Below are 144,179 nucleotides of genomic sequence, written 5' to 3'. Positions count from 1 at the left end.
AATTTTTCCACTCCTATCTTTAATTCATTATTGCTGAATAGCTATCAGATGCTAATTCACTTTTTAGAGCAACAGAAGTACAATGGGTATTAACATAACGTAGCAATATGGCCATATCCCTGCACCGGATTTGCTGTGTGTGTGTGTGTGTGTGTGTGTTTGTGGCGATGCACATAAAATGTAACTACATAGTATATGGATATGCACGCACATCTATAACAGCATTTTTCGTAAATATCAGAGTAGAACCGTAAAACGGCCGCAAGTAGACTAAATGAGGTACTGAATGAGACGGAGCATCTGCCCAATCCTTTCATTCCTTCCCGCATTCATGCCTCATTCCTACATCTGAGTACGTCATCTGCTTTCAACACTTGGGTTACTATCCATCTCTCTCTTCCGACTCACTCTACTCTTATGTCCTCATGATACAACTTTGGAATAAGCATAATTCCCTTATTTCTCTCAGCTCCATGATCTTTTTTTAAGCTACGGTCATATTATCAATTTTCACTTTCCCTAATTAGGCTGGCTCTGGAGAAAAAAACAACACAATCCACCTCCAAATTTATACTTTCATCTCTGAGTCGGGGATGTGCCCCTACGCAGAAAACTTCAACATGAGCCGGTTCATATACCTACACAGAAGGCTCAATAGCAACGTCGAAACCCCTGCCATACACAATGCCACTCATCTTTACCTCGCACGAACTGTGATGTTTCTGTTCAAATTCTTCTTTCAAGCCATCTATCAATCTATTCTTATCATCGCTATTAATCGCTGTAGCCACGCAGTAATAATGACGGCTTATGTATGAGAGGTGAGAGTCAGCGTGCAGTGACTTTCACTGTTAGAATTACCAGACCAAGTCATCTACAGCCTGCAAACTTTATAATCAGACAAGGGCGAGACGTACTTCAGAAACATGAGCCATACTGGTACAGGGAAGTTTAACTCAAAACCACCCTCCTTGAACAACAGGGAAGGGTTGGCTCATTGTGGGATTAACCATAAACTACTGTTCCGCTCCTGAAGCAAGATGCGTTCCTGCCTGAAGCTCGGACCAGGTACTGTATCTTTATTTTGGGCATTTTAAATGCCAATGGCGAGAGAAGCTGGCCTTGGGAGGAAATAGCTATAGACTATTACAGTATGATGATAGTAGCTGTACACAGAAGTAGACATACAATAACATAATGCATTTTATACAAAAGATTATTACCAACATTATTAATAAGGTTGTTGTTTGTGCCTAATTATTCCCAATGTTTCTACTATAAAACTGGAGCAGATGGACTTTTTTTTTTTTATCTCGCCAAACAACCATACCATTTGAAAGAAGCGAAATGACAACCCACTGTGATTTCGCATTAGTCCATAACGTCTTAATCGCCCCCTACGGAAGTATGGGGAAGAAACTGAGTGATCACTTCTTAAATGGCAAATGGAACCACATGAATTTCAACGACATCGTTTTCTGCTTTCTAATGCTGATGAAAACGCCACCTTATGGGGTCGTTTCCCGGTTTATACCGTTGCTCAAGCACGACATCAAAAGTACATAGAGAAATGTAGAAGAAATAAAACGATGTTAAGGGGGGAGGCGCGCCAGACACAGAGGCAGAGACAACCTGTGTGTGTCTCAATTTAGGAATGAATAACTCTGCCGAATATCCAATGCTTTATTCAAATAGTAAATGGGTAAAAAGTCGACAACAATTGGAAGAGGAAAATTAAGTTCCCTAGTAGGGCCTATTTTATAGTCTTGTGGTTAGAAAACAGAGATACTCCTCTCTCTCTCTCTCTCTCTCTCTCTCTCTCTCTCTCTCTCTCTCTCTCTCTCTCTCTCTCTCTCTCTCTCTCAGATTATGAAAACGCATCATAAAAGGTGTATTACTTAAACAAGAAAAGTAGCCCTACCCCACTAAGACCTACTGATTTCATAATGTGAACTGGTATTGTAGCAATCAGACAACGAAGAAAAAAAATAAAAACACGGAGAAACTGCTGATAAACGAAACCATTTAAGACTGGGTAGACATATTACGGAACATTTCGGCAGAAAATTTCACAAACCGTTTTGCCGTTTAGCTTAACCAGCATACACACGAGAGAGAGAGAGAGAGAGAGAGAGAGAGAGAGAGAGAGAGAGAGAGAGAGAGAGAGAGAGAGAGACTCAATAAACTAAACTAAGGAGCACCATAACTTAGTCGTAAAGTCAACTGAAAATATCACTTGCCACAGAGGGCGTATACGGTTAATAAAGACGCCATTAATGACAGAAATCGGTCGTTCCGACCAAATAGTCTCTATAAACGCATATTACAAGACATTTCCTCAGGACAATCAAAAGGTGGTGCGTTCCATCCGACTGCATCACATGCGGGACTTTCTTCCCTTCCAGAATGTTTGAATGTTTAACTTTAAGCCGAGGGAAAAGATGAGCTAAAGCTTACTGCAGCTGAAAGTCAAAAGACTTTCAAAAGAAATCAACTCAATTTTTTTTAGTCCTCGAATATAAATTCAGTACATTTTAACAGTTAACTGAAATTCGATGGTACAACGTAACTCTGAAGAATGGGAACTATATATATATATATATATATATATATATATATATATATATATATATATATATATATATATATATATATATATATATATATATATATATAAATATATATATATATATATATATATATATATATATATATATAAATTTTTAAATAATATATATATATATATATATATTTGTAAACAGATATATATAAATATACATATATATATTATATATATATAATATATATATATATATATATATATATATATATATATATATATATATATATATATATATATATATATATATATATATATATATATATATATATATATATTATATATATACACATCTATATTATTAAGGAGAAAAGACACATGGTATCAACCTAGCATCTAACAACAGGCCAATGCTCATCGAGAAACACAGAACAAATAAAAAACAAATGGTAGCTCCAGTTTCTCATCATTAGAAACCTACAATTTACGATACCCGATTTATATTATCAAAAGGCAGACTTGTACAGGATATTTCAATATAACAACAAAAGTTTGGTTGAGAGGGTCATGTGGCTAAAACTCATTTTTACCACTTTCATTCAGCAGTTGATTCTCTCATGATCCTAATGCTATGAATAACGCCCCGAAACTTAGTTCTCTCAAAATTCTAATGCTATGAAAAACTCCTAAACCTTGATTCTCTCAATATTCTAATACTATGAAAAACTCTCCAAAACTTGATTCTCTCAAGATTCTAACGCTATGAATAACTTGATTCTCTCAAGACTGTAATGCTATAACTCCATGAAACTTGATTCTCTCGAGATTCTAATGCTATGAATAACTACCCGAAACTTGATTCTCTCAAGATCCTAACGCTATGAATAACTTGATTCTCTCAAGATTCTAATGTTATGAATAACTCCCGGAAACTTGATTCTCTCAAGATTCCAATGCTATGAATAACTCCCCGAAACTTGATTCTCTCAAGATTCTAATACTATGAATAACTTGATTCTCTCAAGATTCTAATGCTATGAATAACTTGATTCTCTCAAGATTCTAATGCTATGAATAACTTGATTCTCTCAAGATTCTAATGCTATGAATAACTTGATTCTCTCAAGATTCTAATGCTATGAATAACTTGATTCTCTCAAGATTCTAATGCTCTGAATAACTCCCCGAAACTTGATTCTCTCAAGATCTAACGCTATGAATAACTTGATTCTCTCAAGATCATAATGCTATGAATAACTCCCCGAAACTTGATTCTCTCAAGATTCGAACGCTATGAATTATTATGTACAGTGTTGTTTCTTCAAAGGAAAACGCCTCGTGGAAGAATCGTCTAGAACTGGTTGACTAATAAACCCTAGTTTTGCTAACGTTCAGTTTTATTCCCAACCAACTACGCCACCTAATGGCTCGCTACAGATCTTCATTCTGGTTACGAACAAATTCATTCCGCATTTGGCGGGACTGAAACACAAAACATGACGCTAGTGATGCCCAAAACCACCTCTGAGGCCCTAAGTTAAGTATACTACAACACTATTCTCCACAACATCAAAACAAGACGAATATAGGTTTACCAAAAATTCAACATTTACATAAAGCAAACAATTGGAAAATGTGTAGATCAAGTACACGTCATCCAGTACCAGGTTACAAAGGTTATATACACCTTTTGAAGTTAACCAACACAAGGCAACACTACAATCAACGAGGATGTGATGCTCAACTTTAAGAGAAAAGAATATCATCAAATTTCAAACCTTACAGAAATCCACCTGGAAGAACTGTGGATCAAAGCTGAACATTATTTTCCTTCCATTGCAACCCTATTGTATAAATGCAGGAGGGATCCACGCTCTGAAGCTTCTACTACATCCTGAGAGCTTGACTTAACAGAAAAGGAAAGGCTTCTGTAGTCTGATCGTACTCAAATTGAGATCAACTGACCTATCTCTCGTCAAGTTCACTGGAGGTCAGAATATATTTGGCTGCAGTTTTCACCTTCTTGCAACTGTGAACAAGCCTTTTCCTGTTTAATAGACTACAAAAGCAGAGACGGAAATAGCCTTCTTTTAGTTAACGGTAAAACCAGTGTGGGTTTGTGTAGAGTGCGACCCCCCAACTGTGTACCGAAAGACAAGCAAAGGCTTCACATTTGAGTAGAACTTCACTAATTAGATTGGGTTTAAACATAATATTGCCTAGATCTAAATATATGTTCATATGACAATATATTAACCTGGTTAATGATCTTTATTATATATGGGCTCCTTGAGACACGAAAGTTACTTCCAAGTTTCCACAAGGGCTAAAAAAACTGAGAAATTTGTAACCGAGCACGGACGAAATATAGGCCTGGCTAAAAAGGTTCATAAATTCCGAAAAAAAGATTGAATCACAAAAATCTGCATGATTCAGGTTAATGATATAAAGATTCCGTATTATGATCTTTGTGATATCATCATCGTTGCAGCCATTTTTTTACCACAAGTGTGATAATTATAGCTTTTTTAACATGTGCTTTGATATAGTGAAAAAAAAAATTCAAAACTACACTGAGGTTAGATTCTGTGGTGTTTTTCGGAAACATATTAATAAAATGTAAAGCATATGCTGAAAGATGGAATAAATGTGTAGGAAAGGGAAAAACAAATTATGAACAAAAGAAACTAATATGAATTTTTCATTCCGTATCATAAACAGCTGTGTGATATCGACCTCTGACAAAGTTTTGGAACCCCTTCTTTTTTTGCCCCAAAATACTTCCGAATGGAAGACCTAGTTATTTCGTTAACCTTTTTTTTTATCTTAAATTATTTCGTTGTCTGTAATCTGTTAATTATCTGTAAAAGCTAATTGTTTATGAAGAAATAATTGAGCTTCTGCAGAGGCTATTGTTAAAAATAATTAAGATAAAGGGATTAAAACGTTTGTCAAAATACCTAAAATCTGTTTTCTGGTCCTTTTCGCAGGTTGCTAGGTCTGAACAGCGCCCAATTCCAAAGCTCCGCGGAGTTGACCCCTCACATTTACAGAGATAAGTGCAATAACCTCACGTACTTGGTGGCAAAACAAAGGCAACTGTGCTCACTTTCGCAAAATGTCCTGAAGGTAAGTTGCTACGGTGTGATCTCATTGTTCTATTAAGTTTCCAACACATGGTTTCCTTTAGTGCCAACTGATTCTAGACATTTTCTACACTGACTTTCTTGAAAAATTATTCATGAAAATGTTGCTTTAATAAAAAGCAGAAACACCTTCCAGTAAACAAAAATGGGTGAATTTTAACTATAGCCAGGAGATATGTCCAAAAGTAAAACATACAAAATAGGAAATATCATATACATATAGAATGGAACAGAATATAGAATTTAGACCAAATGCCAAGCACTGGTACCTATTAGGTCATTCAGCGATGAAACGAAATTTGACAGTATGAAGGTCCGAAAGATGTAACAGGAGGAAAACCTCGCAGTTGCACTTTGAAACAATTGTTAGGGAGGGTGGAAAGTCTGATGGAAGGAAGAGATTACGAACGGAGGTACAGCAAAAGGAATGAATGACGTTGCAGCTAGTGGCCGAAGGGGCGCTGCAAAGACCCTTAAGTAATGCCTACAGTGTACCACGCGAGGTGAACTGACAGCACTATCCCCCTATGGGGACCATATAAATATGTACATTACCACACTAGCATTAAGTATATGTATATATATGTATATATATACATATATATATATATGTACACACACACACACACACACACACACACACACACATATATATATATATATATATATATATATATATATATATATATATATATATATATATATATACAAACAGCTGATTCAATTAAATAGTCATCCTACAAAGATAAAACACTTGAAAAAGTAAGGGTTATGGAAACAACCATGAGGACCTTATTAGCTCTTTAAAATGCATTACAGTAGTTTAAATTTTAGGAAGTCATTCAGCACAATGGAAAGGGACCTAAAATGGAACAGCCAAAATCACCCAAGATGTCCAAAATAAAGATCAAAATAGAGGCTTAATAATGTTTGATGAAAGGAAAAAACTGAAGCCAATGAAATGTATATTAAGAAAACTAAAAAGCCTGACACTATGGAAGCCCACATTTATTTTGGAGTGGTAGATAGTAACGGTAATGAAAAACCGAGAGGCCTAGGCTAGTTGATGAATACCTTCAGATACTGACAGTGGTGAGGATAGGTATTACCGTTATAAAAAGTGTTACCTTAATAAAAAAAAAAAAAAATACAAAGGACCTACGTATGACAGTGCCAGTACATAGCGATATAATCACCAGGTTATCCTACTGTCACCGTCTTTATAAAGTAATTCAAAATACCTACTGAAAATATTACAAGACCACACTGATGAAGAGTAAATTCCTGCGCGGTAGGGTAAAGCCTGCTGGGCTTCAACAGTCACAAAATTAAAATGCGAGTTTTTACCGGCATTGTAATGAAGATCATGGAAAGAAAGTATTTGAGAGGCCTCGAGCCGAAGGCCATACCACATATTCAGAATCAAAGAATATAGATAAATGGATCCAAGACATAACAACGGTTTTAAAAGGAAAACTTTAGAGCTCAAGGCACGTAACCTAAGCTGACATATCTGCTACACAAAAATTATGAAAGAAACCGTACACTTAACTATCACTGGCACCATAAGAAAAAGTTCCTCGCTGGGTGAGCGGGTTCCGTTCTTAGCTACTTTGTTGGTCGCGAGTTCGAATCTCCGACCGGCCAGTGAAGAACAAAAGGAATTTGTTTCTGGTGATAGAAATTCACTTCTCGCTACAATGTGGTTACAATAAGCTGTAGGTCCCGTTGCTAGGTAACCAACTGGATAAAAATTCTAAAAAGCCCTAGGAGAGCTGTTAATCACCTCAGTGGTCTGGTTAAACTAAGATATATTTCATTCACCTGTACATTTGGATATTCCAAAAAACTAGACATTTATTCAGAACACCTGACATTTAATAAGCTATTAAAGTAAATGTATAATCTTGGAGCTATTCTAGAAAAAATAAATTTATCTAGAGTATTAAATAAATGATGACATGGAAGGGCAAGCTATTCAATAAAAGCAATGCGGAAGATAAGAATGATGAATTGTTTTGTGCGGAAGATATGAATGATGAATATTTTTGTGCAGAAGATATGAATGATGAATTATTTTGTATGGCATCAAGTGAAACATATATTTTTGTGGGAGCCAATGCCCCATTTTGTGCTCACTGTGGTGATTAGGTATCCGCTGAACACATGCTGGTGCGCTGTCCTAAATGTAATCGCCTTAGGGCAAAGTACTTACTACAACTGGGAAGACTATTTTAGAAATTTTAAATGATGACGTTGAGGAAGATAGCCTTATGGGTTATCTGAAAGAATCTGGTCATTTTAATGAGGCATGATCTTAGTATATTTAATCAAGATTTTAGTCATATTTTATATACTAAGTATATATTTTAAGTATAAAAGTTTAATGTACATTTATTTTTTGTTTGTTTTATCTAATATCATTCATCATTTTTTACTTTCGTATTTTAACACTGAATTTGACTTGTATGTCATCATTCACCTATTCACTATCAATCATATCATTAATTTATATATTTCACCTTCATTACGGCGCTGAATAATCCTGATGGGTTCCGGCGCTTGGTCTTCAAGACCTAAATTTCATAACCAATCAATCAATCAACATCCTAAAGGCTATGAATTTCAGATGATCCCTAAGAAGTATATACCTCACATGAATGACCTGGAACTAAGGCTTAGCTTACTCAATGCACTGCACTTCTACCTAAACTGCCTCCCAGATTGCTTAGATATTTTTGGTTTATCTTCACATGATTTCCTCAAGTACCAATTTAACTATCCTACAACGTGATGTAGTTCTAGTCTGTATAATAAAAAAAAAAAAAAATATCTTTGGAAAAATATTCACTCTAAAAGGACATCACCTGTTTCACAATGGGATCTCATTTGACTTGCCAAAGAATCAAAGATCATCGCCGAGCTTTCACGCAGATAAATCTAATGTCAATAAAACGAATAGTGAAACGGATGGGAAGTAGAGATAAAAACTTGACATTTTTTCTTCTATTCTGCAGATTGTAAGTGAAGGGGCGCGGATGGGCATTAGCGAATGCCAGTTTCAGTTCCATATGCACCGATGGAACTGCACGACTTTCACCAACTCACCCTATGTCTTTGGACACCTGCTGGGCATCAGTAAGTATGGTGATTGAATTAACCAAACCTTTCCATTAAAAATACACCAATGATCAGTAGGGCAAATTCTAGCTGTCATTCACAAAGTAGCTGACATGACAAAAATGACCTCTTGTGCCTCTGTGTGTGCTTGTAAATACTACGGCTATTCTCCTCATCTATTTCACTGTTCGGTGGTTATCAATTCTTACAGAATATATATCAGACCCTCTCACTAGTAACCACAGATCTATATGAAAGTAATCGTGGACAATTCCATTTTTTTTTTTACAAAGCCATTGATGACAGTAATCACAACTGAAATTATTCTTTTTTTATTTCCGCCCTTATCATCCACATTCTTAACTAGTTATATACTAACTGGAATTGTAATATAAAAGTTGGGCCAAGGGCCAAGCACTGGGACCTATGCGGTCATTCAGCACTGAAACGGAAATTGACAGTAAAAAGTTTGAAAGGTGCAATAGGAGAAACACCTCGCGAGTGCAGCTCTGTAGCCTTTTACGCCTGAAACGGAGAGAAGCTTCTCTCTGCAAAGAAAGACGAAGTCCATGACCTGCTGAATAGTAGCTCCGACTGGAGAGAGACACCCCCCTCTACAACACCAACCACAGAAGATGGCTCACTTTCCCTGGTATACCACTGCAGAGTACTGCCTGAGGTGTCCAGCCATCTGTTGCTGCGCGTGGCATGAAAAGCGTCTTGCTCGCATGAGATGCTGGATAACCACCAGGCGTGAAGACACGGACTGCACTTCCTGGAGCTAGCAGGTCGGGATACCAAACAGCCTAAGGCCATTTGGGAACCACCAGAATCATCCTCAGATTCGGGGTGATCAACACTTGGCTGATCACCTTGCGAATCAAACAAAACAGAGGAAAGGCGTAGACATCAGGGTTGTCCCACAGGTGTTGGAACGCATCCTCTGTAGCAGCTCATGGGTCTGGCATGACTGAGCAGAAGACCTGAAGTTTCCTGTTGTGCCAGGTGGCTAACAGATCTGACTGGATGCCCCCACAGATCAAACAATCTTTCCGCAATGTCTGGGTGAAGGGACAAGTCTGTCCCTATCACTTGATTCTGACACCTGAGCTTGTCTGCCACTACATTCCTCTTGCCTGGAATGTACCTGGTTGACAGCTCTACCAAGTGAGCCAGAGCCCACTTGTGCATCTGCATTGACAACTGATGAAGCGAAAGGGACACCATGCCCCCTTGCTTGTTGATGTATGCCATTACCGTGGTGTTGTCACTCATCAAAACCATGGCGTGTCCCATCACTCAATCCCGAAACTCTTGGAGAGCCAAGAAGGCTGCCTTGAGTTCCAGGATGTTGATGTGAAGGTGCTTGTTATCTCGGTGCCACACTCCTGAAGTCAGCAACTCCTCTATATGTGCGCCCCATCCCTCAGTCGACACGTCTGAGAACAAAAGCATGTTCTGAGGAACAAAAGCATGTCCTTTCTCATCTGAGGGGGAAAGGACTAGGGTCTGAGACTGGGACAGTACTCCTATTAAGCAGTTCCTGTCATTCATCCACCAGCCCTTGCTCAGCATGGTTTGCACCTCTTGCTTGAGTGCAAGACCTCAAACCAAGAACGAGAGATGGGATAAGGGGCGGGCAAGAAGGACATCCTACCCAGAGGTATCGCTGTCACTCAAGACTGGCAGCAGGACTAGTGCCTGCCCTCATTTCTGGACTGGAAAGAGGGCTGAAAGGGGCACGATTGGATGCCCTTTCCACAGGAAGAAGGAGGATGGGTGTCCTATGAGCACCCTTCGAAGTCTGTGACTTCTTGGGGGGAGCCTGGCTCAGAGGCCGGGCTGCAGAAGACCCGGAGGTCTTTGCCAATGCCTTATGGAAAAGACCAGTCTTGAAGCATCTACCAGCACTCTCAGAACAGCAATGGTCCGTTTGCTCAAGCAGGACAGTGGCTTGCACCTTTTGTTTTGCGTCTGAGGTTGCAAGATCCTTACCTCCAGACTGGCAAACCAGGAACACTGACTTTGGATACTGTGAACCACAGATCCAGCCAGGAGACTGCCTGAAGAAGCAGTGGCCCCAGGAGGTTGAGGGGATAAGATGTGAGGAGAATCAGGCACCCCAATGCCAGGCTTGCTTCTGTGGAAGGCCAGGAGGAGCAGCTTGGGCGGGCCAAGATTCTCCTGCCCAGAAACAATTATTCACCTGATCAAGAACCCCCCTTGGCAAGCGTGTATCACAGCAGCCCACAAAATTTTGGGTTCCTTTCAGACCCCAGAAGGATTCAAGGCAGAAGGACGATCCACAGATGAGACCGTGGTCCCTTCCCAAGGTTGTTAAGCTGACAAATCAGCGCAATGACCTCTGCAAAAGTCCTCTGTATCTCAGGGGGTCTGCAGGAGAGGACCCTCAAGTCCTTTTGTCCTCCCGATCTACTCTCCCGGCAGGAGGGAGAACCGCTGATCCTTCCTCACTACATGGGAGAATGATCCAAGAACCGAGCCAGGAATGTAAGCCTTTGTAGTTGAACTCAAGAGGACTCTCCAGAGACTTCGAGGGGAAACCCCAGGAGGTTGAGGGGACAGGTGAGCCAGGGCTGTGGAACCAGCAGGAGGGGCGGGCCAAGAGAGGTCATCAACCTGCAGTGCAATCGGTGACTTGGTGGAGTTGAACACTTGGCTGGCTGGCAAGAACTTGCGCTGTCCTCTTGACAGGCCCCAGTCTTCTTCAAGGCCGGAACCTCACGAGAAGACTGTACAGGGGATCTCCTATCTGTCTCTCCAGATACTCGGACCTGAGAGACCAAAGCACCAGCCTGGGAACCTGGCATGGCATCAGAAGAAGTGCCAGCAGGCAGAGCCGAGACATCTGCATGTCTTGGCTCTTTCTCTCGTCCTGAGCCCGAATCAGTATGGTGAGCAGACTCTCTGACACTGGTTCAGGATATCCAAGTCTCCTTAGAGACCTGGATACTCAGAGCAGCTTGCGAACAGGCATGCAGCATAGTGCCAGCCTTCAAAGAGGACTTCTTAGAACCAGCAATGGGTGTGCAAATCGAGGTCTACACACCAGCAGCTCCCAAAACGCTAGACCCAGGGGTGAGCGATTCGGTTCCCTGACCCGCAGGTTGGAAAGAGCCAATGAGAGATCCCACGGCTTTCCCTGTGAAGGGAGGCAGCCCTTAGAAGTCCCAAGATGGAATTTCTTAGGAGGTGGGGAGAGGCAGCCTTCTTTTTCTTTGACTGACAAGCCTCGGATGAAGAAGGGGAGGAGGTAGCAGACGAAGACAACAACAAAGATGAAGACAGAGATGACGACACCTTCCAAGACCTCTTCTTCGACTTCTCCTTTGTTGTCTTCATGATGGCAATCAAATCCCCCATCCAGGAGGGAGCAGCAGACATCACAGAAGCAGCTGGGGTGGCCAGGGTAGCGGGAGCAACCCGAGCTGCAGGAACATCGTCTACCAGAGTGGCAACAGGGGCAGCCGGGGCAGCCAGGGATGCCAGAAGCAGCGACTGGGGTGACTGGGACAGCCTGGGCAGATGGTGCAGCCAGGACAGCCCGAGAGCCAGGGAAGCCAGGAGCAGCCACTGGGGCGACCAGGATAGCCAGGGCAGGTGGAGAAGCCAGGACAGCCAGGGAGCCAGCAAAGCCAGGAGCAGCAGGAGCAGGAACCATCAGATGGGGAATGGTGGAGGTCACCATCATCGAGGGTCTGGCCTGGGATAGTGGGGCCACGGTGAAGCCTGGAGGCAGAGGCACTACGTGCTGGGATGCCGGTATAGCGGTCACCTGGGTCCCCTGGTGAAACAAGATGGTTACTGGCATCTTGGTGAAGGCTGTTATCATCACAGTGCCGATGGTAGGGGTAGTGGTAGCGTGGGTTACAACAGGAGCACCCACCAGGCATGACAAGAGACCCTGCAATGATGGCGCACCAGACAAACCCAGGAACACCAGGCTGCACACACGCCCCCTGCAAGAGGAGCAAAGGGCGAGCGGTTCAACATCAACATTTGAACGGAAGCTACTACACTTCTTCCCACCCACCCCAGGACACACGCTGGGGGAAGGATGGCTTACGAGACTTACTACTGGGTGCTCTAATACTCCTGGGCACTCGGTGACAAATGGGCGCTCGCTCCCTAAAGAGCATCCTGCAGAAGAGCGCAGGAGCTCCCAAGAAGAGGCATTGATCGGGACCATCCCAAGCACTGCACTACTGCTGTGGGCTACAAGGGGCTCTCTATGCCTTTTGATGGGCAGTGGAGGGGACTGATCCCTGAACGTCGAATGCCTCTTCAGATGGCACGATTCATCCAAGAAACGCCACTGTCCCCTTACTCAGACTCAAGTCTCCGGAGCTCGAAGAAAGATGAACACCTGAGACACCTTTCCAGTGGCTGTCTTTTGTTGCAACCTGGGACACAACAGGTGCGAATGAGAGAGCGACTACCCATGGGCAGACCCCAACAACCTCCCTTGGACCTCCAGTATGCCTCCTCCTGGGGTTGGGGGAGTATGGCAGTGACCTTCACCTAGGAGAGTCAGTGGGATGGGCAGCCACCTCCTCCACTATCACTTCCCTTGCACTTGCACTTTTCTCACTAAACTTGTCCATGAGGAAATGCGTAGATTCCCTAATTTGGGCCACTGAACTAGCGAGTAGCTTATACCAAACTTTTGGTGAAACCTTTGATCAAGGCTGGCAAAGCAGTCCAGATCGGAAGTATGGAAGCCAGAAGACAGAGTAGGTGGAATTGGAGGAGGGCTGGAAATGGGAAAAATTAATTTAGCAGAAGAGACAACAGGCACACCAACATTACTAGACATAGGATCTTTACCCTGGCTAGCTACAGATTTTACTTCTGCTCTAGAAAGCTGCTTTCCTCTTAAGGTCTCTCTCTAATTTAGGAATGTGAAAAGCTAATGTCTTCCATTTTTTCTCATCCTACTCTTTACACTCCTTGCACATCAGTTCAACAGAACATACCTGTCCCCTACATGCAGTGCAAAAGGTATGCGAGTCATAGCTAGCTTTTGTCTACCAAGCATTACAGCCTTTGCTGCAATACTGAAAACTAGAAGAGCTAGAGTCTGACATTGACAACTAGAAGTACAAGTAAAATCAGTAAGTCTCCTAAGAGAACTAAGTCACAATAAAGGTTTTCCCAGAAAATCTATCTAAATAATCAATGCTGAAGGCTACTAGGTCAAAAATACTTCATCAACAGGGAAGATCTCATTCAAAGAATTCAAATTCAGCTGCGAATCTTAACACTGTGTGTGGTCTAAGCCGGCAGAAACAAACTGAGCTCTTGGTTGAGTTGTTCCTCTCTTACCTATTCGCAGCTGAATTTGAATTCTTTGAAAGGTGGGCCGTCAGCATTGATTATTTAGATAGATTTTCTGGGCTTTATTAGTCGGCTAGTCGCCTACACAAACAAAAGAGAGTCGCTAACGCAAATTTTGAAAATTTTAGCTGTTGTTGAGTAGAAACTCTTTGCTAAGTAATTACTGGGTAAGTTACTTATATAAAAATACAAAGTAAAGGCTATGGGAGATGGTGCCAATGGAGGGGGAAACAAAAGAGAAATTACACAGCCCTTCTTCTGCACCTCTACCAACCAAGATTCTGCTCCTATGTCTCTCCAAACATGCCAGAAGGCCTAAAGTCGACCTCTCACCAGAACCTGTGGGCTGAAAACTTCATTTCTTTTCATTCAATCAAGTATTTGTACTCATATCGAATCATGATGCAGATCCATGAAAGATCTTAGCAGCTGAAGATGACCTGTGATGAGGGGAGACAAATTGTACTGGTGGGCCTAAAGGAGAAGGAGCAGGAATATTTACTCCTGACTTGAAAGATTGTCAAAGAAAGTCTCTGTTTTCCTGTACTGAAACTGCCTTATTGCCTTAAAAAAAGAGCCAGATTAAGATGATGATCAAAAGGAGAAACCAAAAATGTCTAAGAAACTTAAGCATAAAGTCCTTCGACCAATCCCTAAATTTTTCATGTATATTCTCAAGATCACACTCTAGACCCCAGTAGCCCTGTAGTGTGTTCATGTAATTTAAAATTAAACATCCTGCTAACATAGTACTAATCATTCCTACAGAACCTGACATTCTTGGCTTTGGTTACTGTGAGAGTTACAATACTGTACTGTAAAAACAGCCAACAGCCAAAACATAGAAATACCAACAACCTCCCACCACTACTGTGAAGAGAATTCTGAAAAGAGCTAAAACATTAACAACACACCTACTGGAGAACAGGTGAACTAGACTATCACCCAGGTCAGCCAAGTGTTCTACTTTTGTTTGAATGCTGACTCTGCTGCCAGCACAGAGATACAGCTTTCTTTAGTAGTAGGTAAGATTCATCCCAAATAATTAGTATTTATCAATAATTTCCAACAATTCTAGGAATTTTTTGGTAATTCTACTGGGGAAACTTGTGTAAAGTTTCTGCTCTCAAGTTTCAAATAAATGTGTTTGTGTGTGTAAAATATGAGGGAACCACTCACCGCTATCCAACAAGGTTGGATAACCATACCCTTAAATCTAACTATGATAGGAATTACACTTTGACAGCTAGAAATTGGAATTTTTTGGTGTGGGAATACAAAATCTAGTGCAACACAGATATGCAACCTAACCTAAGCTATCCTGGAGCACCAGGTTCTACCTGACTAAAAGCTCTGTCCCTTTGACCCTACTAACCTGACCAACAGCACTATAAGAGGTGACACAAAAGAATGCACTTAACCTACCTTTGGGTTGCAGGTCTTACCTGTCTTACCTGGAGTCTGCTAAAATACCACAGAATGCCATAAATTAAGGAGAAACAATATTTGTTTGATTACATACCTTACTTATTCGTTATTTTGTTAGCTCCTCCCTTAACCAAACCTGACCTTCAAGCTGATGGCAGTTGTATGTACCTGAAATGGTAAGAGATGAGTTGTTACTGCTGAAGCCCATTTTCATCAAGATATCCTGAATGTAAGCCAGTAATAAGAGATGATCTTTCGTCAATATGTTAACTGGTAAGATGACAATGTAGCATGAGACAACACACACCCTGCCAAAAGTTAAGTCAATACTAAACATGAAGCCTCTGAGCTTAGCATACAATACGGAATCATACTACTTCAGGTAAAACTAACAGAATCATAGCTGTGCAATAGTTCTAAAAGTATTTGATACTTATCATAAGAAGGGGATCTACAATGTGGTACTGTAATACAGTACTGTACTTGGAAATTATCATCTCCACAAGACAAGACTTCCCGAGCTGAGGAGTTTACATAAGATTTCTTGCATTGAGGAGCTACATATGAGACATGCATAACACTGACCCTGGGGCTCAGGTTTCCCACTGTGGTCCCCCATTATCATTGGATGTGGGGGCTAAGTTAACCAACCATGCAAGTGAGATTTGTCAGTCATATAACATAAATATTAAAAGCCTTATTTAATATATATAAAATCACTGACTTCTTAAGTGGTGGTCATTTTGAGAAACCACAGACTTCCAAACATGACATTCTTCCCTTGTCAAACTGATCAAAATCTTATCCAAAACCAGCAGAAAACATTAGTCTATTTCACATTCAAATTCAATCACCTCTTCCATAGGCTGATCATTTTCAGAGCTTGCACATATCCAAATATCATTACAATTTGGTCGTTTTCTTTCCCCAAAACTAATGAAGTTTTGACAATACAGTACATTTAACAATAGTCTAGTTTCACAAATTTTTCAGTATGTATGAAATACACAAAACTCACAATTCACACAATAGTCCCCAATTGATTGTGAAGTCAGAATAGGGTGTTCTAGGTTATCACGTTAGTGAAGGTTCATCTCTAGCTGTTGCTAATGTACGTCTGACCACCAAAGAAATATGAGTCTCCACAAACCTGTTCTACAGGTTTACCACATTTTCACCTAGGCCTATACCAAAACCATTACAAATATCAATAACCAAGACACACGGAGTCTCACCAGAATATTTTATCCAAGGTCATTCGGATTCCATGGGAGACAAAGCCTTCCCAGGGTTTGATGTAGCGGCAAGAATTATGTTATGGTGTAGGCCTGTCCTTTTATGTGCAGCCGGTAAACTTTTTGCCAGGGTTAAAATGGATCTCTCAAAAGATCTCTACATCAAATTACGACTTATAAGGTAAGACAATACCAGCCCCCCCGCCCCCTCCATAACTAATACGGCAGAATTGTAACCAGTAAACACCCCTGGGTTACGTGGCATTATTTTATATTGGCAACTTATAACATTTTACCGGATAAACATCCAAAGTTTGATTGGATCATGATGTTTCCCTAAAATTACAGAATACACTCTTTTTTCATCTGCTCCATTTGTTTTACACATAATTTAGTTTACCATTGCGTTAATAGACAATTTTTCCCCTTCCCAAAACCCCATGAGGTTCCCCCAATCACCGACCTGAATACTTACCGTCCTTTGCTTATTTTTTTTTTTTTTACATTTATGCCTTTTGTTTATGTTTATGATATTTACCGTCTTTTATTTAAGTTTTTACGTTCATCCCCAAGAGGGTGGTACTTCACCTCGTCCAAGTCGGACGTAAACTGATGGTTAAGGAACCAGGAGGGAGCGATATTAGTTTTATTATACATTTCCGCGTTTATTTCTATTTCTGTGGTAAATATGCTACTTGTCACTTAAGCCTAGGCTACGCCACCCCAAACACCACATTGAGGCATGTCCCCTCATTATTGCTTTGGGGGGGGGGGAATAACAGCACTGCGACAGAAATTAACGAAAAAATCTTTAAGAATCTAATCAGAAACTATCAGAAAACCTTGGTTTATATATATACTAAAATTTAAGAGGTCGTTTAGCCTATGTATACTGTTCTAAAAGCATACGAATAATTAATTTCCCGCTTATATACGCTTATGTAAGTCTTATATATGCACAATACGAAAGGCGGTAAAGTTAATAACCCTTATAAACCATTCTTACCCGGGTAAAACACCGCTGACGAGGCTATTTTCAATTTAACACATGCATAACCTACCTTTGAAGTTGATAATCCCGGTAACTGCACCTAATTAGACTCCTGAACCCTATCGTTCCAGCACTATGATTACATTCACATCCCCGAGTCGTTTTTCTGTAGTAACAGAAGTATCCCACAGAAATTGGCAATCGTTTTGTAACTTCAGCATCATCGAAAACAAATGCTAATTCATTTCACTCTGGCCCAGCTACACCTTTCTAAACATTTCTGAATAGTACATATGACCTTTTCGTAACACTTCTATAGTTTTCTTAAACAATTAAGGCTACCTTGCCTATATAAGTTGTCACTTCCAAAAACTAAACGCAATGTACGTTTTCCAAGTTCAGAATTATTAAGCAACGTTAGGAACACTCAAATCGTGTACTTGACTTCACGAACTACAGATAAACACTGAAGACGAAACACAGCTGTCACCGTTCCAATATTTTGTAGAAATTCCTAAGTATGTGTTGTTGGAAGTCTTCTATGTATCTGGGTTACAATTTTACAGTTTTAATTCTAGGCCGTTAACTGTTAAAAAGTCAAAAAAAACTTTCATTTATACACAACTATTGGAGCATTTAATTAAAAATCAGTGACTGATTAAAAAATATAAACAACTGATTTCTGAACCTAGCTTTTACTGTGTTGCACTTGATGTGAATTTTAAAACGAATAAAAATGGAACCTACATAATTCAATAAGAGAAAAATGTTAAAATAAATTATACCGTCTCTTTCGTTAATCCAAAGATATGCGTAATATAAAACCTGGAGGATTTTAAATACCTGTAGACCACAATTTCTGTCATCATTTTTTAATGCCCACTCAACTTTGCCTGCATTTATTTATACACATACACAATCCTACGGCTTTTTGGTAAACCAGCGTTATGATAATAAAGCTGTCATTGAAGAGTGCGTTATTTTGTACCCCACACCCTTAAGTAAAAGTAACTTCAACAAAGCATTTTCTTAGTTTGTTCAAAATGTATACACCTCAGACTACAATAAAACTATTGCTCAATGTATGGAAGAATTTACTGTCAACTTTCGCTGTAATTGCAGCATCAAAGGAGAAGTGATTCTGATATGAATAACAAGAGCTGCAGCTCACTGTAGGTGTTTATTGCAAACACAATCTGAACGTTGCTTGTATTTGAGGTGCAGTGAGTTGACCACCCGGAACACCGTGACGAAAGAGGAAGCATGTTAACCAAGAGTTCACTTTATTATTATATAATCCGTTTGATAAAATGAAAATAATAAAACTTATGGGAATCTGATGAAAAAATCATAAGACAATTTTAAAATTGTGTTTAAACAACACGAAGCTCAATGTACTCCTTTCATGGATTTTCCAAACATCACACGGCCGAAATTGGGAGGCGGACTGTCGACACATGATGACGATAAAAGAAAAAGAAAAAAGCTCTTGCTTTGCCGAGGTTGTTCCGCTGCAATATAAGCTCCCCTTAAATAACACTTGAACTTTACAAGGTTTTAGTCCACTTCATCTCCAGCAGAAGACTTTTTAACATTTCGCCATTAGCATCACAAAAGTCAGGTAAAATTACCATTTGTTAAATGACCGACTCCACCCATCAGACTCCAGAGAAGAACATGTCTCTCTCTCTCTCTCTCTCTCTCTCTCTCTCTCTCTCTCTCTCTCTCTCTCTCTCTCTCTCTCTCTCAAGAGTTGATTTTCGTCCAACACTCACTTTTTATTCCCAGGAGTCCATATCTACCACTCAGTCAAATGACAGGAATTACTAGGTAAACAACGCTCTTTTATTTGCCTAAATATATGGTGAATTACTAATATGCATTAAAGGCAACCCTTGCTTTTTATTCTGCTTTATGATGGTAGGCAAGAAAATACAGGCTTGGGAAGAATTATAATTCAAATTATTTTTACAAAACTTATTTCTCACTAAGTTTTAGAATGGCTAATTGCTATCATTCTTGATTCTAACACTAATAAAACAGTTTGGTTTGCAAATGCGCCAGTCGAGGGGTCGTCGTCACTGCCTACCATTCTTCAGTATATGACGTCAGCGCGGAGGACCTATACCAGGTCCCGAATATTCCTTAACATACCCTCTGATTAGCATGATTGAAGTGAGCCGTTTACCACACACATTGGTTGTAAAGTTTTTTCTTGTGAGTGATAAATATGCTAATCCCAGCTAGGACTAATTTTGTACTACCTAAAATGCTCTAAACGATTCGGGCTATATCTTTTTAATACGCCGCTCATCACAATTCTGAAAACATTTCCAGATTAGTCTAAAGAAAGTGGTTGGGTACCTGTTTCGAAGAAAAAATAGACAAACTGAGTGAAAAAGGAAGGCGGTTAGGCGGTAATTGCTTCGTTTCTTGTTTTTTTTTTATATATATATACGTCTGCTTTTCGGTGTTAGATAAAGAATATTTTAAACTTATGCAACCAATATATACGTCCACTGCCAACGAAATATTACAAAATGTGTTCGAAAAAGGGCAAAATAGTTAACAATTAATGTACATAACTATATAACATAGGGAGATGATGAATAATGGGTTATTTTCACTGGGAATGATGTAGATAAAGGTTAATTTATCCTACTGAACGAGAATATTTTTTCTTCGGCTATGTATGCATAATGATGAAATCAGTAGACAGTAATATACATTTATAATTAGACGATAATGAAGTTTCCAAAGTTTGGTCAAAATTCATTGTTAGGCGTTTTAGATTATTTTATCTTCTTTATTTGTCAAAAAATAGAACGTACAAATAAAGGGAATGGTCACAAATACCGCTTAGAGTCTTCATCAGGGAGCGACTATAGAGCAGATCCGTCTTCCTTATACCGCGTTTTGAAATCAACATCAGATGCAAAATGCATTTAAATTTTCCTCTCTTCACACGTTCACCAGATAATATTTATTCGTTCTGATATTCAAAAAATAAAAAAAGACAATTTTGATTACTGCTGGTGAAGACAGCACTTATCACAGTGTTATAATTTCTTCCACTGAATCTTGGACATCCGGGAGAAGACTGGCCTTCTCAAAACAACTGATAAAATCTTATGTTTATATCTACAGTAGATCATGACTAAAATATGGTTCTGGTTCCCTTTTTGAATCATTGCCTACATATGGCGAGACATCCCAGAAATATTCTTGGAAATCCATTCCAATGTTTCCACTGCCAAATCCGGACTTCAACATAAGGCACATGGACGAGGCAACTTCACTGTAGGTTCGTGGGATTTTGTGTCCAGATAATTAACCCGGTCCTCATCTTCATCCGGATGGAAAGCGTCACCAAAAATAAATAGGTTCAGTCCTACATTCATCTTATATTTCAAAGGTGCAACGTTAAGTATACCTTAGTTTAACCAGACCACTGAGCTGATTAACAGCTCTCCTAGGGCTGGCCGGAAGGATTAGATTTATTTTACGTGGCTAAGAACCAATCGGTTACCTAGCAACGGGACCTACAGCTTATTGTGGAATCCAAACCACATTATAGCGAGAAATGAATTTCTATCACCAGAAATAAATTCCTCCTATCAAAGGTGCAGCTGATTGAAATTTAGACATGACTCGTGAAAGTACACTTTCTAAAGACTGAGGTGTGAAAGTTATCATTAAGATTTTTTACCTGAACCTGAATATCTAGAAAAGCAAGCGTATGATTATCTTCGATTTCACAAGTAAATTCTATACTAATATGCTTACTATTAAGGCAAAAAATTAACAAAACAATGGCTACCCGTTGAATTACGTGAGTACATATATTGGTAAACAACTTTCGAATATGCACATATATATATATATATATATATATATATATATATATATATATATATATATATATATATATATATATATATATATATATATATATATATATATATACAGCCAGGAGAAATTGAAACAGTTAAATGCACGAACTTTCACTTTTACTCTAAGGTATTTTCAAGCACACCTCGTGGCCGTATACTCTGTTTATATTTTATGTCGCGATTACATTCCGTGACAGAAGTTTAAAAAGCAGCTTGGATGGAATTCTTACACTTCCCTTTTCATTATTAACCGTAAAACTCACACAGAAAATGTAGACTGGTGTCAAAGCAATTCAGTAGTAATAATCCTCAGAATAATAACGCATTAAGAATAAATGATTTTTCCCTTTGACAGAGAGCAGAGAGAAAGCTTACGTGTATGCCATCTCGGCTGCGGGTGTTGCTTACAGCGTGACCAGAGCGTGCAGTCGAGGAGAGCTCACAGAATGCGGCTGCGACGAGAGGATCCGGCAGAGACCAACTCGGGGAAGGTAGGCTGCGAAAAGTTTTTGTCGACTTCTTAGATACAAATAAAACAAGAACGGAGCGATATAAGTAAAGCTTTTATTCATTTATACCTATATATTTACTTATCTCTTGTTCATGGAGGGTATTATTAAGGTCATGCCCCGGAATTTGCGTCGGGAAACTTTTACTGGTTCTTTACTCTTTCGACCTCATGACTGAGCGCATTTTGTAATTCAACTATTCAAGTCCTGGTGTTCCTTTCAACCAGCCACACAAATTAACATGATTTCAAAAATGAGGAATATTTGTGTGTTTTTAGGAAAATCCGTCAGACGTAAACAAAGAATTAGTAAAGAAAAATAAGCAAGAACATGGATGTGTCACTCCAGCTAACATTTTCACCTTAGGGAAGGAATTCTTACATACTTAAGATTAACTTGTCTTAAAAAGTAAGAACAAAGATGATTATAAGAAACCACTGTAGAATTATCGAAATATGCTTAAGTTTTGCACAGAATACCTTTCCAGCTCACCTGAAATGGATACAAACTACATAGAAACCAGGTTCTAAATGTATTTTACTTCTCAGAATTTTGACAGACGTGTACTAACACCAGTTTTACAATATCGTTTCGTTTATTTGCATAATGATTTTATTCTTGACACTAAGTCTGGTGTTGGCTCTGATTACTCATAATATCTTTCAGTCTTGCAGATAGCCAGGCAAATATCATCAGCTAATAAAATTGACAACTACATGTTATTTTTTCGGATTTCTAATGGTTTTTGAAGGGGAGACCATGGATATATGTTGGCACTTATTTTGCCTGTCAACCCGAGAATCCCTCTCTCGTATATACATACATACATACATACATACATATATATATACATAATATATATATATATATATATATATATATATATAATGTATGATGTATGTATAAACCAATATAATTTCACTTTGAATCATTTTCGCATTTTGGAATTTAAAACATCATTTTTATATGTTTTGATTAGTGTTTTGAACGTTTTTGACATTCATTTCATCAGCAAGTGACCTTTACCAACTCCACCAAAACTAATCTGACCTAATTTGGTACGAGGCCCTCGCCTCAGTGCTTAAAAAACTAGTAGCTTGAAAACATTCCTAAAGTTACCTTAATCGGAAAGGGAATTATCAGTGAGGTTAATGTCCTTGTATTTCATTCGCTTTGTGTTTTCCCCATCCAAACCCGCCGCTTTCCCACTGCGGTCCCCGAACTGTAGGGTATAAGGGCCAGGTTCACTCTCCAGAAGTACTCGTTTGATAACAAAAATAATGTCAGAATCGTTCAAAGGAAAAATCAAAAGATAGGAAAAGTATATTTTCAAGTCCAAAATATAATAATGGTATAAAGTGAAGTAATACCTATAAACCTTATGATGTTATCAATATTTGCCACAAGAACTTTGAAGTAAAAACTTTTTGGATGGCTTAGGTACCCCTTTCAATGTTCTTTCATCATTTTGGGCATAAATAAGAAAATGTACTTGACTGAAATTAAGGTGAACCCTCTCATGACTCGGCCAAACTTTTTGCGATTGTCTAACATTTATTTTGTTTTGAATCTTTATCATGCTTTGTTTCATTAAGTGTAATAAACTGTAATCAGTATGCTCGTTTTTTGGTATTATTTCATAAGTTGCCAATACACAGTATGAAACTGTAAACTACATTTTTTAAAAGAGCTCTTCATTCTCGTTACTTTGAACCCCATAAACACCGTGCGCAAATGATAAAAAAAAATGAATCAAATTACGACTTATAAGGTAAGACAATACCTCCCGCCCCACCCCTTCCATGGCTAATACGGCAAAATTGCAACAAGAAAACACCCCTAGGTTACGTTAGATTGCAAAAATGGTTGGCTGGAGTCTTATTGGCAACTTATAAGATTTTACCATTTTAATAATGTTTCACACATGGTCGCTTTTTGTGAGAGGAAATTGCACCTGCAAGGAAATCCGTTTAATACTATCTCCTATCGTCACCCCAGGCTTTCCGTCTGTCCTATTTGACATATTTTACGTTGTGGAGTATTTTGGTGGAAACACTGACGGTGAGTCACATTTATAGACTCTTATGGGTCACCTGATGGATTTTTGTAGGATCACAGGTTAATGGTGGTACACTGCAAATTTAAAAGAAAGTGAGTAGGTAACTATATATATATATATATATATATATATATATATATATATATATATATATATATATATATATATATATATATATATATATATATATATTTAAGTTATGATATATATGAATTTTTCTTGCAAATTATCACTTTATAGATATGCTTTATATGGATGATTTCAAAAGTATTGATTTAGCATTTCTGACCTCTTATTCTGTATATGGAATATGTTAAGTCGTATTTTAACCTGTTTAAATCCAAAGACAATGTTTGGAATGGAAGTGGTATAAGAATGACATCATGGAGTTTTGGTCCAAGAATCTGAGAAGAGTTCAACTGACTCTGTAACAGATTGTGAATGATTGTGAAATCGGTGACATTTCTCTCGTCTCTCAGATAGTTTAATAATCAGAAACTTTACTGAACACAAGTTCTAAGTTTAACAGGGAAAGGCATTTTTAATATCACTTATTAACTTTTTCAACATCGTGGTACTCTTAGCTTATAATATTTCCTGTTCTGAAATCATTTGATACATAATCTACTATTCTTGTTGATAATCTGTCTTCGCCGAGGACCTTAACTGTAAGACTGAAAAGGTAGGCAAATAAACTATAGTTTTCTCCAGTTTCACCAAAGACTGGTCAAAATGTTTATAAAGCTGTAGAATGAAAACCCCGTATGTGTACAGCATCATAAATTTTTCCGAAATCCTTCGTTTTTAGCCATCTAAACACCACTGGTCAGGCAGTCACAAATGGTCATCCGAAAAATATACCCACCAAGACGTAGGTTGGGGTTTCATCCCCTACAAAGTTTCAATTGAAAATCCCTTCTGTTTGTCTACAATCATATCCTATTGAACTTTATCTTGGGCCATGGTAGCTAAATATGGTAAATAACATCTTCATAGCACTGTTATCGGAAAAGAACAAAGTTCTCTTGAAATTACCCTCCTTTCAGTGTTTGGTAAATTCTGTTCCATATACCATATCATAAATATACCACATTAGAATTTCCCTGAAAAAGGGGCAAACAGATTGCTTATAATACAGACCACCTTTCGTGTTCCTTTTTTAATATCATTGTCTTCATACAAACGCATTAGTACATGTATCCGTGCGTGAGAGCTCACGAACCTTACATTTTGCAGATGAAAATACTCTTGAGGACATGGGACCTACAAAACTTGGTACTGATGGGATATTAGATAAAGTGAATTATAAATCCTGGACTTGTTTCTGTGGGACATTAGATGCAATCCAGTCACAGAGTCTTCTCTCTGCAGGTGGGAATGGGGAGGATGCTCAGAGGACCTGAGGTTCGGGGAATACTTCAGCAAAGAGTTCGTTGACGCCAGGGAATCTCGAAGCACAGCCGACGGTCTCATGAATCTCCACAACAATGAAGCTGGACGACGGGTGAGTCAGGGGTATGTAGAGAGAGAGAGAGAGAGAGAGAGAGAGAGAGAGAGAGAGAGAGAGAAAGAGAGAGAGAGACAGATCATTTTCATGCATAAGGACAGGCATTCAGTATGAAATATTGTTACTTTTTTATTCAACATTATTTTATTGCAGTCCCGTAATTTTTAGTGTTGATAGATATCTTTGCTTTAGTTAATCTTGCAGGTTTACTTTATAATTCAATGGTATTTTACTCGTATTTTATTCCAGCCAAAAGGCATAATAATTTGCATGGATTTCTTGACAAGCAAAAAATAATGCTGAAAGGCCACTGGAATGACATTTTCCTCTTCCTTCCTTCCAGCTACAAGTATGAAGGTAAATTTGTTCAAGATTTCAAACATTTTTCCCCCGTGTCAATAACGTGAAGAATGTTAATAAAAACATTCACGAGTTTGCAACCGTATAAATTACCGTCCGCACAATGATTCATATTTTGTCGGTTTTTTTATAACCAACTTACTTTCCCTTGTAATATTACAATTGTTTTGTATTTGACCTTACAATAGAAGTCTCTGTCAGTCATGCAAATTAGACAGTCACTTGAAGACCACCGGGATTTTCGAAACTTAAATGCCAAAATACATAGCCCCTCCGTTAAACAAAATGAGTACGAATGCATAACCAAATTTTTTTCTTTATATCCGATTAAAAGCTGTGCAAGAAACACAGTTACTTTATTTTCTCTTGATGGAATAGAATCAGAGTCTCTGTCTCAGTGATCTTGTTTTTACTTCCAGCTACAACTCATTTCATTGACTAAGATGACATTCCATCATTTTTAGTTTACAAGATAATTCCAAGCTTTACTTGCCTGCGTGCCGCTGCCACTTTTCCAGTCACTTGGCATTTTTATGCCACCACTTTCCTTCAAACGCGAGTGATTCCATTAAGCTGTGAAATCTGGGAATCTGTCTGGTTGAGTGTTAGGAATTTTGTCATATAAGAGAAATTCTTTTACAAATAAAGTCCATACTAGAGATAGCCCATGTCCCTCCATAAAAAACAGTTCAGAGAGAGAGAGAGAGAGAGAGAGAGAGAGAGAGAGAGAGAGAGAGAGAGAGAGAGAGAGAGAGAGAGAGTCTGTAAACAGTAAAAAGGGGAATGAGCAGAGGGGAAAGAAGCGGGGTTGGTGGGGTGATGGACAGGTCGAGAAAGAGTTAATACCCAGGCAAAAAAGATAATGCATTACTAAATACAAAATGCATTTCAGAAGACTGGGGTTGGGTGAAAATAAAGGCTTTTTGGGGTCATCTTTGGAGAAGAGTGGGAACAAATTTAAGAGCCTTAACTGTAAATTCATTCATTATATAGCTAAGCATAGCTAGACCATTGCTGATCCTTAATGGAGAGACTAGGCTGTGCTCTGAGGCCAGAAAGGGCGAGCCACTTGAAATTTGCTTAGATACAACCTTCACCTTTGGTCTGTTAAGACGATTTACGGCAGGTGAAGCAAAATTACTGGGGAACCTTCAAGCTAAGAGAAGTATCTGTTTTGACACAGGCTATTCGGAAGGAAATGGAACTGGTGTGCAAGTGTCACGGCGTCTCTGGTTCTTGTTCCATGAGAGTCTGCTGGCGCAGAATTCGTAGCTTCAGGAACATCGGCGATTCTCTGCTGCGCCGATTTGAAAGTGCAATCAATGTCAGGTAAGAACCACTGGTAATTTTAACCTATACCATAACTGGGAGAGGCTTTTTTTTTTTTAGATAAATTTGTCTTTCTCAGATACAAAGCTAAAGAGATTATGGTTATTGTTAACATTTTAAATAAAAGATGTATTTATGATTAAGAAACTTTGTTTACTGCTCTCTAAGACATTCCTGAACCACCAAACATGGATCTTTGTGTTATTAATGTAGGGATATAACCTCTCCTCATCTTTTAGACCAATGAAAATTAAATGGCTAATCTAATATCTACTACGATTTGGTAACGTCTTTATCATCTCGTGAATGGGTGAATATTCTTGATCGAAGCTAAGTAAATCTTGTAATCCTTAATCCACGCTTTTTTTTTTTACTGTACCATTTTTTCTTCTTCTGCATTAGGTTTGTGAATCGCAAGAAGAGGAAGAAACTGCGACCAATGAAAAGAGGTTACAAGAGACCTACTAAGAGAGATCTGGTCTTTCTCGAGGAATCTCCAGATTACTGTAATCGCAATATGAAGTGAGTATTTCGCACAGGCGCGCGCGCGAGCGCAGAGTAATAGGAAGAGCACCAAATGGGCATAAAAAAGAACTTGCCAGTAAAAGAATCAGAAAGCTTCAAGTAATAGGCTATCTTAGAATTGTAGAATTTTGAAAATGAACTAAATACATTTCTAATAAATTTTGGAAAGTTTTTAATACAGGATTTATCAGTAATACTGAATTTTTAAAAGAACAACCTTTGTCAGGACATTCTTCCAATTGCTAACATCACGGGAAATCTACAATTATGGGGATTTGGGGGAAAACATCGCATCCTGTGCAGCCAAGACAGATTGTTGTGGACTGCAACCGTCAAGCTAGAACTGAACAGCTTTCAAGTCTCGAATATTCTGTTTGAAAACATGTTCACAAAAGAACACGTTTACAGAGAAAGAAAATGAGGCTGTAAAAGCTTGCCATAGATCAAAAAACTTCTTCTTCTTCTTCGTTTAACGTGCTTTTAAAAAGCTTACGTCCTGTAACTCTACAAGAGGAGATCGAGTAACAGATCAGTACCACTGAGCCAAGGCTCAAATGAAAAAAAAGCTGATTAACCTGTTGAGCAAAGTGTAAAGGTGGCTACAGACCAGAGTCTTCTTCTGTTGAGAGTAAAAAAATTTCACAGAAAAGATCTTTGAGGTAAAGCACAAGAAACATAAATGAATAAGAAGTTTGGGGACTGCTCTGAATTAAAAGGATGATGAAATCACCTTCTAGTTCAGTAAATTGTTGTTGTGGTGTTTATGCCCATAAACAATTGTCTGAGTCTCGCCCAATTTATTCTTGGGTTTTTATTTATAATTATTATCATTTTACCTGTTACCTTCTTATTGTCCAGATCCTCAGTTCCACATTACAGGACTGAGACATCATCGCCAACAGGATTTAACTGTCTTCATAGCGTCACTGGGTGCCAGTGTGCATATATATATATATATATATATATATATATATATATATATATATATATATATATATATATATATATATATATATATATATTTCAATTTATAATACACTGACACGTTATTTTATATGTAGCAAGGTATATATATATATATATATATATTATTTATATATATAGATAGATAGATATATATACATATAGATAGATAGATAAATAGATAGATAGATAGATAGATAGATGCGTGAGTGAGTGTTAGCAACGTAATATCAAACTGTAGTGGGAATTATGCTGAAGCAGATTGAAAAGCAAACTCTTAAAAAAAAGTGGTTTGTGTCAAATTTGGATCTTTTTATTTTTCCTTTCACCTAACTGAGCAGCACTTAAAAGATAAACAGATCTAATTTAAGTGCTTAAATTTGTTTTGGATATGTTTCATACTCTATGTACTTTTCGAACCAAATTATTTTAATAGTTTAATCTTCAGACACGAAGTACTGGGTTTTACATAAACTGTCATTTCACTGATACTTTCCAATTACCTGTTTGTCCGCAGACTGGGAGTGTTGGGAACATCGAGTCGGTTATGCAACAAGACCAGCTGGGGGATGGACGGATGCAAGATCCTCTGCTGTGGCAGAGGGTATCAGACGATGGTCAAGGAAGTCTCGGAAAAGTGCAACTGTCGCTTCATCTGGTGCTGTAAAGTCATTTGCGAGCAGTGTCAGGTTACGCGTGAAGAACATTATTGCAACTGAACGGACCCAACGGGCCCACAGGAGATTGTTTATCGTAAATAAAGGATAATAGGCAACGTATACCAGAGCCCTCATCAGGCAAAGTTTTTCAAAAAGAAACGCGAATGGGATCTCTGATATCTAGGTTACGCGTGAGGAACATTATTGCAACTGAACGGACCCAAAGGGTCCACAGGAGATTGTTTATCGTAAATAAAGGATAATAGGCAACGTACACCAGAGCCCTCATCTGGCAATGTTTTTCAAAAGAAACGCGAATGGGATCTCTGATATCTACGGTGTCTAACCGCCTGGTCTTTGCTGAGTTACCGTGTACTTTGAAGCAACTCTTGGTCATAACAGTAGGCCTACATGTTAGCTAGAATTCAACGACTGACGTTTCTTGCGCGGTCTTTAGTCCCTAAGTTAGTGGTATATCCCATAGAATGATTATATATAAAAACCTGTTGCATCGTTGTAAATTTCTTTTGTGTTCAAAAGTATTTCCAAGTCTTCAACATACAAAGCATAACCAAATCCCCATGGCCAGGGACTTACTGTCATCATCATTTACCACAATTTATGTTTTCTGTACCTGATTGCTTTTGTAGATAAATTAGAATCTATGGTAGTGTGTGTCACAAAAAAATGTGTAAATGTGAAACCGAGGCTGAAAGTGTGTATAGTAAAACTTCATGTGCAATTGCAATATATGAATTCTATTAACATTTCAGTATCCAATTCAGAACAGTCGAACAGTATTAGATGGGATTTATACAAAGCAGAAACTTTTTCCAAAAGCACTATAAGAGTAACACTGGAGTGAGCGATGAAATAAAAATTAGACAAATTCCTAATTCCTTCCCAGGGATCATTCTGAAGCATGTAGAAGTTTCTGCTTCGTAAAAGTTAGGATATCCTTGAATACTGTTGTTTTATCTTCCATAGTTATTAAGATGAAAAGTACATATCCTCTCGAGGATAGACTCCGTGTTTAAAGTAGCTATCGTCGATAACCTTGGCATTCTCTCTCTGACTAAAAAAAAAATAAAAAAATTTGTTCGACACAGTTTGGACGAAGATCAGAATAAAAGATCTGGTTTTATGAGTCACCGTAAATGAATATGTACTTCGATAATAGGTAATGCCCATGACTGAATAGCGAAGCACGTTGTTGGTACAGAAAATCGTTGGGTTCTTCTTCCATGTCATAGCAAGCATTTAAAAAATCAGTTATCGTGAGCATACTACCCGATCATACATATCACAGAATATTTGAATAGCTAATTTCATCCTGTTACATGTAAAGGATTTATTTTTCTTTGAGTCAATCTGCAGAATGAAAAAGACGTTGTATGATTTCCGAAAATTTTCTTATTATCGAAGGTTCAAGCAGGACCGTCTTAACAGCAATATAGTCCTTGGGCAAAACACTACCCACGAGACGACGGACTTGAAAGATTTCCCTTATTTATTGGCACTTTTAACGAAGATTTTGTTTCAGAATCAGTGCTTAAACTACCCACTGGGCCCTTGCCTTAAGACGGTCCTTGGACAAAAACGTACAGTAGCATCTAACTTGGAAACTGCGCATGCTTATGGTCGAAAGCTGCTTGTCAAAAACCACCACATCTTTGCCATTAAGGAGAAAGATGGCTGAATGGGGAAGCCTTTGGAAGTTTTGTAAATAATATTTTCCTTTGAGATTTATATAATTTTGTGCTTTAACAATGAAAATGCAAACATCATACTTATATATAATTAATGTTAACCAGACAAATTAGGTCATATTGATCTTAGATAATGACTGTAGATTAGCCCTCAAAATATTATGTATCTTTTAGTGTAAGATTTGTGTGGACTTTATGGTAAGAAAAGTAAGCAGATTTATCATTTAAAGTATAGACATAGATTGGTTGTCTTTTGAACCTTTTGAATACACACTAAAGAGAAAATTCCATCCAGTACTAGTCTTGTCTCATCCCATAGGACTAAACCAGTGATATATATATATATATATATATATATATATATATATATATATATATATATATATATATATATATATATATATATATATATATATATATATATTCTTCTGGATTACTTTCAAGGTAGGATGGAAATCAGACTATCTCATAAATAATATAGTATCACTGTATAGGATAATTGGTGAAAAAGAAAATTATTTGACAATATCTAAATAACCTCAAAAATTACATTAAGCATCAATGATTTTTCTGATTCGTCCATATTATACATGTAGTATTTTAGTGTAAATTATGCCATTGTATGTAAAAAAAATATGATACTCGGAATGACTATACCGTATTTCCTTTTAGAAGTCTCCATATTATGTAAATTAAGGTTTGTGAATAACAAAAGCGAGAGCTGTCTTAAAACACAGAACTGTATTTATCTGAAGGTAGAGTATCTACCCAAAATTGCTTGCTAACTGTAGCAAAAAAAATATAATAATCATGAGCAAATCCCATCTAAAATGTAACATATTGTCACCTTTGAAGGGATGACATGCATTAGGCAAATGACAAAATTCTCAGAGAATATAGAGATGCTTGATAATAAAATTATGAATTGATGAAGTTTTGTTTCTTTGCCTTCCTTACGGACGATTTGACGCAGTGTTGCAGGTTCTAGCGAACGGAAAATCCCACAGCAATCCAAAAAAAAAAGAAAGAAAGAAAGGAAAACCTATCTTGTGAAAATTCAGCTTTGTGAGTCATCGAATGTGAATATTTGCAATGCCCCGCATCTAGGTTCTCGTTTTAGTAACCAACAACAGTCGGAAGTATGAACAGAACTTAAGGAACTATGCATATCCCGTTTGTTATCCGAGCATGTTGAAGGGAAACGCAAAATTAAAAATAATACAATAATCTAATCTGTGTTGTTCTGTTCTCCCCAAAAATAATAATACTACAAATCCATTTGATAATTTTAATAACTGACACATCCATGGGTCTTTCCTGCTTTTGAGAATGGCAGTCATCTTAACATCCCCAAGAGCATAGGGAAGATATGTTCTCGAAAAATTCTGTTTATAAGGATTAATTTGAAAGGTCTGGTATTTCCGAGGGTATGCTTAATCACTGAATATGTTGTATCATTAAGACCAGAAGATGATTCGCTACGCTTACTTAAGGCTGATTCAAATTCTCTCACAGTAAAAGGAACATTGTATTGTTTATTCCTTGATGTATTAAAATCAATTTCGACTTGTTCCACTAGCCTTCTTAGACCTGAAAAGGGTCTATCATCATTTGTCTTTGAAACATTAGAAAAATGATCAGCAAACTCTTTTGCCACTAACTGGGGATCTGCCACTTCGCAACCATTGATCTTGATAACTAGAGGTTGACAAGGAGTAAATTTGCCCTCTATTTTTCTAACTTTCCAAACTAAAGTCAATGGTGCTTTTGAATTTAGTGAAGAGATGAAATTAATCCAAGAATCCCTTTGTGCCCTTTTTAATTTCTATGCAGAAATGAGCCCTTGCTCTTCGAAATTCAATACGGTAGTACTCACATTTTCGTCTGCGATATCTGGTGAAAGCTGATCTCACTCTTCTATGAGTTTCCTAGCATTTACGAGTCCACCAGGGAACTGGTCAGTGGATTAATATACCCGAAGTCCTAGGTACTGATTGAAGACCAGCCGGAAATGTAATTATATTGAAAAAATTAAGAGCATCATCTACAGAGGGAAAGACATCAGTTGAGTCATCTATTGAGCTGTGTTCCTGATATGTTGCCCAATCAGCTTTACCAATGTTCCATTTAGGTAGCTTTAAAGATGGAGGATTTGAAGCTACATTCACCACTATTGGAAAATGGTCAATGGTAAATCTATCATTTATCATTTTCCAGTTAAAATCAATAAGGCAGTCATCACTACGTGTAGATAAGTCAATTGCTGACAATGTGCCTATTTGAACATGAAAATGTGTAGACTCCAGTGTTGAGGATTCCCACATTTTCACTTTCTATGATGAAGCATAGGCAATTTCCTCTTTGATTGGTAATGATATCATCCCAAAGAGAATTTCAACAATTCACATTTCCCAGAATAACAAAGGAACGTGGTAGCTGTTGGATACGGGATTTCAATTCATCGTTTGGGAAGATTTTATAAGGCGGTAGATAGGGAGAGCGTACTGCATATTTTCTTTGCAAATGGATCTGCACACCTATCACTTGCAGTGTAGACTGGATACTAATAGGATTTTGTGGGGTGTCATTACAAATATATAAAACTACAACCTTGGTTCTTCTCATTTAGCTCTTAATCCCTGACAGTTCCGCTGGAGAAACGAAATAATTTTATTTTGGGTTTGAGGCCGTTAAAATGGAGTCTCTTTTAAGTACTTTAAATACAGTGCCTTGCTCCAGCTTTTTTTTCTGAAGGAGACTGATTATTTATGGCAGCCTTCTTTTTCAAAGTCGACGATGGAGCTGCTTCTCTGGAATAGGAACCTGCCACAGATGGCACGGCCTCTCCAGTGTCATGGGCACTGGCACCCTTGATGGCGTCTTTGTTATGGAAATTTCAGGTTCAGGAGCACCAGACGATGCTTGCGCTACCTGGGAAGAGGTGGAATTCTCCGACACAACTGACGCATCTTCTGAAGCATCAGGGATACCAGTCACAGCTAGTGCAGGCTCCAGTGACACATAAACACCAGATATACAGTAGATAATGTAACCTCCAAAGAGCCAGGAGTGCCAGCTACAGCTGGCGCAAGCGCCAAAGAGGTCGACACACCATGAATAACTGGTGCAGCCTCCAGTGAGGTGGGAGTGCCAGGTACATCTGGCACTGCCTCCGAAGAGGCAGGAGTGCCATAAATTACTGGCATAGCCTCCAAAGAGGCAATAGTACAGGTCGTCGCCGATCTTCCCTTTACAATACCGAAGGAAACACCTCTGGTAGCGTTTACGTATCTTCTTTGGTTAGCAATAGTACTGAAAAAGATATTCCTGGTCTAACATACTGGTTTAACCCTTTCTCTTTTGCCTCTCTAAATGTGATATGTTCAGTTACCCTCGATGTCTGGATTTCTTTTTCCATAGTGTACACATCACAGTTCTGTGAGGAAGATAGACGATTGTCTCCACAATGTATACATTTTGCTTCTTTATAACATGCACAATGCTCTGGTTCGCTGCATTTAACACAAGTGGCAAGCTTGCCTAGCAGCTTCTGCCAACAAGACCCAAACATATGACCATATTCTTAACAAAACATCTCCTCAGTCTTGGGATATATTGCCTAACCATGCTGCTTTTATTACATTAGGTAAGCGGGTAGAACTGAACATAATAATTAAATCTGGAAGGGCAACTAAGACTCCACTGATCTTCTTCTTCATTCTTTCAATTCTAATCACGCCTTGATCTTTTAATTCTTATAAAAGTTTCTCCTCCGGGCATGTCATCAGTTGGGGTACAAATATCATTCCCTCAATTGGGGTGCAAATATCATTCCCTTGGAGTTATTCCAAAAAACATGTACTGAGCAGTTTACTTTTACTCCTCTGAGATGCGATAATGCTTTTAATTTTTCACTCTCTTTTGCTGAGGCTGATTCTGTCTCTGAACACATCAAAAATATCACAATTAGAATCTTCCATATTAAGGTCAAATACTTATTGTTATTTTTAAGCAGATTTTAATGGTATTTTTACAATGAAATACTATATATATATATATATATATATATATATATATATATATATATATATATATATATATATATATATATATATATGTATATATTATATATTATATATATATATATATATATATATATATATATATATATATATATATATATATATATCACCTTTTGATATATTGGTACTTACAATATCAACTGTATTATTAGCGACGTCTTGGTATAGTTGGTCAGGATACTGAACAAAATTCTGTATACCACATACATTTTGGATGAAGCCTTTTTCCTTTTTTTAGTAGAGATACGGTTAGAATGATATTTCACATAATTTCTTGTGCCATTATCATTAAATTTGGTGTTAAGAAGCGTTTAATGAAACCCTCACTTATCAACGCATTGTTAAGAAGGGTTAATTTTGCAAATCATTCAGTGGAGAGTTCATAGAATCTACAGGAAATCCACACATGACTTATCAGGACTCTTTCCTGCTTAATAGAGAGTCCAAACATCCTTAGTCCCGTAGAAAAACAAAGAAGTCCCTTTTATTCTATTTTTAAACAATGTTAATATTAAAACTACTAGCTCAGCAAGGAGTGTCGAAGGATGTGGTATGGAATAAAAATAAGTGATGGGATAACGTGATTAAAAGGTTTAGTGAAGTTAACGGGGTTTACTTGACATACATCTGCAAGACGAATAGAGATGAATGGAATAGTGAGAAACAAAATGAATAAAGAAAAGGTGAAGATGGTTTGACGTGAAAAAATTGGATCCGTTTTTTCCCGACAATCCTTCACAACGTCCGCGATATGCGAGCACAAGTGAGAAGCGGGCGGCCAAGTTCGTGGTTCTCATTTGCCTCTAAATATGTTCGAGAAGTATTAGTAACAGGCAGACTGCCTATGTAAGCAATATCTTGAGTTTAGCAGGGTTCTCTTTTAAGTGATTCAAATGTAATTTTTGATAAATTAACCAATGCAGAAGTGTTGAATGGGAACCGAAGTGACGATAAGGCATGCAGAGAGGCGTTAGGGGTTTTCTCGGGGCCGCAAATTAGAGGTAGGCCGTGCTGTTTCCGTGTCGTCACTTCCCCAACCAAGTCGTATCTTTGCAGTAAAGAGCCTGTTCATATAGTATGCTTATGTAATCTCGATGCATTTTTGTCATCCGCATCTTAACGTCGCTAAAGTTTATCCAAGGTAATCCAGAAGTAATGTAAATATATAAGTGCAGACTTTTTTTGGGTCGATGTCACAAAATTTTTCTTGTATCTGAATTATGTAATTTGTCATGGACCTCGTGGTCCATTGGTTCTATGTTTGTTAAATTTAAGTAGTTTAATTTTGTAATAACACTGTAAAAACCCAGCCGAATCTTGCTGGACTTTCTGTATGTTTGCATTTTTTGTCCTTCAGGCCGATTATCACGAGTCAACTAACATCTCGAGGACTAGTGCATCGGAGGTGAAATTCCCGACATGGTTAAAACTGAAACTTTGGGGGTAAATCAAAACCAAGTCATGAAGAATAGAAAGAAGATGCGATCGAGGAGAATGGAGCCCTGTGTTGGTGGAGTAACTATTTCCTAATCTTGAATGTGAAGCAACTAGAGATCTGGTCAATTAATTTCCAAATTCCATCTTAATATCGAAGATAAATAACATTAAATGATTTTTAAAATATGGAAAGGCAAACACCCTCCACGAAAAGCTTTATTCATAACATTGTGCATACAACCTTTAACATAAATCACGGTTACAAGTTGTACTACAAAGGCTAATCGTGTACTTCAATGGATCCGTGTTTACAAACGTCACTTTGATGAAAATATTAAAAATTCATATAACTTGTGTCGTGAATTTTCCCCACGACTGGGAGGTTCTAAGTCCCCAGATGGAACAGGAATAGGATGGTCAGGTCTGAAGGGCGATATCAGCAAACATCTAGGCAAAGGTCCAACAAGAGCAGGTAGGGTTTTACAATTTTATTACAAAAAATTAGACTAGTTAAATTTAACACACAGACCCGACGGACCACGAGGTCCACGACAAAGTACACAACTCAAATACAAGAAATTTTCGCGACAGTTGATCGAAAAAAAGACTACAGTTATATATTTGTCATTTCTAGATCATTGAGCAATACCTTGGATAAACTTAAACCACGTCAAGCCGAGGATGACAAAAATACAGTGATTACAATAGCAAACTATATGAACCGGCTATTTACTGTGAAAAACAACTTGGCTGGGGAAGTGTTGACACGGAATGATCGCAGCTACCTCGAGAAAGACATAGATGACAGATCTCTCCGCATATCTTGTTGTCACTTCGGTTCCCATTCAAAACATCTACGTTGGTTAATTTATCAAAAGTTGTATTTGAATCACTTAAAAGAGAGCCCTGTGGCGGAATTCAAAAACACAAAAACAACACAGATACATAGAACATATAACCACACACAACACTCACCCTGATCCTCGGTTGCTGGGAGATGGATTAAGGTGTCCACGGTCGCCAACACAGCACACAAAACCACACAAACAAAACTGAAAACAGACTCTCAACCAACAAACGAGCAAAAAGAAAGAGACACATGCACCATCAATGTCGGTAACCGGTATCCAAAACTCAGACGAACTGACCGTCCACTTTCAAGGTTGAACCTCAACTCCAGACTCCCCCAAAACCGAAATCTTCACATTTTCACAGACAGACAGCGCCGTAAACACACTCCAATTAACGACCCTTATCCCTCTTCCAACAACCGAAACACTCACTAACGACAATTACACTCGCTCTCTCTCTCACTCAAAACTTACGTTACTTTACAAAACCATCTCAAACGGCAAACTAAAACTCTCTCTCTCTCTCTCTCTTTCTCTCTCACACACACACACACACACACACAGAGAACGTTGGGAAATGCTAAGTAAACATTCATTCATCCCTCTATAGACCTTCTGATATTCAAGATACTGCTTACACAGGCAATCTGCCTGACATGAATAATACTCGAACATATTTACAGAAAAGTGAGAACCACGAACTCGGCTGCCTACTTCCCATCCCACCTCGCTTATCCTGAACGTTATGAAGGATTGTCGAGGAAAAACGGATCCAATTTTTTCACGACAACTCGGGTCGTATAATACTAACATCTTTTAATCTGGCAATATATTGCTACAATACCATATTTAAAAAAAAAAAACAGTGGAAACAGAACATCCGGTATCGAAATTCAAATACAAGAAACATAGTAATTATAGTGTGAGATGGGTGTATGCGTTTATAAGATTTAAAATAACACTTTTATAGCATGTTCTCCGAAAGATGATGAAGGTGTTTCAGACTTGCTCTGATTGGTTACCTATATGTCAAACTGACTCAAGCACTAGGCTATCAAAGGCTAACTGGAACGAGCGAAGGAGACGTTTGAAAGGACGAACTCTATCATTACTACTACTACTACAACTTCCACTCTTTGCGGTGTTCTTGGGTAAGATTGTCGTCCAGTTTACGTACAGTGTTTCACTTTGTTTTACTTTGTTTTTATGTACAGCCCTCCACAGGGATAATTCCCTTGTACGTTTTCAAAATAAGGTGCTGCTTATATATTTTATAATTGTCTTTCAGTGTTTTCTCGTCAGTATCGTAGCTCATTTAGTTTTTTTTTAAATTGCTTTCTTATTAGATTGCATAGATGATTATTAGTCAAAGCCATGATCCGTATTATTTTCCACCTTTTACACATATTCTTTATATATATTCTTTATATACTGTTTAGTACTATGACCTTTCTTTACACAATTTTTACACAAGCACATTGAAAATGTTGGTTTGTGATTTTCTCCGCATCTAGGACAAGCTTGGTCATTTCTACAATTTGCTGCGCTGTGACCAAATTCCTGACATTTATAGCATTGATAGGGCTTGTAACAGTCGAATACTTTTTAACGGCTATACAGTGTATATACACAATTTGTTACCTCTGTCATAGATAGCCTGGTAAAATTTTATAAGTTGCCAATAAGACTCCAGCCAGCCATTTTTGCACAAAAACCGGTTTTGGGTTTTTCATGCAAAAATGACTGGGAAATAATAGGGCACTAAAAGAACCTTAAAATACCAGTATAACTTAACCTATGGGTGTTTACTGGTTACAATTTTGCTGTATTAGCTATGGAGTCGGGGCTTATTCTTACCTTCTAAGTCGTAAATTTACCAATTTTTTTTATTTATCGTTTGCCCATAGTGTATATGGGGTTCAAAATAATGAGAATGAAGAGCTCTTTTCAAAAATGTTGGTTACAATTTCATAACGTGTATTGGCAACTTATAAAATAATACCCTTTCATATTTATGGTGTGCATTTGATGATAGTGTTTATATTTGTCATCTTTAGCTATCATTTCTTTAACAATTTTAAAGGTCGTCATTTTCAGAAATAAGGCTACCTGTCCATGGATTTTCCATTACAGTTGTCATCGACAATGTCATCTTCATCCTTCGGAACATAGACTACTTTTATTTTTGGTTTAAGTTTACCCTTCTCATTTGCTGATATATTGTCAATATTCTGAATCGCCATTTTTGCCTTTTCAAAGTTTTTCCTGCCTGGAAATCTTACAAATACTACTTTAGGTTCTTTGCAGCGGCCCCTAGCTGCATCCATTCCTTTTACTGTACCTCTGTTCATATTCTTTCTCTTCCAACTTACTTTCCACCCTCTCCTAGCCTAGGCTAGGCTATTCTGGTTGCCGCCTGGTGGGAACCAGGCCACTGTAGTAGTCATCAGTTTTCTTAGCCGGTTTTGACTTTAAGCTGTATCATATTCTGTAGCTAGAAATAAGATTTTCCCATATTTTAGGCTAGTGTGTGTTTTGAACATTTCCAAGATACTTTTCAGTAGCAAATTAGGCTAGTAGTGTTACAAGATAAGCCTAGGCAACAGTGGGAAATGGAGGTTTTTGGTTGAGGGAGATGCTAAACAAGCGAAATGCAGGTGTGCATTTTAATTTAACTTATTCAAGGGTGCCAGGCTCTTACCTGACTGAGAGGCCACATCCTCCCTGGACCACCCCACCTAACCTGACCTAACCTATGGTATTGTAAAGTAGATTAAAGGAGCCAGTGTAGATGAAAGGCCATGTGGTCTGGCCTAGGTTAGGCCTACCCTTTAACTGTAGTAGGCATTTCAAAGGTATTATGACCTAATCAGACTTACCTATATCAAATGGTTAAATTCTAATATCATTTCAGACTTGAAAATATAATTTTCATATGTTTTAATGGGTACTATGAAAGTCTCTGACATTCGTTTCTCTAGCAAATAAGAACTTATAGAAATATTGGACCCCACCTTTATATCCTACAATTTGGAGACCATAGTGGGAAAGCAGGGTTTTTGGGGATGGGTAAAAACATGGACTGAGGAGTCAAGGAGGAGTGCTCGAAATCATAATGCCTAGCAACTGAGCCAGAAAGGTCCTTGCCCCTTGGAATCCTGAAAAATTGGCCAACATGAACCAGTTGTCTAAGTAGAAAAGTCTTGTTCCTAAAAGAAGACACCATCCCCCTGTGAGTGAAAAAATGCTCATGAATTCTTGAGGTGCTGTACACAGACCAAAACCAGGGCATTTGCACGACCAAAGATTTATTGGTTTGTGGAAATCTGCATCCTGCATGTCCATTGAATCATCCAGTCATTCTTTCGGAAAGCCTTTAGAATTATACTGGAGAATTCAGTTGAGAATGGGGACAGATGAATAAAGTTTTTCAGTCTTGATACATCTAACACTGGGTGCCAGTATCTGGACGCTTATGGCACTGAAAAATAGTGGGTTGTAAAATTGTGAAATTTATCAGCACCTGCTCTATTGCATTCTTCCCTAGGCCAAGATACAATCTGTTTTTGAAAAACGAGAGACTTCTCATGGTGGTGAAGATATGAAGGAAAGGCTATAGGAGACAACACCAGTGGAAGAGAAACCAGAGAAGGAATTGCATATCCCTCCTTCAGTACCTGTACCGCCCAAGATTCTGCTCCTTAATCTCTCCAAACATGCCAAAAGCCTGCAATCAGTCTCCTACAAGAACCTGAAGGTTGAACAGATCCTTGAAAGGTTTTAACAGTTAAAAAAAAAGAGTCCTGTGAGAAAGATAGGCAAGATTTAGCTGAAGGGCCTGAAAGAAAATAGACTGGCCTTTCCACTCCTGACTTGAGAAAGTCCAAGAAATTCTCTATTCTCCAGTACCAATATATCCTCCCTTAATCCTCTTAAAAGAGTCGGGTTGAGTAGGCAGCCCAAAGGAGAAACCAAATCAGTTCCTATCTCCTGTGCAGGAGAAACCTTGATGAATGATAGCATAATTGTCCTCGCTTCCAAAACCGGATTAGTATAAGTGTGCTAACATTCACAGGCAGCATCTGATGTGGCCTTGACCATGCAAGTCAAAAACTAATGACTCTTCCGACATTAAATTCCAGGTTGCACCACTAACTCCTTAAGCTGGCACAGAGAAGGGGAGATTGTACTAAGCAAAAGTTCAGGAAAAGATAAATATTCATTAACTCTAAGTAGAGACCTGGACCAGACCTCCACCTCAGCATTGCCCAAAGCACTTTGCCAGTAATCAAGCATGTCTCTTCAAAGGAATGAGACAGATATAGAAAACCAAATCTTTGACCAAAGAAGGTTTAAGAGCTGGTAACGCGCCTGAATCTTTTGAGGTGGTGACTACAAATATTAACTAAGACCAATGCTGACGTTGTGAAAAGAACAACCTTTGTGCATCTTAGCCCAAGAATTCTCGTAGAATCAAGTTGTAATTGAAGGTATAATCTGTTTTTTCGAGAAATTAATGGGATAAAAAATGCTCGAAAATAATGGAGACTATTCTCTGTTGAGCCTTTTCCCTCCACTGAATGAGGATAAAGGGAAGCTCAACTCTCCAGCAAGTGCTGGAAAGCAGAAGGAGACTCCTCCAATTCAATCTAAAGCAGAAGGAGACTCCTCCAATTCAATCTCTTCTTCTGCCAGAGGAGGATTTGGTGTGACATGAATTCTCATAACTAATATCCAGGTCTACTCAAGGGAAAACTGAGAAAAGCACTGACTGCTGTGGCTCACCTATGACAACACAACGCGGGTGAACAAGAGAAGACGCAGTTCCATTAGGCGCCATAGAAAAGGGGGAGGATGGGAGAAAAGGGGAAGAGGATTACCAGCAACACCTGACACCCCAGCTGCACATGAAGTAGTCTCGACAGAACTAATACCGCTCCCAGAAGGAAAAGTCTTGGACAGTAAAAAAGCTAGAATTGCATCCAACTTAAAAGCTTAAAAGCACGGGTAGATCAGAAATTTAATTTGCTTGTGAATACTGTTTCCCAGATTGGGAATTCTGTGAAGGTCCTGATGGACAAATTTAAGTGTAGTGTTGAGTGCAGTGTCAGTGGAGGGGGCAGCTGTTCGTCCCACCAGTGCTCCTAGACCAAGGTCCCTGCTAAACTCCCCTTGCAAACATGGGAGGAAGCAAACTGGCAGTCCAAGGGAGGTCGGTGGGGTTTGCCCACAAGCAGTTGTCGCCTCATCCAAGCCTGTTGTCCAGCAGTCCCAGGCTGTGGAGGAACACCATTGGAAAGGCGTCTGAATGGATGTACATGCCCTATTGTCTAGTGATTCAGACTCCCGTAACCAAGGAGCGCAGTTGTCATTTTACAAAAGTTTCTAGGCCATTGAAAAGGCTGGGCACTTCCTTAGAAACAGATTCGCCCCCGTCTCGTAAGTGAGCTGTAGAGAGGGAATGTAGCCCTTTCCCATCATTTAGTTTTTTGGGAGTCGCCAGTGAAAGATTCTCGCGCCCATTCAGCTGCGAAAGTGCGTTCCGACCCCAAAAGAATGTTTTCCAGCCCAGTTCATTGGGTCAAAGTGCCCAGAGTCTGATAGTGTTGTGTGTAACTGCCAACTGGAAGATTGTTCGGTGTCCGAGCTCTTATCTCTTGAGCACCCAGTGTCCGAGTGCCCAGCATATGAGTGCACTTCGTCCGAGTGCCCATCTCATGAGCGTTCAGTGTCCGCTTTTCCAGTTCGTGGGGGCCCAGTATCCAATCGTTTCGACGTGGAAGATCCCGTGTATGATTGCTCTGTGTTTGAATGTCAAATCGCTGAGTGCCCACCATTTGGCCCTGAAAGATTCAGTGTCTGCTTCGACAGAGAGTGGGCGCCCAGTGTCTGTGGGCGTTTTCCCTCGAAGTTCACCTAATTTCCAGCATCTATGTGGCCCCGCAAGGAGAGCTTCCAGTACCTTATTCTTCAGGTGAATTTCCTTCAGCTGCCCAAGATCCTTTGTTGGCGTCGCTTCAACTTGGACTTGACAAAATTTTGAGCCTTCTTCAAAAGCCAACTCTGGTAGTGCAAGAACCTCGGACCCTCCAGGATCACCCGCTTCCTCTGTTGAGGAACCAGTAGAAGAGGAGCAACCTACATCGAACTACTCTGCTCTGCTCAGATATTTCCTGATCTGCTACCCCTCATTCTTCTCTCCAGCCGTACCTTCATCTCCAGGGTCGGCTTTCTTTATGCGACAACCTCCAGGTACTGCCAGACTTCCACGTATGGTTCTGTCTTCGCCTTCGAAGAAAGCATTCGCCCATATGGATGCATTGTTAGCAGAAAAGAGAAATGTTGGAAAAGCGGTTTTCTGTACGCCACCCCCTCGCTTGATCCTCCTCCCAAAGGGACTTTTCCAGTATCATAGATGCTTCACGTGGTTCTGCTTTCTCTTTGGCCAGAATTCTCTTCACTGGTAAAGAACTGTGAATGGTCTGTACTAAAATTCAACTTAGTTTAAAAAAATTTTTAAACCTTTTGCAGTTTGTGTGTACTATACTGTGAGTAACATGCAGCCCACTGCTACATGTAATTGTCCACTACAGGAAAATATTTTCACATGCATCTATCTTATTTCACCTATACTGAAATGCCACTTGGTGTTGGGTAATTAATCACTCCTATGATACCACTATGAACTTTTTTGGAGAAAATGTACTAGCACATGCTTTGCAGGTCTTTTTACACTTAACTTGACTTGGGTAAACAATGCAGTGTATAGAGAATACTACCTCTCCTTTACAGGTTTGATTGAGTACAACTACACAGGTCAGGACGAAACCAAGAAATGGTGTTAGTTTTAAGGCAACCAGTCTTTCGACGTTTGTATACATCCTGTTATCGGTCGTATTCAGTTGCCTCCGAGTAATGCTTCTGAAGGAAAAGTAAGTAAAATGTGTGCATACAGTAGGCAAATGTACAGTTCTAAAAACAATATAAATTTTGTTCATTTACAAATCCATTACTTTATAGTAGCCTTTATGGTCATCACTGCAAGCTTTCAGATGCCAGAGAAGGATAGGAGAGCCTTCAGTTCCAGCTGGCAGTGCATGCAAATTCCTGTACAGGCAGTCCCAGTTTTCAACGGGGGTTTTGTTCTAGCGCCGCTGTGTAAGCCAAAAACCGACATAACCTGGGACATCGTAGAAAATCATAAGAAAACCTTACCTTTAATCCTGTGGGTGTGTTTAAAACTATCTAACCTGCTTTTTGATGAACTGTGCATCCAAAAAACTCCAAATTTTGACTTGATATTGTAGCTGTATGTACAGTTACCTCCAGGAATTTCAATACAGCTACCTCTCCCATTAGTTCCTCTTGTATGAGAATATTATGGAAACACTGCAGGTCTTTTTTACCTTTTCCCAAATGAGAGCATCTTCATATTGTAACAACATTCATGATTGGCTGGAGCAATTTATATGCCTTGTTTCTTCATTTATATTTTCTTTATTTATGCAAATCACTGTATATAATGGGCTTATGAAAATGTGGATACATTTACAAGGAAATGAGCTACAATAATATAAAAGAGTAAGTTATTTTACACTAGCTCTAAATTAACAGGCAAAGTAAAAATGGTATTCCGTCTTCAGCCATACATCACCAACTTCCACCCACACGCAGGTTTGGATGAAGTCTGCCAAAGTCATTAACTCTTAATGAATAACTTTGTCTTAATTCTTGGCAGCTTGAGCTCACAGAACACCAGAAATATTGTCTGATACTATGATTCAGTTTCAGTGTGTTCATAGCAAGCTTGCAGGAGGTTTATTAAACAGCATATTCAAATGATGTGGATAATTACCGGTACATACAATAATGATAAATCATATAAGCTGTCACAGTTTGTAATGAGTTATGGCATATGCATATATTCTACATAAATATGCATACTCATTCTTACCTAATTCATGAATAAAACAAAAAGACATTGATTAACTTGTAAAATTGCTTGGTGAATTTCTTGCAACATTTACCATTTACAGCCTTAAGGGATCTACACTCAGGTATAAGCATTTTCAGAGGGGTTTTTTTGTGTTTAAACTATCAATATAGGCAGTTCTAAGTGTTTTTAGAGGGGTTTTAAGTATTTGGGGATTTTAGCTATTTGTGGCGGGGTGTGGTACGCATCCCCCACGAATACGCGGGTTTTTACTGTATTGTATTGGAACTTTTTTTGTCTATTTTTTGTAAAAAAGAAAACTTGTCAGCACATACCATGTATGTACATGCATTGTTGGTGGTTATTTATGTAACTTCTGGAAATTTTTCACTCATCTGCCCTTTTTCTCTTTTATTTACTTATATATATATATTATATGTTTGTATTATATTTAAGTACTGTATATATACAGTTTTATATTTTTTCAGATTACAATTGCGGGGAAGGATTACAGTGTGGACCATATGACAAATGTTACACCAAAAATTTTATCTCATATTGGTCAAAATCTTCACCTTAAAAAATATCACCCACTGAATCATATACAAACTGTGATAGTTAAGTATTTGTATAGTCGTTATGTTACTGCCAGAGGAAACCCACTGTTCTCTCTTCATAATCAGTTTCATCCTGTTGTGACCACCCAAGCTAATTTTGATTCTTTATTGATTGCAAAGGACCACATAAGCCGGCGAAAAAGCGACAATTATTATGTTAATGAAAATTACTTGTTGCGTGCTCACACCAGTGCACATCAGGTCAGTTTTTATTGTAAATATTTTTACCTTCAGTACAATACACATGTCAACTTTTTTATTATCTTAATAAATTATCTTAATATGGTTTTAGTTATATATCAGCCAGGTTTCCTGAATGACTGCATGCTAATGTTGCTCCTCATTGTTCTTTTAGTGTTTTGTATGGTGCTCTGTTTCAAGAACTGTGGAAGCAAGATATTCAGTGATGCCAGATTGAGCTAATTGATCGGAAGTGCACTAAGCTTCTTTTTTAAATCTGTCATTTTATGGTGAATAACTTTCATAATGCAACAGTGAATGTCATTTTTGCACTTCTACTTGATTCTTTTCATTTTGTATTACTACTTTGCTTTGTGTGTAAATATTGTAGGTACATTGTATTCATTTTGTATTACTACTTTGCTTTGTGTGTAAATATTGTAGGTACATTGTACCACAAATCCATTACTTTTATATGGCCTAATCATGCATTGCACATAATTCTCAGATACATTATTTACCAGGAGCAGCAGCAATTCATGTAGCTCAGGGTGGGTCAGGTGCATGTGCACAGGTCCCCAGTAGTTTATGATAGTTCATTCTATGTGTGTTTGCTATGCGATGAATACTAAGAGAGATTCAAAGGAGCAGTCTAGGCCTATGAAGTGGTCGAGACCCCTATGCAGACCCCCTCCCCCCCAGCCAAGTCCAAGAAAAGAGAGAGAGAGTGAGATTCTCTGACACTTGAGAGTCAGAGAGGGGGCAAAAAATTTTCAGTTGATGTATGAAGTGCTGTTCATATGTGCAGTTTCTGTAGATCCTTGTATGGAAGTTAGCTACAGTATTTTCATTTTCTAGTGCTGAGTTTAGTTTCTTTTTGTTCATGTGGAAAAACAAATCTTCCTATTTATATTGGAATATCCTTTGGCAACAGTTAGTTCAGTCATTGAAGCTCATTAACAAGGTGGTTAATGTCTGTGAACTGTAAGGGAATGGGAAGTAAGACCAACCAATCACCAGGTTGAGCACTTTTTTTTTTTATCTGCATTTTAAGTCAAGATATCTCTGTTGATGCCCTTTGTCAATTTTAGTTGTGAAGCTTTAGTATCATAATGTCTCTGTTTTGGCATGTGGTTGTTCTGTGTGTCAGGGACACTGGAACAACAGTAAATTTCTTCTTCCCATATGTGTCTGTTAGCACCTATGAACAATCCTCTTATATACACTAAAGCTTAATTAAACTAATGTACTATTTTTTTTGTAGCAGTTAAAATTGATATATGATTTTTCCCAAAACAATTAGTCAGGATGGATTGCATCCAGTCTTATAAGCTATAAAAAGAAAGGGAATATACTATACAACTGCGTAAAGTGTAGAGAAGATTGCTGGACGATTCTACAAGGTTGCAAAAAATGCTAAAAGTTGATAGTTGTCAGCTTGTCCTTCTGAAAAAGTGATTTTTATAATGAAGCAGCTATGGAAGAGGTATAGTACATGAAAAAGATGAAGGATATATTATATGGTAGTGTATCTTAAGAAGGTGTTTGACAAAGTATAGTGGCAATATTTAATGAAAGAATTTAATACAAACAAAAGCACATGAAAGCCTCATTGAACACTTGGTAGTACAGTACTAAATCATAGAAAGATTTAGTACTGCTCTGGTCTTTACCCTAAATCAGAGGGTATAATGGGAGAATTTTAGCCAAATATTCATCTCCAACAAATTCATCACTGAGTACTGTAATTTATTATTATATCAGTGGAGGAATCTTCAAGGAGTGAACAAAGGGAGTCCCATGGGAACTGCTACAGTATGTATGGACACCTCGTGTTAACAATAAAATTAAAGAAAATGTCATAAAAATGTTTGAAAAACGGAAGACTAGATGGAGAAGAGAAAACTGAAAATCCGTGTAAGCAAACCTTAAATTTACTGTGACCAGAGAGGATGAAAAGGAAAATGGCTATAATTTCTTCGTTTGTTTGGCGGCCTCTGATTGGCTGGTACTGGGAGGTATGCAGCTCGCTCACTGTATTCTGTAGCTCAGAAAACTTGAAATATCTTTATATTTCTCCATTTATCTCACGTTTTACACAAGATAGGACAGTTTTGGTCATACCATAGAATTCGGTATCAATTGTGCAACTAAATCATGATTTCCTGAAATCAGTATGATAAAACACAAAGGAATTACAACGAGTAAAAGTGAAGAGAGAAGCATTTCATTCTTTATACCTGTTTTTACATATTGTCGGATTTTGCATCATTCATGCGATCAAGATAAAATAAAACTAGTGTTTTCAAACAACAAATTCACGCTGAATACGCTGGTGCTTTCAGATTTTAGATGCGTGTGATATGTGAAGAGAAAATGAAGAATATGTCTTATTATGTTGCATCCGTTCTTGACTCAGTTTGGCAGTAGATGTGATCTGCAAAGCTGAGGCGGTGACAGTTGCCAGTTAGCAATATGAGAAGTTAACAGTTTCGACAATATTTACCGTATTGTTATGTCATTACATTTTCTGTAAATAAAAGCATAGAATTCCCATTGTGAATGTCGAACTTTTTCACTCCAATATCATATAATTATATGCGTACGTCTGGACATATCTGATAAGAAAAGTTAATAATCATATGGATGCATCTGGATGTGTTGGCTTCAACTTAGGCTAGGTGAGAAATTTGCTTACTGTAGGTACATGATAAATAACAGGCCTGCACAATTATCAAATATAACATGTATATAGAGGAATAAACGTTCTGGTGTAAGAGCAGCTCAAACAAATTCTGAAAAAGGCAGAATTTTATATGTTACAACACCAGTAGATTTTATGGTAAGAAATAAAAAGATGCACTTTCGTTCATTGAATGAGTATATAAAAACCATCAGCTTTTTCGTGTTATTGACCAGAGAAGCAACATAATAATGAACTCATAATTATTTAGCCTGTTATTTATCATGTAGCGTACAGGATGCAAATTTCTCATCTAGACTAAATTGAAGCCAACACAACCAGATGTATCCATATGATTATTCATTTTTTCTTATCAGATATGTCCAGACATACGGACATATATGATATTGGAGTGAAAAAGTTCGACAGTCATAATGTGAATTCTATGCATTTATGTACAGAAAATGTAATGACATAATAATACGGTAAATATTGTCGAAACTCCAAACTTCTCATATCGCTAATTGGCAACTGTCAACGGCGCCTCAATGCTGTTTGCTGATCACAGTCTCTCGGCACTACTGCCAAACTGAGTCAAGTACGGATGCTACATAATATGGCATATTCTTCATTTTCTCTCCACATATCACACGCATCTAAAATCTGAAAGCACCAGCGTATTCAGGGTGAATTTATTGTATGAAAACACTAGTTTTATTTTATCTTGATCGCATGAATGATGCAAAATCCGACGATATGTAAAAACAGGTATAAAGAATGAAATGCTTCTCTCTTCACTTCTACTCGTTGTAATTCCTTTGTGTTTTATCTTACTGGTTTCAGAAAATCACGATTTAGTTGTACAATTAATACCGAATCCTATGGTATGATCAGAACTTTCCTATCTTGCGTAAACCGTGAGATAAATGAAGAAATATAAACATATTGCAAGTTTTCTGAGCTACAAACGTTAAAATACAGTGAGCGAGCTGCATACCTCCCGGTACCAGCCAATCAGAGGCCGCCAAACAAACGTCTCGTAGGCCCAAGAATCTACCTTAAGTGAATCGGCTATAGTAAAAGTAGTCCATGCTGGATGCTTTGGAGGGATGAATGAAACGTAATAGATGATGTCACAAGACAAGCTCAGTTAGTAGAATAAAATAAGACAAGGCTTCACAAAGCACAGAATCAAACATATATATATATATATATATATATATATATATATATATATATATATATATATATATATATATATATATATATATATATATATATATATATATATTTATATATATATATATATATATATATATATATATATATATATATATATATATATATATATATATATATATATATATACATATATATACAGGCAGTCCCTGGTTATCGGCAAGGGTTCCGTTCACGGCTTGATGATAACTGAAAATCGCCAATAACCAGAAACAGACGAATATTGCCGCCGATAAGCGGAGATCAGCACCTCTGTTAAGTGGGTATCGGCACCGATAAGCATATATCGGTGCATATCAGCACCAAAAATCTAGTTATCGTCGTTGAAAATCCAGTTATTGTTGTCGCTAGACAAGCACCATAAAACCAGGTTGCCAATAACTGAGGCCGCCGATAACCGGGAACTGTCTGCGTATATATATGTGTGTGTGTGTGTGTATAAATATACATACATACATACATACATACATACATATATATATACATACATTTATACACATGTATAATTATGTATGTATATTTATATATACAAAACATGGTTTTATTTTGTTTTCCAGAGTCAGAATTAAAACTTTGAACAATTGTTTATATCTTTTTGAAGTTAAAATGTAGGGACTGCATAGTTACAGGTGAGATGTAACTCCCCTTTCTGATTACTAAAACCGTAGGTTTATGAGGTTACACTTATTTTTAGTGTTAAATTAGTAGTGACTTTAAATTTACTGTAAATTTGATCTCTGATAAATTAGTGTGTGTGTGTGTGTGTACATATGTTGGTGATGCCAGGGATGAGTCTTGGGATCTCAAAAAGTTTGTGAACCACTCTCATAGATTAAGACCTGGACCAGATACTAATTTTGGCATGAATTTCTCAAAATAGGGAGTACAGAAATCTTTCTATTGTCTAGTACCACAAAGTTGAAACTTTAGAAATTATAATGAAAATTAAATTTTCTTTTTATTTATATTATTTTTATTTGCAGTGTGAAATGATAAAAATGGGATTTGACAACTTCCTGGTGGTTGGTGATGTGTTCAGGCGTGATGAGATTGATTCTTCACACTATCCTGTTTTTCATCAGATGGAAGGAGTTAGATTATGTGATGTCAAAGAGGTAAGTTATTCAGCGGCATAAGTAATATTACAGATACTGTATATGTATTAGTCTTTGGATGCCTGAGAATTCTATACATGTATAGAGTTATATGAAGAATTTTAATTATGAGCACATACTTGGAACTGTTATACTGTTGTTGTTGTTATTATTATTATTATTATTATTATTATTATTATTATTATTATTATTATTATTATTATTATTTTCATTATTATTATTATTATTATTATTATAAAAAATAAATGCTGTTTCAAGACCATTCAGCTTGCAGAAACTCATCACATTCTTTGTACTATGTTCTCTTATGCTTTTCATTTTACTCTTAAGTTTCTACACACATGTAAGCTGTCATTGACAGAGAGAATGAATAAAGCTATGTTTTTCAGGTTTTTGGGGTACAGCAGGATATGGAGAAATTCACTTTATTTAAAAATGGTGAGAGAACAAATAAGAGACAAGGTGTTCATAAGCAAGAAGTTGTAGATATCCTTGAAAGTGATCTTAAAGGTTGTTTAGAAGGATTAGCAACAACACTTTTTGGTAAAGGTATGTTGTATTGTATATCAAGAAGTCATTAGTAAAGGTATGTTGTATTGTATATCCTGAAATTATTAAAATATAGCTTTCCAATCATGATTATGAAGTTAATAACATAAATTTCTAATTCTATTGAAAATATAATGCCACAAAAAATTAAATGGTTTAACCTTAAACTGGTATGAGGAGACAAAGTATGTGTTGTGACACTGTATTAACCATGAGATCTTGCCTTAAGAATTGTAAACTGAGAACCTATAATTATAGTGATTGATGTATCTCTTTGGTAAGGTGGCTTTCTGTAATTTAACATCACACACAACTCACCAGCTGAACCTACTGAGCATATTTCTGTTATACAGTAATAGCAAAGGTGATAAGGGATGCCTGTTTATTTTGTACAGGACCATTATTCAGAGTCTTGTTGATACTACCCAATAAAGAAAAATCTTGCTTGTCCCCTATCCCAGTAATTACTTCACTTTTACCTTATATTATGCTAATATATTTATGGTGCTGTAATGCTTTTTTGTTATAATGCACTCATGCAGTCTAAACTTATTTCATTTACATCAATACAAAAGTAGAGGCCTTGAGGACATCACCACCATGGGTTGGTAATTGCCTGCAGTCTTGCTCCCCTGAGAAGGCCCCAGTCTTCTTCAGTTGGACAAGGGTGCCGGGGACCATTCACATGTTTGGGCTTCTGCAAGAGAAAGGGATCAAACAGGTCCATAGACTGTGATAGGGACTGTTCATGCTTCCAGTCCAGTCCATCCATGTATGCATATGAACCTGGCATGGTCCTAGGACTGGACAGCTCGTGTGCCTGAGTGGTTGAACAATCCCCAGGGGGTTCTTAGCAGTTATCTGAGATATCTGAGAAGTGGGAGGCCCAAAGTGTCCTCTGCCCCAGGACCCTGATAATCCTGAGTTACAGAGACAGTTTCGACAGGTCCTTCAGCTGGTCAGGCAACATAATGACCAAGAGGAAGGGACGGTGGTAGCTTATGCAGATTGCAAAAAGACCCTTGGCCCTTGATTGGTTTGTCATTAAACAAGCTTGTTGGCTGGGTCCTGGACCAGGTGAATTCTCTTGTCTCAGGACAAGACAATTCACTTCAGTCTAGCTGGTCCAGTTAGCTACTTCCTCCACCTCTTACTCTTCAGAGGAAATGTTACTTCCTGGATATGAGTGCAATACTGGCCATACAGGTAGACCTGAACCTGAAGCACTTGCTGCCCAGTGTCTTGCTAGATTGCTTCTTCACTGATAGTATCTCTCTCTCTCGCTTGGAAGTGATGGCTTTGGAGTCGACAGCCTTGGCCTCTCTTCAAGCAGTCTTTTGGCTGAACCTATGGTCCTTTGCTGTAGCCAATATGTTTTCCTCAACAAGGGGGTTGTGCCCCTGGTGAGGATGGTTCTTTCAACAGGTTCAAAGGGTTCTGGTCTCCCACAACAGACTCTCCATCCTTTCCAGTTATCCTCTCTCAGGTAGGGAGAAAGGACCTTGATTGGTGGGTGGACAGTGGGAATCTCACAATAAGGGTGCCGCTTGGCACTCCCCCTCCAGAGACACTCCTGTTCTCAGGCGCATCTCATGAAGGGTGAGGTGCACACATACTGTAGAGGAGTTGTTGGTGTCTGGTGTGTGGAACAAGGATGACTGGTTCCAGTGTTCCTTATATTGTGGAATTGGTGAACATTTTTTTCTGCTATTCATGTCATATCACTTGCAATTGAAGAACAACCTTTGATTGTATTAGCATGGGCCAGTCCATATTCAGCCCTTGCTACCCAAGGTATATACCTGCAGTGTCCATTAACCATCTTTTCATCAGAGTAAGTGAAGGGGGATTAGATTTTGGTCTAAAGTGCTCTGATTTCAGTTTGAGATTCTTTATGCAAATGAAAGATAAGCAATAAATTAATACTGTTACACTGACATTATTTAGTATGGTATAGCAATAATGTAATTGCAGAATTTGTTTTGTACTCAACTAAAACAAACATACTGATGAGAGCAGTTAAGAGATGAGAATGGAGCCATATTTACTTGCAGTCAGCACATCAAATCAAAGCCATTTTTTTTAATACAAATTCCGGTTAAATCTGGTGCTGCTTTATCGATAATGTCAGACACATGTACAAAAGTTAAGTATACCTTAGTTTTACCAGACCACTGAGCTGATTAGCAGCTCTCCTAGGGCTGGCCTGAAGGATTAGACTTATTTAACGTGGCTAAGAAGCAGTTGGTTACGTAGCAACGGGACCTACAGCTTATTGTGGAATCCGAACGACATTATAGCGAAAAATGAATTTCTATCACCAGAAATAAATTCCTCTAACTCTTCATTAGCCGGGCGGAGAGGCGAACTCTGGCCTAGCGAGTTGCCTGGCCACAACTCTACCGACTTGCCCAACAAAGAGCTTAGACAGCAGAATACTGGACATGTACTGTATTGTACACTCAGATTCAAATAATACTGTTTTCACTGCCACTAAATACCATATAAAAATGTAACAAGAAATAACTTAAATTGAATCAGAATATTTTTATCTTTGAAAATTTTTATGTAGGAAGGGTCTGTATCTGACAGTGTACTGAATAACTTTGCATTATAATGTAGTTATGACCATTGAAGGGTGTCAATTAATGTTGTAATATACTGGGACTTTTTCAGATGTAGAGATGAAATGGGTAGATGCTTACTTCCCATTTACTCATCCTTCATGGGAGCTTGAGATTAAAATTGGAGGTGAATGGATAGAACTTCTAGGCTGTGGCATTATAGAACAGGAGATTCTTGTTAACTGTAAGTATTGAATTAGTTGTGAAATTAGCCTTAAGGATGGTTATTATGCATTAAATTTTGTATTATGGTGATCAGTAAATTAAGTGTAAAGGATGAGGCTATGATTCAAAGCTATTAATCTGATCGGAACATTAAGGAAATGTGGAAATACAGTAAGTTTATGTTCTTCCATGTGTCTGTAATTATATTTATAGTGCCAGATTGGCAAAAATTACCCGAGTGCTGAGCTGTTATTCATTGAGGATAGAAGATGTGATTTGCATTTTCAGGTAAGTACTCCTTGACATTCAAAGGAACCTTCCATCTTACTTATACATGCTCATTCTTAGCTTGGTCCACGTAGACAGTGGAAGCTAAGCAAAGTCTTCCTTTCCTTACTCATCAGCTTCAGCTTTAAAACTAATGAACATGAAAAAATGTTCTTATTAGCAAAACCATGACAATAGTTGATAAGAACAATGTTTTTGATTAATAAAATGTGTTGGGGGAAGGGCAATATGTAACAAGTGAGGTCATTTTCAGATTGGCTTTTAAACTTTCTGGGATGTTTTATGGTAATAGTTTGGGCTTCTTCTTTTTGTTTATTTTCCAGTATCTGTATTCCTCTCATATTTGGATTTCTTCAGTGGAATTCACCTTTAACGTTTGGACACTGCAGTGTAATATTTCACTTTTTCCACAGACTAAATATGCAGTGCATTTCAAATTTTAGATGAGCCCCCAAGAGTGTTAGTACTTAGGTTATATAAATGAGCAAGACAAGGAATTGATTTAATTAGTATAGTGGAGTACATCTGCAAGAAAGTGATTTAGTCAGAAAGGGCATTTTCTTCAGCAGATCACATTATTTCAGAGATTTTGTTCTTTGTTTCAGAGACTTTTAATTTTGTTTCGCCTAATAAAAATGTTTAATACTTTGTGTCACAGAATTCAGTGGAAGAGGAGTAGAACTATAATAATTTCCTTGTGATACCAGGTCTGGAATCCATTGCTATCCAGTATGACAGCACTAAAGAAGGCATAAGGGTCAGAGTTGATACTTAAGCCTTCTTTAGTTTGTCCGCAAGTCTTTCTGTCTTTCAGTGAAATAAATTGAAGGACCTAATATGTATAAATAATTCAAACATGGTTGGATTCTTCTTTCTAGCTGCAGAGCTGTATCAGCTTCATCAAGAAAGGAAATTATTATTAAAGCACCATTGATTGTTTCACCATCTTGCAGCAATTATTTTATCAATAATCTTGTTTGGAAGTGAATAGGAATACTAAATACCACCTCAGTTACCAGACGTTATGCCCGAAAAAAAAAATCCTTAAATACAACTAGAGAATGTATCAGTCGTCTGTCTCTCACCACATTCCCCATTTGTTTTAATGTATATACTGTCTCTCACCACATTCCCCATTTGTTTTAATGTATATACTTATAAAACATACCAGTAGTTAATTTTTATTTGAAGAGATGTATGGTTTTTCCTATTTTTAGTTTTCTGTAAAAGTAAACTATTGTGCTGGCTTTGTCTGTCCATCCGCATTTTTTCTGTCCGCCCTCAGATCTTAAAAACTACTGAGGCAAGAGGGCTGCAAATTGGTGTGTTGATCATCCACCCTCCAATCATCAAACATACCAAATTGCAGTTCTCTAGCCTTAGTAGTTTTTATTTTATTTAAGGTTAAAGTTAGCCATAATCATGTGTCTGGCAATGCTATAGGACAGGCCACCACCGGGCCGTGGCTGAAAGCTTTGTGGGCTGCAGCTCATACAGAAAACTCGATTGCGCCAAAGAAACTTCAGCACATTTTTTACTTGTTTAACTTGGCATTAAGATTTTAACTCTAATTTATCAATATTTTCTCAAAGATAAATCTCTTGGAAATTCAGAATAATTAATCATATGAGAGAACAAAAGTTTTTGCATCAATTCTTTAAGAGTTTACAGAATGAATAAGTCCAGGTAAAAGTGTGAGTCAGAAAACACTGGCTGTTTCACATTTGTTCCTTTGAAACTATAAAATCCAGATTTTTTGGAACAAGGAAAAATACAGTAAAGTCTGTGTCCTTGTATATATTCAGAGTTTCTGAACTTTATATATTTTCACAGCAACTTGATAAAAACTATGTTACCAGTTAAACACATTTGACAAGACCTGAATATGCTGAAATTACGGTGCATCTGGTGTGCATATTTATGTTGTAAAATAATGCTCAGAAAACTATCATTCAGTTTTTGGGCTCAGCAATTCAGTTTACAACAAGTATGCTGAACTTCCAATGAATCTGGTGTTTTTAGTGCCATGTCCTGATTAGGTTGTATTTTATTATGCTTGACTAGATGAGTATTCATTTATCCTCACTAGTTATACGTTAATTAAACTAAAGAGCAAGATTTTTTCAATGGATGTGTGCATATTTTTGTTGTAAAATAATGCCCAGAAAACTGTCATTTGGTTTTTGGGGTCAGTGATTGAGTTTACAGCATACTGAACCTCTTATTTATCATATCTCTCATTAATTACTCATGGCAAGTGAATTCTTTTATAGCACATCCATAAAAGTCATTTCAATATTTTGTAGTAAATTCAGCTGGCTTATTTATCATTTTATCTGTGTGGTTCATCCCAATTCAATGCACAGTATCTTTATTGAGTCATATCTAAATTGTTCCCATAAAAATTGAAGTGAATACAGTACTGCTGGGAAATGCCAGTAATCTCAGTGATCAAATGTCACATTACATCACACTGACTTACTGCATTGGAGATGGCATATTCATCATATGTTTGCTCATTCAGTGTCAGTGTTTACAAAGAAAGTGTTAAGTTATTATTCGTTTTCCTCTTTAACTGTCTCATTACTCTGTAGGCTCAACAGAAGTATATGGAACTATTAATTATTTTCTTTATGAAACAACAATAACCTTTTTCTTTCACAGGCAGTTCTGGACACAAAGTTGGTTGGGCTTTTGGACTTGGATTGGAAAGATGGGCCATGAAATTCTATGAAATCCCAGACATAAGGGTATTCTGGTCTCAAGATTCAGGAATATTATCACAGTTTCATTTTGATGATCCCTCCACAAAAATCAAATTTAAGGTCAGTGCACAGCGGCATTGTTGTGGTGTAACTTCTGTGATGATATAGTATTGGCAATGTAGTTGTTCAGTCTAGGATCAGTAGTCATAGTGCATTGTGATACAGTAAAAGCATTGTCCTATTCAGAATGAGGGACCAAGTATTTAGATTTTTACTAAGGTTCTTGGGTCTCTTCATGTATTAATAGATTTTCTAATTATTTAATGAATTTTTAATTAGTAATAATCAGTTGTAATTAAAATACCACTGCAATTTACTAATATCACATCTAGAATATACATACAATATAAAGAAAAACATCCAAATATGATAGATTTACATGCAGTCCTTGCTTATCATTGGCATTGGTTAATGGCACTTGGCTAACGACGTCGTTAACCAAATTTTCGGCAATGGTAAGTGATTTTTGGGGTCAGTAAGTGGTTTATCAGCATCAGTAAGCGGTTTATTGGCATCAGTAAAATGGTTTATCTGCATCGGTAAGCGGTTTATCGGTGTCGGTAAAGTGGTTTATCGGTGTCAGTAAGCAGTTTATTGGTGTCGGTAAGCAGTTAATGGCACCAATAAGCAGTTTATTGGTGCTTACGATGTCATAAATGCCATTTATTACCATAATTATCAATGAATTTCGGTTATTGGTGCTCGGCCTTTAACCGGGGACTGCCTGTATTGCAGATCTGAAATTGGTAAAAATGCTGGTAGATTTAAATTAGGATTAATTGTTAAGGTTATGATATACTGTTTACAAGTTTTTTAGGAGTGATGGCATGATTGAAAGGGAGTATGCATTTTTAGGTTTTTAAAGGAAGCATTACAAGTTTTACTCGTATTGGCTATTACTTATTCTTCTCAGTTTAATCCCTAATTGGGGTTGTTTTTAATGAGCCTTTTCCAAGTTTTTCCTAGAATGCAGTCCTTCATCTCTGCTCCTCACAGGTGCCCAAATCCTCTCTTCGTCTTGATTCTAGGGCTTTCTTTGACACTTCAGTGACTTTTGCTGATTCTCTGATGTATTCGTTTCTTAATTTATCTCTTCATGTCATTCCACTCATTCGTCTGAGCATCCTTGTTTCTGCTACATGTAAGTTTCTCCATTTTCATCAGTGGTGGTTATAGCTCAAACAGCATAGTAATTGGTTTTACCACCAACTTACGTACATTGCCTTTCAGCCTAATGGGAACACTTATTGCAAAGTACACCTGATATTCTCCTCTTATTAATTTATCTGGCTTGAATTCAATGCGTAATGTCTTTATCCATATCACACATCTATTATTGAGCTCAGGTACTTAAAAACTCTTGGTTTTCTCTCCTCCCAGCTCCGTTGAAGCTCACGGGTCATCATCCATCTCATTTGTTAATTACATTCAGCCTTTGTCTGACTTACTTTATCCCTTTATAGTACTCTGCAACACACATCTCAGCCTCTCAAGCTCTCTCTCTAGCTACTCTGTAGTTTTTACAATCAGCACAATGTCATCAGTGTAGAGCTTACACCAAAAAGCTCCTCCATTACATCCTCAGCCATTGCATCCAGCACAGTATTGAATAAGGGGTTCAGTATTGAACACTTGTTCAGTCCTATTTTGACCTGGAAGCTACAAGTCATCCCTACAGCTCTTCTCATGGTTGTATTAATTTCTCATATTTTTCTGGTGCCTGCTACTCCCCCCGATTTCTCCACACCTCATGTCTAGGTACTGTACTCTTATCATTTGCCTTTTCTAGGCCGATGAAGACCATATAAAAAGCCCTCTGCTTTTGTCCATGCTTCTTACCAGGTGTAAGGGGAATTATTTTGTTAATTGTAGCAATTAATTTTTAAAACAGTTGCTGTTCTCCAATCTTGGTTGTCTGTCTGAAAGCCTTCCATCCATAATTCTTTAAAATATTCTCAGAATGGGCCATTAATTCAATAACTATAACTCTTGCAGCCTTGCACAGTATCTCTCCCTTTTAAAATCAGTGTCAGTGTGTTCTCTCTCCATTTTTCTAATATAATATCCTTTTCCATAATTTTCTTCATGAGCTATCACAGTATATACTGCATATTCCCACCTTTTCCAGTGTCTCCTATGCCAATATTAAGTGTATAAATAGCTCTCAGCATGGAATTAAAGCGAAATGCAAAGTGGAGGAACTAAAACAAATAGTTCTCACTCAAGCATTCAAATTCAGAATTAGAATATTTATATAAAATTTATTATAACAGGCAGTAACATCCATTAGGTGAGATAGGATAAGTAAACCAGAAGTGACATTAGTCTATGTAGGTAAAGCAATAATGTCTAAGGGTAATGATAAAATGAATGAGTGTTAACAAACATTAAGCTGACTAGCGAGTTTGTTTTATGATGCTTGAACCTTAAAGAAAATTTATGCCATAAAAAAATACTTATGATTGTAAGAAAATAAATAACAACAATATCCCAAGAAGGAAATTCTGTTCTTACGTTCCTTCTGTGCTATCACCTAAAGTAAGACTTCTATTTGGTAAACACTACCGTGCACAAATTAGGTAAAAATGTAAGATCAAGAATTGATTGTAAGAAAGAGGGAGTTAACATACAATGGAGTGCATTGAGGTCATAATTCCAAAAACAAATCTCTACAGTTATTCATTAAGGATTCTGAGGGATACCAGAAGTCTTTGCACACACAAACAAATGAAGAATAAGCTGTGTTGTCAGCTGGGGCCTGCCAGGCCTTAGTGCACATGGGCACCGTTCACCTGCCAAAAGACTCATGCTTTTCATCTTCCTTTGTAGGGGGTTTGTATGGGAAAATTTTGTGACAAATGAAATAGCACTATAAACTACAGGTAAATTAAATATTTAAATGTTGCTAAAAAAATATTTTGAATGGGAATGGTTACTGCCTTAATATGTACAGCTGATAAGGTTTCTTGGTGATGAGGAAATTATTTTGAAATTTAATATTTTTTCAGAGAGTCAGTCAGTTTCCACAGTGTACAAATGATATAAGCTTTTGGCTCCCTCCTGAAGGATACAATTCTGCTGATTTCTATGACCTTGTAAGGAACATAGGAGGAAATTTAGTTGAGCAGGTTAGTGATGACTTCTTATTTTTTTCACATTTATTATCAAAGGTATGAATTTTTTTTTGTATGGGTAGATACTGAATAAAAGAGGCACTTTTGTCTGCCAGCCTCCAAAGGGTAAGCACTGTGATCAAGAATAACAATTTGAAGACCAAAATTTCCGAGAGAAAATATGCAAAAGATCCAGAATAATAACAAAACCAACATTCTCTGAGTTATGTTTCTATGTAGGTGTAATTCTTTAAATTTGCCATGCTTCAGTTTCAGTTTTTAAACTCATTTAAGAACAAAACTTTTGAGCAAACTAAGTGAGTCTATAATATGATTGTGGTCTTATCAAGCTACTACAGATGTCATTTGAATTTCACAGGAGTTTAGGACACCAGCTGTCATGAAACTTGAAAATCTGTAAATAACTCTGGACCCAAACCATAATTCCCAAAACTACAACAGATTGTTGGTCATAAACCTTGCCGATAAGTATTGTAAGCAGTTGATTATCTACCAAATTATATGCAATACAGTACAGTACAATTACATACAATAGTCACATTGAGGAAGAGAGAGAGAGATAGATACACAAGAGCACCTGAACTATGGTTTTTGAGTGTAGTACTGTAGTTAATTTTTTTATACTGTATTTAAGTTATTAAATTATAAAATAATACCATTAAAATACATTACAGGTGTATAAACACAACTCATCTCAAGCATAAGATGTGGAGATGGGTGAGCATCAAGGATATGCTCATTCATATCCATTTTCACTTACAGGTGTTCATGTAATGAGTTGGTGATATTGCACAATGATTATGATGAATACAAACACACACACACAACAGAGTAATGTGTATAAACTTTATGGCATTGTTGTCATTTATTCCATAACTGGAGGTAGATCATCAAGATCTTCATCCTAGGAACAGGATGGAGAGGGGAAGTCATAGTGGCTCATCTGAAAGCCTCTGTACAGTAATTGCGGATGTGGAAGATGTAGGAAGAGAGGATGTATTTTAGGTTTGACCCTCAGGAAATACATTTTGACTGCTTGAATTTGTTGCCATTCTTGCATTTCCATTTCTTTAAAAACTAATTTACATGCAGTTGCTTCTGTCATTTCCTTCACTTTGAAGGCATGTGTTATCAATGGGTCAGTATCATAATATTAGTACATGAGAATGGTGAATGGGTGGAATCCCTTTGCAATATTATCTAATGTAAACTTATTTTCTGGTGCTGTTTCTTCTTCACTTTGCATAGCATCTATTTGAGTCAGCTTCATCAGGTCACTTTCTGTTACCACTGTTGGAATAGTATTGATTAAATCTTGAATTTCCACAAGATCCATATCTTACAACTTTTCCCCCCTCCTACCATCTTTGCCATTGTCACACTTTTTTTTATTTCTTTTACAGGCTCTGGTAAATCATGTAAAATTATTAACACAATCTGGCCAATGTTTTTTTCCATTTAAGTTTATTGTGTAAAGCTTGATAACTTTCATGGCTCTTGATTTTTTTTTTTTTCATAAACTGATACAGTATAAAAATTCCCACATCTTCATTATGTTTTGATGGCATAGTCACTTGCTTCGTCCTCAAGGAGTTACCCTTCCATGGTCTACCAGAGCTCCATGGTGACCAAACTAATATCAAAGAATTCTCTTTTAGCTGGTCTTGTGGCCAGGTATTGTGTCATAGTGATAAACACTGTAACACATGATGGAGTATGTAATGGGCTCAAAGATAAGGGGGTATTTTCCCAAATCTTTACAACGAGGCTGTATACCCAGGTTCTTCCACCAAAACCTGCTTAGAAGAAGAAGTGATTAATGCACATGCGCAGTCCACCATATTGTCAACAACAGACCGGCGCGGAGACCAAGAACCATTACTGTTCGTTGGTCAACACAGTAAGAGTTCTTATTACCAGCACTGAAAAAATTCTACTTTTTTCTCTTATTTCTTTAGCGAGGATCATGGAAACATCTAGAATAGCAAGATAAGTGCTTAATTTTAAGTTCCAATTAAAGTTTTAGTTTTAAACTTTTGTTATTGATAATTAATTTGTGTGGAAGCTGGAACCCGGCGTTTCTTGCCAACACTTGGGCGGCACTTACTCATCATTGATTGCTAGTTTCATTAAGTGCAAGTTGTTTTAAAGAATTTATCATTCCAACTAAATGTTTTAACGAAACAAAATGTTCCACAACTTATCATTAATATAGAAAATCCTTTCAGATTATACAATGTCTACAATAATCTAGGCAGTAAGTGAGAATAATTTAGACTAGATTAATATTGGATGTTGTCTGTAACCTATAACCTAGGATTACATATCCATAAGTGACCTAGCTTAGACCAAGGACCGTAGGATCAGATAATAACAATATCTGGGCAAAATAAATCGGTAGCCTCACTACAAGGCTACACATTTGTAAAAAATTTTTCCTTTTATATCAGCCTGTACACTTAAGCATGATCTAAATAATCCAGGACTAGGCAGTACCTTACATTATTTAGTCCCACCTGAACTATCCTACTCAGTTCCTGAAGGCGACAGTTGGTGAGTGGGGGATACTCCCCTGCTGCCCCCCATCTCCACATGTTAACTACCTGGTTAACTACCTTGTTACCAAGTTTCAACCAGTTTCCAGTTCATGCCAAAAGACACTCATATAAAAGGCTCTGGTTTGTATACCTAGAAAAATGCAAATTGTAATTCAAAATTTTTTATACTTATATGAATGGTTGATAATGCAAGAAAAAACTGAATATCTAACTTCATTTTTTCTAGGTCAAGCTGGTAGATTCATTCCTTCATCCTAAAAAGAACTTGACTTCGCACTGTTATCGCATTATTTACCGTCACATGGAGCGAACTCTAACTCAAGAAGAAGTTAATTTCATCCATAAAACAATTGAGAAGGAGGCTTCTAGCCTGTTGAATGTGGTTATTAGATGAAATACTAGTTGTAGAAAATCTTTTGTACAGTGAATCATAAATTAGTGATATTGTAAATGTTATTACATTTTTTTTTATATTAATAACTGTTTTAATACAAACCTTTATATATAAACTCACTCCTTAAGTGAGCTATTGCTCAAAGAACAGACTGGTGTTTTTCTGTCCAAAATGTCAGCTTCAGTCATGTAATGGGCTTTATTATTACCCAAAATTCTCACCTGAATAAATAAATTACATTTTTGGTAACAATATTAATTTTGATACAATTAATTAATATTAAAACAGTTTAATCAGACCACTTAGCTGACTATCAGCTCTCATAGGGCTGGCCTGAAGGATTTGGATGAAATGGCAGGTCTAGGCCAGAGATGGAGGACTGGATTAACATTAAGAAAAGAGCAAGAGCATCTTAGCACAGCAGTATCCAGAAATAAGTCAATGCAGAGCCCAAGGAAAGAGAAATGGGGAAACAAACAAATTCACGTCCAGTACCAGAGGTAGTGCCTTTGAATCCTTCCTGGTTTTAGTATTTACTAGACAAAGATCTTCTAGCCTTGACAATTAAATACGCTACAAATGATTCAACTCACATTGTAGCTACTCATTCCCCTAGAGCAAAATGAAGAACTAGTCCTCAGTAATGTCTGATCCTGTCCTCAGTAATGTCTGGATCAGACTAATATGTGGCGCAGTCATTAGAATGGGACTATTGTTTTCCACTCCCCTCCAGGTTTTTGCTGAGGCTTGCAACTGCTCTATTTTGCATTAAGAGAAATAAATTACTGCAACAAAAGTTACATAATTGGATATTATATTTACTTTCAAGGCCAATAATTATAGTTGATAGAAACTGACAATAACAAACGTCCCTTAGGAATGCCAGATATGGCATATTTAGGCTTACTACGACAACTTCCTAAAAAGCTCTTTACTGAGTGGATTAAGACCATAACATTTAACAATTATGTATAAAGCTTATGATAACCATGTCAAAGGCAGCATTGATATCAATTTGAACAGGTCCTGACTCCTATCAATGCTTATGGTCATCCTGGATGTAACTAAAGTAGTTAGGTCTAAACACCTATTCACTCTTAAGACCAAAATGGATTACCTACAGTAGTTAGATCTAAAAGGAATCAACAATATGTTTCTCTTATATAAACTGGCTGTCAGGAGGGAAGTGTACTAGATACGTATATAAAAATGAAGTTTGTGCAACACTTGAATGCTAACCAACTAAACCTAGATAGCCCTCATTGCTCTGAAATAAACCATGATACAGTAATTCATTCTCACAGCAAACAATTGCTGCAACACACTGGAAAAAGTAGTATACACAGGTAGTTTACGTTATATTTCCTTCAATATCAAACTACATTCCTAATATTTACCTCAACAGCAAGAAAAGGTCAATACATATTCAAAATGTTTTATCACTTGTTCCTATAAAACTGCCTACCACACAGTGAAGGACACCAGAGGTGTTAGGTTAAAAAGGCCTTACACTTAGTTACATGGCATAATTAGTATAATTACAATCGAATGTTTGTACATTGTAAGAATTCATCTGAGTCGGGTGGTTACAAAGTAATTACTAGTTAATGATACAAAGTAATTACTAGTTAATGATAACATATTGTAATATTTTTCTTTAAATACACATAATTTTAAATAATGTACATTTTGTAAGATTTTTCTTTAATGTACAAAGTAGTTTTAAGTGAGCCTCTGTTTCAATACTAAAGGTCCAAGGTTGCTGGCAATATTCACTGAATGTTTTTGACTCAATATCCATAAATCATTTACATATTTATCAGAAATGTAACTTCTTACAAGATTCCTGACATAACCAACCCTCATCCTTGTCCTACCAAGTTTGATACACTAAAACAAGTCAAAAGGTTAAAAAATACTGTACTATACTCTACATTACTCGCTACATAAAGACAAAATATCATAAGACACAACCACACTAAACATGGATGACTACTCCACAAACACAGCAAATTATAGAATATATGACTGTTTTATTTCAGTATAATATTTAAGACTATAGTCAAAGATCAAGTTAAGAATTGTCTCCCTTAATAATGTACAACATTAACATTTTACAACAACCAACTAAATTAACTTATAAATTATCTGATTTTATATATATTCATTTTTACAGCAGTACCTGCAAGCATGAAAAATCTTGAAATTTATAAGAATACTATACAATGGTTATTTTATAGTTTCTACAAGAGGATTTCATTTCCTCTGAAATGGATCTGTCCAAACTTTCATATCTGGAAAAGAAAGAAATTTCATTAGTTCCAATGCATATCTATTTCAATAAGCAAACTGTCTACTTATATAATAAATGAATGTTATCTAAGATATACATCTTCAATCAAAAAGTTGCATGCACTTGTTAATTTACTTTACAGAGTCAGTATGATTTCACAACTTGGAATAACCTATAACAATCAGATTGCAGTTTTATACAAATACTTAGTCTAAGTATAGACTACATTTGTGGATATAAAAGATAAAAACATGAGTCAAGGTATAAAATTAAAGCAGTGTGTTGTATTTTAAAAAATTGTGGCTGTGAACACAATTTGTTTCAACATAAAAACCCATTATTTTACAATAACCTTTCTGCAGTAGCAGTCATCCCCAAATGCACACTACAAGAAGTCTACCTTTTCACTTATCTGAGTAAACATTCAGGTCTCAGAAGAAAATCTCTATACTGGTATAAAAAACTAGTAACATAACCTAACTGCCTATTTTAATAGTTCAAACACCAAATACACCTCAAGGGGTGTGCCGATCGCCGAATTTCGAGGAATTGCCAAGGGACGTGCCGACCGCCGAATTTCGAAGAATTGTCGAATTTTAGTTATCATAAAAGAAATGTTTACATAGGTTCAAGGACAATTTTGTTAATTGCTTGTATGGCACTGTGAATAACAACTGTAAAATGAGTGAAGAAATTTTTTCAAAAATAACTGTCACCCACTCAAATATCCCCTTCTCTCTACGGGACTTGTCTGAGAAAATGGGTTGTAATGATATAGGGATAACTTGCTCTAGATGTCCAGATTCTCTCTGGATTTTTGAAAGTCCAAAAATATTTTTCTTTTGCTGTTTTCTCAAAACTTACTTTTTTTCAAAACTAAATTCTTATTTCTCCAAGAAGACTGAACCAAATTCAATGAAATTTTTACAGTGTAGTATAAGTACGCCCATATAAAGTATCTTATTTTGTCATCGGGAAAATCGCTTTTCTGTGCAACTTTTAATTTTGCATATTAATTTTGAAAAACAATATGATGTTTTTCAACTGCAAAACAAATGAACTTAGAGGCCAAATTTCTAAATTTCCTAATGAGAGAATTTTCATTATTAATTGTAGAATAAATGGTGAAAATTTGAAGTAAATCCCTTCAATAGTAAGATAGAGACAATCACTTACTTTATAATGGGGCCTTATGGCATGGGTGCTCCCCTTTAACTACCATCCTACACCAAATATACCTTAAACTATCCTAAAACACTATAATTTCAAAGTCATCTTACAACATTACCCTTAAAAATATATGGTTTACAGCTACGTGTGAAAACTAATCACCCTTAAAAATATATGGCTTACAGATACGTTTGAAAACTAATCAAGTTCCCTTATATTTAGGCACAGCCATTTTCTCAGTATTCATGCTATCCCATCTTTTTACAGCAGGTAGGGAAACACTAGGAATTCACAAGTAGAGTTAAGTACTGTACCTAAATATTTAAATATACATTAAAAAAATTATAAATGCAATCAACAGTGATAAAATATTCTCTTGTGTACTGTTGTGTGTGTTAATCATACTTAGAATCAACTAAACTTGTAATAAAAATGGTACAGTAAATCAAGCAGAGCAAAAATAAAATTGTACCTTGTACATACATATGCATGAACTCAATTAATAGCATTGTGAGCTTCTTCTTGGAGTCTTAGTTTTGTATTTTAATGTTTATGATAGTGTAATTCTTATTTCAATAAAGGATGTGTAGAGTACTGAGAGTGAGAGGGGGGAGAGAGAGAGAGGGGGGGGGTTGAACTGAGGTATGTTTACATCGGTTAAACAAATCAGGAAACGGCTGTTTTGTGATTTTGAGGGATTCTACCTTTACATAAAGTATGTTAGTTTACTTCTGTATACCCATTTTACTTCTATGTACAAAACTGAAAATAATTCCATTAATACAATAATTTCTTTTAGCAACAACAAAAATTATTTTCTTAATTCTTTCAGTAGTAGGCTCAATCAGCTTCTCTAATTATTTTTATGGCTGATGCTATTGCACATAATTCAGTTGTAAATAATGAGGCATTATCTGGTGGAGGGAACTGATACGTTTTGTCTTGGAATACTGCAGCATATCCCACTCCTTATTGTGACTTAGATCTGTCGGTGTATATTGTGTAATGTGGACTTTTCGGATTACATATTCTACTGTATGTTGCCTATGGTGTTCTGGGGTATGTGAATAGCTTTTTGATAAATATTTTAATTGTGTACAAATTCTCATTTTATTCATTGTCCAAGGAGGAGGTAATTTTAATATTAAAGGTAATTGTATATTTATATTTAGCAACTCAAACAATCTTCTAGCTCGAATTGGGAAAGGAGGTGAATGATTGTTTCTAAACAAATCTCTTAATCCAAATAATTTTTTTGTGGAGAATCATTTGTCTGAATTCTCAGAGTACTCTTCATTATTACTAGCTCCCTATGGAGTGAGAGAGGTAGTTCACCACATTCAACATGTAAAGATGTTGATGATGATAGAAAAGCTCCTGAACATATTCTCATAATAAGGCCTTCATTATGAACTGGGGCTAACGTTTTCAGCATTGCGTCTGATGCCAAACCATATATTTCACTTCCATAATCAATGATAGACAGCACTATTGCTTTATATAGTACAGTCAGGGTATGTCTATCGGCTCTCCAAGGAGTATTCGATAGTTTTTTAATTAGGTTTAATGCTCTTTTACATTTTGATTTCATGGATGTTATGTGGGCTTTCCAGTTCAAGTGAGTATCAAATACTAATCCTAAAAATTTTGCTGTTTGGCCAATTGGTATGGAATGATTTCTGATTTTTAAATCTATTTCTTCACCTATTATCCACTTTTTATTTTTATAAAACATTACTGCTTGAGTCTTCTGTATAGAAAATTTGAAGCCTACAGATGAGGACCATTCATTTATTTTATTATAGTTTATTAATGATTCGCTCTGCATGTTTTATGTGAGATGCTGAATAATATATGGCAAAATCATCCACATATAAGTTGCTTTTAATTCCAATAGATAGATTATTACTGATATCATTTATTACTAAACAGTGTGCCACTAAGGAGACTTCCTTGTGGAACAACATTTTCAAGTGGAAATGTACTTGACAATACTGTATATCATCAATTCTCACTTGAAAAGTGTGATTTGTGAGAAAGTTTTGGATAAACCTAGGTAAATGTCCATGGATGCTGTTATGTAACATTTTTAATATTGCATATCTCCATGCAGTATCATATGCCTTTTCAGTGTCAAAAAAGACTGATATATTAATTTGTTTTCGTTCAAATTCTCTTCGTATGTGGTCTTCCAAGTTAGACAGAGAATCCAGAGTAGATCTGTTACAGCCTTACTGCTCCTCTACTTCCATGGTGCCTAGCCATCTGATTCCCCATCTTTGTTAAGTTCTCCAGGTCACCCACACACCCTCACCCTTTCTCAGTCTCTTCATGTGTGTAAACAGTGTTACCAACATTTCCTTACGCCACACAACATCACCAACCATCGGAGAGCAGTTTTTAAAATTTTATAAAAATTTATATTATATGTATATTTTGTGTCTAGCCCAGTGCTCTCAGATAATGAAGATCTGGATAATTGAGGGATTGCTGTAAAAGGGAAAAAAAAAAAGTTATTTCAGAATTAAATTACTGCAAAACAGTACATCTGCTGGAAGCAAAAACTGGGAGATTTGTTTTGAACAACATACACAAATGGAATGATTTTTACTGTTACTAGAGGGACTCTAAAGGACCAGATGTGTAGACAGCTAAGTAAGTGCTCCTCTTTTTCTTCTTTTGGACCCTGCCTAGAAACTGAGCTGATGCCTGATCGAGCTACGTAAAGTAATGAGTTTGTGATAAAACAAAGCTGGTTAAAAAGTTAAGAAAAGCAATCTATTTCAGATGGAAACAATATTTAATCAAATAAATATATTCATAAAAAATGAGAACTTTTCTTACTGCCTGGCTGAATTTCTTCTTGGTTAATGCCTTGCCGATTGATTGCTTGTGCTTTTTCTGTGAAGAATAATTTGCAGGTATGAACTGAGTGTACACAACAAGAGTTATCATTTATTTATCTGAACTGGAGAGTAAAAATTACTTATTTATATGTTCACCCAAAAACTAATACCGTACTCTGATAATCAACAGTCCACCACATCAAGAAAAAAATATATACTGTATTCTGAAAAAACAAACTTGAAGGAGTTTTAACCACAAGTACAGAAAGCCACTGTCACTAATTATATCTCAGATAACACTAAGATCTAAAAATGAAAATTTTTATGATAAAATTATTTGAATACTTACCTACTGTTAAATTAACTTACATCATTGCACCATTGAGATCAGCATTCATAATAAAAAAAAATGACATTTTTGTAATAAAGTTTCATGTATACTTACCAAGCAATTACATAGCTAACAGCTTCCTACCACGGCAGACAAAAATTCAAATTTTGCGGTGGTACCACCATCACTAGTGTAAGTGACAGGGTCCCGCTTACTATCGGGACTGACAGGTACAACTCAGCGGGAAACATCAATTCGTTTGAGCCAAAATATGTCCATCTGTGGGGAAGGAGGGAGGGCTCCAATTATGTAATTGCTTGGTAAGTATATATAAAATTTTATTTTACTATAAAAATGTCATTTTATATAAGTGACTTACCAAGCAATTACATAGCTGACTCCACATTGAGAGGAGGCAGGTTAGATGGACATAAAACTAATCCAAATCATTAAGAGAAAATGACTTTGAACTAGAAGTTTGCTAGCATTGAGACAGTGCTTGTTGTACCTTACCTGGTAAGAGAGCTGCTACAGGTAAACACTGCCTCTGGTCGGTGCTCATCTTAACATGTAGAGGGCATGATGTATTGGCCAGAGTCGCCCCTACTTCAGTGGGTACTTTGCAGCTGTGGAGGTACAACGATGGCTGAATAAAAAACAACAGTGTCACCTACACCACAATAACAACTAGGCAACCAACACCCCAACCATAAAAAAATCTTGTGGGTACTCCCAGGCTTCCCAACAACTCAACACCTAAAAAACCAAGGCGAGGAGACAATAGAGGGGCAGTTCGCCCCCTGTGCTTCCTCTCCCAACACCATGCCAGGTCCTAAACGGACAATTATCAAAACTCCTTCCATGTCTTTCAGGTAATGCGAAGCAAACACAGATTTCGATCTCCAAAAAGTCGATTGGACAGTGGAAGACAATGACATAAGACGGAACACAAGAGAAGTGGCGACAGCTCGAACCTCATGAGCCTTTACCCTCAAGATCAGGAAGGCGTCCTCTTGAATCTGAGAATGTGCTTCTGAAATAAGGCTCCTTAAGAAAAAGGAGAGGGCGTTCTTAGAGAGCGTGCGAGATGGGTTTCTCACTGAACACCAGCGGTTGCTTGAGAAACACCTGATCTCCTCAGTCCTGTGGATGTAAAGCAGCAAGACCCTTACAGAGCAAAGAAGTCTCTCCTCTTCTTCTGGCCAAAGAATGACTTTCAACTCCCTGACGTTTATATGTTGCGATTTCTGAGCTGTGGTCCATGTCCCTGACACCTTCTGACTCCCTAACAAGGCTCCCAACCCTGGATCTGTGGCATTGGAGTAGAATTCTAGGCTGGGGTTCAGAAAAGATAGAGTCCTTCCTGAAGTATCTCCTCGGATAATCACCATTAAAGATCCTCCTTGATCTCCGATGTTACTGGGAAGACTATAGGGTCTGACTGTGTCTTTCTGCACCAATTTGCCTTCAGGAAGAACTGCAGGGGCCTCTTGTGAATTCTGTCCAACCTAACAAAAGATTCCACTGAGGCCAGAGTTCTGAGAAGGCTCATCCACCAGAGAGCAGAACAAGCTGCGAGACTGAGAAACGCCTGCACAGTCTGAAGACACAACTCAACCCTCTTGGGGGAGAGAAAAGCCCGAAAAACTTGAGAGTTCTGAGTCATCCCCAAATAAGGAATGCTCTGAGACAGTCATTTGGGACTTCTGTAAATTTATCAAGATGCCTAACTCCTTCGTTAGGCAAGGGGTCCTTTGTAAGTCCTTCGTGCATTGCTCCTCTGATGGAGAGCAGAGAAGCCAATCATCCAGGTACAGGCAGTCCCTGGTTATCGGCGATCCGGTTTCATGGCGCTTGTCTAGCGACGACGATAACCGCATTTTCGACACCGATTCCCGGTTATCATCGCTGATAACCGGTTATTGCTGCTGATCGCCGGTTATCAGCAGCACTGACCAGCGGTTATCGGCACCAATAACCAGGAATCAGTGCTATTATCGCCGATTTTCGGTTACCCAGAATGTACAAGCATTAAATGTGCAATCTATTCCCCTATTTTTCACGAATATTTAAATATATGAAAAATCATAATTTCAGTTTCTCATCAGAAAAGGTCATACTTTGACCTATTATGACCTTGGATATTGACCAGTCTAATTGTGCATGTATCCACTGAATAGATCATTCTTTAAGCTTTGTTTTGAGATGTGAACGAGCTCTGTAAACCATTTCATTGCTGAGTTATTGCAATTTATGTAACCAATACACATAAAAAAGGAGTTATTTTGATTTCATCAAATTCAACAAAAAACCTGAATAACAAGATAACTTCCGGGTTTCTGGATGTCTACCTTCGCTAAAAAGGTGTCCCAATGGACCCTGTAACTAAATCAAGCGGGTAATTTTCTGGCCCTTTCTTGCATGCAAACACCCCTTGGGACCTGGAGTACTGTACAAGGTGCTACTGTGATTTTTAAATAAAAGGCTGCCGCTTAAGATTAAAACTACAGTAAAGCCCCTGTATTTGTGGGGGATGCATTCCGCACTGCCCCCGCAAATAGCTAAAATCCGCGAATACTTAAAACCCCTCTAAAAACACTTAGAACTGCCTATTTTGATAGTTTAAAAACAATAAAAACCCTCTAAAATGCTTATACCTGAGTATTTTAATAGTTTTATCACAAAAAGTGCATTTAGTCATGAAATTACTTGAAAATGCAGTAATTAGTGAATATTTCTCAGTGAAAAATACTGCGAATGGGCAAATTTTCCGTGAATAACGGGTAGATACGTTCCACAGAAATCCGCGAATACGGGGGTTTACTGTATAGCTACATAATTACTTGGTAAGTTACTTATATGACATATACAAGCAAGAAAACAGGAAAATAAAATGCATGAAAGCTGAAGGCAGTTGGACAGAATGCAGCAGACGTCTTCACTTGACAGTGGTCAAAAGCAAAGTGGAGTGCAGACGAATGAGTGGACGGGGCTTCCCCCTACCGTCAGTAGTTAACAACCTTGTCTGAAAGTTAAACAGCCATTCTAGCTCACGTTCGCAAGCCAAATCCTATGTAAAGAAATGGTTTGTATAGTGTAGGAGCAAATAAATCTTAGAACTCAACTGACTACTGTATCAATATTTTTATATTTTTAAAAGACTTGCAGCTTCCTACAGATACAGTGTTTTAAATTCTCTTAGTAGTTTCAGCACATGTAAAAGAAATCTATTAAGAGAAACAATGTCGAAAACATGAAGTGAGCATAAACAATGAACAGAACATATACTTACTATATTCATCAACATGCATCATGGGGTATACAACAACTGGGTAGAGAGCAGCACTTATGAATCCAACAATGCCTCCAATGAAAACACCATACTTCCATCCTCTCAAGATTGTCATATTTATACCTTGAAGACAGAACAAAATTCAAGTCAAAATTTTACAGCATTTCCAGGTTCATAGAATACAAGCCAGTGATCTGAGAGAAATAAACTTTGAAGTTTTCAAAGATAAAACAAATTATTCTATACAACCCAAGAATAAAACCCAGTCACTTTACAATACTGTACAAAGACTAAGACAAAAGTGCTTTGAATGTAGCCTCCTCCTTCAGGTCATCCATTACCTTCACATTTGGTTCTAAGACCAAAAGTAATACTTCCTTGAAAAATGCTCAGAAACATGAAAGCTTTCTGTCTTTGCCCCAATGCTTAACCACAGTTTTAATTACAATAGTTTCATCCAACGATGCATGATAATTTCAGTATGGTCATTAGCAGCTTGAACATTGTTTTCTCTGCTTCAGCTACAACTTGCAGCTTAAATTTAGCAGCGAATAAGGGTATAATGTAAAAATATATCAGTTACTCTACTTAACGTCATTTGTGCTATAAGCAATGGTAATTGTTTATAACCACCAGGTAAAAGGCTTTTGTTATTGATTCGGTTATAAGCAAAACAATCCGTGGTCAGTTGTTTATGGCTGTATGCAATGCAAGAATATAACGTTACTAACAATACTTTCATCATTCTCTTTTACTTTTTAACTAGAAGATGGGATTGTCATTGTAATTTTTATCACTACCTGAAGACAGAAATTTACAAAATTTTATAAATAATATTGTCAATTAATTTTTATTGCAAAATCGAATTTCCAGTGAATTATTCAAGCATTACCTAAGTATTTTAAAGTTTTATCTCATAAAGTGCATTTATTCACGAAAATGAGATGAGAGAAATAATTAGTGAATATTTTTTCAGTGAAAAAAAACTAATTTTTCTATACAACACAAGAAATAAAACGTGAGTCTGTGAATCTGAGACCGCGAATACGGGGGTTTACTGTATATACAAAGACTCTTCCGAAGCCTGGAACTTTTTAGGAGTTGAGGAGATGACTAAGACCCAAAGGTCTTGGCCATTGTCCAAAGGATAAGGCAGTGCCCTGGTATGAACCTTGATTACCGAGGTATCTTCCAAATCTCTGAAAGAGAAAGGCAGAACCAAGTAAAGGTTCGTTCCTAAGGGTCGAGCCAACCAGGAACTTACAAAACCAGTAAACACTCCTAGGGTACGTTAGGTTGGTATTTTTAGGGGTGTTTACTGGTTACAATTTTGCCATATTAGCTATGGAGGGGGGGTGGGGGCTCGCCCCGGAATGCCGGCTTAGATCTAACCCGTCGCGTAGTCTTCAAAGGTCAATTACAGTTTAGTTACAGCCGGCCGACAAAATATTACTTTAAATTCTTGTAAAGCAAGTAAAATAACATAGGAAAACGTCAACTGCCATAGTCTAGCTCACCGCGGAACACCGCCTTAAAATTACCTAACCAGGTTAGGTTTCTTCTCGTCTGAAAACAGGTCTTGGCTCCGGCTAAGCTAAGCTATAGGCTCATCATGGTTCATGCATTTGGCTGCAGCAGGAATAAAAATATATATATTTACCAAAGGTTTAATTGCAAAAAACTATCATTGTGAAAAAATGACTATTGGTTCAAACCTGGAATATAATTTCCTGTTCAAAAATGTGCCTAAAAATTTCTTGTCAGCCTCAAAGTGGATGTAATAATAGTAGTGGTAGATGAGGTTTGCCTCTGAAACGGCTCCTTTTCTTGTAGTATTCCTCCTTTGCTTGGGTTTAGCTTTAATGCCTCTGTAGTTTTCCATATATTTTTCCATAAATTCCTTCCTATTTTCAGTTTCTTCTTTCAGTAGATCTGCAAAAGAAGAATGTTAGCCATCAATTCCTCTTTATTTTCTTGATATGGTTGCTACACGAATCTGTCTATTTCTAATGTCATTATGTGCTGGGCAGCAATGAAAGACATATTTCAAGTTTTCAGTTATTTCTTCACTGCACAAATTTCGTATCTTCCCCTTTTAACCTATTCCTATCGTTTAATTCTAGTGTCCCTAACCTAGCCCTACTGATCGGCATTGTTTTTTCAGTGTTATCATACCAGGTTTCTTCTACGTTTTCCTTAAATTTTCTGTTGATTTTAAGATTGTCTTGTCCTTCATTTCTCTTAGTTATTCTTTTTTGTCCTGATCATTTGTCATTTCTTTTAACTGCTTAGCCTTAGTAGATACAAATTTACTCATGTTCAACTTTCAGATACTACTGTGTTAGCACAATCCACCGTGTTTTCTTATTTTCATACTGGTCTTTGGAATCTCATGTAGGAGCCTACTTCCACCAATCTCAAGTGTGTGTGCTTCAAATAGAATAGTTTATTCTCCATATTCCTTGAGTGGCAGAAAAAATCCCTTATTTCAGATCTAAGCAAGAGATTAAGGAAAAAAAGCGAAAGAACTTGTAAAAGTCTGGAAGACAATATACGAAAAGGAAGAAAACAAAGTATGAGAGGGAATGAGAGCAAAAGACAACAGCATAAACATGATATGGAGTAGATGATACAAAGACCGATGGCAAGATTAGGACAGCATATGTTATTCCATGCATCATTAAGAGAACATGGATGTAGTGTATGACCTAACAATGACAAAAATTAAATCCATGGAAGAAGTAGGTATAACTGAAGAAGATGTGAAAAATCAACTTAAGAAAATGAAACCAATTCTGTTCAGACTGTTCTTATAAAGCACCAACCTTAAAAGAGAATTGACAGAATGTTTAGACAACATACTGGAATGCAGAAAAAAACAGAACAGTTGGTTTAAGTAAAAAAAAACAACACTTACACCCAAGAAACAACACCCCACCACAGTCAAAGAGCTGAGGCCACTTAATGCATTAACTAATGTGTCCTAAATTTTTCATGGGGATCCTGAAAACCAAAATAGAAAAATATATATAAAAAATATAGGGAAAACGCATGAACTGCAATCAGGCTTTACTACACAAAGAAGATGAATTGATAACTTGCATTAGAATATCGCATGCAAGAAGCGTACAGAAGAAAAGACCGGTTATTTGTGGTTTCAATAGACTTCCAAAAAGCAATTGATTCAGTTAACAGAAAAAAGATCATAATGAAATAGCTACATGCAGAGGTAATAAGTGCACTAGCAAAGGCATATACAAACGGCATAACGAGTATGTGCCTCAGCAGTGTAGAGCAGAAAGAACTAAATGTGACAAATGGCATAAGGCTGGGATGCAGTGGCTCAACCATATTCTTGCTGCTAATAACTTACCTGATAATCGAAAAATTAGAAAGTACAACGAAAAGTTCCAGGAATGAAGTAATAAGGTTTGTGGCACCATTATGAAGACGATGGATTAATCCTAATAGGACACGTCCTTAAAGAAATAAGAAAAGCAATACAAACTCTTATGGAAATGGCAAGAGAATGTGGTCTAAATATAAATAAAGATAAAAGCAAGTAATTATTATTCAACGATTAGTATAGTATTGCCGATGTAGAAAATATGCAGCACACAGAAGAAGAAAAAATAGACAATTAGACAAGATACCTGGTGTAACAATCGGCAACATGAAAGACTGGTTCAGAGGACAAATAAAAAGGGCTCAAATTAAAGCAAAGCACATGGCAAAAAAGCTTCATGTATGCCAAAGAAGTCGTGAAACTCTGCAAGAAAGATATAAATGAATTACAAAAAATAGATAAGTGTACAGGATAATACAAAAGGCCCCAAAGTACACAGCAAATTGTGCTCTAAGATCTGAAACGGGCGCCTCTTCCTGCCACTCAAGGGATATGGAGAATAAATTATTCTAACTGAAGCATACACTTGAAAGTGGTGGAAATAGGCTCCTATATGAGATAAATAGGCTCCTCTATGAGATAACCTTAGACTAACATGAAAATTAGAAAACACCTTGGATTCTGCAAATAAAATAGTATCTGAGAGTTAAACATAAACTTGAGTAAAATTGAAAAATTAAGGGTAAACAATTTAAAGAAATGATAAATGACTGTGACAAAAGAAAGCATGACTAAGAGAAATGAATGACAAAACAACTTAAAAATCAATAGAAAATATACGGAAAACATAGGGGAAGAAACCTGGTCTGATAACTGAAAAAACAATGCTGAGCAGTAGGGCTAGATTAGTCACACTAGAATTAAACGATAGGAATAGGTTAAATGGAGAGGATACATATTGCTTGTATGTGAAGATATGACTGAAAACTTGGAATATTTCTTATTTTGCTGCTCAGCATATAGTGACATAGATCCGTGCAGCAGCCATATCAAGAAAATAAAGAGGAATTGATAGCCAACATCCTTCTAGTCAGGTTTATTAAAAGAAGAAGTTGAAAATGGGGAGGAATTTATAAAAGATTTATGGTATTACAGAGACAATAAACTTGAACAAAAACAAAGAAAGGAGGAACGGAACGAGCAAGGGAACCGTTTTAAAGGCAAATCCCACCTAACACTACTACTACTCTCCCTATTCCCGGTATTTTCAATGCACTTTGCGACTTTCCTAAGGTCTGCAGTTCACTAGTAGCCACAAGTGATATAACTACGCTTCAGGAGTGACTACTAAAGAGCCAGGAACCAAATGTAAGATGTTATTTTAATATCTTGTGAAATTATTTAGCATAAACCCATTACCCATTTCTTGGTTGATAACATTAGCTATTTTATTTCTTAGTTGATAACATTAGCTATTTTATTTCTTAGTTGATAACATTAGCTATTTTATTTCTTAGTTGATAACATTAGTTATTTTATTTCTTAGTTGATAACATTAGCTACCTTGTACAACTTTGCACTGGAATTAAGCTACTTAGTGATAGTCGAATCGACTTGAGCCCAGACCCGTAGGCCTACTTACACCTAGCTACTAGTCAAGTCTACACGTAGGCCAGCAAAAGCAACTCGCTCTAGAATACAGCTAAGGTAATTATGATAAATTAATGGCATTTTACTGCAAATAATTATGGCATTTTGGACTTGAGGATATGATTTTCCAGAGCGAATGCGGACTAAGGGTTCAGGGCTTCTGTAGGCCTAGTAGCCTGACCTTTCAATACGCGGTTAGTACCATCAGTGCATCTTATGCGGTGCACTGTAGGCACGTGAGGTTGTTGGTAGTGTCCCTTCAGCCCCTATCTGCATCCCCTTTCATTCCTTTTAATGTGCCTCCATTCATACTATTCTCTTTCTTCCATCTTACATTCCACCCTCTCCTAACAATTATTTGTTCCCACACAAATACTGTTGGTTTTTACATAGGATTTAGCTTGTGAGCGCGAGTTGGAATGCCCGTTGACTTTCAAGCAAGGTCGTTAACTGCCCACGGTAGGGGGAAGCCCTGCCCACTCGTCAGGTTGCGCTCCACTTTGCATTTGGCTGCCATCGTGTGAAGAAGTGTCTGCGCTTTTCTGCCTACTGCTTGCTTCGTCAAGTGTGGAACGGCAGGTAGGGGAGCAGACGATCAGGTCGACCTCCTCTCAGGGGGCCTCTCGTCGTTCCTGGGGGGGAAATTTTTCTCTTGGAGCAAGAGGAGTTTCCTTCCACTAACCTGACTGTTCCTTCTAGCTTGGCGGTTGAAGCTCTCCTCCGTCAGCAGGTGAGTGATCTGCAGGCAGCTTGGTGCTCCCTTGGTCTCTCAGGCTATCCATCGCTGCAAGGCCTCCTGTCCCACCTGGCAAACGCCCGGTGGTGATCCACGCCGCCACTACTGCTATGACATCGACAGTGACCTTGATGGCACTCGCCAAGATGCCGGTTACCGTCTCCACTCACATTGGAGCGCGAGTGACTGCTGTCCCGGCTTCTCAGCATGTGGTGCCCCCGCCTCCAAGTTTTGCTGTGGCTCCGCCATCCTAGGCCTTACTATTTATGATGGTGACCTCCACCATGCCCCATTGTTCCTCTTTGGAGCGGTCGATATCGTTCTCGGCTAGCACTGTGCTAGGCCCGCGTTCGATTCTCCGGCCGGCCAATGAAGAATTAGAGGAATTTATTTCTGGTGATAGAAATTAATTTCTCGGTATAATGTGGTTCGGATTCCACAATAAGCTGTAGGTCCCGTTGCTAGGTAACCAACTGGTTCTTAGCTTCGTAAAATAAGTCTAATCCTTTGGGCCAGCCTAGGAGAGCTGTTAATCAGCTCAGTGGTCTGGTTAAACTAAGGTATACTCAGGCTTCAAAGGGCGCCCGCAGGAACACCCATCCTTCTTCTGCCGGAAAGGGCATGCAGTCATGCAGTCTTGTATTGGCAGGTTCAGGAAAGCAGCACAGCTGTTCCTGCCTCGACAGGAGCAGCCAGCTTGACAACAGCAAGTCGTCTTCAGTGACTTGTCGTCATTGGAAAAGCTGGTCCCTCATGGATGTCTTCACCTGAGAGTTATCAGGTTTATTAGCTCAAAGGCAGAACTATTCTTTAGGGCTGGACCACAGATTCCAAGGGGTCTGGTTCTGGGGATAGGACTCGGCATTCTATCCAGTTTGCGCATAACATGATTAGGAGGGGGATGATTGTCCTCCTCTTTGGAGATTTCGCTACTGATGAGAAGCTCCGAAAGGTCTTACCCTCCCAGGGACCTCAGGTCCCATGCGTGGGATGTGACCCATTTTGAGGAGCCTAACTCATGCACCGTACGAGCCTTTATGAGAGTCATCAGACATGGATCTGACTCTCAAGACCATCTGTCTGCTTGCCCTGGCATTGGCAAAGAGAGTAGGCGAACTTCACAGGACTTTCCTTCAGTGTTAAATACTTGAGGGTATGGGGATCTGTTATGCTTGACTTCCCGGATTTCTTTGCAAAAACTCAAAATCCATCAGTCTCTGACACCATGTTTAAGTCCTTCACAAACCCCTCCCTTGAGGACTTTGTTGATAATGATCCAGACAAGATGCTACTTTGTCCTGTTGGAGTGCTGCGGTGCTGTTTGAAGAGAACTCAATGTTTCCGGCTTGAGAGTTAACGACTCTTTGTTAGTACTGGCTCATCCAAGAAAGAAGCGTCCAAGAACACGATTTCTTTATGGCTTCGTAAGATGATCAGGAGAGCTTATTCTGCAGCTGGCGAAGACAACACCGGTACCATCTGCCCGAGAGCTCACAAAGTCAGGGGTATTTGTCCAACCCTCGCATTCCAGAAGAATTTGTCAGTTCCTTGGGTACTGGAAGTCGGGGTGTGGTCTCGACAGACCACCTTCATGTCATTCTATCTTTGGGACATTGCCCACAAATCCTTGGACACTTTTTCCTTGGGACCTGTGGTGGCTGCTCGACAAGTTGTGTAGCTTACCCGGCTCCTCTAAGAGGACAGGTAGCATATCGCCTAAGGTGTAAGGTTATGGAAGTAAGAGTGATTGCATGAGTGACAGGCCTCTCCTCCTCCTCCTTCCTCGTCATCATTTTTCCTCCTCCTTTTGGCAGAGAGTGGGATTCGAGTCGACACATGCTGGAACTTGCGGCTGATGCAGGTAAGTCTACGCTTCAAGCATCCGTTCTATTTTTTTATCATTAGAATTATAGAAGCAAACCCACTCCTTCCTCTAGCAAGGGGGAGAAGGAGACTCTGACAATAAGACAAACCCAACACTTATATTTTCCCTTACTGTCACCAACTTTTGGATTCATTTGAAAAGGCCCAGAAGTCTGATAATTGATCATGCAGTTCCTATACTCTGATCAGTAAGTCAGAGGCATGGTACTCATCATCGCTCTATCGACCAGGAAGAGAATCCCAGGCGTGGCGAACTCCAGTCAGTTCAGAGAATCACTCAGATTCCTCCCTCCAACAAGTAAGTCTTCCTAATGTAAAGGACTGAGGGTTTGTATATTATGTAGGAACAAATAAAATTTTTTAAGTAATTTGTATTTTTCCTAACCTTCAAAAACTTGAGGTCCTTTACATTACATTTCATACCCACCTCATGTTACCCCTCAATCTGATATCTGGGCTGAAAGGCAAATTGGAATGTTTACATCCAGGCAGGCAGGACCCCCACTTACTGGACAGTAGTTAACTGCCTAACCACCTTGTTTGAAAGTTTAACGGCCATTTCCAGCTTTGCTGAAAGTAATTCTTAGCGTCAAGGACCTCAGGTTAGTACAGTTAGGAAAAATACAAATTACTTTAAAATGTGTGATTTTTATATAACTGAGTAACCATTCTATAATCTATTGATGTATAAAAGCAGCCCTCCCCCTCTCTAGCAAGGGGAGAGAGGGGCAGACAATATAAACCCATTGCTTGTACATGGCCTTTTCATTGTCTCCGACACAAGATTCAACCTAGCCTTTTTTTCTTGAAGGTTGTTGCTTTACCCCCATTATTCGAGAAAGTGCCCAGAAGTCTGACAATTGAACATACAGTTCATGTACTTCGTTCAGTGGTCAGAAGCATGGTCCTCTTCCTCAATCTCTCAACAGGGAAGAAGATCTAGGTGTGGCTCACTACCAGTCATTTCAGAGACGTACTCAGCTTCCTTCCTCCAAGAAGTAAGTCTTCCTATAATAAAGACTGGAATGTTTATATTTTGTGTAGGAAGAAATGACATATTTTAAAAATAATTTGTATTTTTCCTAACTATACAAACCTGAGGTCTTTTTAGTTAAATGCCCACCTCGTGCCACCCCTCAAGCTAACACCAAGCTTACCTGGGCTGAAGGTAAAGTGACACCCTACCAACTGGTGGGCAGGACTTCCATCCAGTCATTCGGTAGTTAATTACCATACCACCTTGTTAAAAGTTTAACAACTGGTTTCCAGCTGCGCTGAAGGTAATTCCTGTAATAAAGACCTTAGGTTTGTATAGCCTAGTTAGGAAAAATACAAATTACTTTTAAAATTTGTCATTTTTAAAAGCTAAACGGCCATTTTCTAGCTACGCTGAAGCAAACTTGTCATGTATAGACCTATGGTTTGTATATTGTGTTGGAACAAATTTGTAGTTTTGGTAAATTAACTACAGACACCACCCTACTTATGAACAAGTTACACTCTGGATGGCTGTTTGTATGTTGAATTGTTTGTGAGTTAGTTACTATTGTACTCTTAATGCCTATTTAACTATAATATGATATAGTAAAGCAATGCAGTACTGTATGTTTTTTCATCCTAAAACACAATACTGTACACTGTACATACAGTACTGTATGTACAGAATAGGCACGCAAAACAAAATTTGAACTTAGGGGTGGCAAACGGAGTGCTCTGAACACAATTTTAATATGTGATCCCGTTTATATCTCTGAATATTTGTAAGTTGAATGTTCGTAAGCAGGGTGTTGTCCGTATATTTATACAAAAGTTGCATTCTTTAAGAAGTTGAAGTTATGATCTGGTGCACTTAATATACATCCCAAGTTTACTTATACTGACTTGAACAGTTTTCCTTTACAGGATGGATAGGCTATTGCTTGGTTACAGTTGATCTAAAAGGAATGATGAAGCCAAAGAGAAGACGCCGGCAGTCTCCTGACAAGGAGGTATGTCTTTCAAGGTCTGGTTATATTAAGTACTTGTTCATACATAGTCTAAGTCTAAACTTAGACTATGTATGAAAACTTTTATTTAGTAAAGCAATGAAATTAGATATTTAAAAATGTATTTTTTATACAAACTCATTAATTTAAATATGTCTGCTCCTGCATTCAGCAGTTCCCAGGACACATGTAAAAAGAAAAAGAACCTTCATGTGACCATGTTAAAGGTGATAGTTGAGACATTCCGTGCCACAAAACTTACTACAAAAAGTGTGGGGTTTGTTGCTGGGTACCTTTACTATGTAAACTTGATAGGCTTGTAACAGGAAATTCATTTATTTGGGATAAATTCTTACCTACTATTAAAGATATACTTTATATCCTCATGCCAACATGTGCAGTCAGCATAAAAATAAACAGATCACTTGGCTGACCCGTATGACTCTAGTTCACCTGTTCTCAATCAGGTATGTTTTGAATGTTTTAGTCCTCATCAGAATTCTTCTTGCTACAGGGCAGGATAGTTGCCAGTGATTTGCTAGTTATTGTTTGCAACCTTTGCACAATATTGACTTTTTTGCTTCTTCAATCAGGATGTCTTTGACTGACAATAGGAGCAGAACAACAGGTTTTGCAGGAATGTTTTTAGCATTGAGAGATTGTATACTATAGAACTGGAAGTGCAATGAATTCTGTAGATATACCTACACAATATATCAGTCCTTTACATAAGGAATTACTTTCAGCGAAGCTGGAATGGCCGTTAAACTTTCGAACAAGGTGCCCTCCTGAGCTTCCGGTTGTGACTCAAGCCCCTGTCACTTCCTCCACGACCACCATGACTCTGATGGTGTTTGCCAAGGTCCCCACATCAGTCTCGATGAATGTTCTGACTCTCGTGACCCCGGCTTTGGTAGACCAGACTGCTCGTGCTCCTGCTCCGGGTTATACAAAATAAACCCCCCGGATTTGCTTTCTCACAATTCGCAGACTCAGCGATTTGCGGAGTTTTCTGTGGAACCTATCTGTAAATATTCAATGGGAAAACTCACCCATTCGTGGATTTTGTCGTAGAGCAATATTCTGTATTTTCATATTATTTTCGTGAGTAAATACTGTACTCTACCTACATATACATTTTATGATAAAATAATGATGTACAGTACAAATTTTCAAATAATATTTGGTTTCATAGGTTTATTAATATTAAATAATATAAAAACAATAATTTCTCTCTCTCTCTCTCTCTCTCTCTCTCTCTCTCTCTCTCTCTCTCTCTCTCTCTCTCTCTCTCTCTCTCTCTCTCTCTCACTGAGATGAGAGAATTTCATGCATATGTAATATGTATGTTTGTTTTGTATGATAAATAAATGATTTACTAATTTTCAAATATTAATATTAATGTAGTAAATACAGCATTACATCAAATAATTAAAGAAAATATAGTGAATTAGTAAGATTTTAGTTCAGTGTACAGTAAACCCCCATATTCACCGGTCTCACGATTCACGAATTTCTCTATGGAGCATATATACGCATTATTCGCTGAAAATCCTCCCGTTCACGGTATTTTTCACTGAGAAATGTTCACTAATTACGTACTGTATTTTCATGTCATTTTCATAACTAGATGCATTTTTTGGGGATAAAACTATCAAAATATTCCAGTAGTGCTCAAGTTACGATAGTTCACCTTATGATAATTTGATTTTGAAATGGGGTAAGCAATTAATACTGATACAGCAATGTTTATAAGATATCTTTAAATTTTGCACAGGCACAGGCAGCAGCATACAATCAGGCAGCGAGAGAGACCAGATTATAATAGACCAGCTTCTTTTCCTCCAACTCTTTATCATCCCATCTTTTAGTTAAAAAAGTAACGGAGAATGATAAAAGTATTGTTAGTAACATTATTGTTTTGTTTATCACCGAATCGGATAACAACAGCCGTTTTGCTTGTATTTCAACCATCATACGGTAATATACACAATTACCGTAGGTTATAGTATAAATGACATTAAGTAGAATAGGACCAATATATTTTTACATTACACCCTTATTCGGTATGGATAAAAGATCGGCAAGGAAAGATACTGTTAAATTTATGCTGCAAGTTGTAGCTGAAGCTGAGAAAACAATGTTCAAGCTGCTAATGACTATAAATTATTGTGCATCGGCAACATGGATGAAAATCTACTGTAATTAAAATTGGAGAGAAAGTATTTTAATCAAAACTACTGGGCATAAAAGAACACATTACTGCTATTTTTACAACGGTAAACAATAAATACGTAAAGCTCGTAATTACAGGTATGATTAAATTGAATGAAAATAGCGAATGGAATTGTGATTTTTTTTTACACAAAACAAACGCCCCCAAACTGCCAATGTCATCTATTAAGAAGATTGTTTGAGTCGCTGAATATAAATATACAAGTACCTTTAATAGTAAAATCACCTTCTCCTTGGACAATGAATAAAATGAGAATTTGTACATACCTGAAATATTTATCAAAAAGTTACTCATATACACCTGAACACCATAGGCAACATACAATAGAGTATATAAACCGAAAAGGTCCACATTACGCAATATATACAGATGGATCTAAATCAGAACATGGAGTGTGATATGCTGCAGTGTCCCAAGACAAATCTCATCAGTTCTCTCTACCTAATAATGGTTCAGTATTCACAGCAGAGTTGTGTGCAATTGCATCAGCTATAAAAATAATTAAAGAAACATCATTCAATCATTTTTTTATCTTTAGTGACTCGAGAAGCGCTATAGAAGCTATTCATAGTTACAAATCAAAAAAGAATATTGTAGAACAAATTAAATTATTTCTCTATTTCTCTACAGTATAACTGACATAATAATGGAAAAAATGTAGAAATGTGATGGATCCCTGCCCATGTAGGGATCAAAGGAAATGATGAGGCAGATAAAGCAACCAAAGAAGCAACCCACATGACAAGATCAAATGTTAATATCTCTGTTACTGATTATGTAACACACATGGAGGTGGGTATCATAAATAAATGGCAATATATATGCAATGAAGAACCTGAAAAAAATAAATTAAAACAAATAAAACCTAATGTTGAAAAATGGAGTTCATCATATCAGAGAGAGAGAGAGACATGCACGTAATTCTAACATGTCTCAGAATAGGCCATACTCGTCTGACACATGGACACTTAAAGAGCACCCCACGTGGCCTGGCTCCCGAGTGCTCAGAGTTCCAGGCAATAATAACGGTCAAACATTGGTTGTGTGTGTCCAAAGTATGGCCAACAGCCACTGTCACCTTTTGGAAATAAATCAATGAGTGAAATTTTGTCAGAATCTTTTACATTTTCAGTCATTCCAATTTTGCTGTTCATGAAGAATGTGGTTTGATTGATAAAATATAAAAATAAGTAAATAATAAAAGCACGAAAACCCTTGTAGCAATAGTCAAATTTAAATTAAAATTCTTTTTTTCTTAATATTACTAACTTATTATGAATTTTAATATACCTTTTTAGTGTGGAAGCATGAGTAAATGTATTTATTGTGTGTATTTGTTACAGTATGAGAACGTGTGCCTATGTGGTATTTTATTCTAATCCTTCGGGCCAGCCCTGTGAGAGCTGAAAGTCAGCTCAGTGGTCTGGTTAAACTACTTTAATATTACTACTTCAACTCCCTTCCATGCAAGTTGCCATGTAAAAGAAATGAGTTTGTGGTGACACGTAATTTTTAAATTACAAAATTAATTACTTCTTAAACGAAACTTGTACTTTCACCCAAAGTACCCCTCTCCCAACCACTATGTTCTCTCACGGGTGACATTGATTGTACAAGTGATTGAGTTTTTCATCAGGGAATGTCTGGGAACTATATGCACATTTGCTACCTACCTGGATTCAGGTCATCATCTTCTCTCTTCACCTTTAAAGCAGTCTTTGGAACTTTGTGCAGGTGTATGAATATGCTGTTTAATAAGTAATAGGTTTGTATCTAGAAAAATTATAGAGTATATTCTTGTTATGATCCAACTTTTTATCACTTTTAGATAATAATTGTTCATTAAAATGGGAAATACACATTAACGGGGGGAAGATGTAAATAGGTGATCTTTGCACAGGTCTTATTCAAGTACTCAGTTCTGTTTTAATCACTGTGAAAAGAAATTTAATTTTGTATATCAAGCTTAATTGAATTTTTTGTTTCAGTGTTGGAGTAACAGGGCTGACGTTTTGGATGACTTCTTCACACCACCTGATCATTTACAAAGTCAGCATAATATTGAATGGTCTAGCAGTGATGAAGAAGACTTATTTTCTAAATCAAAGGTCTCAACTTCTACAGTTATGAGACTTACACCAGTTGAAGACAAAATTTTGGATGCTTTCCCTTCAGAAGCTGCCAGTCTTCATTCTAAACTGAATTTTATTACCCCTTCAAACACAGAAACACAATCTCTTCCAAATAACCATGTTTCAGAATGTGAAGGAAATGTAGACCTCATTGCAAGACATTTAAGTACCCATTTTTCATCATATACGACAACTCTGCCGAATGAGAGAAAAAATAGAGGCTTATGTGGAACAAAAATTAGTCAAAAAGGGAAGTCAGAGATTGTGTATGGGGCATTTGGTGAACCAGCTAAGACTCCTATAAAATCTGTATGCCAGAAGGATTCCAGGAAAGTTTTGGCTACATCTCCAGTTGTAGGCCTGCATCGTACACAGTGTGCATCTAAAAACTTACTTACTCATAATATAGAAGTTCCTGGTTCAGCACAGTGTTATTCAGATAGTTTGAAGGTGTTAGGCAGAACTTTTACCAAAAGATGTTCATCATCTATACAGGGGTTATCAGGTGGTAGTGGTGTCAAAAAGAAATTTTCATCAGCAACTAAATCTAATGACAGTGATTGTCACCCGGCAATTTCTCCTTTGACTGGATTATCACAAGTTTATAGTAAGCTTCAGCATCGAAATGAAAGTTCATTGGAAGATTATTCTGGAAGTAATTCACCAGTATTAGGATCCAGTAGGAAAAAGGACATGGGTAAGAAAGATGCTGAGTACATGAGGGTAAGAGTGAAAGGGAGAAACCTTCATACTGAGTTAAACCGAATATTTCCAAAAAAATCTTCCAGAAACAACAGTGAGGAGCACTCAAAAAATGTCACATCTCACCATCAGTCTATTGCTAATAAAACAGAAGAAATGCATGAGTATGCTCTTGATGTTATATGTGAAGATGAGGAGGTTCAAGAAGTTACAACTCAGCCAGATACTTCGGGCAAGATGAATCAACCTTGTACACATGTTCAAGAAGAAGAGATAAATGAGTATGGATATAACATTCTTTCCCAGTCAGACAGTGAAGGTCATGAAGTCAGATCTCAGTCAGATACTTCAGGAGGAGAGAAGTTACTTGACATAGATGTATGTGAATCTCCCCTGAAAGATAGTCAAGCCAGCTCACCAGTTTTACTAAAGGTAATAAAGTACTACTGTATGTAGTATTCTCATTTATTTCTATGACTCTTACCTAACATTCATAAAGTCATAAGTTTTTGAGCTGTTGGTAGTTTGGTAGCTGAGAAAAAGAAAAAGAAATAAAAGAGGCTGTACTTGCTTTGCCAGCTTGTCTTGTCTGCATATACTCTTCCTCCAATAAGTAATGATAGTAAGACTCTAATTTCTATGCCTCAGTTTTCTATAACCATGATTTTTATATAAGGAAAATACACCAAGTAATTACATAGCTAATGTTTCAACTCGTGCAGCAGCTTGAATTTTGAAATTTGCGGTAGCGTGTCTATTGTTTTAGTGTAGATAACTAGCCCTGCCCACTCTGGGAAAGAATAGGTACAACACAGCTGAAGAGCTCAGTTTGTTTTTGCCAGTCAACGACTGAACTTCAGTGGTTGGAGCAGCATGCTTTTGGATTTTTGTAGCTGGATGGTTGTGTGTGATCGCCAATTTGGTGACGTATTCTTTCTGTTGGTAGCCTTTGCGCTATTTATAGTTAGTTTATGTTGGGGTCTCCTTATCGAGCCATAATAGGGCTTAATACATCCTGTGACTGTTTCTTTTGAAGGGAGGAAGGAAACACTATGCATAAGCTAGTAGGTTCATTTGAGTGTTTATATACAAGAGGGTGGAGAGACATCTGTCACAGGTGAAGACTGGACGATACCTTGAATTCATGCAATGTCCAGAGGTGGGAAAAATACAATGTTACCATATCCTTAGGCCATTGCCATATTCATAATGAAGTATAGAAATATAATGTAAGGTACATAGGAGGTGTATTTATTATACATGAGACATCAATAATATTCATAGTGGGTATATAAAGAGTACATGATGATGTAATGAATACACGCATAGTAAAATAGTTAATGAACAGTCTCACATTTCATTTATCTACACCTCCCTTCCCCTTACGCTTGTAGTTCCATCTCGAGTGTGCTGTTTTTCATTAAGCCTTTGAGATCTGCATGGGACCACTGGAGGGTTAGATGCTAAGGACTTTTCCATGTCCATGCAAGGGGCCACAGTGATATGGGGAAGAGGGTCATCACCAATGGGCGGCACTGGACGTAGAAAGTGGCGATCAGGCCACCGAACTCGGCCACTGGGGAGACACACATCATAGTCCCTTGATCTGCCACAGCTCATAACTACACCAACCTTGTCCCAGCAGTGGAAAGTTGGATCCTGGATCCGTACTGTTTGACCGACCAGTGTTCAACCTGGGAAGTGGGCAGGCATGCTGATCATACTGTAGCAGCTTCACTTGTTCAGCGTGGGCAGCTGCACGACAGTCACAGTCCTCCAATTTTGCTTGCCACTCCTTTGAGAAAGACTGTGGATGAGCAGGTACACAGATACGGAGTGGGTGGCCATACAAGATTTGTGCTGGAGAGCGGCCTGTAATGTTGAGGCAGTTATGGGTTCCAGGAAGCCCTGATCAAACTCCTCACAGTCTATATTGCCAGAAGGTACTGTCTTGAGGATCAGGTGCTTGTCGGATTTTACAGCAGCTTCGGCACGGTCGTTGGACTGTGGGTAGTGTGGTGAAGACATCACATGGTGAACGCCCCGACGTTTCAAGAAATCCTGGAAGTTTTGGCTGGTGAACTGTGGTCTGCCATCAGTCCTAAGGTGGAGGGATTGCCCAACAAAGATTATTTGAGAACCAAACATGTTTTTCTTTAAATAGAATTCTGTTCACAACTTCACTGTAACCTGGTTCACATTGTAATTTTGATTTCCTTGGAACAAATCTATAACAATCAGTTTATAGTGTCTTGTATTATCATTTTCTACTGCGAACTTGAATAAATCAGCCTCTAGTTCACACAACTAATTTGTAAATAATACTTGCTGCGAAGCATGGCAAGCATTCAGAAAGGAAATAGAGGCTGTTTTCCTTCACTGTCTCTCAACCAGGTTCTTTCAGTCCAAGCACAATGGGCATTAAGGTGAAGGGGAGTCCACTCTACCCTACCACTCTCAAGCAAACTGCAAGTAAAAAGAAGAAAAAAACAACATGAAATCATACATCAGACATTCATAACAAAAACACAAACATCATAAAAAAACAAAATCAATTCACACAAATCATCTTTCATCATACAAACCCAAACTTAGCCTACCACAGTGTGAGTAGCCTTCTCTGTTTGTTTACCGAGTGTTGCCTTGCTATTAAGAAAAAATATGAGCAACATCATTTTGAGGGGCATGGGGATCCTTGTGGGCAGTTCATGTCTCCCAGAGTAGTTAACCTGCATAATTGTTATTCCTTTCACATTGGTAAGTTTTGCACTCAGGCTTCTTGTAAGAAGCGTGCTGGTTGGAATTTCCCCACAGTGGGTGAAGTTTGGCAAGTTAAAGGACAAGAAGCATTTGCCAGCTTCCTTTCGGGGGAGTGTGTCCTTTGTCACTGAATCCTTCTAGCTCTTTCCTTCCGCCGCCTTCCATCCATATCCCACTGCCTAGTAGTGCTACCCCTTCTAGGAGGGAGAGTACTAATGATACAAAGCCTGCTCGTGCCCTTTCCTCTGAGGACAAAGCAGCTGCTGCTGGAAGTGCACCTTCAACAACTGCTTTACCCTCCATCTCATTTGACTGTGACATTTCAGGTACCTGTAAGACGTCGTCACTGAAGAACCTGTGGAAGATATAGCCTGCGCTGAATGATCCTAATAGTCCTTCATTCACAGCCTTCCTCAAGAACCTGGTGGAGGAGAAGGACTTGACACCTGAGCCTTCTTCACATGCGGTGTTGGCTTATGCTGTATGTGGTGTTGCTGTGTCTTCAGCTTCCTCATCTGCTGCAAAGGAGGGGGATACTCCTGTTGCAGTAATTCTACCAATAGGAGATCCTCTGATGGGTGTACAGTATTGTCGTCTTATGTTCTGACCTTGACCAGCCCTTTGGTGCATAAGGTAAGTAAGACTTAACGAGAGGAAAGGTTAGAAGCATACTTAATGTGCTTCCTTATCATCTGCTTCTTTTGTCATCCTCCTCATCTCTGCATTCTCTTCCACTGCATAAGTGGAAGAAGGGGAAGACTATGGCATCACGTAAGAAATTAAGGCAGACTTTACGTACATGCTCTCCCTTCTCAGAGGAGAGGTGGGGTGCATGATCACTGTTGGATAACCACAGTACCTGTTGCAGGGGCAGTGCTTCCTTACCCACCCACTTTAGGCATGAGGTCTGCTCCCACCTCATCCTTTTGCTTCATACCTGGATAGGTCTGTTGATCTTGCTAGCTCTGCACATGTTCAGTCTGGTGATTAGGTGTGTATAGCAGCCAGAGACAATCCCCCTCCTTGTATCTTCAAGGAGTTGCATAGAGAGGGGTATTTGCAACCTGTTCAGTGTGTGTGCTTGGTCCAGATTGCTCTTGCTTCAGCAACAGAGTAGATTCTCTTTCTCACTCTTCTTTTGGAGGGCATAGAGGGGAGCCTGCACCACCTTGCATGGCACAGTCTGAACACTCCCACTTGAAGGAGAGATCTGCACTGATCTCTACACCCTCTCATGTGCATGGTTCACTGTATGGGTGTGAGGTTCATTGGAGTGGTGGTGCATATGCCTGTTCTTCTCCTCTGGCAGATGATCAGCAGCGTTAAAGGTGGAACGCTGTTCTGATAATGACTGCTGGGTCTCATAAGCTGTTTCTGATGAGAAGCTCATCTGGTTGAGCATGAGACTTAGAATGGGCCAGGGAGCACAGCTGCCATGACACCACCTTTTCCTGAATAGGGTTCAGCTCATGCCCAAGAGGGTCTGATGGGTCCTGAGGGTCCCTATCTCTCTCTTCTAGAACCCTTGCAGGCAGAGCTGTAGCAACACCTTTGGGAGATTATTTTGTTCATTTGTGAGCGGATTAACCTAGGCAAGGTGAACTCAACTTCATACCTTCTCACATTCTCATCAATGGAACTTGCTCTATTGCTCCTTAGGTATGACCCTCAGTTGGATTGCAGGTCTCATTTACCTCTTGGTATATGGAAGGAGGTGAGAACTGGGAGGGGGCGGGGGAACCAGCTTGGTTTCTCTCCAGGAGCCACTCTTCACTTGGAGGATTTGTCCTTGGGGATGCTCTTTCTCAGGGCATAGGGAAGAGCTCTTCCCTAACCTGACTTTGATTCCAGGTGCTGTGGAGGCCGAGGGGCTTAGAGAGCTGTGGGCCTCCCTTGGCATCGAGAGAGAGAGAGAGAGAGAGAGAGGAGTGTTTTGTCTCTCATTGACCATTTGAAGTCTATGTAGGGTCTTCCAGTATCTTTAATTGTGACTGTGACAACTTTGACAGGCATGGTTTCCAGTCTCCAGGAATGCTCCTACCTTTCTGGTGACTGCTTGTGGCATCTGTGATGGGGCTCCAAGTGCTGCCTTCATCATTGTCTTTGGGTGATGTCCTCTCTCACTGTTCCCCCTTGATCCCAACTGCTTGTGTAGGTGAGGTGCTTGGGGACCTGCTGCCAGGACAGAATGCACTATGGTGCCTACTGCTTCTGCTGTGGGTTCAACTAAATGTTGGGAACTGTATTCCTTTCACTTCCCCTTCTATAAATTTTCCTGTCTACCTCCACGTTCTTTGCCAGCCTGGGAATGAAAATGGCTGTATCTTTAATGTGATACCCAGATTTAAGGTAGGTAATAGATAGGTGATCTCCCACCTTACTATCTTATTGGACCCACCTAACCCTATCCTTCTGTATTGCCTTCCTTAATCTACACTTCAAAGTTCCTCTCTTGCCTTTCAGAGAGTTTTTCCCCGATTCCAACCCCTTGTCAAGGTGGGGGGGGGGGCGCCTGGGGGTCACTGCTGGGATCGAATGCACTATTTGTCTTCAATCTCAGCAGTGGACTCAACTAATCGTTGGGAAACCCTCTCCCTTTTACTTCTCTTCTTATAGTTTTTCCTGCTTCGTTCTTCTTGTATCAGTGATGATCTTCATATAGAATTGATTATGGTAATGACTGTTGTTTGAACATGATGCATTGACTTAGTATTGGTAACAGGTAGGTGATCTCCCACCCTACTGCTTAGTGGACCCACCTATCCCTCTTCTTCTTTATTACCTTTGCTAATCTACGCTTCCCAATTTTCTCTTTTGCTTCCTAGGGAGATTTGCTAGCTTAATGCATCTTTAGCATTGCATTTGAAACCATCCTAGTCCTGAGATATACCATAAGGTCCCTAATCACTACAAGGGTCGCAAGCTTGCTGGCTGGTGGATGTGTGATGCGGGCTGTACAAGTTGCCAACTCTTGTCAACACTTCAAGTGCACATGCAGGGTGAATATGCCGGCCCCATTCTTGATGGGACAAATGACCGGGTTGTCAAAGTCCATCACAGCTCAGTCCTGAGGCCCTGCATGTGTAAATAATAATTTTATGGATATTTGTGGTCCTATGGGGACTCTTCCTTTACCTCCCAAGGTATTGGGAGGACATAGTATCTTTTTTCATGTTCAAATCTCCCCCGACCAAATACAGCCATGGTGACAAATAAGGAAAATATCGAAAGTGCTTTAGGGTGTATTAGGGAATCTCCTCCTGATCCCCCTCTACCTCCAAATCCTCTTAGTCCCCTCAAGTTGATGACCTCGGCACCTTCTGTACCAATTGTTGATGATCCATTCGAGGAAAAGGATATCCCTGTAAAAAAAAGGATCTGGCATTGTCACAATGAAACCATTCTCCCTTGAACCAGATGTTTTAGTGCCTGTGTCCCCAACAAAAAAAGAACAGAAAATAGTTCAAACCTTGGTTCACTTTGGTTCCCTCTTTGGAGAATCAAACTGGTCAAGGTTTTTGACTTTGCAAGGTGAGGAAGATATGTCTTTATTAAAATTAGAAAATTACCTGTTGAACTGATGCCCATCACAAGAGGTGAGCATTAAACAACCAATACTTATGCCAGATTTTATTTACAAACATGGTTACACAAAGGTTTTATTTACAAATAGGCTACACTGTAACTTTACCCTTACCATTCAAGAGATTTAGTTGAAAATGCATTATGTCTATAAAGTTAACTTGCCAAAAAAAAACTACAGTAATAATTTAGGTAATAATTAAATAAGTCTGATATGCATAAGAGGTGTTTTTTTATATAGTGTGAAACTATTTTCATATAAATGGTAGTTTGGAATGATTTTCCTTTTTTCCTTTTACTTTATTACAGGGCAGTGGTGACCCTACTATATCAAGCGAATCCACATTATCTCCTAAAGAGAATATAGGAGGCACTAATGAAATTTCAAAAAACGTAGGATTTCAGTGGGTTAGGATGGTGCAACAGCATACTCCAGAGAAACAGGCCTGTCAACCTGTAGAGTTTGTGGACTCCACTAAAAAGAAAGAGAGGAAGTAATTATTTCAGTAACTATATATCTGTACTCTATTTGATATGTATTCTTCATCAGTAATTTTTCAGCATGTCAGTTTAATCACAGTTTTATATTGGTTATTCAACTCTTTGAGGTTTTTGGGAGGTAAAAAAACTCATCTTTGGTAAAACACACACTACCCTGGATTACCAATTATGAGCCTAAATTAGAAATAATTTTCTTGTATTGCTTGCTGTAATTTTTGTTATGATAAAATGCTGGCTTTGATCTTACATTTAAGCCAGATTGTAGTACTTTATTGTAGTATCGTGAAAAATTAAAAGCAAAACTATTATATATAGTTAAAATTATGCATTGAAGTTAGCTGTGAACAGAAATTTCTTTTAACAATCATAAATTGATATTTAATGATACAGCCCGATCTCTCCTATGTTATGTGAACAGTCATGCCAACTCATTCCACATATATAGTGCTGTTTCCAAAAGTGGAACAAAGCTTATGAATAATCACTGTCATTCATTAGGTTTAGTTCTTTAGGAAAATTCTGCCCTGCTTCATAAGCATATCTCCAGAAATGCATACGCCTTAGTTATGTTGGAGCTTGAACCTCTTTATCCTCTTTATAAGGGCACTTTCAAATTCCGATGTGGCACCCTTCAGTGTTTTTCGGCACTTCAAACTTTTCTGGCTTTCGTTTTCAGCAAAAACCCTAAAAATCTGCTGCTTTTGTTTCTTTAAACCTTCACAAAAGAGAGATAGGGAGAGAGAGAGAGAGAGAGAGAGAGATAACTATTAGCCTTGGTTAGGTTGTTATGCCAACAAATATCCATTTGCAAAAGTCAAATATTACAGTTGTATTAATAATAATAATTTTAGTAAAACTTGTTTTACATACAATATGCAATTATATTACATGCATTTATTGTCATATTATACAGTAGTACAGTATTATAATTTATGAACATAGCAATCACGTGCCATTTGCATTCTGCTAAATTTTATATTCTTCAAATCAGCAGCTGATTGCATTTTACCGATATCATCACAACTGCTGTTCGTCCTCAGAGGAGTTACACTCATGGTCCCCCCAGGTCTCCATAAGACAGACCAACCAGTTACAAAGAATTCTCTTATAGTTGGTCTCAGCCGATGTACATGTAGTGCTTGTTGGCACAGTGATAGAATATAAAGGACTCAGGACAGGAGGGCCCTATCTCTTGTCCTGCAATGACCAACCTAGGCTCAACGTCTTACTCGCACAGATGTGGCAACGGCCTGTTGGCCAACTCCATTACACTCTATTCAGTCCAAGTATTCATTAGTCCCCACTCCCAGGTTGTTCCAGAAATCGCGTTCAACTACGCATTGTATCATCTCATAAAATACCAGTCAAGCTAAATACTTAGTTCTAAGAACCAATGAAAAGTTTTAGTATCTTAAAATCTTAATAGGCTGGCTTATATTTGTGTGAATTGGGAGCCAGTAAGCCTCTTGAAAGTCAAGAAGTTAGATGTAGATCGCTAGGCTATGCTGTTCTTTCTTGTTTAACACAATGAGAATTGACATTAGGGCAATAATATTAGACACTTTTGTTACTGAAACATTATACAATGCCCTTTTAACATTGATAGATAATTTGAAGTTACCGAAACGGTAAATTGGGGTAGCCTAACCTCTTTTTTACGAAAGTCGTGAATCATGATTGTAGTTCCCAATCGTGATTGACTTATGATTATTGCTGTTTACTTTTTCCTTCATAAATCATGAATGTCCATCTTTTGATATCTAACGTCAGAATGACTCTCTCTCTCTCTCTCTCTATCTAATGTTATTCAATCTGTTTCCGTAATAATTCATAAATAATTTAACGTGATATTTCAAGTAAGGACAGTCTCTCTCTCTCTCTCTCTCTCTCTCTCTCTCTCTCTCTCTCTCTCTCTCTCTCTCCTCATAGTAATTGATAAATCATTTCACTCTCTTGAGTAAGGACAGCCTTAACCTCTCTCAACGAATCTTAGCAAATGTTTTCATTAGGATTACCCTCAGAGAAATCAGCTTAGTGTTGTAGATTTGTTGTCACCAAAACCTTCACACCAAAATACAAGACAGGGGCTTTTGGCCTTCTTAATGTTTCATAACTGGCTACATATCCATTTTAACTTTTTCATATTGTGGTTATTGCTTATCATTAATTATTGTTATTACAGAGATGGAGAAGCTGCCCGACTAAGGAGATTTATTAATTCTTGGCAGTCTGATGTCCAAGTATGGTTACATGAAACTTCTGTCAGCAGTCTTAAAACACGACCACCCAAGATAGGAGAGACTTCAGTGAACCTATTTTCTCCTGGAAGTGCTACAAGTCATATCAAGAAAGAGCTTCATTATGAAAAACCAAGTAAATCTTTATTGCAGACTGTCGGAAAAGATAAAATTGATATAGACAGTTCACAAAGTTCCGTTGGTTATGAGACTATTACAAAATGCAAAACTGAAGAGAAAAAATTCTTCACAGTTAAAATTTTGAAACTTGATATGTTGCAAGGTAATGCTGCACTATGTGAGGCATATGGAGAATTTTCCAGTGAATTTCCTAAAAGCATTAAAGAAGATCCTAACAGCAGTCCTCAACAGTTCAAGCTGGCAGAGCCGCTCAAGTATTATGTATACTTCAGTTTTGGAGATATGTCTCCTAATCTTCATGCAGAAGACAAATTAGCAATATATGCACCATGGTAAGTGTGATGGTGTGTCAACATTTGTTATGTTTCTTTATCACCTTTTGTTATGAGGTTCCTTTCTTATTACAGTATTTATTTTATTCATTGCCCATGTAAAGAAGTTTATTATTTCTTTTATGGTTGCTTTATTGTTTCTGGCTTTGTTGTTATAGTAGCGATTGAGTCCCAGGAGGTTTAGGAAGACACAGTGCAGCTTTCTTATTTTATAAACCACTAGTAAAAAAACACTACATATACAAGTTAAATATATATACAAGTTAAGTAGTATGAATACGAATTGAAGTATGAGCCTATCTTGAATGTTCTTAACCCACAACCAGTGAGGCTCACGACCTCACTCCACTCAGGCTCTTGGATCTTCTTTCTTCCTTCTCTTTTCTATCTTTTCTGTTCTCTGCTTCTCTTCCTTCCTTCCTTGCTTTTCAGGGTTCTTGAAAGGGAAATGCCCATCCCAAAATAGGCGGACCATAGCTTCTGTCCTGCCTTGTTAGATGTCCTAATTGGTTGGAGATTATCTAACGACATCCCTTTGGGTGTATTTAGATGAATTAATCCCCTCCTTATAGGAGGGACTAATGACATCACTGGAAGTCTTTAAGTTCCGATGAGAGTTGAAAGGTAAGCTCACAGGTGAGATGGTTAAACATTCCTTAATGATTGCCGGAGAGTCACGCCTGTGTTTTGCTTTTCTAATCATGACACACAAAGTGTTGTTACTCCCTCTGCTTCGTTAATCATTTCTCTCTCTCTCTCTCTCTCATTTCATTATTATTCATTCTCTTTCTCTATCACTGGTTCTCTCTCATTTCTTTTCTCTTATATTTACGCTATTCCTAATTAATATTCTCCTAGCTATCATTACATCACTCTGTCACCTACCAAACATTGTCTTCAATGTTTAATTAAACATAATAAAATGGATACAATAGTAATAATTAAATTGGCAATAAAATACAATAATGGATATAATAAAAATTCTGTCTCCATTTGTGGAGGAAAAGACATAAGTTTATTAAAACATTCTCAAAAAAATAATCATATTAAAATATCAAACATATCAAATCATAAGTATATTAATTCATAAGTATATTAAGTGAACACATGAACAATAGATATATGAACAATAACATATGAAATTATTATCATGTAAAAATAATGTTAACATCAATAGTCAATTATTGTTATTATTGAGTTCTGTCAATATTCCTTGTATTTTTGATGATAAGATTTCTCACTACTAGGATAAACAAAATAATAATTATTACTATTACCACTAGATTTACTAATGATAAAATTGGGGAGACAGTTTCTTTATAGTAGAAATATTCATCAACAGTTCAAATTTTCAAGTTTCCTTAATTCTAACTGAGACAACTTAAATTCATCTATTGTATATGAGTAATTTTATATGGCACATGTTTGTTGAATTTATATGTTGTGAAAAGATGGGGTTCATAATATAATTGGTTCGCTATCACTAACTACAGGATGTTGTAAAAGATTTAACATTTTTAAACTTTATTTCTGTGGTAATGTTGTGACATTTAATAGCTACAACAGTATTTAGTGAAAATACAAAGACTTCTTGATCAGTTATAAGTGCTTCAAAAAGTTTATCATAGTTTGTGGTGCATACATCTTTTTCTTGGTTTTGGTTAAACACAATTTCTTGAATACAGGGATAAGCATTAGTATTCTTATACAGGTTATCAAAATTACATATATATACCTGTTCTTTTAACAGCATACACTCATTAATTGTTTATCAGTGAAGAATGACAACAGTAGAGCGTGTTCTTCTAATGCAAAATGCTTGATTGTTCCCTTTTGAATAATTTTTTGATCATTAACTATCATAGGAAGTGAGTGCGCAGTGATTAATGTGTTTGTGATCCTAGTATTGAAAGGTACAACTAAAATAATCTTATCATAAAGCACTTTGGCACTTATTAAATTGTAGTACATGAATACATCTTCCACAAGTGACTGAAAGTGTTTTTCCATGATGCAAAACCTAGTAATTTCTTCTAATTCTTTAGGAGTGATTAGTGTTGGGCTCAAAATACCTTTGTAAGCAAGCAAAATGGCATTTAATGTTTTTATGTTCCTGTAATATCACTTCACTTTCTAGAGCAAATGTATTTAAGAATTGTATGTTTTCCAACTTATTCAGTTCTTTTGTTACATTCTGATTGACTTACAGTAGGTAAGAAAGTCCCAGACTTGTTAAAGAGTAATTTTTTTTACCATTAGATGTAAGTGGCTTAAACATGAAAAGTGGGAATTCAGTGTATCAGATATTATACTTATATGTTGCATTTTAATCTTAATTATAATTTCAGAATATTTATAAGGTTTTATCTTTTAAGTATATAATTTGAATTGGTTATTTTAATTTGAAATGTTACCTTTTATATTCCATTTGGAAAGTTGGATTTTTACTATTTTTTACTTAATTGTTTTTAAAGTTTGGTAATTTTATTACTGAAAAATTTTGTCACTTGTAATTATGGATGGATGCAATTTGAGTAGGTCATAATTCTGGGATATTCTGTAATGGTGTTTTCTTGAAATTTATGCATGACTGCTAATACAGTAAACCCCCCATATTCATGGTCTCACCGATCATGGATTTGTCTGTGGAACATATATGCACATGTTCAGTTTTGCTGAAGAAAACAAGCTGGGGAACACTCCATAGAGCTGTTGCCAGTGCAGCAGACTCACAAAATATAAGGTGATGGGTATAAGTGTAAGGACAAAATGCTTTTCGTCATCTTCTGATAACAGATGACTGTGAATCTAGGGATTGTTGATTATCATGAAGTGGGCATAGTAAAAGTGATGAGGTAGGTATGAATAACATGAAACTTTCTGAATTTTTAAAATTTCATTATCTGTGAAAATTGTCTTATGAAAAGTTGGGAGCTGAGAACAAAGTTTACTCATGGTTACTTGCATTGAATATGATACCGACACCTGTGTCTGCTCATTTTAAGGTAAAATTAATTTTTTCTAGGCACTATCTGGAAATTCCAGCACAGAAAATTCCAGTGTTATTTGTATCTTTCTTCAAAGTTATCAAAGATGATGCCGTCAATTCGAAGTTATCAAATTTGGAGAAGTTTTCAAGAAAGAAAGGAAGAATAGAGAAAAGGAACATTCCACCTCTTCAGGCTAAAAAAACATGTGTTGTGGAGTGGTCTTGCAGCTGTGTTGTAGGTAGGCCTCTGCAACTTATCTTTATTATACTGTTATAGCTCATGTTATTATCTACAGACTTTGTTATATTTTTATTGTAAATTAGTCACATGTCTAGGCTCACACATTGCTGTTAAATTAGAAGTAAAAGTTGGAGCTAGATATTGCTATTAAATTAGAGGTACAAATTGGAGCAAGATGAAGTTCTTTAAGTAGAGCACTAGGTGGTAGAGACCAGTGGAAGCAGATGAAGATCGCAAGGGAGGCTTCAGGAAACTTTAGTACTGTCTGCAAAGAGAAGTACAGTACTGTACATTTGGAGAAGGCTGAACCAGGCAACTCCAGTCCAAAAGTATTTAGGATCATATCACTGGCAACTGTTTGGTAGCAGGAAGCATTATAAGCACCCGAAGTGCTCACATAAATGTTTGTTATCTTTGCTTCAGTCATAGCCTTTATGCCCTTGGTTTCAGCTTCACTTGAACAACATTCCTTTTGCAAATGGTATTTAGCATGCTTAAGGTTTTTGAGAATCTACCCAATGATTTGTTTCCTCTCCAGAATAAGGAATCACTCTTCCACTCCTACCTATCATAGTAGATCACCTTCTATAGGAGATCTATCATTCTTCTCTACAAGTGCTGAGATTATAGTCAAACCATGCTTGTCGGTTCAGCCTTCAGCATAGGAAGGAAACACTTAAGCATGACTTATTGCTTCCCTTCAAGAGAATGCTCCCTCATTGTAGTACACTAGAGCAGGTACAGAATTGTTCAGTTTATGATAAGAAGTATGCAACTTGGTATGAATGATGTTTGTAGGTCACCTCTTAAGGAAAATGTGCTAACCATGAAAAATTCCAATATGGTGATTATTTTTTTCAAGATTTCTGCCAGCACAAGGTTTATAAGGTGTCCATGTTCTCTTTAAAGTGCTTGTTCAACATAGGTTTTTTTCGACTAAAGTTTCTTGGGCCTAATTAACCACTTAGTGTGGTATTACTGTACTCAGTTTTTTGTTGTACTTATTACTAAGGTACTAAAAGCTGTTAAGTAATGCACAACATAAGTTTGAAACATAATGGATAACTCTATAATCTGTTAGTACCGTACAGTACTGTGTATGTATGCATGTATGTATGCTACTGTGCAATTTATTCATTCTTTTACAGTACACTTTTCTCAAATTAGTGAAATGTTATGAAAGCTAGTTGGCAAGTGTATCAACAACTTTGCAATACTGTACTGTAGAAAAACTAGTAACTTTTTGATGAAATATGTAAAACTCCTGTCCACTGGGATCTGGTAGCACTTGTCTCTACGCTGCAGGATTCGGTGAGGTCCGGAGTAGAGTACAGTAGATGGGGGAGGGGGGACAGTGTGCTTCATTTCTGATAAACACACATTTTGTTCAGCCCAGTTCTTTGGGAACATGTGCTTTTCTGACTGTGTCATATGTTCCTTTTCTGGCATGATTTGTTTTAATGCTCTACGGACATCAGAGGGAGTGATTGGCTCTGTTGGGTTTTGGAAAATGTCTGCTGGTATTGCTAGTGACTGTCCATAGAGTGCTTCCGACAGCTACACGATAAATGCTGCTTTTGGGGCCAGTTCTCAGTCCTAATAAAATCCACAGTAACTTTTCTCCACCTCCCATCTCGGCATTTGGTGGTAAGCACTGCTTTCTGGGAGCGGTGGAACCGCTCTATCATGCCACTTGCTTTTGGGTTGTATGCTGCCATGTAATTGGTGATGTACTGAGGGACTCCGTGCCTACTGACCCAGTTTATTAAAGCCTGAGCACAACTTTCCGCTGTCTGCTGTTTGACAGGTTTTATGTCAGGCCATCTGGTATTCCAGTCGATGATTGTGAAGAGGTATCTGTACCCCTCGGAGGTTGGTAGGGTTCCCACAATGACGACATGAATGTGAGCAAGGCATCACTGTTGTATTGAATTGTCGTATCCCAGACTCAGTATACCTCATGACCTTGAATGTTTGGCAGGGGAGACATTCTTGAGGCCATTTCTTGATGTCCAACTTCATGGCCCACCAGATGTATCGTTCCGACAGGATACGGGCGGTGGAATGGCCAGACGGGTCTGACAGGTCATGGGTGAGATTGACAGCCTTCTTCCTTTAGGCCAACAGTAAGTAGGGGCGAGGGCATCTGGTACTCATTTCGCAGGTGATGGTCGTCTTTCTGTTGTCTATGGCGAAATCCCTCCAAGTGAGGGCAGGACTTTCCCACCAAAGTCGCTTCAGGTCCATGTCATCCTTCTGGGCTGATGTGATCTTTGGGTGTGATATCCCAATCTGGATGGTGTTGATGTATTTCTGGAAAGGGCGCCTGCGACATTGAAAGAGCCCTTCAGGTACCTGATGGTGCAGGAGAACTCTGATATTGCAGACAGGTGAAGCTATTGCTGCGCCGACCAAGTCTCCGTTTTTGGTGAAGGCATGGACCAAGGGTTGATGGTCCATGTGCACCACAAATTGCTGTCCCTGGAGCATGTGTCGGGAATGCTGAATAGTGCAGTGGACTGCCATCAACTCTGTCAAATGTGGAGAATTTCCATTCTCCTGGAGATAGTACTGCGCCCATCGCTGTGTTACATCAGTTTTCAGGGTTAGGGACCTATGGGACAGAGCAAATATTAGTGTTGCTACAGAATTCAGGGAATTTTTGGCTAATTGAAAAGCCGTCTCTTGTTTGTCAGACCAACATAAAGATTTTGGTTTTTCCTTTAAGCATTCATATAAAGGAGACATGATTTCAGCTAGGTTGAGTATGAATTGGTGGTAATAGTTGATCATGCCAGCAAATTCTTGGATTGTTTTGACAGTGTTTGGTCTTGGGGAAATCGGTGATAGCTTGGACCTTTGTTGGGAGGGGTTCGACTCCTTTGGGGCTTATTTGCTGGCCAAGAAATTCTGCTGTACTTTTCGCTCATTCACATTTATCTTCCCACACTACTAGCCCATTGTCTAAGTTTCTCCTAAGCAGAGCCCTACTATATAAAGGATGAATAAAGATTCATTTTATTTTTATTTATGGAAGTTACCACTGAAAATTAGCAAATTTTTAACAAGTCAACAACTGTAACATAACCCTTAACAAATGTGTGTTACGGTAATTGACATCGGGAAACAGCTGTTTCTTGATTCGATTGTTTATGTCAGTACTTGCTGTTGTTTATGCCAGGGTCTTATGCACAGTAGTAAGTGGTTTTTAATTATAAGAAATAGTGATGAATTCTTAGACAAGTCACAAGGATGGTAAGCCTGATTTAATGTATGAAGATTCACATTTAACCTAATGAACTTTGGCTTCTGGGGCTGTCTGATTCGTTAAATGCTAACTCAGACATAATATGCATCATCAGTGTTATCTACCAAAACCGAGACAGGCATAGAAAGCCTAGCCTAGTGTAATCTACTCAAAATACAGCTCACACTATACTTGATATATATGATGAAATCATGTTTTTGGACAAAATTTTAATTTGATCACATGATTCAAGATCAGGTGATGCATGAGTATATATGCAAATTATGGTTCTTTTGTATGCTGTATATTTTTGAGTTTCACAAAATGTTTTTGTTGGAAATAAACTGTGTTTGTGTACAGTACTAACGGAGAACCTACCTTTGGTTCCGAAATCCAAAAAAAAAAATGGCGGCTGATCCAAAAATATCCCGGACCATGTGAGTTCCTAGACCACAGAATGTCAGATTTAAGAGGTTGGGCTGTAGTCCTTTGGCAGTATGACCATAGTTTTAACTATTTCATGACCCTTTAATGCCCATTACATGAACCTTTATTAGTCTGCAGGATTCCTGGATTCCCGTACACTGTACTTGCTCTGGCTCCAAGTCTCAGAAATTTAATTTCTAAACAACAGCATGTGTCTTCCCTCTGAAATAGCTATGCAGGTATTCATAAATTTATGAGTTTTAATGCCCAAAGAAGTAGAGCATTTTTTTGAAATAAAAAAAAAGGCTTCTGGTATAAACCCATCACTGTATGAGGTAATTTGTCCCCTTCCCAACCTCTCAAAGCTTGCAGGGTGGTCAGAAAACCATTTTTCTGTCAGAAGGACTGAAGAGCCAGGGTGTGCAGATGGCAGGTGGTATTTTTCTTCTGTATTGAGCATATCTGGAAAGGCAGGCAGTTGTAAATTGATGTTTGCATGAAAAATTTTTTTTAATTTTTTTTTTTATTTTGAAATGATGAAAATAGTTAAAGACTGCTTAAAATCACCCCAAAAGGGTTTTCTGAAAACATTAAATAAAAAGGTTATGTACTGTATGAAAGTGAAATCCCTGGTCCCACTTTAAATAAATGAACTTAAAATTGTAGGTATGTAATGAATTCTTTATTATGAAATCAGGTGTATAACGAACTATTTTGTACATCCCTGTGACAGTTTTATTGGTAAGAAAAATGCCTGTTGTAACCAAGTGATAATTTTACTGTTAAACAGACATCAAACACCTGTCATCCCAGTGAACTGTTATTACTTTGTGCTTAATTTTGTCATTGTCAGCTATGAAAAATTTCCGCAAGAAGGCCATGTTTTCTGCGGTACAATTGTGCTTAATTCTTAGACTGTTTGTGCATGAAATGATAGTGAAAACTATTGTTTTAACCACTTAGTGCTTGTTTGCTAATTTTAATTGCTTATGACCTTTTTTTATGTAATGCATAATTAAGATATTTTAAATTAATATGCTGTGTTACTTTCTTATTATTCCAAGTGAAATCTGTGTCAACAGATTACGTTCAATACACAGCCAATAGAAGCGTAATAAAATTCACAAGTACGTATATTACACTTACCCTAGACACTGTGTACATTGTGTATCAATTTAATCTCATTCAAAGGTTTTAAATAAAGAAAAAAATACAACCATAACTTTAATATTGTTATAAAGATTAAAATAGATATCCAATTCTTAAACTAACAGTGACTTTTATGGACATGTATTAGAAATCTTGATACACTTAGGAGGATTGATATTTCATCATCTGGATTTCATTCTGTATCAAAACAAGGGAAGTAAGCCAGTCATTTCGAGTATCTCATTTTATAACGAATGATGCCCTATAACGAATTGCAGACAACAGTCCCCTGGAATTCACTATAAACGAACTTTACTGTACTTATGAGGGCCACGCCGAGTTTGTTTTGAATTTCTACTGTTCTTATCACTCAAGAAATTTACTTAGTATAAAAAGGCATATTTAGCACAATTTTTATAAGCAACTATAAAGTTTAAATTCACAATGTCATAAATCTTAAAGTGCTTTTCTCCATATATACTATACTGTATTGGTATATAATTGAGAATTTTCCACTGCTGAAAAGATTTTGAATGTGTAATGACCTCACTGTAATTTATATCATGTCAACTGGAATTTTGAATGTGGAAGCACTTATTTTTAATGAGATATTATAGAAATTTCATTACTGTGTTTTTATTTCCTTTCTAAAAATATCTTGTAATTTTCACTCTCTGATGGGGAATGCAATTGATCACATACAGCATTGTACATCAGACTCAGTATGTTATATGCTTTATAAGAAGAGACAGACATTAATTCTTTTCTTATTTTACTTCACTAGATATATCCATACTGCCTTCTATGTGTGACTCCAGGAAACCCAAGGCAGAAAATATGCATGAATTTCAAGAAGTCATTGATTCTAAAGAAGGTGCACCAACTCTGAGAAGTGTGAAGAATGCTTCACAGGAACTTTATCAGGTATATATAATTTTTATTTGTTTCATCACAACCTCGGTAAACTTACACCTTATTTTCAATCCACTGAGTTTCCAGGTTCACTGTTTGCTATTCTTGTCTATCAGACAGCAGAAATCTTAGTGAGCCTTTGCTGATGTAAACATACAGTTTTCGAAACAGTATTTATTTTTCTGGTATAAACCCTTCCCTTAATGACTGTCTTCAAGTGTGTCGCATCCTTTGCCAGACAGATTTAAAGGGCTTGCTAATAGCCAAATTTCAAGTAATGATAAAACTTGAGGTATTGACTGTTGTAGACTGTTTTACACCAAAATAAACATATACTGAAGCGTTATTGCTAAAAAAATTTTTTAGATTGGTTTATTGACAATTTTGTTCCACTTGTATGGTACTGTGAGCAGCAAATGGATGCAAAACTTGTAAAAAATTTTTTAGCCCTGTTTAGTTCGAAATCATTGATATACTTTTGCCACCCACTAAAATATCCCACTCGCTCTAGCGGTAGCATAGAAGAAAATGAGAGATCAGAGTAACTCGCTTAACAAACCCAGAGTTTTCGAATATTAGGAATCATTCTAGAATGTGTAAATAAATTTCTGTCTCACATCAGGATCGAACCCAGGACTTTCAATTGAAAGGCAAAGGTGCTGCCCACTAGGCTGTACAAGTCATAAAAGAAGTTGGAACATGAGGGCAACTGCACCCAAGGAATTACCTGGGCAAGCTAACTGCTTGCATACCAGCGTGTTTTCCCCAACTTCCCCACTCAGCAATGACCTAATTGACAACATTTCATTTGAATTATCCCTTCTGAGTGAATAACACAACAACCAGGATCCAGTAAGTTATCACACACTGCCCCTGATTTTCCAAGTGTGACAATATAGGGGTTGCTTTAGTCTCACATCACTTTTACTACAGCATCCTGTCATAAAATGACAGATGTTTTACATGAGAATGTCCTACCACAGCAACCTTCCGCTCTATGTGGAATTCGTCTGGATAGGCTGTAGCCATTTTCTCAACCTTTATCCAAAAAACAATATCAACTTTATCCAAAAACACAATACCATATTCTGAAAATAGAAAGGAAGATTAAAATTCCCACTGAGTTACTATCAAAAGATCAGGCTTCAGTTAGGCCAGGTGATGGTTGACCAAGTTAATCCTATTACTTATCCATTTCAGGCTAGGCTAAGAAGTGTCTAATTCTAAAATGGCTGCCATCATCAGCCAGTCACGTTTTTATCCGTATCGCCAAGTAACACAACAATCCTTAAAATTTAATAATACTAATAATACAGATCATTGCTATAACAACCAGTTACTACGATCCTGGTCACAGCACCAATTTATTCCGACTCTTTCAGAACAAGTACAGAATTTCAAATAGTAAAGTGATCGTATAGCCTAAATGGTTTGAAATGCACTAACCTAATCGTAGCCTAAGTTTTATGCTACGACACCCAGGTTACTTCAACTATATTATTCTAACTCACAATCAGAACCATATTGCGTTGTGTATATTATCCAAGACATAAATAGTACAAACTTACTGTTAATTCAAATGGCGCATTCGATATTCTTAACCTGAATTGAAATTGGCATAAGGGCAATCTTTACTTCGAAATCCTCATCCAAAGGACACTCCAAGAAATTCTCCTTACATTTAGATATGCATATCTCCTAAAGGATATCTTCCTACATGAACTTTAAGATGAAAAGGAATACTTCAGTGAATTTGAAGACACCGACAACTATGGCTGAATCTCCTGAGCCTTTCTAAGGTACAGCTACACTGCACCAGAGTTGTAATGAGACTGACTTCATGACTGTCGTTGACGAACACCAAATGTTCGACTAACAACCGACCCAACAAACAACCGATGACTGATACATAAGCACTATTACACATATAATTACAATTAAATACACGAAACAGCCAACACAATGCTTTTCACAACTAAATACCAATACAACAAAATATATTATCTTTCTTCCACACAGTACAGTATGCATTTCCACTGTATGTAAATGAGGGAAACAAAACTATACCACAACTTGCGGAAAAGTACAGTCTTTTTTGTCGAAGTTTTGACAAGGTCGATGGATAAATATGCGCGAAGTCCAAGGTGTTAATTGAAGACCAGCTGAGAATATAATTGTATTGAAAAATCAATTGTTTTCTTAGCAGTGTCATTATAATTAAATTGAGATCTTTTGAAAGAAACTTTTCTTCAGATTTATTGACCTTATGTGTTTTACAGGATGATCATCTTCGAGCAGGTACTGTCTCAGAGGCTGTAGAAAAATGTGCAGGACCATCTGTGAGACAAAGCTGTATTTTGGTTCGTGTTCATCGTGTTGTGAGTCACAGGTACTGTTAAAATGTCCCCCAGCTAGTTATGTGTATTCCTTGCTTTAATTTCACATATTTAAGTAAAATCCATGTAAAACTTACCTTTGTTTTTACATCAAAAACCCATCACTGTACAATTGCCTTTAATTGTGTAAGCTCCCTTTGCAGACATGTCAGAAAGTAGAAGAATCCAGTTTGCTGCCTTCACATCTGAGCTCTTACATCTTTCTTTCAGCAGAAAAAGGTCTTACTAAGTGTATCTGTCAGTCTATATGGATATGCTGACTTTGCTTCCCAGAGCTTGATCAGTCCTTGCTTTTCCTTAATTGGTTTTCATTCTATTTTTACTTTTATTATTTTCTGAGTTTGTTGGGCTTTAGGTAAGTGTATTAAGTGCTACTTGTTTGAAGTTCCCAGTGAGTGTCTTACTGTTACTGCTTACTATAAGTCGTTCTTTTTATTTGTATCTGTAGACCACATTGGTTCTCTGCAAGGGATCCTTCAGGGGAGGTGATGATCGTGGCTGCATTCATTTGTAAAGCTGAGGCAACTGTGAGTGTGGAAGGCATGTCTCAAGTTCGCTATCTCTTCACGTGTCTTAGCACCAGTGGTGTCGTTGATGTACTGTACGTACATCTGCTGCTTTTCTTTGCTGTTGAAGACTTTGCTCGGTGGTACCCATGTAGAAATTAGTGAAGAGGACCCCAAGGGGAGAACCCATTGCCACCCAGTCTATTTGGGTGTACATATGGCCCCTATGGGTGGAGAAAGGGGTCTTTTTGATACACATCTCCAGGAGGGTATGGAGGGTGTGTTCGGGGATGTTTAGTGATGGAGTGGTAGGGTCCCTTTATACATGATCCAAAATTATTTGTGAAGAAGGACTTCACATCCATTGAGGCAGTGATTCCTCTGGGGGTTGTTGCTCTAAGGGCTTTCAGGCTTTCTCTACCCACAGGGGCCATATGCACACCCAAATAGACGGGGTAATGATAGGTTCTCCCTTTGTAGTCCTCTTCACTAATTTCTACATGGGAACCGTCAAGCAAAGAGTCTTCAACAGCAAAGAAAAGCAGCAGATGTATATACAATACATCGATGACACCTTCGTGGAGAACTTGAGACATGCCTCAACTTTACAATTGAATGCAGCTGCAATTGTTGCCACCCCATTGGCCAGTTGTTGATCAATATTAGCGTGAATGAGAAGCGTGTCATAAGAAAAGTTAAGAAAACTAAATATAAGATCAATTTGCATGATGCAGCCATCCTTTTTAACAAGACATCTATAATAGTAATATCTGAGTGGATTTTTTTTTGTCCTCCCCCGGGTGACAGTAAGGGAGTAATGACACAGCCACCCACCCCCCGAAAACTGGTTTGTCTGCCCCAGGTGGGGGTGGGGTAGATAGGGGAATGGGAAGGTAGGGGAGACATCCACCCTCTTCCTGCAAACCTGTTTGTCTGCCCTGGTTGGGGGTGGGATGGGTAGGGGATCGAGAGGGTAGGGGAGATAGCAGCGCCAAGTTTCCGTGCATGTAGCATGCACCAACAAGCTTGTAATAATAATAATAATAATGATGACAATGACTTGTCTAGTATGAGAACATGGTAAAACGAGAAAATTAAAGAATGAACCAGGATATTTTGCAGTGCATTTGCCACATAAACATAATGAAAAAAAAAATGATGGTTAACATGGGTTTATGTAGCAGCATGCATTGAAGGGATATTGGTAAAGGTAATGAATCTCAAGAAAGGAAGGATGTTGATATCAGGAACCACTGTTGTGTGTGCAAGGAGAATGTACATGAATCAGTTATGTCTAGGGTTAGGATTCTGCTATCTGTTAAATATATTGAGGGATTAATGTTTAGAGGATTTTCCATTGGTTTATCCTTGTTTTTATAGCTTGGGGATGAATTTACAAGAGAAAATATTCTTGTCTATTATTTTAAGTCATCACTTACATTTAAAGTATCTTTTTATGCAAAGTTTGAAAAACTTAGAGCACACTTAATTTAACTTCTTCTTTATCTAGGAGTTAATATCTATGTATGGTCATTGTCACCATATATTGCATAATTTTATTTTTGTAATCTGAGCAATTTTAGCCTTCATATTTTTCTTTGTAAGTTTCAGGTGTTAAGCTGCAGTGTAAAGCCTAATAAAAATTTTAATTTTTTTATCTGCAGTATATCATTCTTAAATGCTTTTGTTGCATAGAATTTTGTCTTTAAGAGTATTTTTGTCCTACGTTGTGTATTACAGCAGTGGTTTGTTATGGGCTGACATTAGAAATATTCTTGAAATTTTATACTGAATTGTATCATTTTTCTCTTTCAGGAAGAAAACACAAAATATTGATAAATGGGAGGTAATAGCTCAAGATGCCAATGGGATATTTTGTACTATAGATATTCCAAATCGGCCATTTGTAAGAGAGATGACCGAAATTATTGAGAATGGCGAAGGAAAGACATGGTATTTTACCCACATCAACATTGTTGAACGTCTAACTGATTCACAGTAAGAACCGAGTTTTTCTGTCATCAGGGAGTTACTGTACATTATAGCCCATCTGGTTGACATCTAATTAATAAGTTGCACTTTGTTATTACATTATGATTCCTAGACTCCTTCACTCTTGTTGGATGAGGGGCTTTAGAGAGCAACTACAATGCTCCCCCACTTTTTCGTGGGGATAGGTTCCAGAACCCACTGCCGAAATGCAAAATCCCCTCTTCTTAAAAATGCTTATAACTGCCATGTACCCAGTACCCCTTAAACTAAATTGCTTATAACTGTCTGTTTTAAAAGTTCACTGCCTAATTTAGTAGTTCAAACAAAAATATACCTTAAATTATTATACTTAAACAATTTAATGTAAATTCAAACAAAAATACACCCCAAACCATCATCCCAAAACAATCTAAGTTACCTTAGATTACCACCCTTTTACAGCTGTTACTCATATATATATATATACACTCCTAAAATGCTTATAACAATGATTTACTAATTTTAAAATATTAATATTAATGTAAACACAGCAAAATATCTATAAAATGTTTAATACAAATTAAATAAATCTGTATTACAGAACATTTGACAACTAATCAAGTTACTCCCCCCCCTCATAGTACTGAAGTTGTTCCATTTTCTTTATGTATTGGTAAAAACAATTAAAATTAAAATTAACTTTTTTTTCATAGAGCTGAGCAACACTGTTTATTCACTAATTACTGTATTTTTTCATATTGTGTGCATGACTGAATACAGATTTTCATATAAGTAACTTACCAAGCAATTATGTAGCTATAGTTTCTAATTATCGCAGCAGCTTAAATTCTGAAATTCATGCTAGTGCTTCCATTGTTTTAGTGTAGGTGACTAACCCCGCCCACTTTCGGGGAAGAACAGGTACAACAAAGCTGAAGAGCTCAGTTCCATCATTTTGGTTCTCCCTTAATCCAAGCTAGGGCAACCGTGGAATCAATCCAGCATTGAATAGAAACCCCCTGGACCAGCCTCAATGCGGACTTCACATGTACAACAAGTCTAGAACACAATAGGGCACCAAGTAATTCAAGCCTAGGGAGGGAAAATTTCATTATAGGATTATATTACCTCTTGCAGCAACCAGCGATACCTTGAAATTACCTCTATCAGGCACTCACATATACACAAGCACCATAACCCCTCTCCGAGGCATCACCAAAGGCATAGAGTTGAATATCAGGAAGATCTCTCCAGGGTAACTCTGAAAATAAGTAACAATTAATTCTCAATGAATCAAGCACAGAAAATCCTACAACCCACAATTCAACTCTGCCATGCATAGCCTCAGGCAATAGTTTATCCCAGTCTAGACCCAGTCTCCAAATTTCTTGGAACATTATTTTTTCATGCATAACAAAGGGACATATGAAACCCAAGGGGTCAAAACATTGAGCTATTAGGCTTAACACTTTCCTCTTAGTACAAATAATATCTCCTAAGGGGTCCAAATTTTCAACCTTAAAGGTAAAACAGTCAGGGGGGGAAACCTAGTGTAGGCCTAAAACTTTTACACCTTCTACACTTGAGCCTTCAGTCATGGGCAAGGTTTTGCAATTAGAAGTACACTTTGACAAGGACATACCAGCCCCTTCCAAAATACCACAGGCTTCCTGAAATGTTAAACAGGCCTCAGGTGGGCTATCAGCCCCAGAAAGCTAGTCATCTACATACAAGTTCTCAAGCAATTCAGAAACTACCTTTGAGGGAGGATACTTCTTAAAATGAAATTTCCAAGTGGCATTCAACAAAAAGGGACTTCTCTTATTTCAAAATGGCATTCTTTCAAATCGGTAATGTTTTACAGTCTTTTTCCTTCAACAAAAACCTGTGAACATCGCGGTCCTCCCTCTTTACCTTTATTCGAAGGAAAGTCTTCTTAATATCAGCTGTAAGGCCACCTTCCACCTTCTAAATCTCAGTAAAACCTCTACTAAATCATTCCCCCCATCTCCTCCAACTGACTCCTCAACTCCTCATTCTCACCCCTCAGCCTCCCATTCTCCTCTCTTGCCAGCCGCAACTCCTCTCTCAACCTCACCAGTTCCTCTTCCATTCCCTCCAGTCACACTACTAGCCACTAATCTCAATTGCAGCTGCAACACCAGCTGCCCCACGTTGGGCGCCAAATATTATGTGGCGGAATTTCAACCCACAAACACACAACACTCACCCTGATCCTCGGTTGCTGGAGACGGACCAAAGGTCCACGGTCGCCAATCACAGCACACAACCATAAAACAAAAACTTAAACCGGCCCTCCACCAACAACGAACAAACAAAAAAAAGAAGAGACACATGAACCATTAATGTTGGTACCAAAAAAACAGACGCACTCCCTGTTCACTTTCAAGGTTGGACCTCAACTGCCCAAGACTTCCCCAAAACCGAAAAAAAACTCCCGACAGACAGACAGACAGCGCCGTAAACGAACTCCAACAACCGAACCACTCACAACGACAATTACACTCTCTCTCTCTCTCTCTCTCTCTCTCTCTCTCTCTCTCTCACACAAAACGTTGGGAAATGCTAGATACAAACAAATTTATTCATCCCTCTATAACATTACAGTGGCCGAGGTGATACCCTGGTAGTCTAAAATTTTTATTCTTGCAGTTTGTAATACACAGCACTTCTTAATAACCCTAGCCCTTGGCTCACAAGGTGCTACCCCCATATGTTTAACAGAATCACTCTCCCCCTTTACTTTTTCCACTTCAGGGGTTTTATCATTGGGTGTGACATGGGGTTTATCATCAGACTAACAACATATAAGGGCATGGTGATTACCACCCTTGCACTTTGAACACTTGGCCTAGCAACCTTTTTCATCTCCTAAGTAGCCCAAGATTACTACATAAGATAGAAGGTCATATACCAAAGATCTTTAAGAACAACACTGTTTTAAAGTATTACTTCAATATATTTAAACCACCAAACCAGACCTAATTCTCACCTTGTGAGAGACACCGGCTCCCAACTTCAGCAAAATAACCTATCAGTTAAAGAAATTTTTAAAATTAAAACTTTCCACTATGGCTTAAAAGTATGCATTTAACTTTCTTCTGAGTTTGGTTCTTCCAAGATGACCAAAATACGATCTAGGAGCACTTATACGCGCACAAATTCTAGACATGTGCTAATGGTAGCAGAGACCAGAGAATAATGAGTGAGTAGGTCTGGCGCAGATTGCATGGTTGACACAATAGTGACAGGCACGCAGCTTGCTGTTGCCAAATCTGCAGATTAAGAATAGGAATTAAACCCAGGCAGCTGGTGTAGATATGAGAAAGAACCCTCTTGTCTTAAAGTCCTATACTCTATCAGTGTCAATGTGCACTGTACTGGCTGAGGCCAACTAGAAGAAAATTCTTTGAAATTAGTTGGTCTATCTTATGGAGCCCCTCTAGGGGCTTTGAGGATGAATAGTGGCAATGCTATCAAAATATGCTTTAGATGCTAATAGGGAAGGCCAAGGAATTTGTTCATAAATCATGTGAAAATTAAAGAAGTAGGATGGGTAAGTGGAAAGAAGTCAAAGGGATGCTATGAAGAACCTTTCATACCACGAATAGTAAGCTGTTCAAGTCACTTTTGGCAGATACTGTATACATGAACACAGTGTTTGGACATCTGTTATTCACAAGAGTAAATCTTCATTCTTTGAAGCTATTGAGAACTTATGATAATTTTAATTTACATTGCTGTAAAGGCTTGCTGAGCCACACTTTTCCAAGTCTGATTTGGTGTAAAGAGAGACTAAAGTATGATGCTGTTTGGTGGAATACATAGCTGTGAGTATGACTGCTTTAAAAATTCTCACTTTCCAAGTGTTGAAATGGACAGATAGTCTCAAAATGGTAACAATGATAAGCCCAAAGAACATATAAAAATCCCTATTGGGAAGTGTTGACATAGGATATAAAGCCTTGGAGGAATAATGATGACAACCCTGGGTATTATTTTACTTTATATCTCTCTCTCACAATATACTGTACACCACTTTGAGTTTGTTGATTAATTATGAGCACCATCCAAGTGGAAGGACAGAAAAAGCAGTATGGGCAGGAACAGCCAAACTGATACTGTCATTCAGGCACCTTGAATACCAAAGGAGGCTAGAAGACCTCAATTCATACTCTCTAGAAAAGCATCAATTAAGAGGTTATTTGGTGAAAACATTAAAATGGATAAATAATGAAGATTACAGAAATCTACTGTACTTACCCTAAGTCATAACCAAACTGGGTCCAACAGACGAAAAGTGGTACTGATAAGGTTAAACACCAGCCATTGTGGGATACTTCTTCACACACCTAAGATAGCTTTATTTTGGAAGGACTACTAACTGAATAACCAAAATGTACGATTGACACACCTGTGATTTTTTAAGGTGTCACCTCAGATGGACAAGGAATTCAGTCATTCAGGACTGGAAAATATTGTTTTATGGTTGTTTTTTTTAAATGCAGAACATTTATATGCTGTGTAAGCAAAGCATGATAATTTTGGGTTCAGTATAATTTAAGTGTAACTCTCTTACAGGACCTTCCCCTTAAAAGCCATAACTTTCCACAACCTGAATAGGTTACCTCTTCATGAGTGGTCTGGTTTAGAGAGAATTGTACTTGAAGTGCCATTTTGTATTGAAAAATTTGCATGGTTTATTTTTTTAATGTCCTTTATTTTTATTAATTTGCAAATTCTTTTTCTTTTCTCTTTTAGAAATCCTGGTTTATTTTCAATGATATCTTCATTTCATCATTCCTACCAAAGAGCACTGCAGAATAATCCTCTTTTATGTCCACTCTTGGTAGATCATGTTACTTCACCATCACAGACATTCTGTTATGTCTTCAGTGTTAACTTGGGGATCACCAAAGTCTTCAGTAAAGAAGAAGTTGTTATACCCCTAACTCTTCCAGAATATTCACTAGAAGATATTTGTCAGGTTGGTAAAATCTTGAAGCCATATTACAGGTATCTTTGTACTTAGTAGTTTTGGTTCATTTTGAATTCTTTGCCATCTTACAGGAATTTTTAATTAAGTCTGGTTAAAGGAACTTTGATCACTTTTGATAGGTAGATTATGCCACATTTCATATGAATGTTATATGTACAGGATTATAGAATAAGCTCATTCTTATCTTGGTAGACAATTCACTGTTATGCCGTCATATAAATTACCAAGCCTCTTACTTTTATTTTAGCCTTAATGTCCTGTTCTAGAAGACAAACAGTGCTTACCTGCTGGTTGAAACAAGAAATGTGTAAGGTAGGTGAGTAATACAACTCCACTTATAGGGGATCCCCTGCCTCACTTAATGAAAGCTTTTTTTGTCTTGACTTGGTTCCAAAACAAATCAGTAAGTTAGAGAAAACTGCTGGTACCAACAATTTATCCTGCTGAAGACCATGCTACATTTTCTCCAAGTAAAGCTCAAGAATATTATGTGGTATCAGGGTGACATAGCCAGAGTTGAAGTTTCCATCAAGGCTAAAATGCCTACTTATCTATACAGATATCTAGAAGAATCCAGTATTTCTTGGGTATCATGTCAGTGTACACTATTGACACCAATGTGCTTTCCATGGTGATATTGACAATTGGCTGGGCCATGCTACCTTTGAATAGTCAGTCATCAGTATATGCATCGTGGGTTATTAGTATTTCTCAGTTTCGTGCAAGTGTGCACTGCTGATGCCACTAACATGGGTTCAGGAGAGCGGTGGCATCCTGACAAGGGCATGTTGCTGATGTTGGCATTAAGTTGTTCCACAGGGATAACTTCCCAGCCCACCAGATTGCTAGTCACCTAGCCAGCAAGTCTTTTAACAGCAATTGGCTGTGACTCGCCATGCATGTGTCTTCAAGATTTCTGTGTGATATCTGTAAAAGTGTTATAGCTGAAAGATGTTACTTTGCAGAACTGAAAGAATGTGACTTTTGCAAGGATTATTTTAGAAGATTAACTTCATGCTTAAATTTTTCGAAATCCTCTGAGCACCTTGGGACAATACGGTCTTTTGTTGAAATGACCAAGCTTCCCAAAAAAAGATGTATAGGAAGTATGATAGTAAAATGTGTATGTGAGTGGGATTATCAGGGACTTAGGGGCTTCTGTGGAGAACTCTGTTACTCAAAGAGTGAACGACATCAAGAAGTTTTAAAATAAATCATATTGTTCTCAGTTGCAAGTGAGATACACAATATCCCTCTACCAGAGTTGGAGCTAGAGGGCACATGGATTATATCATAGAATAAAGGAAGAGGAATGGATTGCACCCTTTTTTTCTTCCCTAGTTGTTTTATGGTCACAAAAATTTGGGAATAAAGATAAGTAAAATAATTGTCCACAAAGCCTGGAGAGAGTCAGGTATTTAAGTTTTGTGTGATCCAGGTTGGTTGCAGGGTTCCCTTTTCTCTGGATCTATCCAAAAATTGTCTAAAACCACCATCCATGCATGGAGTGTTTTGCTGAATTCTCTCATTGTGACCAATTGCCATTTACACCAGACCTCTTCCACTTTACTCCACTTTGTTGTGCACCATCTCAGTCCAGCTGTCGTAGGGATATTTAGTGACTCTAGACTCCCTCTGAAATTGTATGTAAATCATCTTCAATTTTAACACTATTTTCCATCCTGTCCCCGGTGGTGAATGGCTTCTCTAGCCAAAGTGTGAGGTCATATGCCCAAAGTTTCATACATTCATTCATTTCATCCAGTCCCCCACAATACATGCTGCATGCCCTGTCCATCGCAATAATTTGAGATTTTATATAATTGACATCATGGCTTTATATTTTAGTTTGTGATTTCATAAAATTAATATCATTGGTTGTTATTTTAGTAAGTTTGTAATTGTGACATCTTCTCCAGAACCTGTTCTCTGTGTCAGATACAAGTCTTGCATGGTTATTGTTTTACTAGCTGAAAATCTAAAGCCATTTATCTCGGCCCACTTTACTATATTATCAGTGCACAGCTGAAGATGGCGTTCAGCCACTGCCATCCTTGTTGCTGCTAAAGATATCGAAAGGTCATCAGCAAAAAGAGTATATGTTACATCTGATGGAATTATTTTGGATACCCCATTGATTGCTAAGGCATTCAAGGTTACACTTGGAACACTTCCTTGTGGCACTCCTTTTTTTTTTTAAAAAGCCTTGATAAAAAGAGGCAAATTGCCATTTCAGGTTACATTTATAAAGGACCCTCAGAATGCCATACCTCCATGCTGTATCATAAGCTACCTCACAATCAAAGAAAACAGTGATGTGATGTTGTTTGTTGGTAAAAGCTTCACATACTGAAGATTACATTTGAACCAGCACATCAGTTGTTGAGTGCATACTTTGAAAACCACTCTGTGCTGGTGACAGATATTTACCACGTACTGAGCACCACATCAAATGGGCGTTCACCATTTTTTCCACGATCTTACACAGACATGTCAGTGCAATGGGGTGATAATTTTGCCTTGAATTTTAACATCTCCATAGCTTAGGTAAGAAATGTTATTGGAAAATTCTGTTAATAATGCTTAATATGAAAAATCTGGTATTTTCATTGGTATGTCTAATCATTGCATATGTTATATCATCCAGTCCAGGAGCTGATTCATTACATGTATATAAGGCTGATTCAAATTCTCTCATAGTAAAAGGTACATTGTATTATTCATTCATTGATGCATTAAAATCAATTTCGACCTGTCCCATTAGCCGCCTTTGAGCTGAGTAGTGTCTGTCATCATTTTTCTCTACAACATTAGCAATATGATTAGCAAACTCATTTACCACTAACTGGGGATCTTCAACTTCACTACCATTGATCTTGATTACTGGAGGTTGACAAGGAGTAAATTTGCCTGCTCTTTTTCTAACTCTTCCAAACTAAAATCAGAGGTGTTTTTGAATTTATGAAGGTATGAAAATTGTCCAAGTTCCCTTTCGAATCTTTTTAATTTCCAAGCGGAAATGAGCTCTTGCTTTTCAAAATTCAATGCTGTGATACTCACATTTTTGTCTGCAATATATGGTGAAAGCTGATCTCATAGTTCTATGAGTTTTGTGGCATTTACAAGTCCACTAAGGAACTGGTCATCAGATAAATATACCTGAAGTCCTAGGTATTGGTGAAGACTAGCCAAAAATATAATTGTATTGAAAAAATGACAAGAATCATCTACAGAGGGAAAGTTATCATCCAAGTCATCTGTTGAGCTGTGTTCCTGGAATTGCCCAATCAGCTTTACCAGTGTTCCATTTAGGTAGCCTTGAAGATGGAGGATTTAAAGCTACATTCACCACTTTTGGAAGATGCTTGCTGGTAAAACTAATTTTTCACTCTCCAGTGAAAATCAATAAAGCAGTCATCACTGCATATAGATAAATCAGTTGCTGATATTGTGCCTGTTTGAACGTGAAAATGTGCAAACTCTCCCATGTTTGGGATTCCCACATTTTCACTTTCTATGATGGAACACAAGCAATTTCCTCTTTGATTAGTAATGATGCCACCTCAGAGAAGGTTTCTACCATTCATATCCCAGAACAACAAAGGGATATGGTAGCTGTTGAATAAGGGATTTGAATTTATCAGTGGGGAAGACTTCACTGGGCAGTAGATAGAGAGAGAGCATACTGTATATTTTCTTTGCAAATGGATCTCATACAGATTTTCCACCCCATCTTCCCTTCCAGGTCGATGAGACTTTGCTGAATGAGTCTGAAACTAACTATTCTACGGAACTTTTGACTCACATCTTACTTTTGAGAAATATCTAATGAAAGTGACAGAAGTGCCGCACGAAGGTTGGTTATTGTACAACAGGCCTCATTTATTTATAGCAGTGATAAAATCAATGCAACTTGTTTCAGGTCATTTGTCCTTCCTTTACTAGAATACTGTTCTTTGGTATGGTTGTCTGCTTCTGCCAGAGGTTTATCTCTTTTAGATAGAGTGATTCATGGTGGTAGGTTTGTGTTTCCTAATATTTGCAATTGTGACTTGGACCATCGACATATTTTTCATAAGTTGTATTTTAACAGAGATCTGTCACATTCTCAATTGATCCCTGATCCCATTTTCCTGCCGAGAGCAACCAGACTTGCTGAACAGCAGCACCAGTATGCAGTAATTGTGCATCGCTGTAGAACTTCTCAGTTCCAGAGGTCCTTTATTCCTCACACCATTAGACTGTGGAACAGTCTCCCTGAGGATGTCGTGCAATTGGAACTTCAAAAGTTCAAGGAAAGATGCAGTGCATAACTACCCTAATACTATTCTCCTTACATTTTTATCTATTTATTAATTTATTTCTTCCTTTTTAATAAGTGAGAACTGTTCCTTCTATATTTCCCCTTACTTCCTCCTAATGAACACCTTATTTTTTGGAAGCTTGAATTTCAAATCAGTGGCCTCTGTGGGCTTGTTCCATATGAATAGGGTTCATCTGCTGAATAATAGTAATAAAAATAATCTGCACACCTATCACTTGCAGTGTATACTGGATACTATTAGGATTTTGTGGGGTGTCATTACAAATATATAAAACTACATCCCATGGCTTCCTATACTGTATTTATAAATGGAATGACAGGTTGTATAATCTCATGGGCTCAGACACGTATTATTACCAATCACAGTCTCCTGCAAAGATACACCATACAGGACACAATTCTGATATGAGCAGCCTTAATTCTTCCCATTTTGCTCTTAATCCCCAACAGTTCCACTGGAAAATATGAACAAGTTTTAATTAAATTTTGAGGCCATTATACTGGAGCCCCTTTTAAGTGCTTTAAGTTTATTGTCTGGCTCCTGCCTTTTTTCTGGAAGGAGACTGATTATGTAATGGAAAAACTGGAAAAAACTGATGTGACACGTTCAAAGTACATCCATTAGCATAATCAATGCCATGCATGGGCTGTCAACAAAAGAGGAAGAGGGAAATAGGAAAATTGATAGGAGGATGAGGGATGGAAGGGATAAAGGTCCCAATGCTCAGTTGAACCCACTGTAAGGGTGGAGGTGCCATAGAGCATTCAATCCCAGCAGTGGGTCCCCAAGCCACCACCTCAACTGGGGTGCGTACCAAAGGTTGGAAGTTGATAGATCTGTCCTTGCAGTCAGTCGTGGAAAAAAATTAAACTTTTCCATCGTATGGAACACAATTTTTCACAATTAAACACCCCATATTTTTATGCTAATTGGTTGCATATGATAGTGGTACATATTTAGAAGGAAAACATTCTAGCATGAGAAACAGCATGAAAGTTTTGATATTGTCCTTTTTATACATATGTGTTGGTACTATTTTAGTACACAATACTAAATGTGTTGAAAGTTTTCAGGTGTTGATATTTGTAATAGTATAGTTTAGAAGGAAAATAAACGACACTGGGAGAAAAGTATGAAAACTTGGACTGATTCAATAAGTTGTAATTTCCAACTGAATGATTGTGACATCTGAAGGGCTTAGGAGCCAAGTCAGATGCACACACCCTGAGTAAAATATTCATCAGTAGTAAAACTAATATCCTTTTGATTTTTATAGTATAAGAAAATTTAGTTTTTTGTTTTTGTTTCTACAGATAAGTCAATTATGGTTGCTCAGAGTACCGTCTTTTGTGCTCCTATAATTGAAGTACACAATTAAGTTATAAACAGCTCAGCATAAGAACATTGAGATAAGGGGTTTAACAGTTGGGAATGTATTTTTCATTTGGCTTACTATAAGATGTGTGTTGTCTCCTAATACTTTTCATGTGTTCTGCATTTAAGCATTGTATCATCTAATTGAATTCACTAAATTTTCATATTTAGATCACAGCTAATAGTCAACGAGGAAGTGTTTGTTTCCTTATCTTATACAAGAGAGGAGATTTTCTTTATGTTATGAGTGAAACAAAAGAATCATCAGATGAGGAACCTTTGGAAGACTGCCCACCCAAGACTGAATGCAAAGAAGGAAATAGTAACATAAAAAAATTTAGCAGGGATGATGCCAAAAATTTAATTGTCAAAGTTGAAGTCAGTAGCAAGACCACTTTACCAAGATGGATACCTTCAGATGGAACGATTATGATGTATGTTTATGTAAAGGATGCTGCAATTTGGTATGGTAAGAATTTAAGCCTATTTTTTGGGCCTTTTTGTAGTCATCCTAAAGTTTTCTCTCTTTTGGATAAAGATCTGTAATAGATTTTCTCTAGTTTGTTCTGTCCTGTGCACTTTCTGCCTTAATTTCCATGTGGTTACAATCCTCATCTGTGTTATTTTCAAAATTTGATAACTCGCCATCCTGATACTTCCATATCTACTACTTTTGTCACTGACTAATCTTCTATCTTCATCACGTTCACAGACCAATAATTTTGAGATCTTATCTAGTTCTCAACCTCTTAACAACATATTTTCAACAACTCCCTCATTCATGATATAAACACAATCCAGCCATGAATCTCAGCATTCTGTAGTACTTTTCAGAATAATTTCCACTCAATTCAGACTGCTACTTATCAGTCAGTCTTATTAAATGTGTTACTGCTTACACTAGTATAAGAGTGTGTCCTAGTAGTTATGTTGAATTAATTTATATTATTAGTATTGAATGAATTACTTAAATGATGATTTCTTTGCAGGTAACATGGTAATTGATGAGTACAGTGTTATGCAGCCAGTTGACAAAAAATCAGATATAACCTTGTCAGTACTAGTCAGTATTTTAAAACCATTTTCAAGCAGAAGTAATTTTCAAGATTTAGCTGTGGTGTCAGGTGAGTGTTTTGTCTGATTGTTCCATCCAAAATATATAGAATACATAGAGGTAATTTTGTATAGTGTAGTCGCTTGTCTCGTCCTCAAGGAGCTACCCTTCCATTGTCTACCAGAGCTCCATGGTGACCACACTAATATCAAAGAATTCTCTTCTAGCTGGCCTACGATTAGATGTAAATAACAACCTGGGTTAGACAAAAATGGTAGCCTAACTACAAGGTTACATATTAGTGAGTTTCTGTTATTATATAGCCTATACATTTAAGAGTGTTCTAAAATAATTGGGATCAGGCAATGCCCTATACTAGGCTAAGAGAGAACATTTTAAGAAATAGCTTATCATTGGTCTAAGCAGTAGTTTAGACCAAATAGCCCAGGAGTAGATATAAAAGTATCCTAGTATTGATAAAATGATAACCTAGTTTTTTACGACTTGGTAGCCTATCTGTAAGGCTACATATTAGTGGGGTTCTTATCCTGTATCCTTACAGGTTATATAAACCTAGACCAGGCAGTAGCCTAACCAGATTAAAGAGGAATCTCTTTTAAGGGAATATCCTACTATTAGCCTAAAACAGTAGTTCAGATTAAATAAAGCAATGGCCAAATATCAGATAAAAGGTAGTCTCAGTCAGATAAAACAGCAAATTAGATTATAAGAGGTTCTTTCCTTAAGTGTGATCTAAATACTGTAAGCCTAGACTAGGCAGTGGTCTAGAATAGGTTAAGCAAGAACCCTTTAAGAAATCCTCTATTCTTAGCCTAATGTAAATTGTGCTAGAAGCATGTACCTAAGGGATGTAAAACGGTAGCTTGGGTTAGTTAAAGAAATTAGTTTATAGCAGTTAGCTTGAATGGCATGACATTTAAAATTAAATTTCACAGAGTCCTTGTAAAAGGACTAACAGTATATAAGTAATACAGTCATATACTGTTAGAATGTTGAAGTTAACATAGATGTTTAATATATATAAGAATATGGTAAATAAAATATATTACAGCTATACACTTGTAATCAAATTAGCCTGTAATATTGAATATACTATCTATATAAGGACTACAGACAATCAGTACTAACTAGTTTCTAATAGCAACTTTTTTTTATCAATACAGGCCCGCCATTATGCAGGACCAAGTATTCTGCAGCAAATTGCTTGGTTCATTTTATGCTAGTGGGCAAAGCCCGTACCACCTGCCATGAGCATAGTCCTGGAAAAAACAAAGAAAACTTGCATGGTCGCCAGGTATGTGCAAAATTTGTAGTATGCTCCTGGCAGCAAGTTTTAAGGACAAAACAGTCGTTTTAAGCTGCCTCAATGGGTCCTAGGGTTCAGTAGGGGTGAGGAAGGGGAGATTATATCTTTCTGGCAGAACTCCGGCAACAGATATTTAACCCTTTCTCAGGACAAGATCTATGTTTGGGCCAAAACCCAGTAACATCAGTCCCCAGTACCTCCCAGGTTAACCTGCGAAGGAAGTAGATGAATCTTTACATGGGGGTGCAACAGGCAGTTTCGAGTTCAGCTGTTCCTTCTCAGCCAAACATCTCGGGGTCTAGGCTACAACCTCCACCCAAGAAGTCTTCTACGGCAGCTTTGTCAAATAAGACCTCTCAACCTACTCCATCAGCAGTGAAGGAGGCTCTCAAGGCCAAGAAGAGGAGCCAGAGGCAGGGCCAGAGGTGGTAGGCAATAGAGTGAGAGCCCCTCCCCACTCCTTACCACCAGTGCGGGGATGCCTGGTGAGCCACTGGGCAATGTGGCAAAAGTTCGGAGCAGAGCCGTGGGTAGTAGATGTCCTTCGGGTAGGATATCTACTACCCTTTGACTTTACCCCTACCCCCACAGATCAACCTCTCCTTCAGCTCACATATGCCCAGGGATCTCTGAAACATCTAGCTCTCTAGAAAGAAGTGAGAAAGAATATGGATAATAACAACTGACTAGTTCAACGGGCAGTTTCAAAATCAGCTGTTCCTTCTCAGCCACAACCTCCACCCAAGAAGTCTTCTACAGCAGCTTTGTCAAATGAGACCTCTCAACCTACTCCATCAGCAGTGAAGAAGGCTCTCAAGGCTAGGAAGAGGAGCCAGAGGCAGGGCCAGAGGTGGTAGGCAGTAGAGTGGGAGCCTCTCGCCACTACTTGCCACTAGTGCGGGGATGCCTGGTGAGCCACTGGGCAATAGCATATCTGCTACCCTTCGACATTGCCCCTACCCTCACAGATCAACCTCTCCTTCAGCTCACGTACGCTCAGGGATCTCCGAAATATCTAGCTCTCCAGAAAGAAGTGAGACAGATGATGGAGAAAGAAGTGTTAGAGGAAGTCAAGCGTCCTTCTCCGAGTTTCTACGGTCGGGTCTTTCTAGTCCCAAAAGCTACAGGCGACTGGAGACCAGTGATAGATCTTTCGACCTTGAACCTCTTCATCAGGAGGACCAAGTTCAAGATGGAAACACCTCGAACAGTGCTACAAGCAGTCAGAAACGACGACTACATATTGACAAGGCTTAAAGGATATGTACTTCCAGATTCCCATCCATTCCTCCTCCCATAAGTTCCTTTGCTTTAGTATTGGAGAGCTGGTATTCCAGTTTAAGGTACTATTTTTCAGCCTGACAGCATCACCCCAAGTATTCACAAGAATGTTCACCCAGGTGTCGACATGGGCTCATCCAAGGGATTTGCCTCTTAAGGTACCTAGATGACTGGCTGGTCTTAGTGATTTCTCTGGGAAATTTAATCCAAGACAGGGATCGTCTTCTCTGATTTTGTCACGAATTAGGCATCATGATAAATCTGGAGAAGTCCAATCTTCATCCTAGTCAAAAGATTCTTTACCTGGAAATAATCATAGATACAGCTTTGTCGAGGGTTTTCCCTTTGGACCAGAGGATAAAGAAGTTCAGGACAGTGGCTTGTTCATTCCTGTCAGAACAGAGCCAACCAGCACGGCAGTGGCAAGTGCTTCTGGGTCCCTTGACCTCCCTAGAGAACCTCATGGCCATCTACAATTTTGATCCCTGCAATGGAGACTGAAAGAATTCTGGTCCCTGGCAAGCAATTTCCCTCTGTTTTGGGTCCCTCTGTTATCAAAGGTGAAGGAAGATCAGCTGTGGTGGTTGGACGACAAGAACTTGACAGTCGGAGTGCTTCTCTGTTCCCCCACCCCAGAGCTCCTCCTGTACTCGGATGCCTCGTTGGAAGGTTGGGGAGCACACCTAGAAGAACTCTTGGCTTCAGGGACATGGAGTATTCAAGACAAACAACTTCATATCGACGTTCTAGAGGTGAAAGCAGCCTTCCTAGCACTTCAGGAATTTCAGGAAAGGGTGGTAGGGCACTTTGTAGTCCTGATGTCAGACAACACTACAGTAGTGGCCTATGTGAACAAACAGGGGGCTAGTATCGCATCAACTTCACTCCCTGACAGTGCAGCTGCATCAGTGGGCAACAGACAACTCAGTAGTACAGTCATACACCGAACTTACGCGAGGTTAGGTTCCAGAACCCCTTGCACAAGGCAAATTTTCATGTAAGTTTGACATGGTCTCTAAAAAATGCTAATAAATGCTTATTTGTAAAGTTTAAACACTAAATATGAACCTAATCATGCTCCCAAATCATTAAAGTTACTGTAATTTCATTTAAAGGTTAGCTTAATACATTACCCTTAAAAAAGAAATAAATGGTTGACCGATCTATTTTTAGAAGTCTTCGCAACCTCTTTTTAATAACTTCTTTATTCTATGTCTCTTTCTCTTTGTTCTGAAATGTTTTTTCATGAACAAACTGTTTTTTATTTTGATTGATACAACTCTTAGTCATCATGTCTCTATGTTTTAGAATGTATCTGCCACACTAGCGCATTTACACGTCACAGACGGTACAGGTAAAATTAGATCAATTTAAACTATCTACTGTACAGCGCTAACTAAGAGAGAGAGAGAGAGAGAGAGAGAGAGAGAGAGAGAGAGAGAGAGAGAGAGAGAGAGAGAGAGAGAGAGAGAGAGATTGTCCTTACTTCAATTATCAAGTTAAATTATTTATGAATTATTATGGAGACAGAGAGAATAACCTGAGAAAGAGTGAAGTTATTCTTACGTTAGATATTAAAAGATGGAAATTCAGTATTAAACTAAATTAAATTAAATTAAAGTTACTGTAATTTCATTTAAAAGCTTAATACATTACCCTTAAAAAACAAAATAAATGGTTGATGTAAGAATATAGGAGAGTGTGAAGATTAGTATACTATTTCTCTCTCCCCCCATTCCACCGATCTATTTTTAGAAGTCTTCTCAACCTCATTTTTAAAAACTTCTTTATTCTGTCTCTTTCTCTTTGTTCTGAAATGCTCTGTGAATTACATAAAAATTTCCCCACGCTTGAACACGTCAGCTACTCTGGTTCTATGGGTGTGTTCAACTCCACCCTCCTTCAAAGTTACAAGAGCATTGATTTCCGTATTTCAAATACCATGCAAAGGTCACCAACAAAAGAGGGAGAAGGGAAGGGGAAAACTTACAAAAGAAGGGGTAAAAGAGTTACAGGTCCCAACGTTCGGTTGAATCCACAGCAGAGAGAGTAGGTGCAAAAGGGCATACACTCTCTCCAGTAAATCCCTAAGCCCCATACCTTGTCAAGGCATTGGGATCAGGGGCCCATATGTACTACAATTTTGACACAGCAGTAGCTTTGGGACATATAGTCTTAATTCTCAGTTTTAGCTTATAATCTTTATTTATTAAGGTAGCTCTTTACCTTCAAATTCTATTTTTGCAAGTTTTAGTATTTGTTTATTGCTCTGTTTACTCTGTAATATATATACCTCAGAATATCTACTTCTTTTGGGCTTGTTATACAGTATCAGGGTTTTAACACCTTGATTTTGATAAATTGAGTTCTCCTGTGAACAGTCCATTGCCATGCCAGAAGTCATACATTAGTCGTCATACAATGAATATTCTCAATTTTGTTAAGGATGAGGTCCCTCTCACCAGGGAGGCTCAACAGGGGGAGAAGCAGTACTCTTACCCACAGTGGTGACTGCTCTGGGATCCTCACTTGGATGTACACCATACCCTCAGTGTCTTATGGGTTGTCATTGCGACAAGATTGGACCCAGCACTGAGGGCATGGTTTAACATAAAAATTTCCCCTCACTTGAACACGTCAGCTACTCTGGTTCTATGGGTGCTTTCAGCTCCATCCACCTTCAAAGTTACAAGAGCATTGATTTCTGTATTTCAATACCATGCAAAGGTCATCAACAAAAGAGGGAGAAGGGAATGGGAAAACTTATAGAGGAAGGGGTAAAAGAGTTACAGGTCCCAATGTTCGGTTGAATCCACAGCAGAGAGAGTAGGTGCAAAAGGGCATACACTCTCTCCAGTAAATCCCTAATCCCCATACCTTGTCAAGGCATTGGGATCAGAGGGCTTTGTTACACAAACTGTTATGATAATTCTAAGTGTCATCCAGTTTGTCCAACATATTTCTATTGCAGTGCCAAAAAATAATCATAAAATCCCATATATTTTATGTCCCTACTTGTAAAATACATGGGATTAATAATATGATTAACCATTGCTTTATTTTATGCAACAACAACCAGAACAGGCTGTTAATGTCTTATGTAAAATAATGCTTTGTAAATTTAAAGACTGTCTGCTATGGTAAACACACTGGACATATTATATGCCATTACACATTATGTACCATTACACTTTTTATAAGGACTTTGTTCTCATATTCCCTTAACCCTTAAGGGACAGCATAATCTATCAATGTGCAGCACCCCAGACCAGGGAAACTTTGAGGTCGGCAAAATAAAAAAAAAAATCACATCAATGGAAAGAGAATGACATGTACATTTACACTATAAATAAAAAAATTCTAAAAAATTTTCCCTACCTTCCACGAGAAGTTGAAAATTACTATTTACAACCCCTTGTAGGGCCTCATTTACAAGACAATTGTAAATTTTACCAACTTATATATTTTTTTTCTAATAAATAAATTTATTGTATTTTGTAAAATTATTATTACTGCTCACACAATATCAAAACACAAGAAATAAAAGCAGTAACAAATTTTTTTCATATTTGTTGAAAAATATTCACGTAAATTTACGAGAAGGAAGATTCAGTAACTTTTTTTTTTACTTTTACATGCTTTTTCTAATATTTCTTTGCAATTTTCTTTGTAAAATTATTTACAACCAACATACTATTTTAAAAGACAAAAACAAAAAACAACAGCAACCCCTTCGTATATTTACAAGCAAATTTACAAAAAGACTCATGTGAGAGAGAGATGCAGTACTTTCCGCCTTCAAGCCAGAAGCATTACTGATGGCTGAAAAGACGGTCTGTGGCAACTGGCCCGACTCTCAGGTCTGTATAAAAGTTGCCATTAGTGAATTTATAGCATATAGAAGTATTGGCACCTCTCTCTCGCCTTATTCTTACCATATCAGTGGTGCTTAATATTGTTCACACTCAGGCTCAGTCCGTCCACCTCCCCAATCCTGTTTTACTTCACACTGAGGCTCAATCTGTCCCTTAAGGGTTAAAGGCAGATATTTAAATATATTACATTGCAACCAATTTTCTCTTTGTGTTGTGGGGTAGTTCATGTAATGTTATTACACAAGAGTTTCCACCCTTACAGTTGTAATAATAAATAAAGTGCTGGAGTTCCTCAGTACCACTTTAATTCTAAAGTAGTTTGTATTTTCAAAATGAATTACAGGAACAATACAGAGAGTAGATGAGGAAAGTGCTGCAACTTGGACAACTTGCAGCAAGTGCGGCAGTGCTGAAGTTGAGGAAACATCTGAGGGAAATAAATGTTCAACTTGTGGTCTTCATGCTGCTTTAAACAACCAGTATTATATGGAAATCTGGCTTAGTTGTGGCAGTGACCTGAAGCATGCTGAAATTAAAGTAAAGGTGAGGATTTTTAGATAAAAAATTAAATTGGAAATAATTTACCTTTATTCTAATTAAACTTAAAGAAATAATGCCCTCTGAGAACACAAGGTGACTGATTCATGTATTAAGGTTTTATGGAGGCATGTTTTCTTTGAATACTTTTAAGGTTTTAAGGGGAGCGTTTGACGAAAAAATCAAAAAATCAAAATTTTCTGAGATATTTTATATATGGCATCATACATATCCTGACTATCTTCTCAGAAAGTTTTATTAAAAAATTCGCCATAGTTTAGGAGTTATAAACAAAAACAGTAACCCTATCATAGAAAAAATTACATTTTTCGTATAATGTAATGATAATGTCAGTATATCGGTAGTAATTTCCTTTTAGCTATGAAATAATAATATCTAAATGCGTTATATGGCAACTCTGTGGACCTAGTACGCATCAGCGAAAGCCAGGAATCTGCAGGGCAGGCAGTGACGTCAGACAGTCAGTCAGTAGCAGCTCAGAGCTTGACTAAGTAAAACGTGGCGCTGCCCAACCTGAGAGCGTGTTTTGACACTCGCTTCATCTAGCTTCATTTAGCGAAGTTATATTACTTTGCAAGTCTATTGTTATATTTTTTGGCTTTTCAAACATGTCGTAAAACATCAAACTGTGTAACAGCAAGCAAATAAATACACAGAGAAGCAAAAAATATCGTATATCTCAAAACTAAAGTTATCGACATTCAAACTGCATCTCCTCCATAACGAATGCACCGATCTCAATGAAACAAAAAGCAAACGAAAGCTAAATAAATTGTCTACAAACAAATAGAGAGTTTTTTTTCATTTTGTTCCTCAAAAATTTTTGGGAAATTTTTTTCCAAAAAATCAATCGAAGTTTTTTCAAAAACGAAAAATATTCATAAAAAAAAAGAAAAAATTGAAAAAAATGCTCCCTTACTTTGTTCTAATATATAATATCTGTCTACCACGTAAATTTGAGCTCTTAGTTTGCAAAAGTTATGGAGGAGATGCATTTTGAAAAATTTTTGGGGTGGGGTTACCAGCTAATGGGGGCGGAAGACGAAAATTATGGTTACAGTCCTTTGCCCTATACAAAAATAAACCCAGGCACAAAATTTGAAACTGATTCATTAAAAACACGGAGTTATTAGCGAAAAACGATTTCATCAAACGCTCCTCATATCGTTATAAAACTTTGAAGGCCGATATCTCAAAACTAAAGTTATCGACATTCAAACTGCATCTCCTTCATAACGAATGCACCGATCTCAATGAAACAAAAGCAAATGAAAGCTAAATAAATTGTCTACAAACAAAGAGAGAGTTTTTTTCATTTTGTCCTCGAAAATTTTTGGGAATTTTTTCCAAAAATCAATCAAGTTTTTTCAAAAAACGAAAATATTCATTAAAAAAAAAGAAAAAAATTGAAAAAAAAAAAACGGTCTCTTACTTTGTTCTAATATATAATATCTGTCTACCATGTAAATTTGAGCTCTTAGTTTGCAGAAGTTATGGAGGAGATGCATTTTGAAAAATTTTTGGGGGTGGGGTTACCAGCTAATGGGGGCGGAAGACGAAAATTATGGTTACAGTCCTTTTCCCTATACAAAAATAAACCCAGGCACAAAATTTGAAACTGATTCATTAAAAAACACGGGAGTTATTAGCGAAAAACGATTTTATCAAACGCTCCCCTTAATGAGGCATCTTTTCTTTGAATACTTTTAAGTTACTGTCCATACAGAGTGAAGTAAAACAGTAAAGTTTGACATATAGTATCTGAACATTAAATGACTGCTGATAAAGCCAAAAGTTTGTGGTTTTTACTTTGTAGAATGGAGCATGTTTTTCTGTATACTGCAGACAAATGCTTACACAGAAGATGGAGATTCTAAACAGATGTGACAGCAAAGTGCTGCATTCTTTGAAAAATCTGTATCACAAATGAGGAAGTAGCTGGGAGCTGTAGTGTTGGAGAATGAAAAGAGTAATCTTTTTATTTGATTAAAGCTTTTGGTAATTTTATAATTGGGTTAAAGGTTGGAGATTCTAACAGAATTTCCTTAGTTGATGTGTGTAAAAAACTTGACATCATTGTCAATTATATTTTGGACATTCACTCAAAATGTTTATATTGTTAGTGCTACACTCTGTACATATAGGAATTGAGTCATGTTCATCAGGTATCCTTGGGTCAGACGAACGTGGCCAGTTCTAAGAAGTGTCAAAACTTTTTGTGTATTGTTCCTTTTGATATGATGAATTCCATATTCCAACAATGGGTTTGATCTGTTCTATATTTTGTTAATACCATGTTCATCATTCCATATATTCTGCCACTTATTGATTATAATGGGTTTTAGCGATGTTATATAATCACTAAATAGGAATATGTATGTGTGATCTGGTCATAGCAGTTGCAGTATTGGTTGCTTTATCAGCTCCTTCATTTCCTTTAATGCCTATATGGGCAGGAAACACTTATACTATATGTCTACATTTTTACCATTTTCTTATCAGTTGAGAATATAATGTGATTTGATTAAGGTTACTAAAACTGGCATCACAACACCTAGGTATTTACCTGATTTTACAGCTCCAAAGGTGGTTTTATGGCACCATCACACACATGTATATATATATATATATATATATATATATATATATATATATATATATATATACATACAGTAAACCCCTCGTATTTGCAGTCTCGCGATTCGTGGACTCACCTATTCGCGGATTTCTCTATGAAACATATATACACATTCACTGAAAATCCACCCATTCACGGTATTTTTCATTGAGAAATATTACTTAATTACTGTATTTTCATGACTAAATGCACTTTTTATGATAAAACTATAAAATACTCAGGTGGTGCTCGAGTTATGATAGTTCACCTTACGATAATTCGATTTTGCAATGGGTTAAGCAGTTAATACCGATACGAGAGAGACCAAATTGAATTACAATAGGCCAGCTTCTTTTCCTCCAACTCTTTATCCCATCTTCTAGTTAAAAAAGTAACAGAGAATGATAAAAGTATCTTAGTGATGTTATACTCTTGCATAAATGTGTACAACCATAAACAACCGACCAAGAACCTGTTGTTTTGTTTATCACCAAATTGGATAACAACAGCCCTTATGCTTGTATTTCAACCATCGTATGGTAATACACAATTACCGTAGGTTATAGTACAAATGACGTTAAGTAGAATAGGACTGATATATTTTTACATTATACCCTTATTCGGTATAGATGAAAGATTGGCAAGAAAATGTACTGCAAAATTTATGCTGCAAGTTGTAGGTGAAGCTGAGAAAACAATGTTCAAGCTGCTAATGACTATAAATTATCGTGTATTGGCAACGTGGATGAAACTCGACTGTAATTAAAATTGGAAAGAAAGTATTTTAATCAAAACTACAGGGCACGAAATAACACATTACTGCTATTTTTACGCCGATAAATGATAAATACGTAAAGCTCGTACTATGATGAATTCAAGTGAAAATAGCAAATGGAATCTTGATTGTTTTTACACAAAACAAACACCCCATCTATTAATGAAGAAAATAAATTAATTTCACAACAAGATGTATTTTAGTTATATTTCGACTTAAAAACAATACAGCACAATGTCTCTGTACACACTGAAAATATCACAACTAGAATCTTCCAGATTGAAAATCAGATCTTTGTCATAAGAGGTTTCAAATATTCCTGGTCCTATTTCACGTACATTTCTCATCAGTTTCCCTTTGCTCTGTGCTGGAGCATACTGTTCCAGTGTAATTACACTAGAAGGTTTCCTAGCCTTTTCTAAGCAATGGTTGTAATAGAAGGTTGCAGCAGTCTTCATCTGTGCTGAAATGGTATCATGAGATCGCCAGGGGTACTCAAATCCTTATTTTTACTAGCCATAAAGATCAAATAAAAGGAAAAATGAAACCTGAAAACCTTAAAAAGATATCATCAGCCCTTCATGGAGTTCATTCTTCCAACAATGGCACAAGTGAGAGCTGACTCTAAAATATCTGCCCCCTACCCTACCCCACAGGGGATGGCACAATACAATTATGGTGACCCAGGTGTAAGCCAAACTTGCTTATTGAGACTGCGAGTATTACGAGAATACAATCATCCCCACCCTAATCGTATTATGGGCAAACCAGATAGAATGTTGAGAGTCCTATCCCCAGACCCCCTGGAATCCATGGCCCAGCACTGCAGAATAGTTCCGCCTGCACCAGTTGGTAATTTTGACTTAAGGAACTCACCATCATCCTCTTAACTATCTAATCCTGGCATCCTGCTAGGCATAGCTTATCTGGGATCACTAGCCTACATGCCTTACAGTTTGGGTATGTAACCTTCTTGGATGTACATATAGCCATGAAACTACGTATGTCCACTTCTACAGATAAGTTATACAGTCCAACACATGACCTATTTTGTTTCAAAGCTTTGTATTCTTCATATTCCTTGTCCCAGGAGCTCTTATCGGTCTCCACATGTCCCTTCATGTATACAATGTACCAGTTATTTTTAAGAATTAAGTACTGTACAGTGAACCCCGAAGTTTTTGTCTCCTTGCCTCACTGATGGATCCATGCAATGCTTGCCAGCTGGCGCCAATCTTTTTATTTCTACTAAGGAAGGACGTGTTTGGGATTTAGAGCAACTCACAAAATGTGCATGAAAATTGTTTTAGAATATATTTTATGTATGTCAGTATTTTCTTACATCTTATCTTATTTTACAGCTGTATCAAACAACAATTCAGAAACTTTTGAAGTCTTGTCAAGAAAGAGAGTCAGAGGTAAGTAATTTGAACCAGTGTCATGAGGCAATTTTTAACATTGGAGAATTATAACAAGTACTATAGTTTTGTTTATAGTACTGTATAAATTATAAGTACAGACCTTTCTGATAAAGTATAAGTAAAATATGAGTCATTTATGTAATACAGGAAAGCAAAGCAAAATTCTAAAACAATTAAAAGTACAAATAATAATGGTAAGCAGGGGAAAAAAAGTAACAATATGGAAATATAAGCAGTTTATTAAACACTTATCCCTGAAAATCTCTTTGCCTTTATGTAATACTGTCTGAACCAAAGTTGGGTTAAACTATATTTTACAGTCTTTGATGTCTGTGAAGTTACTCTTCATGCTGTGATAATCATTCTGATCTCATTTTATGGCAGAATACTTGTAGTACTGTACTTAATATAAAATTGCCACTTCACTATTTTTAAAAAAGTAATTGGTACTATTATTCATAAGGGTGTAAATGTAAGAGGTTTTAGATTAGAATTTTTTATGCAACATATTTTTTGTTATTTTACTGAAGCTTGACCTTTGTCAGCACACAATTTTATCAGTTTATGTTTAGCTATATTGTTTATTGCAAGAAAATTTGAAATAAAAAAAATGTTAAAAATATCTCTTGGTTTGTTATAACTATCAATATTTCTTTCTAGGGATATAATCCAGAGTCACTCATTGGAAGACACATAGGACCAATGGTGTGCATTGTTGAAAAAGCAAGTTGTGGCCTAGCGGAGAAGCAATTTTATTTTTTGCTCCAGTTACCCTATTGAATAATTTTTATGTATTCTTTACTGTTTAATAACCAATAACCATATTGTAAACAGATATTTTCATTGTTTATATGCTGCATACAATTCTGATGTTACTTTGGATTTGTGAATTGTTGGTTAAAAGAACATAGTAGGAAAACAAAATTAAAATTTATATTTACTGATGAGGTATCTTACAGGTACTAATCTTTCTTTTGTTTGAAAAATGTTCCTTTAAGAGATCATTTCATATTTAATAGAGCTTGTCAGTAACAACTTTTGTGATCTGAAGAGTTGCAGTAGTCCCAAGGTATAGCATTTATTTTGCTTATATCAAGACAACATTTGTGTTCAAGTAATTTATCATACTAGATCAGTATTTCAGTTTTTCACAGCAATTCTACTTGACCAGTACAAATTATGAGTTTTGTGTTACATCATTGCTCTGTTAAATTTAGCATTGTAATGAAAGAAAAAGCAGATAAATGCATATTCTTTTTCAAGTGTTTACCATTACTTTTCTTGTGAAATAATCATTATGTTCTTTCACTCACTATGTATAGTTTTCGCTATTTTTATTATTTCTTTATTTGCTCTCGTATTCAGTCTATTGATGATACCATAAACACATTAATCTCATCTGGGTCAGGTTTGGCTTGGATTGACAATATCATTTAAACTCTTGTCTGTATATGAAATAAAGAGGTGCAATATTTTATTTCAGTATTGTGAATTCTCTCTCTCTTCTCAGATATTTACCATTGTTGTGTCCCATCCGTAAGTTCTGTGTACTGCAATCATATTTTAATGACTTATTTCTTTTGGTAAGACTAGACCAAATTGCACAATCAGTAACACAACCCACATATTCCATTTTAAAACCTTTTCTATTACACTTAAGATGGCCTCCTTTTGCTCTGCAAGAAAGATCATTCTTCTGTGGTCAGAAATCACATTCCTCCTCTGAAGAGAAAAAGCCAAATAATTTGCAAGGTTAAACAGTTCCTTAATTAGTGAGTTGAGTTATTTCTCTTTTTTTTAACTTCTTGGTGTACTAGTACCGGCCCTGGGAGTCCACCTACCCAGGCTATTGGTACCATCTGTGGTCTATCACTAGTGGTACCTTGGTACTGCTGCTCCCATTTTTGACTGCATGGATATAACCACTACACAGGGTTCTTTGAACCTCCAGTGTACTGGTACCAGTCCCAGTGGCCTGCCTACCAGGCCACTGGTACTGGCCCCATGGCAGTTCTGGCCCCACACTGGTGGCAGCCCCATGCCAATACCAGCCCCAGCCCCAGACCGGTGTTGGCCATCACCGGTGCCAGCCCCAGCAACCCTTCTACCAGGGTCGGTGAGGGTTCCAGGTCTACGGACCTGGTCCCAGCTGCCAGTGCAAGCCAGTGAGGAAAGGTGAGCAGGAGCATGCACATGCTCCCTCACCCCCCCTCACTCTTAAAGAGAATGTACCAAGGGTCCTGTGATGGTGGCTCGGTGACCGGCTTGATCACCTGGGCAAGGCAAGAGTGGGCTCCCTGCTCAGTATTCTTCCCTTGTAGAACCCTTGGCTTCTAAGCAGAGTGAAGCACATCCACAGGACAGACCCTGTTCATGTTCGTGTGAGCAGGACTACTCTCCCCAACCTGAGCAGACATCGTCATCGCGGGTTGAACCACCCACAGCCCCGCTTACCTGCCAGGACTTCGGTCTTTGGCAGATGGGGCGAGGGTGTTCACGATCTCTTGCTTGTTCCCTCCTCCTTAGAGTTTTTCTGGGAGATGGGAGCCTGAAGGGTTCGGGACTTAGGACCGGGAATGTTCTTGTTCACATTCTAGCCCGTGACACAGAGGCCTATGTTCCTGGTCCAGTCCGTAGACTGGACAGGACGTACGTCGAATAACTAAAAGATTGCCAGGGGTTCTGGTGAGTGTTTCTCTTCTATGGAGTTACAGAGCCCTATTGTGATCATTACAATGATATGTCTTTTTAATGATCCTGAGAAAGAGACATTTTCATGCTCAGTGCTTCCCTGGGCAAGGGAATGCTCCCTGGTCCAACTGTTCATGTAAGGCACTTCTGCCTCTAGCCCACTAGAGCAAATATGTTCTCTCACAGAGATCACTGCAGTCTTTTAGGTTGACCCAGACCTGCCTCTTCTGTGTCCTGATCTGTCTCTAGAACGTCTCTGTGCAGAGGGAATCTCCATATCACAAACGGAGGCAACTGCACTGGAGCTGACTGCCAGAGCAGCATTCCAGTTAGTCTTGTAGACTGATCTTTGGGTCTATCATTGGTCAAGATAATTTTTCCTGGGCCTCTGGACACCTGAGAAGAATGTAGCCCTCAAGAGACTGTTACTCTGGGAGGTAGTGATATTATCCACCTCCTCCACTAGATGGCAACCTGTGTGGGGTGAGACACTGTGCTTCTAGGTCTGTTAGTCTAGAGTCAGGTGCCATAGGGCACTTCTCCTCCTGAGGTGCTCTTGTTTTTCAGATGCATCTGCTAGGGATAGAGCACACACCTGGAAGAATGTTTGTTACAGGTTACAGGTGTGTGGGACCAGAACAACAGATACCCCCACATCAGTGTCCTAAAACTCAAGGTGGCTTTTTTTGCCCAGCAAGAGTTTTGGACCCTTGTAGTTGGGCACTCCATGGTGTTAATGAGCAATAACACTATGGTAGTAGCATACATCAACAAGCCAGGGGAACTGGTGTCCTTCCAGCTGCACAGGTTGATGGTGCAGGTACACAAGTGGGCAGTAACACACTTGGTTTTAATGTCAGCCAGGTACATTCCGGGTTCTCAGAATGGGGTGGCAGACATGTTCAGTCGCCAGAGCTTGGTGATAGGGATGAAGTCCCTACACCAAGACATTGAGGAAAGTCTTGCCAAGTTATGGGGCTTACGAGCCATGATCTCTCCATAAATGGTACGACAGAAGTTACCGGAGTATGGCTCATTTGTGCTGGACTGTGGGTTGTGATGGAGGATGTCTTTCCAGCACCTAGGGGACATTTTAGAGGTTTGTGCCTTCCCCTCCATTTTTGTTTGATTCGTTAGGTGATCAACAGCTCTGATCACCCTGAATTTTGGTTTGACTCTGGTGGTGCCCAGTGGCTATACACTGAGTAGTTCCCAGACCTGCTGTCTTTGTTTTACAAGAGAAATTCTCCCATGGCACAGCCTTCTGTACCAGCTGCATACGAGAGGTATTTACTAAGCAGTGGAGCTGATGGCACTTCACGTTTGGAGACTATCCAGCATCTCCTGCGAGCAAGAGGATTGTTTCTTGGCGCATAACAAGATGTCTTGTTACTTGTGGAATATTCAGCTGCTGTGTACCAGGGGAAATGACTTGTCTTCTGCAGTTGGTGTAGTCAACAGGGTCTCTCTCCAATCAGAGCCTTTATTCAGCAGGTAGCGGACTTTATCCCCCTTCTTCACTGTGAGAAGCTTCTCTCAGTCTTGGCTGTTAAGGACTATAGAGCTGCCCTTGGCCAAGTCCTTTGGTGGAAGGAACAGTCTTGCCAACCCAGGGAACTCAAGCCCCTGTGTGGGTTGCGATTCTCATTGTAAGGAGCTGTATGAGCTGTTGACAGGGTCGTCTGGAAAGAGATTAGGCAAACATCATGGCCTTCGATGCTAAACACTCGATGGGAAGGGGATCTGTTATGCTCGAGGTTCCTGACCCCAGATTCAAGTCTATTTCAATCCCCTCTGGAAGAGCTTTATAGGTATGATTGGAAAGACGCTACTTTGTCTGGTCAGAGTGCTGCGGTACTACCTAAAGAGAACTCGGCATCTCAGGCCTGAGTGTCGAAGCCTCTTTGTTAGCACTGGCTTAGCCACAGAAGAGGTGCCCAAGAGCACATCCTCTTTCAAGCTTTGTGAGACAGCAACGGGCTTGCTCTTCATCTGATGAGTTAAATGGGAGTTTGATCAGGGCAAGAGACCACAAAGTTAGGGGCACCGTCCCGTCCCTTGCATTACGGAAGAACCTGTTGGTTCAGCAGGTAATACAGTCAGGTATGTGGTCTCACCAGACCACATTTACCTCATATTATCTCCAGAACTTGCCCATAAGTCTTTGGATATGCTTTTCCTTGGATCTTGTGGCTACCCAACAAGTTGTGTGGTTCATCCGACTCTTTTAGGGGACACATGCATTTTGTCTAAGGTGTTCGGTAAGCAGGTGTGAGTGACTGGTCTCCTCCCTTCTCTCTTTTACCTGTTTCTCTCTTTAGACAGAGACAGAACGGATGGTTTGGATGCGTGTCCCCCCACCCCTCTCTCTCTAGACAAGGGGAGAGAGAGGGATAGATAATAAAACAACCTGTTGATCTTACTAGCAAGTTTTATTGTCTCCTGACACTCTTGGGCCCTTCAAGCCTTTTTCAAAGTAATGATGCAACTTATTACTTTAAGCCCAGAAGTCTAGCAGTTGCAACATTCCATATGTCCAACAATCTAGAAGTGCAGGATTCCTTCCCCAGCTCTTCCAGATCAGGAAGGTATTCCCGGGTAGGTAGAACCAAACCAGTCAGTTTAGGGGACACATGCATCTTGTCTAAGGTGTTCGGTAAGCAGGTGTGAGTGACTGGTCTCCTCCCTTCTCTCTTTTACCTGTTTCTTTCTTTAGACAGAGACATAACGGATGGTTTGGATGCGTGTCCCCCCGCCTCTCTAGACAAGGGGAGAGAGGGCTAGATAATAAAACAACCTGTTGATATTACTAGCAAGTTTTATTGTCTCCTGACACTCTTGGGCCCTTCCAAGCCTTTTTTCAAAGTAATGATGCAACTCGTTACTTTAAGCCCAGAAAACTAGCAGTTGCAACATTCCATATGTCCAACAAGCTAGAAGTGCAGGATTCCTTCCCCAGCTCTTCCAGACCAGGAAGGTATTCCCGGGTAGGTAGAACCAAACCAGTCAGTTCAAAGATTTGCTCGGACTCCACCCTCCAATGGGTAAGTCTCTTATGTATAGACTGGACACTTGTATTTGTGAAGGAACAAATAGATTTTTAAAGTAATTTTCCTAACATACAAAACTTAAGGTCTTTGCATGTGGCCCACCTCAGCCACCCCTCATTGTGATACCTGGGCCAAAAGGCAAAGTGGAGTGTAAACTGAAGAGTGGACAGGGTTTCCTCCACACTGTCGGTAATTAATGACCCTGTCTGAAAGTTCAACAGCTGTTACAGCTCGTGTCCGCAAGCTAAATCCTATGTAAAGAACTTCAGGTTTGTATGTTAGGAAAAATACAAATTAGTACTTAAAAAATTTGCTGTTTTTCTGAACTAGGTGATATGTTGATAAAAGGGTAATCCTTACTGCTCGTGCAAGGACAAAAATAGAGGGCTACTGGATGCTTTTCTCTCTAACCAGTACCATCTGTACCCTTAACACACTGCTAACTTTTTCTGTTTTTGAATCTTGGAAGGCACAGGTTGCTGAATGCTGGGTGGCATTTAAACAAAGTTTTCAAGCCTTTCTCCCATCTCTGCCTGTAATCTAGTATTGTCTTTTGGTAAACATCACATGTACAGTACTTGGTTACTTTATGCAAGTTCGCCCATTTTCACCATTAGTTAGTCATTATTGTGAATCTCTGTAAATGCCCGAGCTGGAAATGCATATTGAAATTTGGCAGTATTCTTGCCATGGGCACCCTTTCCCAGGAAAATTCTCTAGCTTGTTACAGTACACCTTCAGGGAACAGAAATAACAATGTTGTTTGCTTAAACTGTAAAAAACTTGAGATTTTTTGTCTTTTTTATTTACTGTAGGAGCTTTGCTGTCAGGAATATACTTAGTTTATATGCCTATATGTAATTGCATGTAGAGTAAAGAGTGATCTATACCAACAGAAATAGGAGTAAGACCAAGTCTAAGGATCATTAAGCCTTGTATGGTAGGGAGGCACAGAGATTTGAGTATAATTCATATAATTCATGAGTATAATTCATATCATAACTTCCCCTTCCAGACAAGGAAATCTGTTGACTGCACTTTCAGTTTACTGAGTGATTGACATATATTTGCCACACAACAGTGTATTTTATTTCCCAAAATATGCATTAGTATGGAGCATTAAACTTCACAAGTTTTAATAAATGAAATTAACATTAAACATACTCTTCATACTAATAGAAGAACCATATCCCAGATAAAGAAAATGCTTTAGTTTTCCAGTCTTAGACTCCACTGGAGGTGAGGACAACACCTTCCTATGTTTCATTAAACCTTTCAGAAACACCACAAAAAGGTGAAATTTTGTAGGCTTGGTTGCCTAGATCTCATTCCCTTTATGTGAATGCATCACAATTGTAAAAAGCTTTCTTATTGGTTCATGGATTTCTTGGAAGTTAAGTAACTTTCACCCGCCTTTCCCTTCCTTCTTATAATAACAGTAGAATAATTATGTTAGGGAACTATTTCACATAAATATACTGTGCTATAATTTCATTGCCAAGTACTGAATGTGTGAGAGTTTACAGGTACTTATTGCTGGCTTCATCAGTCTCTAGTTTGGGCAGAGAAGGCTGAAAAGCTGCTGATTTGCCTACTGCCTAAGTAGTGATTCAGCATAATTAGAAGCTGCATGGGCATAAAAAATTTACAGTAACTTCCATTCACAAATGAGAACTTGATTTTCTGACAGATCATTCCTCCCAGCCCCTCCAAACAATACAGTACTTTCAGTGATCACTTCAGCTCATTTAAGCATCAAATACCTATAGACACTGAAATAAATTTGGAAAACTTAACTTTAAGAGCAATTCATTCAAGATTTCTTTAATCTGTTGCAGTAGGTCAACACTTGGCTTGAATGCCCATTAAGCATAAGTAAAATAATTGGTTTGCATTTAGGACTATAAAACTGATCTCCAATGTTGTGTATTTAAATTAAGTAAACCATTTTTGTTCTTTGGGTTATCTGCATACTTTTGGTTTTGATCATAGATTTATAAGAATGCTATAGGAAATAGTAGAGAACTGTATTACTGTAAAGTTTTGCTATTATACCATAGTGAACATAATAATTTACATGCATAATGTTTTTATACAATATGAAATTTTTGTTTGTAAAACATTTTAATATTTATTTTTCATAATAAAAGTACATCAACTGGAAATGGTGTTTGTTTCAATCCATCACGTTATGAATCACACTGTATTTTAACTGATTCAATATAAAAAAAGGCAACAACAGATCTTATTTTAACTGATTTTTTATATTTTTGTACAGTGAAGTCACTGTTTCATCCTCAAGGAGTTACCCCTCCATGGTGTGCCAGCGCTCCATTGTGACTAGGCTAATATCAAAGAAATATCTTTTAGCCTGGTCTTGTAGCCGGGTATTTGTCATAATGAAAAACACTATGACACATGATAGGGTATGATGGACTCAAAGATAAGAGGGCATTTACTCTTATCTTCAGTGAAGATGAACCCAGTTTTCCAATGTCAAAACCTGCAAGAAGTAGAAGTGACTACTGCCCATGAGTGTCTGCCATCTTGTTACCACCAGGCTGGTAAAAGACCAGAAGCCATTACCTCTGCTAGTCAGCAGAGTAAAGTGCGTTTGGCAAGTCAATGCTCTTCACAAAAATTGCTTTGGTTCTCAATTTTTTCATCACTGAGGATCATGGAAACATCAAAACTTGAAAGTTCAGTGCTTATTTTTAAGTTGCAGTTAAAAACTACTAGTTTAAACTCTGGAGCATGTGTTTAATTTGTGTATGAAAGCTGGAACCAGCCTTTGTTTTGCGAGCACATGGTCGGTGCTTTCTCATGATCTCTCTCTGCTATAAAACAAATGGC

At 37.7% G+C, this 144,179-nt stretch overlaps 3 protein-coding genes and 1 long non-coding RNA gene across 7 annotated transcripts in view; 3 read left to right on the top strand and 1 right to left on the bottom strand.

Moving 5' to 3' along the window:
- LOC136849001 (uncharacterized) overlaps positions 1 to 18,306 on the bottom strand; it is a 211,745-nt gene extending 193,439 nt beyond the window's left edge. The window contains exons 1-2 of the long non-coding RNA XR_010856192.1: positions 17,909 to 18,306; positions 15,707 to 15,780 (exon numbers count right to left, since the gene is read on the bottom strand). This is a non-coding gene — a long non-coding RNA (uncharacterized lncRNA). The remainder of the gene's footprint in view (positions 1 to 15,706; positions 15,781 to 17,908) is intronic.
- Positions 1 to 30,737, top strand: part of LOC136848999 (protein Wnt-4-like) — a 187,179-nt gene extending 156,442 nt beyond the window's left edge. The window contains exons 3-9 of the mRNA XM_067121826.1: positions 5,551 to 5,689; positions 8,724 to 8,844; positions 22,087 to 22,222; positions 25,671 to 25,803; positions 27,350 to 27,495; positions 27,898 to 28,017; positions 29,501 to 30,737. Of these exons, the coding sequence (XP_066977927.1) occupies positions 5,551 to 5,689; positions 8,724 to 8,844; positions 22,087 to 22,222; positions 25,671 to 25,803; positions 27,350 to 27,495; positions 27,898 to 28,017; positions 29,501 to 29,702 (997 nt within the window). The 3' untranslated portion in view covers positions 29,703 to 30,737. The remainder of the gene's footprint in view (positions 1 to 5,550; positions 5,690 to 8,723; positions 8,845 to 22,086; positions 22,223 to 25,670; positions 25,804 to 27,349; positions 27,496 to 27,897; positions 28,018 to 29,500) is intronic.
- Positions 30,738 to 38,485: 7,748 nt separating this feature from the next.
- On the top strand, positions 38,486 to 64,051 carry PheRS-m (Phenylalanyl-tRNA synthetase, mitochondrial). 2 transcript variants are annotated; one of them, XM_067121825.1, is made up of 9 exons: positions 38,486 to 38,872; positions 44,514 to 44,653; positions 46,143 to 46,472; positions 51,357 to 51,488; positions 51,878 to 52,037; positions 54,714 to 54,845; positions 57,779 to 57,939; positions 60,888 to 61,007; positions 63,798 to 64,051. In XM_067121825.1, the coding sequence occupies exons 3-9, from the start codon at positions 46,179 to 46,181 to the stop codon at positions 63,963 to 63,965; spliced, it is 1,167 nt and encodes a 388-aa protein (XP_066977926.1). In that variant the 5' UTR covers positions 38,486 to 38,872; positions 44,514 to 44,653; positions 46,143 to 46,178; the 3' UTR covers positions 63,966 to 64,051. The 2 variants fall into 2 exon arrangements, with proteins under 2 accessions (XP_066977926.1, XP_066977925.1); XM_067121824.1 differs by having other exon boundaries at positions 38,869 to 38,976.
- Positions 64,052 to 78,257: 14,206 nt separating this feature from the next.
- Positions 78,258 to 138,679, top strand: LOC136848996 (uncharacterized). Of its 3 annotated transcripts, none has more exons than XM_067121818.1 (15): positions 78,258 to 78,611; positions 83,416 to 83,501; positions 87,723 to 89,000; positions 95,220 to 95,404; positions 97,594 to 98,121; positions 101,147 to 101,349; positions 106,958 to 107,097; positions 109,365 to 109,474; positions 111,803 to 111,985; positions 116,741 to 116,966; positions 122,849 to 123,146; positions 123,667 to 123,801; positions 130,558 to 130,757; positions 135,526 to 135,582; positions 136,246 to 138,679. In XM_067121818.1, exons 2-15 carry the CDS (start codon positions 83,457 to 83,459, stop codon positions 136,363 to 136,365), a joined length of 3,708 nt encoding a protein of 1,235 aa, XP_066977919.1. In that variant the 5' UTR covers positions 78,258 to 78,611; positions 83,416 to 83,456; the 3' UTR covers positions 136,366 to 138,679. The 3 variants fall into 3 exon arrangements, with proteins under 3 accessions (XP_066977919.1, XP_066977920.1, XP_066977918.1); XM_067121817.1 differs by lacking the exon at positions 78,258 to 78,611 and adding an exon at positions 78,814 to 78,950 and having other exon boundaries at positions 136,246 to 137,062; XM_067121819.1 differs by lacking the exon at positions 130,558 to 130,757 and having other exon boundaries at positions 78,477 to 78,611; positions 136,246 to 136,381.
- The last annotated feature ends 5,500 nt before the right edge of the window (positions 138,680 to 144,179 follow it).

The sequence above is a fragment of the Macrobrachium rosenbergii genome, chromosome 20 (genome assembly GCF_040412425.1).
Source record: "Macrobrachium rosenbergii isolate ZJJX-2024 chromosome 20, ASM4041242v1, whole genome shotgun sequence".
NCBI classification, from domain to species: Eukaryota; Metazoa; Arthropoda; class Malacostraca; order Decapoda; family Palaemonidae; genus Macrobrachium; species Macrobrachium rosenbergii.
The sequence above is the reverse complement of the archived record's forward strand: the minus strand, read 5'-3'. Positions and strand labels throughout refer to the sequence as shown.

Coding starts and splice junctions, on each gene's coding strand:
- LOC136848996 (XM_067121818.1), top strand. CDS start 83,457: ATGATGAAGCCAAAGAGAAGACGCCGGCAGTCTCCTGACAAGGAG. Junction 83,502..87,722: donor GGCAGTCTCCTGACAAGGAG/GTATGTCTTTCA, acceptor TTTTTGTTTCAG/TGTTGGAGTAACAGGGCTGA. Junction 130,758..135,525: donor ATGCTGAAATTAAAGTAAAG/GTGAGGATTTTT, acceptor CTTATTTTACAG/CTGTATCAAACAACAATTCA.
- PheRS-m (XM_067121825.1), top strand. CDS start 46,179: ATGACAAATGTTACACCAAAAATTTTATCTCATATTGGTCAAAATCTT. Junction 51,489..51,877: donor GATTATGTGATGTCAAAGAG/GTAAGTTATTCA, acceptor TATGTTTTTCAG/GTTTTTGGGGTACAGCAGGA. Junction 54,846..57,778: donor ACAGGAGATTCTTGTTAACT/GTAAGTATTGAA, acceptor TTTCTTTCACAG/GCAGTTCTGGACACAAAGTT.